At 45.3% G+C, this 144,179-nt stretch overlaps 1 protein-coding gene across 5 annotated transcripts; it reads right to left on the bottom strand.

The window, feature by feature from the left end:
- Window positions 1–45,213: 45,213 nt before the first annotated feature.
- On the bottom strand, window positions 45,214–130,470 carry PMEPA1 (prostate transmembrane protein, androgen induced 1). Of its 5 annotated transcripts, XM_044454733.1 has the most exons (5): window positions 80,691–80,698; window positions 79,268–79,269; window positions 64,144–64,298; window positions 53,686–53,739; window positions 45,214–53,479 (listed from the first exon to the last, which is right to left on the bottom strand). In XM_044454733.1, exons 1-5 carry the CDS (start codon window positions 80,696–80,698, stop codon window positions 52,928–52,930), a joined length of 771 nt encoding a protein of 256 aa, XP_044310668.1. In that variant the 3' UTR covers window positions 45,214–52,927. The 5 variants fall into 5 exon arrangements, with proteins under 5 accessions (XP_044310668.1, XP_044310664.1, XP_044310665.1 ...); XM_044454729.1 differs by lacking the exons at window positions 79,268–79,269; window positions 80,691–80,698 and adding an exon at window positions 129,926–130,467; XM_044454730.1 differs by lacking the exons at window positions 79,268–79,269; window positions 80,691–80,698 and adding an exon at window positions 129,926–130,467 and having other exon boundaries at window positions 45,214–53,476.
- Between the last annotated feature and the right edge of the window lie 13,709 nt (window positions 130,471–144,179).

The raw sequence follows: 144,179 nt of genomic DNA, 5'->3' as shown, positions 1-144,179 counted from the left end.
TTCTCCAGAGCTGCAGACGAGATCCTTTTGGAGCCACACCTGGGAATGCCATGGACGTGTTGGACATGGGACGTCTGGACTTGGTGAGAGGTAGAAATGCTATTTTATTCCTGAGAATAAAGCTGGATCGCAGCAACCTGGCAATTGACCCAGAATGCAGGGTGGAGTCCGCTTTTATACCCCTGCTGACCAGGCAGCAATGACAGCTGTCAATGGGCTGGAATTCCCAGCACAAGCATTGACTGTCACATTTAAATCAAGGTGATCCTCACACTTACCAGGGAGGCTGGGCTACTGGGACATTGGGCTGAGAGCTCTGGAGAGGGATTCCTCTTGACCCCTGACAGTGTGGAGGCTCTGGTCACACTGATAACACTTGAGGAGGGGGTGGGGGAGCAGCCTGCCTAGGGTTAATGTTCCACAGATGGAACCTTCATCCTTCTGGATACAAAGCCTGGGTTCCACCATGAAACTTCGCCTGTGTGTTCACATGTAGGTAACGGGTGGTATTAGACTGCAGCCAGCCTCTCAGCTTAACTCTAATACAATGTATTGGGTTTTAATGTGAAGGCCTTTCATATGACCTCCCAGTCTGAGGCCATAAGTCCAGAAGATGTGGTGACCCACAAGAAACAGGAATGGAGCGGAACAGCAGTACAGAAAGCTCGCTGTCTTTTTTGCCCTTACTCTCTTTTGCATCATGACCCCAATGTCTGCACAAGAAGCCTATTGACTCCATGTTAGGCCTAATTGGGAAATAAATGGAAAATAAAACTGCAATGATCACGTTCTTCTTATACAAGTCTATAATGTAACTGTATTTGGAGTACTGTGTTCTGTCCCGGTTGCTTCACCTAAGGAAGAATGTTGTAGCATTGGAAAGAAAACTGAAATAATCAAGGAGCTGTGGCAACTCATCTGTGAAAAAACTTACACCTTTTAGGACTGTTTAGAAAAAAGAAGAGTAAGGGAGACGTAATAGAAGTGTAGAAAACTATGCATTGTGCAGAGAAATTGGAAAGGCAGATATTTTTCTTCCCTTCTCATATTACAGCGGTACCTTGGCTCACGAACTTAATCTGTTCCAGGACTCTGGTCGTGGCCCAAACTGATCGTGAGCCAAGTTAAATTTCCCTATAAGGTTTCAATGTAAATAAGGTTAATCCGTTCTGTAACTATTTTTTTTAATCAGAAAAATGTGAAGCAAAGTGACAAAGAAGAACAAAGATTGTGGCCATCTCCCCCCCCCCCGCCCGCCACCCCCAGCACGAGTGTGGCCATCTCCCCCCACCAGCATGACCACAATCACACCCGTCATCCCTGCACACGCCTGTCATCCCGGCACTCTGGGAGGGGGGAGACAGGTGGGAATGCGGGCGCACTCTGGGGTGGGGGAGAGATGAGTGCTGAACGTGGGCATGCTGAAGGAGAGAGATGGGCACAAATGTGGGCACGCTTGGGGGCGGAGACGGGGGCGATCGTGCTGGGGGTGGGGGGAGATGGCCAAGATCGCAGTTGCGCTCCTGCAGGAAAAACGGGCGCAATCTCAGCCATCTCCCCCCACCCCCAGCATGATCATGGCCATCTCCCCACTGGGTGCAGGGGAGAGAGGGCTGCGGTTGCCACCCAATGTGGAGTTCGCAACCTGAGTCAAAATGTTTATGAAATTTTTGTTTGCAACCCGATTTGGTCATGAACTGAGGCGTCCGTGAGCTGAGGTACCACTGTACTGGAAACCGGAAACATTGCATGAAGCTGATTGGTGGGAAATTCAGGACAGATACAAGGAAGTACTTCTCCACACAGTACATAGTTAAACTAGGGGAAAAAATCACTTCCACAAGTTGTCATGAGAGCCACCAATCTGGATGGCTTTAAAAGGGAACCTCCTCAAATTCATGGAGGAGAAAGCTATCAATGGCTACAAGTCCTGCCAAACAAGCATCAAGCCAGAGCTTCCCCTAGAAGCACAAATGATATTCCTGAGGCTGTCCTACTTTGGACACGGCATGAGAAGGCAAGACTCCCTGGAGAAGACAACCAGGCTAGGGAAAGTGGAAGGCAGAAGAAGAGGAAGACCAAATACAAGATGGATTTATTTATTTATTTAAAACATTGCTATGCCGCCCCCATCGCAACAAAGCCTCGGGGCAGCTCACAAAGGATACATGAATACATAAATAATGACAATATAACAATTTTAAAAAATTGTTTAAAAACCCCTGGTGCATTCTCGGCTAAAATTTTTAAAATCCTAATTAATTCAAATAATTTAACAATTAAAATAAGTTTTAAATAAAAAGTTCTTAGCCTGGTGTCGAAAAACAAATAACGACTCCATACAGGAAGCCACAGACCTGAATTTACAAGAGCTGAGCAGGGCTGTCATGGATAGGACATTTTGGGGACTTTCTTTCTTAGGGTTGCCATAAGTCAGAGTCAATTTGGCAGCACACAACAAGAGCAGTTAGGCATCGTGTCCACGAACAGTCGCACTCCTGTTGTTTTGCAGGTTTCTCATGGGCGGCTGGTTTGCCACTGTGTGGACAGAATACTTGACTTGGTTGGACACAGCATGGTTCTTCTGTTCTTAACTTGCCGGTGCTAGTCAAGGTGCCGCATTTCAATTACGAACTTCTGAACTGCGTGAACATTTGAAGGAACAACTTCTATCTAACCCTGCTGGCAACTGAGACCTTCTGCATGGAAACATTGGAAGGTGACCATTGGCACATCTGACTCCATTTATCTACCTGAATTGGAAGCAATGCTTCCTGCAGGTCACATCTTTTTAGACTGTCAGCCGGTAGTCAGGAACTGACTAATTTTACTAGATCACTGAACAGAGCAAAGAATCATACAGCTGGAAGGAGCCTAGCAGGACAATAGGTCCAACTCCCTACTCTCTGCAGGACTTAGGTCTCCCATCCACATTCCAAACAGGCCTGATCCTGCTTAGCTTCCAAAAGTAGGCAGAATCAGGCATTTCAGACTATACAAAAGTGAACTGTACATAAGCTGTTTCAGGAACCTTTGTGGCTGAAGAGTGCCATAAGATACTTGAAAAAAAAAAAGATAATAAACTTTGCACACTGCATTAAAAACCTTGTTCTTCTCTTTCCTGTCTTTTTCTTCCAGCCATAAAAAACCTACCAACAGTACGTTCTAAAAACGAAAGGAAATACAGCCTCTAGAAAAGGTACCTAAAATCTTAATATAGCTTTTTGTACAACTGCACATTTAAAAAAACTCAGTGCTTTGAAAAGCAGAATATTAAAAATAAATTATTAGCTACTTTGTTATTCCTGATTTCCCACATGCATGGAAATGGTCGGAGAGTTTTGCAAAATTTTTGGCCAACATTGCAAACCCTAGAATTCCTACTGAATTCAAATCCATGGAATATCAGAATGTAGGGGTGATAGTAGAGCAAAACTGAGGGAATCTGCTCATCTCATATATGGATAAAATAAACTAAAGTGTAAACATCTTGAAAGCATCTAACAAGGCACTCTTGGTGTCTGTTCAACCTGTATTGGCTCTCCCAAGAGATCTCCTGAAGTCAAATGGTTAATGCTGTAATAAAGCTTTTTCAAGATTTCTTTGTTTGGACCAGCCTCATAAGGGTAATATTTATGTGGTTTCAGCCACAGCATTTTTCATTTTCATATATTTGCCTAGGTTGTTGTTGTTGCTACTGTCAAGTAAGCACCAAAGTATATATTGACAAAGAAAAAAATAAACTTTAACCCTGAAATTAAAACAATGGATTTGTGCTAACATTACTCTGGTATTTCAGTCCATCACAAGCACTCTCTGATTTTTCCCAGCTTTGTCATCTTCCTTCCCAGGCACTTACAAAATGCACTATGATCCACTGTAAAAATCCCCCCAAAACTCGCACAGACACATATTATATTTTAATGGTTATTTTATGTGACTTCAGTGCTTGTTACTGTTCTTATCCAACTTAGAATACATTTGGAGCTTTTTAGTTTAGAAGAAAAAAGATTACTGAAAAAAGAGATGATTTCTAAAATTATGAATAGTCTAGAGAAAGGGTTTTTCTGCCTACTATCTTCCTGTCATTATATCTCAAGGTCACCCAGTGATGCAGATGGGCAGAAGAGCTGAGGAAGACCAAACCAAGCACTTACTTTTACAATGCACAATCAAGTTATCAAATTAATTGCCAGATGATGTGATGACTTTAATGGAGGATTGGAATAAGGTGATGACAGATGTGTAAAGAGCTGCTAGCTATGACGGCTACAACTAGTGGAGATACAAACCTTCCATGCTTAGAGGCAGTATACCTGTTGCTCAGGGACAAAGAGGGAAGGCCTTTGCCTTCAAACCTAGTTCTGAGCTTCCCAGAGGCACACAGAAGAGCTCTACTTCTATTTTTATCCTCAGTTTTGGAATGGGATGGGTGAGAAGCTTAGGGGAGATGCTTGGAAGAAAAAAAATCTTAGAACCAGTATCTTGCAGAGTAGCATGTACTGCTGGCAGTGCTTTTTTTTGTCATACAACGCACTGGAACAGAGTTCTGGCACCTTTTTTCAACAGTTTTTCCAAGTTTTAAAAATAACTTTTGAAAATTTGATGTTTGGTCCATGTGGATTTGAATCGCCCCGTCGACCATGGCAGGTCGACAGCGAAATCATTAAAACGATGCATGCGGGCTGTTTGTGTGTCGATCCGATGCATGCATACTTCGTCTGCGCTGGTTGTGATGGCGCTGCTCGGCTTGTGATTGGTCGTGTGGTCGCGCGCTGAGTGTTTACTGCAGGTGGTGACCGTTATGTTTTGTCACACAACTGACGTGTGTGGGTGTGTGTACAGCGATTGACTACGTGTGAGAGGTAAATAATTTCATGAGTTCTGGCACCTTTTTTCTTACCAAAAGAGCACTGACTGTTGGAATGTAAGAAGTTTCCTGGTGGATCAGTCCAAAGGCTTGCCTAGTCCAGCATTCTCTTCCCATGGTTATGAACCAGATGCTTCCAGGGAGCCCACAAGTGGGACATAAAGGTAACCACACCCTACAACTGATGTTCTCCAGAAACTGCTGCCTTTGATATGGGAAACAATATACTCGTATAAGCAGCACAACTAGGAGCCAGTTCTATCAGGTTCTGAAATGCGATTCGTGGCTTCCTGAATACCATCCACTGACTTTCTTAAAGAGCTTTGTATCAGTGGTGTTGCTAATCACATTAAAGATTCAAGACCAAGGCTCCTAGCACAGGGATCTGCACAAAACCTGCACATGCCAATTCATAGCTAGGTATGCAAATTTAGCAGGGCGAAATATTTAAACTTTACCAAAGGAAATATCAGCCACTTAATTTCCACCCAACTCTTATCTCTTTTCCTGCCATGTGGGGTGGATCAGGGAGGGCACAGTGCACAGGAGGGGAGAGTTAACCCTTTCCTTCCAAAATGCCACCCCCTAGAAATCTGTCCCCAGCCCTGTATGGCAATTTTGCTCAGGACAGACCCACCAATAGCACCATTTAAAGGGTTTTCTTGAAACTTCCTTGACAAGTTGGTGATAGGGAGCACTGCAAAACAGGAGGCGGACAAGATTAACCTTCTCACCGCAGCTGAGATCCCTCTAAAATCCCTCCTTCACCTTCTTGGGAATTATGCATAGAAAAATAAGCTCCCATTGGCACCAAGAAATGGACTCAGGGTGTGGACCAGGCCCACACAGATCCAGGCCTAGCAATGCCTTTGTTTAGCATTCCATGTATTTTAAGAGCAGAGCAGAGTCCACGGAGCCTACAATGTACCAGCCAGTTCACCAAAACCACGGAAAGGACATATGAGCTGCTGCAGACCTATTGATTTCAACTGAGCTGAACTCTTTCATATGATTTGTAAAAGGCACTGTGGGCCACCCCAAGCCCTTTGATATATATGAGTCTATTCCCGGGCCGGATTAATACCGCAGTGTGAGTGATCTGCAAGGTTAAATTGCTTTTAATTTTAGCTTAATTATGTGCCGAAGCACAAATAACTAACAACATCGATCTGAACTTGGCACCAAAGGCAGGTTCCAAATGGCAAGGCGTATTAAGAGATCGAACTATTAAATACGGATAATGAGCAAAATAATTATGTGTTTCCAAGCCATAAAAAGGTTAGACTTTAAAGTTGTCATAGTTCATAAGCAAAGAAAGATTTAATCCCGCTCTTAATAAAATATTTATATGATAATGCACTTTAATCAAAACAGCCGCAATTAATTGTGCGTGTGCGGGGGGAATATATCGTCCTGGCTTCCTGTCCAGGATTTTCACAGAGAGAGAGAGAGAGAGAGAGAAAGAGAGAACGAGCGAGCGAGCGAGCTTTAGCAGGGCATGCATTTTCTTACTGAATAATGGATGACTCCCAACCATGTGTTTTTAAAATGCAGCTTAGTTTAGGATAAATTGGCACAGCCATGAACAGCCACCTTGCATATATTCCTTCAGTCCAATAATGTCTCACCCCTAAGATTTGGCAGGCTGGTCACTGTTTATCTAGCCAGAGAGATCTAAATAAAATTGAGGGGAATGCCCACGGCATAGAAGAAATGTTCTTATCATTTGTTCTCCACCTGTAAAAATTTATTCATATTGTTACACATGCCCTACTTATCCATGTGGAAATTCCAGGGGTGCAGACTTCAATTTCCTTTAGGTTACTGGAGAAACGGAATGCTTTTGCATGGAAGGAGTCCAGCTCTAGCATTCAAAAGGCATTGCACAGCTATTGTCTTTTGAACCCTAGCACGTTCTTTTTTCCCTAATAAGAAAGAAAGACAGGAGTCTGAAAATACAGGAAAGCTACAGGAAATGATATAGCAAATGGATCTCTGGTTGTTGTTGGCCCAACCCATCACAACCCCACAGTCAACATTCCTCCAGGCTCTCCTGTCCTCCAGCATCCCTTGGAGTCCACCCAAGCCCACACCCACTGCCCCAGTGACTCCATCCAGCCACCTCATCCTCTGCTGTCCTTTTCTCCTTTTGCCATCAATTGTTCCCAGCATCAGGGTCTTCTCCAGTGAGTTGTTCAAAGTATTTGAGTTTCATCTTCAGAATTTGTCCTTCTAAAGAGCAGTCAGGGCTGATTTCATTTAAGTTTGACTGGTTTGATCTCTTTGCAATGGATCTCTGGTACCGTTCCACAAATAAAACTGGGCAAATGGATAGTAAAAGCCACATCTAAAAGCACCTGCATGGCATCTTGTAACATTTAAGCTCATCTACACATATGCAAGTTTAAGAGTGAGGTAGAAGCAAACATCTTAAGTCAGACTTCTCCAACTTGGTGCCCTCCAGATAGTTGGATTACAATTAGTATAATCACATTGTGTTTATGCCTTGCCTTTCTTTGTGGGCAGCTTACATAGCTCTATTTTAGCCTTACAACAACCCCATGAAGTAGGCTGGGCTGAGAGTCTGAGGCTGACCCAAAGTCACCCAGTGATCTTTATGGCTGAGTGGGACCTAGAACTCAGGTCTCCTGAGTCCTCAGCTCAGCAGTCTCAGCATCACAACCCAGTCCCAATAATTAAAAACACAAGAAGAGCCCTGCTGGATCAGACCCCAGGTCCACGTGGTCCAGCATTCTGCTCACACAGTGGCCAACCAGCTGCCTGCAGAACCCATGAAAAACAGCGTTAGTACAGGAGCACTCCCAGCCCATGTTCTCCAGCATACAGTCTCTGGTACTGGAGGCAGCCCATGACCTTCAGGGCTACTAGACATGGATAGCCTTGTCCAGCATGAATTTATCTGATCCCCTTTTAAAACCTTCCAAATGGGTGACCATCATTACATCCTGTGGAAGTGAATTTCGTAGTTGAACTATGTGCGAAGATGTTTTGTCTGGCCGGAACCTCCCACCAACGAGCTGCTGGGTTCTGATACTGATATCTTCACCATGCATTACTTGATATTGATATCTTCACCATGCATTACTTTATCTATCTCTATCATGTCTTGCATTACTCAGCTTTTTCCTAAGCTCTACAGTCCCAAAAGTCGTTATCTCGTGTAATTCTTGTTCTACCCTTGATCATGTTTTTGAACTCTAAAATATCTTTGTTCAGTGCAGTGATGAGAACTGCACACCTTTTTCCAAGTGTGATTGCACTGTAGATTTGTATAAGGCAAGCATGATATTGGCAGTTTTATTTTCAATTCCTTTCCTAATTATTACCTAACATGGAGTTTTACTTTTTCACACCTACATACCCAGCTACATACTGGGTCATCGTTTTCATCACGCTGTCCAACCATAACCCCAAGATCACTTTCTGGGCCATTTTCTGCTTCCTCAAATCCCATCATTTTATACTTGAAATTGAGATTGGTTTTGCTTCACTTTAAACTTGCATACACTGAACTGCGTTTGCCATGTGGAAGAACTTCTCTCAGTTCAGAAACATCCTTCTGGAGCTCCACATAATCCCTTGAGAAGTTAGGCCTAACACCTCTGCAAGGTACTAGGTTAAGAATCAGGGTGTTCTATCGGTCACCCCAGTGAAAGTGGTGGAGCTACTTGACTCAACTACTTCTAAAGGCTTCCAACACAACTGCCCAGCAGATGGAGCACACAGACTTGTTCCAAACAGAGCCACACAGCATAGCAATTTGGCGAAATCAGAGCCAGATTGGAAGTTTTAAGGCTGATCATAATAAAAATAATAGTAAACTAAGCCAACACAGCAAAACTCTTTGGAGACAATTTTCTATTATTCATTTTACTTCAGTAATTAATTGTAGGAATCTTTTTGTGTCGGGTGGCTTGGGGTTTTGGAGATAAAGATCTATAGAAATAGTTATTTCTCAGAACTTTTGACTTTCAGACCTTCAAAAAACAATCACAGTAAAATAATGAGAAAAAGGCTGATTGGAGTGGCAACAGAAGGGGCCACTCCAGGCATCCAATCTCTACTACCCACGGCCTCATAGCAACATGCACATCATCACCTGCTTTTTTCTTATTGGCTGAGTGCCATGTCTATCCATCCATCCAGCCAGCCATCTATTTAAAATATTTATATGCCGTCCTATTCGCAAAAAAGCCTCAGGACGGCTTACAATATAAAATATAACATAAATAACATGAATAAATACCTGACCCACACTGGCTGCAGTTAAAAACACAGAAAAGACAATATTAAAGCTTATTATTTATGTTCAGAGAAGAGAGAAAGTGGATAAATGCATGATGGAAGAAGGGGGGAATTGCCCCCCGCAAAAAACTTTACAGTTTTCTAAAAAAGAACCATTTGGGAGCTGGATTGACTAGGGGGTGTTAAAGAGATGGAGGCACTGTCAGCAGGAGGAAGAGGGACAGCCACCTCAAAATCTTGGTGGATTGATCAGGAAGAGGCAGCTGAGATAGATAAGGACCAATATAGTTATGAAGGGGATTTTTCTAGGGGGGCAGTGAAGGTGGGAAGATGACTGGGAAATGACAGAAAATGACAGAGCCAGCCAGGATTTGTGATCATCTGTCAGGGAAAATGTGACAAGTTACTTCCTCCGTAGCAACCATCCACCCTTGCTTCTTATGACACGCAAACCCACCCACTGCGTAACTGTTCTGTCTTTTCCTTCAAATATTCTTCTGTGGCAAGACAAGAGGAGGAAGGTGTGGTGGGAAAATGCAGGAGAGTTATGAAGGGACAGAGATGTTATCTGAAAGCACACACACCTTTGCAGAATTCCAAATATGAGGAAGGGAAATTGGGCAATGAAAGCCTCTGGCTGCATCTAGTATCTGCCTTCTATGAGAGGAAAAGAGACTCTGCAAGAGGAAGGTCCTGTACACAATTTTTGGGGAGTCCCCTTCCACACAACATCTCATCTCATTCATCCAAAACGTCTGGGGCCGTGCAGCATTTTCAGCAATGGGAGTGGAGAAGTCTACCCACAGCCAGTTGATGTGGCGTTAATGTGGATCTCGCACTTGTTGAGCTCGCAAAAAGAAGGGTGAAACCAGGGAAGGAGGGATATTACCCCAGGGAAGCAGGGACCCAGGCGGGAGGATTTCTGCCTGTATTTCAACACATGGCCAAGACTGACCTGCCATCGCCCTTGCGACTTCAGCAGGCGGTGAGCCTTGTGAGAAGCCCCGGCGGATTTTGTAGTGCTTGGAGAATACTACAAAAGGTGGCCAGACATGACAGCCGTCTCTTCCTTCCATCGTCAGAGGTACACTTGATGTGCAGTATAAGGAGGATTTTATAAAATTGCCCCCGATGGAGATTTTTCCTAAAACACTTGGAAAAGACATTTCCCTTTTGCACCTTTGAGAATGCATTCCATTTTTGCATTTCTATCAGTTTGGGTGCTTTCCTTCTGCTTTTGCTGAGAGAGGGCTCATGTGCAGACGATCCCATTGAATTTGCTTTCTGAAATTATATTATTTGTGCATATACCTTTCTCTTTTCATACAGAAAAACTCTTACGATAGTTCAGCATCTTCCCCTCTTGTAGGTTGCTTGGAAATATCTCCTACATGCTGTGTTTCTTTTTCCAGGAGGTGCAATCATTGGAAAAGAAGTGCCACGCTGTACTTCCAAATGGAGTGTTACAGTGCATGGTAATGACCTTTGCCAGCAATTTGTCATTCCTGGAACCATATTACTCTTAGGAAGCCAAAAGCATTGCCCAGCCTTTGGCACCCTCTCCTCCTGATGGCCTGCCTAAATTTTGATTTGATTCCTGTTTAACCTCTTGCAGGGAGAGCACACACACACATCTATATATCTTTGCTTCCTGCTATTTTAGCATTTCATCAGCAAGTGTTCTTTTTTTGCGGGGGTAGGGGAGAAGAAGCGCTGAGCTGGCTCTTTCTCTTGGAGTTCAGATGAAAAGCTTTTCAATGAACCATCATTGATTGGAGCAACTTCTGTTGCCTTCGGTTTGGCCAGATGTTTCCTAATTAACTATCTGTCATGTTTTTTAAGAACAGACATTTCCTCTAAATGAAATGTAATGTATGTTTCACATCTTGCTTTTTTTTTTTGCCTGGGTGAAATAGGCCAAATGACTTTGCTCCAGTACTGAGGCTGTCTTTTTTTTCCTTTCTCTCTTTTTGCTTGAAGATGGAACACAACATCAAAAGCTGGATCTTTTTTATTATTCAGTGCAACCTTTTAAGCCAACTTTAGCAAGTTCCAAATGGCCCATTTAAAAGTTAGTGTTTAAAACTTTGAAACAGAGTGAAGTGAAATATTAGCTCAGGTTACTGTGGAGGCCATTTTATACAGCCGTTCTGGATAAAAACTCACTTTTATTTATTTATTATATTATTTATTTAAAGAATGTTTGCCCCTCTTCAAAAGGGTTTCCAGGGAGAGCTACAAAAATCAGTAATAAGACAGCTCCTGCCCTGAGACTTACAATCTAAAAGGCTTAACATAAAAGGAAAAAAGTACGTGGGGGGATAAAGCACACTCAGGCGCTGGTTTTTAGCTGCAAGGTTCTTATAATGATGACCAGCTGGAGTACATACAGTTGCAGGAGAGGAAGACTTAAGAGCTGCTGGTGTCTCAGCCAAACCGGTGGATGGAGTGGTTGTCCTTCTCGTCTCTTGGTCTCTGCCGCAGCTTGCTACCAGGTGAGAGCTGTAGTCATGAGGAGTGTCCAACCTGTGTCCCTCCTGGAAAGGCATGTGTTGCATTTCCTGATGCAGAACCTCCAAGCCTGCATGACTTCCAGCCTTTGTTCTTTGTACCTTTCCCAGGAGTTTCCTGTAGGAAAAAGCTTTTGGGTTGTTTAGTTCTTAAGTGCACATTTTACTTAGCACTACTTTCAGAGAAGCAACTCTTCATCTGATCATTGATCTAGTACATTCTTGGGAGACCCCACTTGAGACAGTTCAGGTGGATTGCCCCTTAGGGTCGACTGGACAATGTTAACACCGATGCTTTTGCTAGGCACAGTTGCTCAATGGAGAGTCCAATTAATGTTGGCTTGACTGTGCCAAGAGAGGCAGGGTTACAGGTGGTCCACTGAAGCAGGCATCCTGCATCATCCATGTACAGTCTTGAATCTCCAGGTGGCTGCTTCCCCCACCACCCTGTTCTTCATGGGCACTTCCTAAAATAAGTGTGGTGGAAGCCCTGAAGATCTCTGTGGCACCTGATCTGCCTGAATTCATTGCTTTCACAGAAGTGTCATCTCCTTGCTCCCCTTCTCCTTCGAATCATTCTCTCTGATTTATTTTTCTTAAATCAAGAGCTCTTTTATTCCTGGTCCACACATCCCTTTTTCAAACAGGAGTGGTCCTTAGGAGACTGGGTCCTTTAAAGACACGCACGCACACACACACACACACACACACACACACACACACCGAGACTTTACAGCACATGTAATCAACATAGGCACATGCATCTTTATTTTGCTCAGTGACATTAACTAGCACATTTACTCTCTCTCTCTCTCTCTCTCTCTCTCTCTCTCTCTCTCTCTCTCTCACACACACACACACACACACACACACAAGCCACAGGTCTTGTCTTCTTCCAGTTTTATCCAAATCATCCACCAAATCATAAAAGCAATAGCTAAGGTAACCAAGACAAAAAATTAGGAGTGTACAGACCTTCTGTCCCCTTTGCCCTACAGTCTGAGGACAACCTTACCCAGGTCTGCATGAAGCAAGCACCTCTGTTACTTTGCTCTAGTTACTTTACTGTGAGAACAGCTAACCCTTACAAGAACTTCTTTGTTAGACCTGGAGGTTGGGCCACGTCCTTCCCTGCCACAGAGGATTCTGACTGACTTGGCTTTGCAATTGCTTAGCCCTGTTCTGCCCTATAAGACCATCTGCCTTGGACCTTGTCTCCCAGCTTTCCCTCTCAATAGCAGCTATGGCTGCATCCGGTGAGGTCAGAAATGTTTTTTTCATGAGCAAAAACAGCTTTTCAGAGCCTATGTGAATTGGCCTTCCATTCTCATGGGGCCGCCTGCTGATTCTCCTCTGCTCTGGTTGGGTTTGTGTGCCGCAAAAGGTCTCTGTTTGGTGGTTCAATATATAGATATAGAAATCTCCCCATCATAGTCTGGAAGGAACAGTCAGGAGGTCTAAAATATGGAGAGTTTTCCAAAAATAGTGTCAATGGAAAGTTTCCTTCTAGGGGAAGCAGTGGACAATTGCTGTTAAGTTCTTGGTGGGGGAAGAAAGGACATAAAAGAAAACTTCCCATGTGGCACAGTCTGATCCCCAGCACCACCTTTCTCTACAGGTATATATGAAGCTTGGATTCCAACCTCGTGCCTGTGGGAACTACTATGGTCAAAGAGACCTCCTTGGTGCTCCTTGGACACCTCCCTGTTGCTCCTGATTGTTAAAGTGCCTGAAGATGTTACTATTCTCTGAGCGTCACCTTTCTTGGGCAAGATTTGTTTTGAGACTGGCCATGCCTCCCTGTGGCAGCCATTTTGTAAACAGGAAACCCTCCCACCATTGCAGCCATTTTGTGAGATTGCTCACAACACTGTCTTGAACTTCCAGATGTACCCATCAGGCTGAAGCAGATGGGGACCCTTGATTTTTGAAAGGTCCAAGGAACTCGCAGCAACATGTTTAGCATGTTGCTTGGCTGTAAGATGGCTTCATATGCAGCCGAAGCCATCAGGAATGCATAAGGTCTCTAGCTGTTCCGTAATGAGAATTGGATGAGGCCATTAATGCTTTTACTTGTTTAAAGCTAAGACAGCTTTGTTCAAATTTTCTTCAGCAGACACTAAGTAAATGTCGGTTTCTAGTCTCTGTCAAACTAAGAACTGCTTTGTCAGTGGATCCATGACAAGTTAATTACAGAGATAATAAATCTCAAAAAGAAATGAATATTCAAATTTCTCCCCCACCCCCACACAGAACATGTACACCCCCCACACAGAAAGTGATTTTGAAAGCTGTTTTATCTATTAGCTCCCCTCCCACCAAATATTCTTTCAGTATATAGTTTTCTAGAGCAGGGCCTCCCAAAATGGAGCCAATGGGTACACTTTTTTTCTATTTGTTATCTTTTGAGAGTTCATTTTTAATCCAGGGATTACAAGGATTTTTATGAAATGTAAATAACTGTCTAGCAAAAACTGGCTTCAACAAAAGTAGACCAAATATCCAAATAACTGTCCATGTGCAGTTGGTGTTTCAGTGCTACTTGTTCTTATATCAAATGTGGTGTGAGGTCCTTGATCCATTACATTATAGGAGGTGAATAGCTATCCTTCCATATCAGTCTTTTACCGGTTAAAGGGTGCAGAGAATCTATTTCCTCTTTCATTTCTTAATTTCCATGCAGCAAGTAAATAATTTAAAAGACTGTGTGCAGTGATGCATATTAAAGACTGTTCCAGCACGAAGTTTATCTGTGTAATAACCTCTTCCCCCTAAAAAAGAAGTACTACTGGGCACTGCCAAAGCAGAAGCTCAAAAGACACATTAGCTGCCTTTCACTGTCAGCGATTAGTGGGAGTGCTGACCGCGCAATAAGAGCCATCAGCGTGAGAGGTAGATGCCAAAGAGGTGAGGCGACCATGGTCTTTCAGATTCCCAAATGTGGCCAAATGTTCAAAAAGGTTGGGAACTCCTGGTCCAGAGGATCCCATGGGTCCATCTAGTTGAGTATGCATGACAAGGCCAGGGTTTCAGGCAGGGGTTCTTCCAGCCCCACATGGAGATGCTGAGGATGGAACTTGGGACCTTCTGCAGGTCATGCAGAGGACTTTCCTCCATCACAGAAGAGGCTGGGGAAGGCTATTCCCCATCTGCACCTGGTTGCATATGTGACCTGCTGCACCTCTGCTTCCTGCTTGCAGTGCTCTGGCACAGAGACCTTGGCTGAGATCCTAGCAAGTGAGGCACCTTGCTTGGACCATTCTTTTTGTGCAGACCTCAGCTCTGTTGCAGCAATAAGTCCTGGAAATGCTGCTGCTTCCCTCACTCCTGTTCATCCCAGGCCTTCCAAGGGTAGATTGGCCTTCCCCAATCTTGTGCCCTCCAGACCTTTTGGACTACAACTCCCATGAGCGCCGAGACTGAGAAGTATCTCGGTCTCTTCTATTTTTACAAAGAGGGGTAGAAGTTTTCCAGTAGTTCCTTTGGGGAGGGCACATTTTTTCTGTGATAGTACAAGTATGTTTCTTACCGTGTTTTTAAGCACATCCTGAAAAGCCTGAGGCAAACTGACCCAGACTACAGCATAAGGCACTTACAACGGAGAGCTAAGAATACCAAACTCCCACTGTGTCAACACAGCAACAACGTGGCCTGCCAGTGCCATGAATGAATGTCCGGCCGCCTTCTAGAGAGCCTCCAAAAGACCCTGGCCAAGGAGTGACACTGAAAATAGAGACAGAGATTTCATATGGGCAGTTCCTCAGCCTTCTGTGAAGGAACCTCAGGCAAGCAAAGCTGGTTCAGGCAAATATAAACCTGTAGAGAGGGACCATCTTGCTTAACCGGACTGCTAGTTGCTTCCAGAAACTTTTGACTGAGGAGTGGGATAAAATACTAATTAAAAAAAAAAAAAAAACACTGTTGGGAAAGCTCTCTCTGGTGTGATGAGACACCAAGCTTTTACCGTGGCATTTTTCAGGTTTTTCAAGGACATTGCTAAGGAAGCTGTGCCCGCGCATGAGGTCCCACTGAATGCTCTTGCAGGCGAGAATGTCCTTTGCAACTGTGTCATCTGATGCACCTTGATTACTGAATTCAGACTCCACACAGGTGCCAGTAACTTATTCTGGATATTAATGGGGTTACTGGGGCAGTGGGTGTGGTCTTGAGTGGACTCTGGGGGATGGTGGAGGACAGGAGAGCCTGGAGGAATGATGTCCATGGGGTCGTGGTGGGTTGGGCATGACCTTGTGACTAAACAAAGCGTCACTCCCGGGCAAGGCTGCCAGTGCAGGGCCTTGTTCCCATAACATTTTTCCATGCCTCCTCAGAGGTAGCAGGAGCAAGTAGTCCAGGGGCTACCAGAGGGGGCTTGCAGAGCTTTGCTGCTTGTGGCCCTGTCAGAGGACAGGCAAAAAGGAGAAGAGGGAGTCTTGAGGCCCCCTTTTGCGTGAAGGGACATGCACTATCGCACACTAATTTCATGGGGTTGGGAACAAGGCAGCTCCCTTGGCTGCCGAATTCAGGGGGCACCAGAATGAACCACCAAATGGGCAACCTTCCCCTACGCTAGTGGCCCAAGGATTCATGCCACCTAGAAAACACCCAGGTCTGCCCAGTCTCTTCCTCTGAGGATTTCCCCAGAGAAAGATTGATCAGGAAGACTTGAAAGTGAAAGAGAGTTTATGTTTCTCTGAGTGTCACTCAGTTTGTTGACGCATTGAAGGCTGGGTTCAAAATAATGTTTATTGTGTCGTGGATTTCAGACCCCACCTCTGATTCTGGGCAAATTGCTTAGCTTTTAGTCTCACCCATTTGGCTTTTTTGGATGCTATGCACACCAGGGCAACTGTTTTGTAAATATGTAAGTCTTTCTCAGATATGGCAGGCACCTTGTGATACCCTCTTGAAATGCTAAACATGCTTCTGCCCAAAAGAATAGGACTCCCTCTTCAGTCTGTCCATGGAAGAGGCTATTTGGTTCCAATGCACTTGAGACATAACCATCCTTTCGGTAAAAGCCAGCCTTCGGATATTTTTCCTCCCCCCACCCAAAAGAACCTGCAGCAGCCTTTGATTGCCTCTTTCCTCCCCATTGGACTAAACAGAAAAGTTCTCAAAATAATTGAGGTCAAAGAGCTTCCTGTCTCCGAAGCCATTAGAGTGGAGTCTAGCACTGACCTGGAAAATGAATCCATTTCCAAATGATCCCAGTATCAAAGGTTGAAGATAGAATTTATCTGTTTGTGTAAACACGTATGCATTCCGGGCAAGCATAACTGCCCCTGTGCTCCCTGTTCAGGCAATCCATTCATTGATGCCTTGTTTTGCCACCTTTCATATGTGTCTTTGTGCACCAAGTGTCACAGAGGACCTAGTGGGATAGAACATCTATCTGGTCTTGATTCAAATTGTGTTGATTCTCAAAGACCCAGGTCTGACTCTGTGGATGAGGAGCTGGAACAGTCTTCTCCGATCTGGGGCCTTCCAGAGGTGCCTTTTGAACCTCATCTCCCATGATTGCCAGTGTGGTGTAGTGGTTAAAGGGGTGAGACTCGGCCTCAGGCAATTCAGGTTCTAGTCCCCACTCAGCCATGAAGCTCACTGGGTGACTTTGGGCCAGCCACAGATGTTTGTCCCAGGGTTGTTGTTGTGAGGGTAAGACTGAGAGAAGGAGAAGAATTACATAAGTTGTCTTGAGCTTCTTGTGAGGAAAGATGGGAAACAAACAAACAAGCCTAAGCAGCATAGCCAAGGCTTCCTTGAGATAAGACCCAGCTGGATATACCTATATCCAGCTCTTAATGTTCAAGAGTGGTTATTTTATTGTATTATCACTATTCTGTTAAATGCTCTGGTAATTTTATTAGAAAGTGACATATAAGCATGTCCTAAGCTCAGTTGTAATAAGTACATTATTGCAGCTGGAGAACTTTGGCTCTTGAGTGGTATAAGCCGTTCAGAGACTTTTAGTAATGGGATGGCATATAAAAACTTTAAATAAATTAATAAATAAATATAAAAGTAAAATGAAATAAAACAAATGAACAACTGAATGAATATATGGGCTTTTTCCACATTGGATTGTTGATTGTTGATCTATTACTGTTTTGTTGCGGTATCAAGATCTGAGTTTTACACAGGAATCTTCCTTTTCTGTTTTTCTGCTACATCACCTCTAGGTGAAGCTGTGCTATAGTAAAATAGCCCAAACAGACAAGGGGAAACAGCACCATTTTCTGCATTCTAATATAGTATTCCCTTTTCTCTGTTCTTAAAACCAACCAATCAATCAACCAAAAACCATGAGACAGTGCTCTGAAAAAAGAGAAATGAAACGGGAAGCTCATAACATCACCTAAAGAGCCCATAAACATCAAGAGCTTGGGTGATATAGAAATTAATTAATTAATTAAAGTGTAAGAATCAGAAGAATGCAATAAATGCCTTCCATTGAAAAACTCTTACTTTGAACAATAATGATGATGATAGTTTAGTGTTGCTAAGTATAATTTGGTTTTTATTTGTATTTTATACTGTAGTTTAAAATGTTTAATGTACTTTATTGTGCTTTATGTTTCTAATTGTTCTGAGCCACTCAGAGATCTCCAGCTATTAGGTAATATAGAATGTAATAAATAAAGACATAAATAAAAATAATGGTGAAGCTGTTGTCCAGAACCTCTGGAGTGCACCAGATTGGGGAAAGTCGATGTATTATATCTATTTCAGGAACAGTCTCTGGATTCTTTCGTGCATCAGTAGTTGGCTTTAATGCCCACATCTGAGGAAGGCTTTCATCTTCTTACCATGAGTACCACCACCTGGACCATACGCTCATATGAGTAGTCACAGTGGACTTTTTGGAGTTGCAGCCAAAACATCAGGTAGGCCTAGCTAGATGTTCTCAAAAACCAACCTATATATTTAGAATTTCTCATTGCCTTTTAGTTCCGACAAATATGAAGATCATTCAGCTCTAGCAATTTCACAGGCATGGGGGAAAAGAAAACACCCATTGCTAGAACTGTTCCTATATCTGGTCTAGTTTTTTAAAACTTTGGACTATGCTTGAGTTGAACCGATGTCTTCTTTACCTGCTCATTCTATGTTTGGAAAACTTGTATTTATGTCAGGAAATTTATGGCCTGTCCTTTCAGTGTATACACAGTACTCAGGAAGGTTTACAACAATTTTAAAAAGAAGAGATCTGAAGAAGATACAAGAATAAAAATAAAATGCAGGGACAGATACAGCAGGTGTGCAAGTCTGATGGATGGCCTCCTTCAAGCTGTTTTTCTTCTCATATGGCGCTGCTATATACCAAGTCAGACTATTGCTCTGTCTTCCCAGCACTGTCTGCCCTGACAGGCAGTAGCTTTCCAGGGTTCTGGCCAGATAAACTCCGACTTGTGGTGCTCTTTAACTGGAGAGACGGGTGTCTAAAGCTGAGGCACGATTCAGGTGTGTTCGATGGCAGAATACAAACAGGAAGTGCAGGTTCCATCCTTGTTCATCTCTGCTTAGTGGAGGTACGTAATGTGAAATACTTCTGCCCAGAGGCACTGTTACGAGGAAACCCTGGATTGAATCTCTGGAGCCCTGAATCTCTGGAAGGCCATCTTCCACACCTCTCTGCTATCCACGGGGACCGGCTGATATAAAGGGTCAGGCTGCTGAGTATTTCTGTAGCATCTGATCCCCCCGGGGAAGCTGGCTTTGTGCACACATGTGCTTCCCTCTGATTGCTCCCTTTCGAATCTTTCTGCCTGAGGTTCTTTTCTGAAGTCAAATATCCTCATCTCTCTTGTCCACACATGAACTTAAGGGATAGGTCTTGTAAACACACACACACACACACACACACACACACACACACACACACACACAGACTTTGGAACATGTGTAAATCAGCATGTGTACATCTGTGCATTTTTATGTCCTCCCGTGGGTGTCCTCAGCCCTGGTCTTTTCAGTACTTAGTACTAGGGAGGTGTTAGGAGTCTGTCCTGTCCAGAAAATCCATCAGATTCCCTGGCCTTGGCTTCCTGCGCACAGGTCTCCTTTGCAGAGGCCCAGAGTCCAAGTTCCTGGCAAGCACATCCAGTGTGTATGGGGCACTTGCCGCCGCCGCCGCCAGCAGCAAGTAGAGAAGAAGTTTGGTCATGAGGAACGGTGGCTGGAAGGCCTGTCCACAGCTTCCCTCTTCCCCATCCTGCAGCTAATCCTGAGGTGCAAGATTTCCAGGACTCCCTGGCTTGTTTTGCAGGACTGGGCTGAGCAGGAGAGGAAGCCCATGGATTCTGAAGGGGTGGATCCTGAAAGGGTTCATCCCAGCCTTACTTAGCACTGCCCTGCTTCTGTTGCTAGGCAGACAATGCTGGTCCAGAGGGTCAAATAATGTGACGTGGCAAACCATTTAAGCCAACTGCCCATGTTCCTAGCACACAAGCACCCCCAGCATCATAGAAGAGACAATGAATTCCAGCAGCTGGGGAAAACCAGAACTGGACAGCCGTGTTGCCCCATGTTCTGTTGGTGGCCTCCCTATAAGCATCTCTGGTTGACCTTTGTGGAAAACAGGATGCTGGACACTGTGGCCCTTTCGTTGTCATGAGCCATTGCATCCAAACCATGTGTTCCAGCCAATGAACAACGGCTCTGCCACCTCCCCAAAGAATGGTACCCTATTATACAGTCTCCGTTGGAGGATATCTGGGCCCTCCTTCATGGTGGCCATGTCTTTTACAGAGGACAGTCCTCTATTAAAGGGCAGTCTTAGGACAAAACTTGGTTTGAAGGTGTATTCAGTTTGAAGGAAATGGAATTGTCCTGTACAATTCCAATATAAAGACAGAGCACAGTCAGAACTGTTACTGAAAACAGGCCTGAACTGGAGAGCAGGCAGAGCTGGAAACCAAACAGGTCAGCTGGTCACACTCTCCCATGCCAAGGTGAAATCATGAGATGTAGTATGTATGCATTTAAATTATAATATAAGGTGTTGGAGCGGGTGGTGGCGGGACAACTCCAAGCACTCTTGGATGAAACTGATTATCTGGACCCATTTCAGTCCGGCTTCAGACCTGGGTACGGTACTGAATCTGCCTTGGTCACCCTGTATGGTGACCTGTGCAGGGAGAGAGACGGGGAGTGCATCCCTGTTGGTTCTCCTGGACCTCTCAGCAGCTTTCAATACCATCAATCATGGTATCCTTCTGGATAGGCTAGCGGGATTGGGCGTTGGAGGCACTGCCTTGCAGTGGTTCCGCTCCTACCTCAATGGCCAATTCCAGAAGGTGATGCTGGGGGACTATGGCTCTGTGCCATGGCAGCTATGCCATGGAGTACCACAGGGATCCATTTTGCCCCCTTTACTATTTAACATCTACATGAAACTGCTGGGAGAGGTCATTAGGAGGTGTGGGCTGTGGAATCATCAGTATGCTGAAGATACCCAGCTCTTCCTCTCTTTCTCAACCGATCCAGGTGAGGCAGTGGCTGTACTGAACTGGTGCCTGGCCAAGGTAATGGGCTGGATGAGGGCCAATAAACTGAAGCTCAATCCAGAAAAGACAGAGGTCATGTTGGTTGGTGGATCGGGCTTCGGGGAAGGGGACCTTGACCATGTCCTGAATGGGGTTGCACTCCCTCTGAAGGACAAGGTCCGCAGCTTGGGAGTGCTCCTCAATCCAGAGCTTTCACTGGAAGCTCAAGTAACAGCGGTGGCGAGGAGCGCTTTCTTTCAGCTTCGGCTGATTCACCAGCTGTGTCCCTACCTGGAGAATGACTGCCTGGTGACAGTTACTCACGCATTGGTAACTTCCTGACTAGACTTCTGTAACGCGCTCTACGTGGGGCTGTCCTTGAAGACAATCCGGATACTTCAATTGGTGCAAAACAGAGCTGCCAGGTTGCTGACCAGGACTGAGTGTTGTGCTCACATAACTCCAGTCCTCCATCAGCTTCACTGACTCCCCATTGAAGTCCGGGCCCAATTCAAGGTGTTGGTGATGACCTATAAAGCCCTAAACGGCTTGGGTCCTGGTTACCTGAAGGAGCGCTTACGTCCGTATATGCCCGGCCGCCCCTTGAGATCTGCGGGAGAAGCCCTTCTCCGGGAACCCTCCATGAAAGAAATTAGGAGGGTAGGTACTCGGAGGAGGGCTTTCTCTGTGGTGGCGCCCAATCTATGGAATGCGCTCCCCAGAGAGGTCCGCCTGGTGCCATTGTTATTTGCTTTTCGGCGCCAGGCCCTGTTTATTTAAACTTCATTTTAATTGTTAATATTATTTATTGATTTTATATCTTTGGTCAGGACGTCTCCAATTATATTGTTCTATATGGTTGTGTATTTATTTATTTTTGTGAGCCACCCCGAGGCTTTGGCGAATGGGGTGGCATAGCAGCTTGCTAAATAAATAAATTAAGCTTGCTAAATAAATAAATAAATAATACTTATTTCTATCTTTGCATCTCTATATCTATGTTGCTGAACACATAGATATTTTCTGTATTCAACATGCAAATTTTATGCAAATTGTTGTCCTCTTTTACCCTCTGCTTCTGTTAATTCATTTCTTAAGTTTTAGCAATACACAGCCAGCCACTGTACCTTTCAGTCTGCTGCAGGGGGAAAAAATCAGAATTCTATAGCTTACCTTGTATGGGGGAAAAACAGCTGAAAGACAATAATGTTTAGAGAAAAAAGCAGTCAGTAAGTAAACAGGTTAAACACTCAGAAACACACATACCTTCCTCTTTTCCTAACTTCTCATCATTGAATAGATACCCACTGTTCTACCAAATAATGACACATAAGGCAGCTTCCAAAAGCAATTAAAATTTATTAAATCAACAAAATACATTAAATTGCATTAAATTGCAAAATACATTAAACAGCATAGCCATTATAGAATAAAAACAACACCCAAACTTGTAGAGCCGCTTATCAGCCAAAGCCCATATTGAATAGAGTGGACTTGGCTTGGTAGTGGAAGGAAAACAGAGAGGGAGTGAAGCTGGCCACCCTTGAAAAGGTGTTCCACAGCCTGGCAGAAGCCACCTTGAGGTTGCCACCAAACATGTTTTTCATTATGGTGGTCTTGAAAGAAGGGCCTCTCCAGAAGATGTTAAGGATGAGGTATGTTTTTGTGGTGACCTGGTGCCCACAGCTGTATCCAACAGAGCCAGCTGCTATGGACTGCCAGCACTGAGGGTAAAACTAAACTAGGGAACAACCAAGGATGTTGCTGGGATCTCTTGTGCTGGACTTCTGTGAGGCCCCCGTGTGTCCTTAGAGGAGCATAGTTATGCGCTCTGCTTAGCACAATGTGTGCAACCTGGTTGTTAAGTCAGCATTAGCCTGACCAATAACACGACATGTCCCCACGAGAGTCTCCCTCCTTTCACCCCCAAATACAGAGTCTGGATTTTGCTGAAATGACACTAGAAGATTTATTATCGAGTCAAGAAAAAGCACAGAATGGGGGAAAGGTGGTCACATTCAGAGCACAAATCAGTAAATGGTTTAAAGTGGCAAATCAGTGGAAAAATAACAAATACACAGAACATCCAGCCCTGTGTTAAGCTGCATGCCTGATTCTTTGAAGACCCGTGATCTCCATGGGGAAGTTCTCCTGGTACCTGTGCTGGGTCTTGCCTCTCATGCAGGAAATCCTACACCCCAACACTTGTTCTACAGAAAAGACCTAGTGCAATCTCCTCTGGTTTCTACATCAAGCTCTCCCCTTCCTGGAAAAGTTGATCTTGCCATCAGTACTTAGAGCGAAACACATCTAACTTCTATTCCTAACTGAGTATATCTCGTTCAGTCTCTTTCTGTCTCTGTCTGTCTGTCCACCCGCCTGCCCGCCCGCCTGCCCCACCTGGGTTGAGATTCCAGAAGACTCCCATGTCTATTGCCTGCCAGTTGTCTGGTAATTGCACATCCTAAGCTCTGAGAAGGACTGTACAAAATTCCTTTGTTCAGGCACCTGGGCAGTTTATAAGTAAATAGGTTTGCTAGATGAAAGTGATGTTTTGCCAAATGCAACTTTTTTCTCTTTCCCTCTCTGGATTCAGAAGCAATAAACACACATGTAGAGATAAGTTAGAGAGTTTATTAAAAAGCAGTCAAACTGACATTGAATAACGTACGCGCAAGTAGTGCTGAGCAATGTAACTTACTTCTCTGTCGTCCGGAACTCCAAATGAAGAGACCCAGTTGAATGACCAGCACGCAGCACCTCCATGGCTCAGGTCTCTGTTGAAGTTCCATCTGGGCAACAACACCTTCAGAATTATATACACAAGATCTCCTTTGACTCATGGGGGTTGAAGTAATCATGCCTGCTCTGGTCTTCTGGTCTCATGATGTTCGTACCGTTCAAAAAATCAGCTAGAAGCAAGTGGCAGTAGCCAGCATAATCGATTCAGAGATTCTCTGACCTTCCAAGGTCATGCCTTCCCCACCAAGCAGCTATCCTTGAAAGACAAGCTTGAGCATCTTTTAGGAATCAGTTTCTTAAGGTTGCTAGACAGATTCAGGCATGAAAGGAATAGTTTGTGCCACATCAATTTAACTCCTCCAGGTATAATGGTTTTCTGGTGAAATGGCCTCACTCAGGACATCTGCATTGCAGTGCCAGCATCCAAATGACTTGGCCTTTAGCTTTAGCAAAGACTTGCAACTGACTGAAAAAGGGAAGCTTTGTTTTCTTAGACGTGGTGAGATGGAATCAGTGGGAAGGTGGTCTTTCAGGTGACCTGATCCCAAGCGGTAATAGCAGCTTCTAGGAGCTACAGGTGACGTTTCCCCCAGAAGGGAGATGCGTAAATGAAACTCTGTGCAGCATGCACTCTGGCTCTTACTCATTGCTTTATGTATAACCAGCACAAGCCCTTGGACCTGACTGGATATATGTACAAATAATAAATTGAGAAACCTAAGCGGTGATAGTTTGGCCAGAAATCAGCTTGCCTTCCTTCAAAACACTGAAGCTGTGAAACACTATTAGGAGTGGAAAATCCCTTTGGTGCAGGCAAATGCAATCAAGAAATCGAAACGTATCAGGCAGAAGGATTTTGCTGTCATTTAGCCCCATAAGCATGATATGCAGGCCAGTGATCTTATCCAAGAGGAATCTCAATCATCTCTTTAGCTATGACATTAATTACTACAAGCACCTGACAGCCAATATCACTGACTTGGGAGGGACATTGGGGTGGAAGGTGTGGAGCCCATCTCCCATGCAGACGTTTTCTAAAAGCCATGCAAGAGTCTTATGAGCATCCCAATGCTGTGCTTTACATCCCCCCCGCCCCCCGAACTGAGAACCATGAGGCAGCCTGGAAGATTTGGGTGTCATTGTAATGATTTGTTAATTCACATTAAAGAAGATCTGTATTTTGTTTTATTTTTATAGGAGGCAAATCTATTTGCACATCTGTCATGTGTTGGCAGGACAGATACCCAGAACAAGCGCAGAAGCAGCTCACATTTGGAAAATCATCACTCAGAGCTATCTCCCACTCCCCTTGCAGCTGGCATGAAAAGAACGGCACCCGCTGCTTTTAGGAGGTTGCAGGAGTGACTCTGGGGAGGTGCTTCTGGAGGTTTCCAGGGAGGAGATGGGACATAGCCTGGTGGTGCCTCCACCTTCTCTCCTGCTTGAAAGCACCGTGCGTGGACAGCTGAGATGGACCACACAAGGCTTTGCAGAGCAGGAGAAGCACTGAGGAAATGTCTGCCTCCGTGTCCCTCCCACCTTAACTAGAATGCCAGGAATTCTCCAAGTTTAGAGGGTTATGTCCTGAGATGTTTGTAGGGATGGGATAGAAAAGCTTTGAATGAATGAATGAATGAATGAATGTGCATCTTCATAGGACTGTGCTCTAAATTAGCTACTCAGTGACCAAGCACTTCCATCAACAACCAAACCATCAATAACCAAGTCTTAAAAGAAATGCAAAAGAGACTGAATGAAGGAGACAGAATCTAGAAAGTAAAGGGCCCGACAAACTATACTGAGTATAAATACAGGGTCCTGTGGCTAAGCTTTGGACCAGAACCTAGGAAATCAGGGTTCTAGTCCCTACTCATCCATGAAGCTCCTTGGGTGGGGTCATCACTGACTCTCAGCCGAACCTACCTCAGAGGGTTTCTGTGAAAGCCATGTGGTGGAATGGTTGGAGTACTGGATGGAAACTCAGGAGATCCAGGTTCTTGTCCCCGCTCAACTGTGAAGCTCTCTGGATGACTTTGAGCCAGCCATGGATTCTCAATATGACTCTCAGCATAACCTACCTCATAGAAGTGTTGTGAAGACAAAATTGAAAGGAAGATACCCATGTAAGCCCCCTTGGATTACTTGGAGGAGAAGAAAAAGGCAGGATAGACATGTAATAATAAATATGAGGCCAGTAATAAATATCAGGTTAGGCATCTACCAGAATGAAAGCATTACTACTACAGAAGCTTGCAAACTCTTTTTTAATACACAAGAAAGCCTGAGTACAAAAGGAAGGCCTTTCTTCTGCGCTTGCCTCGCTGCTTGGCAACTTTCCCCCGCTTCTCAGCAGTGTTTTCACCCAAGGCTATCCAGCACCCCTGGAGCTGTTTCAGTAGCTCCATACCTTGGGTGGCCCTTGGGATTGCACCTACTAGCTATTCCAAAAGCAGAAATGGCAAATTCAATCAGCGTGTACCTTTCTTTGATATGACCCATGACCGGCGCTCTTCCAAGACAAGAACTGTTGTGCCTGTTCCCCATCAAACCTCTAGGTGGCTTCCAGTATCTTCAAGTGCATCTGTGCAGAGCAAAGCAAGCGGTCCAGCTAAAAGTAGCTAACGATAAAGAAGTTACTCCAGTTATTTGGTGTGCCCGGTATCACAGACTTCACTGGAACCCTTTCTCAAGGCTGCAGGATGGAGCAAGCATGATTCACAGCACCAGTAGAGTGGAAACACCTCGCATCTGTGCTACCCCAGGTTCCAGAGGCTCCTTGTCAGCCTCTTCCTCATCATTGCTACTGCCTTTGCTTGCTTGTCTGGCAGAGAACCATGGAATGAGGAGTCCAGGCCATCAACAGTTTCTCCTTCATTCCACCACTTTTGTTTGGCCCATAGTGAAAGGCAGGAGAAAAAGCAGTTTGCTTCGGTGAGGAGGAAGTCCAGAGGGCTCTTTTGGGGCCCCTGGTTACTGTCCAACCATGGCTTCCCTCAACATGCAGGGAAACATGGCCATGGCCTGACTTGAATTCATTCAGATCAGACAGGGCCTCTGTACGATCCAATAGTCAATCCAAATGAGTCCACATGGAGCTGGTGGTGTCCCCACTCTCCAGGGCTCCTTTTAATTTCCACTTAACTTGACTATGGAAAGTCTTACCTGGATTGGAATGATTCTTCTGGTGTGCTCAGGAGCATGGGTTCCTGCTAGCGAACACAGGAAGGTCAAAGAGGGTATAAACTATAATTTCCAGGTTCCTCAGCTAGAATGGAAGCTCCTGCAAGAATTGTTTCTGGCTAACCAGAGGTCAGCCAAGGCCTCTTCTGTCCTGGTCGGCCTCCTCCTTTCAATAGACCTATTGTCCATTCTCAGAGAAGTTTCCTGGGGTGGAGTAGTGTGCTTGGAAAGGCACTGGAGAACCAGAGTGTGTGTGAGAGGTTGTTGTTGCAACATTGCATTTATATCCCACCTTTTGTCAGGAAGCCAAGGTAGCGTTCCTTGCAGGAATGAGAGCTAATCCCATGTAAATCAGACTTGAATTTGGAGGGGTCTGGGTCTGACTCACAGTGAGGTAAGGCTTTTCAAACTGAGGGAACTTTCACCCCACCACTCTTTAGGAGACCCTCCCAAAAATAGACCACGTATCTGGAATAGGGGATGAGTTAAGGGAACCTCCTCTCTAAGCCTTGCAATACATAGTTGAGGTGATGCTTAGCTGACACTGGCTGCAAGAACAATGTATTTCCAGGAGGCAGTGATTTCTTGTAAGATGGCCAGGCATCCTACTTGACAGAGGACAGTCCTTCATTTGGGGGAGCTGGCAGAGGACCATCCTCTATTTCAAGGTACCCTATGTTTGAAGAGGTGTGCCCAGCCCAAGAAAGCAGGGCTCTTGGAAATGCCCATCATGGTTTAAAATTAGGACAACAGGCTCATGCCCTGCACTATGGTGAGTTTATTATTGTGAGTTATTATTTAAGGTGGACCTATACATATAAATTGGCATATGCAAATATTACACATGCTGCTGTCCCCGGTCTTAAGAAATGCTTCTTCTTTTGAGGTGATGTGTCATGTCGGGAGTGAGAAGGACAGCCACGTTGGGCACTCGTTGTCAAGGACTCCTGCATCCCGGAAGAGTCGAAATCAGGATGCGAGGCAGAACTGGAGGGAGCCGGGGAGTGTGGGCCATGCTGTGACACTGAGAAGAAAGCAGTGGAGGCGTTCATCCCATGGCCAGACTCCCCTGATCAGAAGGCAGTTCCTGGGAATAATCAAGATGTACGGCTGGTGTGAGGGGACTTGGAACTGGGGAGATTCTCAGAGAGAGGGCAGGCATCCCCAGCAATTATTTTAATTTTATTTTTTAAAAACTTTTGTATACTGTTCCATCACAGACGTCTTGGGACACTTCACAATAACAACAATAAGACTGAAATGAAAGTGAAAGTAGCACAGCATTTAATGCAAAACCACAGATTAAGATAAAAGTAGCAATTAAGATAAATTAGCAATAAAATAGTGTGAAAATAAAAACAACCCCATGACACAGCACCAGTATTATTTATTTATTATTTATTTAAAGTTTTTATATGCCATCCCCATTGCTACACAGCCTTGGGATGGCTCACAACATAAATAAATAAAACAAATAGAATAACATTTACAATTACAATTTACAATTAAAACTTGGAAACACATAATTAAATCAATTGGTTGCATAATTAATTGGTTGCATAATTAAAACTATAAATATTAAAGATTATTAAAATACTGTTTGAATAAAAAGGTCTTGGCCTGGCGCCGAAAAACAAATAACGACGGGGCCAGGCGGACCTCTCTGGGGAGCGCATTCCACAGATGGGGCGCCACCGCAGAGAAAGCCCTCCTCCAGGTACTTTGCTTCCTAATATCTCTTATGGAGGGCTCCTGGAGGAGAGTCCCTGCTACCGATCACAAGGGGCGGGAGGGCAAATATGGAAGCAGGCGTTCCTTTAGGTATCCAGGTCCCAAGCCATTAAGGGCTTTGTAGGTGATAACCAGCACCTTGAATTGAGCCCGGACTTCGATGGGGAGCCAGTGAAGCTGGTAGAGGACTGGGGTTATATGAGAATAACACCCAGTCCTCGTCAGCAACCTGGCTGCTCTATTTTGCACCATCTGAAGTATCTGGACTGTCTTCAAGGGCAGCCCCACGTAGAGCGCATTACAGAAATCCAACCGGGAAGTAACCAATGCATGCGTCACTGTCGCTAGACAATCGTTCTTCAGGTAGGGACGCAGCTGATGGATCAGCCGAAGCTGATGGAAAGCGCTCCTCGCCACCGCCGACACTTGAGCCAGTAGAGGAGGGCAGTCCAATCAGAGGATCGGTGTGTGGAGAAGAGCTGTGCTTGCTTTCAGAAGGGCCCTCTCAAAGGGATAGAGCCAAGAAACATTCACAAGAAGAATTACTGAAGGTGACTATGAGATTGGGCTCAACAAACTGCTCAGTTCCAGCTCAGAAATTCATTCTGGATTCTTTGTGCTTTGGGGTCAATAAAGAACACTGCAAGGAAAACAGTCTGTGGTTTTTGAATGTGCAAAGGAGAAGCCCCAGCTCATTACATGTAAGGGGCCCCAATATCTCCCACTGAGAATGATCAAGCCATCAGTCCTTTGTATGATCATTTTAGAAACACAGAAACAGAGCGAGTCAGAAAGGGTCTCCCAGGCCATCTAGTCTGACCCCTGTCTCCAGCCAGCTCCACTTATGACATGCCTACCATGTCCATGTCCAGCCTTGAAGGATTTTGAAGGATAAAGCCCCCTTTTGATTATCATGTGTGTACCTGCTGTAAAAATGAGTACTGGCAATTATCTACATGTGATTTTTGAACACGTACATCTCTTGTTATTATAAAATCAGTTTGGGAGAGTTATTTTTTTTCTAAACACATTGGTTGGGATGAGAAACATTAGTTCAGAAACATTAATTTTGAACAACTGTTTACAATTAACACATAATTTCATTTCTAATCAAAACTGGTATGAATGCATCCCATCTAATCCTATCCAGGTTTTAATAGACATGGTGCTAGAAATGCAGATTAGGCTGCAGAAGGATATCAAATGCCTCCTAGGTGATCAGTTTGTGGTGCTCTTATTTCCAGGAATGGGATTAAATCACCTGTTGGGGTGATTAAATCACTCCTTGAGGGTAATTGATGGAAGACCTCCAAAACGGTTGTGGACCACACGGTCTAAGAGGGTTAGGATGAGCTCTCTGCAGCCTGATTATGTGCCTGCGTACTTGGAAAGCTTGTCCACTGTGTTCCATGAGGTTTACCCTCTGGATAGGGTGGATATAATGCAGATTTAGCAGTATTTATTTAGCACTGTTAGGATACAAGGTATTTTACAGAGAATGCAACACAGTCATTCTTTGCCCAACGGATGCTGTGAATTCAGGAGAGAAACAACAGAGGAATGGAGAAAAGAGAAGACGGGGTAACCGTACAAGCAATCTTGCATTAGTGCTGGATGAAAATCTTGACCTAGTGTGTGAACAGTTCTGATTAGAGTTGGAAAAAGAGCAGAATGGGGTAACTAAAGTGATCCAGGGGCTGGAATAACTCCCCATGAGGAAACATTCAACTGCCAGGAGAAGGTGAATAAGAGAAGGCATGATAGAGCATTTCAAAATTATGCATGTTGTAGAGACAGCATTTTCCCCCTCCTAATACAGCAACCTGAGTCATTGCATGAAGCTGCTTGGTCGGTGATTCGGGACCGATCAGAGGAGGTCCTTTCTCTCTTGGCTACTAACACAGCTTTGAAGGCAAGGACAAGGCGCATCTGATGGATCCAGTAGCAGACCAGAAAGCAGTGGAGGGATTTAAGGAGGAGCATCTCATGATCTGAGTGGCAAGAGGGCTGAATGGTCTAGACAGCAGAGTGTTGCCCTGATGTGAGCAGACCAAAGCAAGTCCGCAGAAGGTCAGAGAGGAAGAGGGCGATGCAGTCTTGGTGAGAGATTACCCTGGGGTGGTCAGAGATTTTGCTCAGAGAAAGGGACACATTTTGGTAATGGTCTAGAGGGAGAAGCCACATGACATGACACTGGACTGAACGTGGGGAAATAAGGAAGGCGGGAGAGAGACACCAAGGGTTTGCATGCCTATTCCCCAGGATGGGAACTGTCAATGGACAGAGGAAGTATATGGAGGTGCAGGGAGGATTCTTGGCTGAGTAAATGATACATCTGCATACCAGGCATGATGATGTGAAGGAAAAATGTTACGAGGCCAAAAGACTGGAGAGTGGCTGCCAGTCACTACAAGGAATAACACTGCGCCAGATAGCCCCATGGTCTAAGACAGTATTAACTAGTTTCCAGCATTCTGTTTTCGCTGAAGAACCCCAAGAAAATCCTGAGGAATGGCAAGGTTCTTTGCAACACAGGCTGAAAAAGCAGGTGTTTAAGCCATGCTAGGCTACAGCTGCACTGGACTGAAATTCCCAGTATCCACAGGCAGCATGGCCATTGTTGTAGTCCAACACGGCTGGAGAGCCCCAGGTTGGGAAAAGCTGCTGTGAAGTGTGAACAAGTCCTGCAGTGGTGACCCACATACATGCAATGTCTCTCCCCTGTTCTGCCCCAAAGGAACGACATTAATCTATGGAAGCTTATCTGTGTTTGAGAAAATGATCCAAGACAATCATCAAAAACCAAATGGTGTCTCTTCAGGTGTGGCTTTTCATCAAAGCATTCAGAAGTCTTCGTGTTTGCTCCCCCCCCCCCCCCCGAAAAGGCACCCTCTCTCTAGTTGGGCCATCCTTAACAAGAGCTTCTCCTATGCCTGAAGTTTTCCATTAGATTGTCTGTGCTTCTGCTGAGCTGTGCATATAAACCTTGCTCAAAAGGGATGCTCCAGCTGAGTTCTCTTGCAGCATCCCTGCGGATTTTCCTCAAAAGAAAATGCTCAGATCCAAGTCATGTTCTTAGTCAATTGGGCTGAGGAGGAGACTTGGCCCTGCAGGGGACAAAACACTGTGATGCCATCAGGAAAAGGATGAGACTCCTTGTACTAAGTGACAGGATCGATGCGCTTCTGCCAACGGAGAATATAAGTCCCCTGTCAGCTGCAAAGGGAGAGCAAAATTAGAGTGACATTCAGTGGGATGTGAGAAAAGCAGCCTTCTCCAAGGCAGCAAGAATCAGTTCAGACCTGTTGTGTAACAGGGCAAGGTGGGATCTTGCACGGATGACACAGGCAGCAAGAACAACCCAGAATTTTCTTTTTCTCTTTGTACAAGCAGCCAAACTGGAGCTTGGCCGTGGTACAAAACCTGCTAGTTGGATTTCTATAGGATCAAAGAGTTGGCGGGGGGGGGGTCCTTGCAGCCATCTAGTCCTACTCAATGCATCTGGAGGGGCCCCTGCAGTTGCCTTCCTTTCTAGGAAACTCTGAAGTAATACCAGGACCATGAAAAGCATGATCCTGGGTACAGGCAACACAACAGGCCATGGAGGTATGGAGAAACCATAGAGGAAACCATGTTCTTTACTGTGGCATTGGAAGTGCAAGCACACTATAAGACTGTTGATGGAGTGAGTATCCATCATGACCCACCTTTGCCGACCATTAAGAGGAGAGCTTTGCCAATGCCCTGGATGGCCAGAAAGAAGAGCCAGGGGGTCCCAAGTCAAATCAAGCCAGAACTTGCCATGGAAACACAACTGATGAAGCTGATGCTGTTGCACTTCAGGCACATCACGAGAAGGCACACATGACTGGAGAAACAACGCTGCTATGGGAAGGTGAGGGCAGAAGAGGAGGGAGACCAAATAGGAAATAGGGTTCGGGCTGGGCTTACCTTGAGGTGGGTTACACTGAGAGAGAGGGATTGGCCCAAGGCCACCCGTGAGCTCCATGGCGGGCAGAAACGTGAAGCTGGGTCTTGCCAGCCCTGCTCTCTGACTGCTGCACCACACTGGTTATATTGTGTACAAGGAGAAGGCAACCGTCAGCACATGGTCCAAATGTGGTCCGTGGAGGTAGTCTTTCCAGCCCATTAAGGATCTGGTTCCTCCTTCGCTCCTCAAAGTTCCATTCCTTGGCTTGGAGGCTATAGGAGGCTTGGAAGCGACTGTGGATGCTGGGAATGGAATCCTTTTGTTATCTCCAGCTACAGATTGGGAATAACAAGGGCATTATGGGGAGTGCCAGCTTGGCCTGTTCGGTGACTTTGCCCCAGTTGGAGAAAATGGCCTTCTGGCCATCCCTTCCCCACCCACTCAGTGAGCAGGGGCAGAGCAAATGGGCAGAAGAACCCACGGCAGTTTTGCCCCGTCCTGCATTAGGGATTTAAAAACATGTGGATCTGCAGATCAAGTTGTCAACCACACAGCCCCATTTTAAAAGCATGGAAAAGGAAATAATAATAGCATCGGTTAATAATACTAATAACTGATCATAATGGGTTATGCCAGCCTTGAGCTCTGAACCTGTGAAGCAGGCCATGCCACACGACCAGAGGAGTCAGCCAGGAGCGCCTCAGAGCTAGATGGCAGAAGCATCCTCCTCCTTGCCTGAGCTGGGATGCCTTCGGGGATCAGAGGCGATTAAATGCAGGCACAGAGAGCTGCGCAGAGAGAGAGAACGTGAATCATAAGGAGAGCTGTCAAGGAGCTGAGGGAACGAGGATTAAGCCCCGGCCTGAGGAGAGGAATGCTGCAGACTTGGAAACTTTGCCCAACAACCAGAGAGAAATAAGTTTCTGGGAAGAATGGAAAGGAAAACACACACTGAGAAGGACTGCAAGGAAATGCTAGGAAAGAGTCAAGAGACTGCAGTGGAACAGCTTTCTGAGTCAGCACACACACTGGGACACAAGTGCCAGACAATGGGGAGAAATCAAAGTAATTCAAAACAAGAAAGGAGCCTTGTGGCACCTTAAAGACTCATGGGGAATGGATCCAAGCATGTTCTTGGGAGATCCAACTTTTTTCTTTCCTTGCTGTGAATATCCTCTATTTATTGCCATTCCCTGCTTCACTAAGCAGGGTATAAATCCATCAAATTAATGAAGGAAGTTCCCACAATCCCCAGATTTGAGAAGGACAAATGCTCCCAGCGGAGCAGCTTTGGGGGACAGTGAAAGCAGCTCCACAGGGGAAGAAGGCTCACTTCCGATGCCCCATGGGTTGTGCCCATTTAAGAAGGTTGCGAAGCAGCCATTGCCTCCTTTCCCACCACACCCTGTGGCCAGCCACAGCAAGACACTCCCTTTGCCAGCATGATCGAGGAGATGTTGTTTCCAGCTCTGCAGCGAATGCCTCAGGTAATCTGTGAAAATCCCCCAGGTCCATGACTGGTCCTGACAACCCTCAAACAGCCCTGGTTTGGATCCTATCCCCAGCAGAGCATGGCCAGCCAGACAGCCGGAGCAGCTGAAAGCGCTGCCACCATCCAAGGGAGGCGTCCAGAGATCCACCTGCACGGAGGGGCTCCCTGTGTGCCGTGGAAGGGAAGGTCTGCAGTGTTCAGTGGCATTTTGACAAGCCGCATCCCTGATCACCACTAATCACAAAAACAATCCATTGTCCAGATCTCTACCAATGTCAAAGTAAGGATTCCTGTTTTTTTTTTTTTTTTTTTTCCTGTACATCCCTACATCAAGGAGCATTGCTACAGAAAGCACTTTTTGTGTGTTCATGGTTGCTCGCACTCAAGAGTTCTGGCGGGCTTTACAAGATATCACCATCCTGCAGGGCCTATTTGGTGCTTTGCAACTGTTTCTGTGGTATTTTAATTTTAAGAATGAAGTAAGTCTGCAAATTCTGTGAACTGTAGTATGGAACCCTGATGTATTTTCACAATTCTGCTACACCACAGCACCTCCTAGTGGTCAAGCGTGGAAAAGCAGAGAAAGAAAACCCCTGGGGAAAAACACAGGTAAAGGAAATAATGTTAATTTCTCAAAGAAAATAAAAGAAGAAACTTCAGCAAGGTTAAAAGCCTTGTGGAAAAACGTCCTGAGACTGCATCTGCATCCATCTTAGCTTACAGTGTGTTTGGGGACAGGGCAGCATGCTACATATGCCTATAAAAACCTACAGGGTTATATAAATAAGTAATATAGGAATAATTATGGGCTGTAAAAAGATCATTCCCAAGGGAAGCATGAAAGCATACACCTCTGGTTGGGGGATCCTGCATTTTCTTCATTCCTCCCCTACACACCCACTCAGTGTTCTTCTGGGCTAATTTAAAGTGTTGTGAATATAAAGCAGAAAGATCTCCCCACAAAGATGAGCAATGCTAACACCTTCTATCTATCTTTATTTAATGAGTCCCAAGGAAAGTTATTTCAGCTATTTATCAGAGCATCAGTCTAGAAGGTACGGGTATATAGCTGGATATTTCCTTCTTTGCATCTATAAACTTTTATGATTTTGAATTAAAGATAAAAAATGGAACTCAAGTCACACAGTGCTTCTCTTGAAGTCATGTCTGTTTAGTCTGCAAGTTAATTCCACCTGCACGGGGGCTGTTTTTCTCTGGAAAGTCTGTAAAAGCAAAAAAGACAGACAGACCTTGCAACTCATCTTGCTGGGTTGGACAGTGGGGTGTCTCAGCTCTGAGGCTTCACTAAGACCAGACGTTGGCTTAGATCTGGCACAACACTTTGTCTTGCCGTGCCATGCCTTGCCTTTACTTTCCAAAGCCATAGATGCCTTCTCTGTTGGCCTTCATTGGAAAATCAAAAAAGTTATAGGCATGGAGATACTTACTGATTGGGCCATGTTAATATTTGTTTTAATTAGCTCTGGGTCCGCATATCTATGACATTTTCTGATAAGCAGAAGTGGATGTTGGGTCCATGGGAAAATGTGCCATAAAAATATTCTGACACATCTATGCATTGGCTCTCCAATACTGTGGTGTGAACATGGAGCATGAGCCCTGCCATGCACCCAGCATGGAAATGTAGGCTATTCACATCTGATGTTTTTTTAAGACCCTCTTCCAAGACAGAGTGGCAGAAGAGGGACAAGGTGAGTGGCTTCCTCTCTACATGTTTCTGTGCTTCACTGTGTGGCTGGAACAGGGTTGGGATGAACCCTTCCGGAACCCGCCCTTCTAGCATCCACATCCCATGCTGGTCCTGATGCTGCAAACGGAGCCAGGAGGACATTGCGCAGTCAGCAACCTTCACCCAAAGAGTGGCTGCAGGACACGGAAGAAGGGCCTGTGAGTGGCTGTGCCACGTGCCACTCCTGGTGACCGGTCTTCTCTCTTGCCCAGTGCAGCCAGCAGTGGCAGGGCCTGGCATGGAATGGGGTGTTGCAAGCAACCAGGTCAGGCATCGTTTCTGGCCGCCTAACTTCTTCCCCACCCAGCACAGCTGGCAGTGGCAACACCAGGTGCGGAAGAGAGGACTGCCATTCAGGTGCCGTACCCAGTGGCCTCCCTTCTTCCCTGCCCAGCAGAACTGGCAGTGCAGCACAATGCACTGGAATCGGGGGAGGCAAACTGCTTTGAGTTCTCCATTATATCTTGTTCTTTGTAAAGGCAGGATACAAATCTAATAAATTAATTAATCTAACAAATAAGCCCAAGGAATTCAACAGATTCCCATCCCCAGATGGATCCTTGTACATGCCTAATCAGCACAATTAGTGATTTTTCTGCACCTACATCAGTTCAAGTGAGAACTCTCCCTGGAAGCAGAAGTGACTGAACTGAAGCTGTTGTTCTTTGGGCACAGCATGAGAAGCCAAGACCCACTGGAGAAGATGATCTTGCCAGGAAAAGTCAAGGGCAGAAGAAGAGGGAGACCAAAGAGGAGATGGTCAGTTCCATAAAGGAAACCAAAGCCTTGAATTTACAAGAGCTGAGCAGGGCTGTGAAGGACAGGGCAGCTTGGGGCACCATAAGTCAGAGATGACTTGACAACATGGAATACCGGATGGCCACTCTCTTTATTGCTCCTTCTAAAAGCAATCTCAGCTGCTGAGTGCCAATCAGCCAAGTGGGAAGGGAAACCCAAGGTTTGCACCCCTGCAGAGAATGCCCTGGTGTTGTGAGCCTGATCCTTCCTCTCTTGTCCTGGGCTCCAAAGCACTGGACAGTTCTTTACAATGCAGGTCTTTATTGGCACTTCAAGCTAATCAGACAATGGCACTCTCAAAGCCCTCTAGCAAGCTGAGCCTCTGCTCGTGTAAAGAGTAAAATCGCGTTGAACCCAAACTGGAAACTTCTCCCCAGTCCCTCCATTTCATTCATGCTGCAGGCTCCAACCTCAGCTGGCAAGACCTACACAAGAATTTGATAGCACAGACCCTTGGAAAGTCAGCAAAGAGTGAGTTCCTGGCCCACAACCGGTCTTGAAAGGCTGAGGTTCTGTTAGGAAGGGAAATGGAAAGAGACCCTGAGAGTTCAGTGGAACTGGGACTGGGAGACTCGGGGCCTGACTTCTGTTTGAGCATGCATCCAACTGGGTAACTTTGGCCTAGTCACTGACTCTCAGCCTGACCCACCTTACAATGTGGTTGTGAGGATAAAACGGAGGGGATGTAAGCCGTTGTGCAAGCCATCCTGGGTTCCTTGCAAAAGGGACAGAAGGATGGAGTGTAAATGGCCCAGTATATAATAATGAATGAAATAAACCTGGGGGAGAGGAGCAGAATGGAATAGCCTGGAAGAGTTGCCTAGCTGGCTGCTTGCAGCATTCCACAGGAGCATTCCACTCCCCCTGTTCCCCTATCTATCGCAAACATGGTTGGACAAGGGCTGCTGCAACTTTTCTGTGCTTTGTTGCATGCAACACACAGCAAACTCTGGCAGCCCAATAACCAGCATTAGCATGAGTCATATGCTCAGCTGTTTGGTCACTGTGACCCAGAAAAATGCTCTGGTGCAACCGAGGCAAAGCCTCAGAGACACCCTCAGGTTGTCATGCTCTTCAAAACAGCCTTTATTTATTTATTTATTTATTAAAACATTTTTATGCCGCCCCATTCGCCGAAGCCTCGGGGCGGCTTACAACATAGATAAAACAAGTTAAAATCCATATAAAATAATCTTAATTAAAACTCACATTATAAAATAAGCCGCCCTGGCCAGATAAAATTCAATTGTATTTAGCATTTAAAATGTTGCTTAAATAAAAAGGTCTTAGCCTGGCGCCGAAAAACAAATAACGACGGCGCCAGGCGGACCTCTCTGGGGAGCGCATTCCATAACTTAGGCGCCACCGCTGAGAAAGCCCTTCTCCGAGTAACCACCCTCCTAATTTCTCTCACGGAGGGCTCCCGGAGAAGGGCCTCTCCCGCCGATCTCAGGGGGCGACTGGGCAAATATGGATGTAAGCGCTCCTTCAGGTAACCAGGACCCAAGCCGTTTAGGGCTTTATAGGTCATTACCAACACCTTGAATTGGGCCCGGACTTCAATGGGGAGCCAGTGAAGCTGACGGAGAACTGGCGTCATGTGAACATAACGTCCAGTCCCCGTCAGCAGCCTGGCAGCTCTATTCTGAACCAATTGAAGTATCCGGACCGTCTTCAAGGGTAGCCCCACGTAGAGCGCGTTACAGAAGTCAAGACGGGAAGTCACCAGCGCATGAGTCACTGTTGCAAGGCAGTCGTACTCCAGGTAGGGGCGCAGCTGATGAATCAGCCGAAGCTGGAGGAAAGCGCTCCTCGCCGCTGTTGTCACCTGAGCTTCAAGTGAAAGCTCCGGGTCGAGGAGCACTCCCAAGCTGCGGACCTTGTCCCTAGGAGGGAGTGCAACCCCATTCAGGACAAGGTTCAGGTCACCTTCTCCGAAGCCTGAACCGCCAACCAACAGGACCTCCGTCTTGTCTGGATTGAGCTTCAGTTTATTGGCCCTCATCCAGCCCATTACCTCGGCCAGGCACCGGTTCAGTACAGCCACTGCCTCACCTGGATTGGTGGAAAACGAGAGGTAGAGCTGGGTATCATCAGCATACTGATGGGTCCGCAGCCCACACCTCCTGATGACCTCTCCCAGCGGTTTCATGTAGATATTGAACAGTAAAGGGGACAAAATGGAACCCTGCGGTACCCCATGGCAAAGCTGCCACGGCGCAGAGCCATAGTCCCCCAACACCACCTTCTGGAATCGGTCGTTGAGATAGGAGCGGAACCACCGCAAAGCGGTGCCTCCGACCCCCAATCCCGCCAGCCTATCCAGAAGGATACCATGGTCGATGGTATCGAAAGCCGCTGAGAGGTCCAGGAGAACCAACAGGGACGCACTCCCCCTGTCCTTCTCCCTGCACAGGTCATCGTACAGGGCGACCAAGGCAGATTCAGTACCGTACCCGGGTCTGAAGCCGGACTGAAATGGGTCCAGATAATCAGTTTCATCCAAGAGTGCTTGGAGTTGTCCCGCCACCACTCGCTCTAACACCTTGCCCAGAAACGGGATGTTGGCCACTGGTCTATAGTTAGCGGCCATCCCTGGATCCAGTGACGCCTTCTTCAGGACCGGTCGGACTACCGCCTCCTTTAAAGGGGCAGGCACCCGACCCTCCCTCAGAGAAGCGTTAACCACTTCCAAGATCCAGGTTCCAATCCCGTGCTTGGAATCCTTTATTAACCAAGACGGGCAAGGGTCCAGAAGGCAAGTGGTAGGACGTACTCGTCCAAGCACCTTGTCCACATCATCGGGCCGCAATAACTGAAATTCATCCAATAATTCTGGACCAGATGGCAGCGTTGGTGTCTCCCTTAAAACCTCTGAATCAATAGTGGAATCCAGCTCGTGACGAATCTGAGCGATTTTCTCCCTAAAATGCTCGGCAAAGTCGTCACAGCGGGCCTTTGAGGGTGGAGTCAGCTCTTCCTTTGGCCCTGGGTGAACCAGGCCTTGCACCACTCGAAAGAGCTCCGCCGGACGGCATTGTGAGGAGGCAATGGAAGCGGAGAAGTGTCTCTTTTTCGCCGCCCTCACCGCCACAGCATAGGCCCGATAGTGGGCTCTTAAGTGTGTTCGGTCAGATTCATCACGTGATTTCCTCCACCTACGCTCTAGCCGTCTCCCAACCTGCTTCATTGCCCTCAATTCTGGAGTGTACCAAGGGGAAGAGCGGGCTCTGCCCGGTGGGAGAGGACGCTTAGGAGCGATCGTGTCTACAGCCCTGGTCATCTCCCCATTCCACAGTTCAACCAGAGCCTCGACAGGAGCACCCGTCTTGTCAGCCGGAAACTCCCCCAGAGCCTTCAGGAATCCTTCCGGATCCATCCGGCTCTGGGGGCGGACCCACACAATCGGGTCTGCACCCTTACAGAGGGAGATGTCGCTCTCGAGCACAAACCTCACTAGGAAGTGATCTGACCATGACAGGGGAGTCAAGCATAAATTCCTCACCCTCAGACCACCCTCTTCCTGCCCCGTCGAGAAAACCAGGTCCAGAGTGTGTCCACGTTCATGGGTCGGGCCGGTGACATGTTGAGACAGCCCCATGGCCGTCATGGAAGCCATGAAGTCCTGAGCCGCCCCGGTCAAACTAGCCTCGGCATGGATATTGAAGTCCCCCAGGACCAGCATCCTGGGGGTCCTCAACACCAGGTCCGAGACCGTTTCCGTCAGCTCAGGCAGGGAGACTGTTGGGCAGAAGGGTGCACGGTACACCAACAGAATCCCCAATCTGTCTCGGTCGCCCAACACCAAGTAGAAACACTCCAGCCCTGGTCTCGAAGGGACAGGAAGTCCCGTGAGAGTGATGGAGGCCCGGTAAACCAAAGCGACCCCCCCTCCCCTCCCCTCCGGCCGTGAACAGTGCTGGACCATATACCCGGGCGGGCACAATTGAGAGAGGGCAACATCCCCCCCCTCTCCCGCCCAGGTCTCCGTTATACAGGCCAGGTCGGCCCCCTCATCCACAATCAAGTCATGGATGAGGGCAGATTTGTTATTGGCCGACCTGGCATTAAACAACAGCACCGTCAGGCCCGAGGGGCGACTGACAAGACTCCCTGGCACCTTCTGGCTGGGAGCAAAACCAGAAGTAGGGACAGGTGTCAGCCATCTGTCCCTCCTTCTTCTATGCGGACACGTTAAGCCCCCACCGCTATTACGTCCATTGCCCATCACCACACCAATGGCGGCGCCAGTGCGCTCCCCAGGAAACTCAGGCGGCAACATGGCCAGGGACGACTCCATAAAAACAAGTTAAAACACTTTAAAATTATAAAACATTTAAAATTGGCCGTTCAACAGAAGGGACTGCCACAACAAAAGAGCAAGTCCCCTGGCCAGCCTAGCCCCCCCCCGAACAGCCCCCCCAAACGGCGGCAAACCGCCCTTTGGCCGACGCCCTTTGGCCGCCGGCCCCGGCCGCTGCTGGTGCTTTGTAGCCGCCGGCCGCCCGACGCCCCACCCCGTCCGGGCACGCCTGCCACGTGTGCAGGGGCGTGGCAGGGCAGTCAGGTAGCGGCAGAGTCGGCGGTGCGGCGCGGTCTTCGTGCGGTCTTCGGGCGCGTGCGCGGCGCGGTCTTCGGGCGCGTGCGCGGCGCGGTCTTTGGGCGCGGTGCGGTTCTCGGGCGCGGGCGCGGTCTCCTGCCAGGTGTTGTTCCTCCTGCCGGCGCTCCCCCCTGCAGCACTTTGTAGCCGCCGGCCACCCGACGCCCCACCCCGTCCGGGCACACCTGCCACGTGTGCAGGGGCGTGGCAGGGCAGTCAGGTAGCGGCAGAGTCGGCGGTGCGGCGCGGTCTTCGTGCGGTCTTCGGGCGCGTGCGCGGCGCGGTCTTCGGGTGCGTGCGCGGCGCGGTCTTCGGGCGCGTGCGCGGCGCGGTCTTCGGGCGCGTGCGCGGCGCGGTCTTTGGGCGCGGTGCGGTTCTCGGGCGCGGGCGCGGTCTCCTGCCAGGTGTTGTTCCTCCTGCCGGCGCTCCCCCCTGCAGCACTTTGTAGCCGCCGGCCACCCGACGCCCCACCCCGTCCGGGCACACCTGCCACGTGTGCAGGGGCGTGGCAGGGCAGTCAGGTAGCGGCGGAGCCGGCGGCGCGGCGCAGTCTTCACGCGGTCTTCGGGCGCGTGCGCGGCGCGGTCTTTGGGCGTGTGCGCGGCGCGGTCTTTGGGCGCGGTGTGGTTCTCGGGCGCGGGCGCGGTCTCCTGCCAGGTGTTGTTCCTTTGATCTGGTTTGGGCCTTGGAATCTGAGTCAAGGATTGAAAACTGATTATTTGTGAGATTTGGGTTTACGTATTGTGATATGCTGCAATAGCACCATGTAATATTGGCAGCAGTTGATTGCTCCAGAAAAAAGAAAGGTGGGTGGCAATGTGAAGCTCATGACTAGCTGCGAGGAAAGGGTAGTCTGCCAGAAATGTATTGTTGTTTATATGCTTATATATTACATGTATTCCCCCCCCCCCTTTTTCACATGGCACAGGGTGGGGAGCACATAGAGTTAAACACCTGAAATACAGTGCAACACCATGTACTTCCAGCTGTGAGATCTGAGTATATTTCTCAGTCTGTCAGATTTGCAGACTGGGTAATATATGCTCATCTCATGGCTGGGAAATGAATGGAGGGCAAACAATTGAGTGCTCCCTCTCCCAATTTACTTTCCAGTTTTGAAATCTGTATAGAAATCCCTGTGCAAAAAGGGAAAAGAAAGGTACGTGCTTCCAAGAGAGTTTAAAACACACACACTCTCTCTCCTTAGAGGTGGCAGAATGGGCAGAACAAAGGGGGTGCCCCACAGTGGGGCTCCATTCAGTTACCTTCTCAAGGCTTTTGACCTCTGCCAAGGAGCTACAGTAATGGGTCCAAAAAAGAGCCGTGAAAAAGGTGGCCATGGACCAAGATTTCCCCTAGCAGGAGACCTGGCCAAGTGCTGAAAAGTGCTCTGAGAAGGATCAGTTCAACACTAGAAATGCACAGGGCCACATTCAAAAGGGAAGATCTGTCCGCCCCCTTTTGGTGTACCACTTTCTCCTCCTTTGCTGACGCTTCCGTTTTGATAGCTAGGCAATTAACAGCTGTCAACTGTTCCTGTTTCAGCCTGTGTACAGCCTCCCTGAAATCGGCAAGGGCATTGTCCGGGCAAGGATGCATATATTGGAAGAGCGCGCTTGCTAATTGTGAAAGAGGGGATGGGGAGATGAAAAATCAGAAATGCAGACTTTTGTGCTCATCTGAGTCAGAGGAAAAAAGGGGTCAAGCCAGTGGCAATTGCTTCAAAGTGCCACTTGGGCATCGGTGAAGAGGCTGGTGGTGGCACAGACAGGTTTGCAAAGAGCAGGAAGCACTTTTTGCTGCTTTTGTTGGCTGGCTTGCCAACAGATCCCATAACCACAGTACAATTGCTCTGGCAGGATTGCTTCATTTATTTATGTTTGTTTGTGTGTTTATTTTTCATTTTTATACCACCCAATAGTCAAGGTTTAGCCAACATGGTGCTCCATCCTGGATTGTACAACCCTTACAACAAACCATGGGTTCTCATATGCATGCGCATGAGCATCAAGGAAGGACACTTTGAGTACTGGTTGCTGGGGAGCACGAGCAGGAGGGTGCTGTGGCACCCACGGCCTGCTTGTAGGTTTGCAGTGGGGAGCTGGTTGGCCACCTCATCATAGAATTCTGGACCAGAGGAACTCCTGGTCTGGGTCAGCACGGTGCTCGGCAGGATCTCATGTTCTCCTCTCAATTCATCATGGTTAGCCAAAAGAAGAGCCATGGTTTTATCTTTCAGATCAATGCAGGACTGGTTAAAGCAGAGGAAACTAGTTAGTGCGGTGCTGAAAACTTATCCCGCATTATCCTTTTACCATTCTCACTCTATTTGAAAGGAAATAGATTTCAGTTCACTGGGGAAGAAAACATGGGAGGCATTCTCATGGCTTAGCTCTGGGTTCTTCCTGGAAGCCACCCAAGTCTCCTGCTTTTCACTGAACCATCGTCTTTCCAGCAGCTGGTAGTCTCCTCTGCTTCCCACACTTACATTAAAGCACAGGGAAAGACAGCATATTTCATTTTTTTCAGATTGGGAAGTGCTGGCAGCCTGGAGATGTACAATAGGCAGAAAACACCCCACACAGCAGCCTTGGCCATTTTGCAATGATCCGATGGACTCCCACACTCCACAAAGATATATTATAAAACCCTCTGAGAATAAGGGACAACTATAGAGCCCTCTTTCATGGGGGAAGAAGACCTGCAGAAAACTGGGGGATTTTGGCCCAGCGGTAGCTCTCCCTCTTCCCTGGAGCTAAAAACAACGCTATCTCCTTTCTCCTTTCTCCACCCCAGGCATAATTTTATTCAGTTACACTATATTCCCTCATAACCTGTCTTTTTAAAGCCAAAAATCCCCGCATATTGTAACCTTTCCTCACAGTAGTTGTTCTGGCCCCTGGAGCATTCCAAAGGACCTTTATGTAGCTTCACGTATCCTTTCTGAAATGTGATGAACAATATAGTGTGGATCCACTCCACCAGCATGTATACAGGCATTATGGTATGATCCCTTCATTTTCTGCTTTTTCCTAATGATCTGCAACATGCTACGAGAATTCCCTTTCTCAGAGCAGCTACACACCAGACTACATTCAAGCTGGAAAACCTGCCACATTTTGCCCAGGTCTTATCTTTAAGGAAAGTTCAAGAGGCCATGGACAAACACCCTACAAACAGTTGAGTTTTGCAATCATAATTTTAATGTGATCGTTGAAAATTGACCACACTTCTGAAAAGAGAGGATTCTGAAATCTGAAAGCGTTCACAGCTGACACAAGTCAACAATTCCTGACTCTCAGATTATCCTGTCTGAAAGGCAGGATTGCAACACATTGTAGATATTGATGCAACAATGCGGATCGGCAACGTTTCTTCTCTTGCTTCACGTGCACATGTGCGTACACACAAACGCACGCAGATACACAAGGAGTGAATTGCCAGTATTGGAGAGAGGGGTGGAAATCACACAGTCCGGCATAAATTGTGACTTCAGTTCACACAGAATACTTGAGATAGCTAGATAGTGAAGATGGAATACTGATCATTTTCGTTTATCTCTTTCATAGTCACTTTCACCAGACTTTACTAGTTGACCACAGCTTCAGAAGATACTCAAGTGCTCTGCAGTTTGGAATTAAATCATACTTGATGGACACAGAGATATACTTAACTGATAAGTATACATACTTAACCATATATATAAATGTGTATATGTATCTATAAATACGTATGCAAAGATTATTTCCTTTTACCTTTTCTAAATTGCATTCCCCAGACATGCTACACTGGGCTTGGCATTCCCAAGATATAATAATTTGGGCTTTAATCAAAGCAAAAAGTGAAGGCAAGTGATCCAAAGTATTGTAAAATTTATTGTTTTAAGTATTGCAGCTTTTAAAGAATAGAATGACATATCATTGCCACAATTGGTTACTGTTACACAAGAAGCGTTTTACAACAGAGTTGTGGAACTTGGCATCCGAGTACATAGTCTTACTAAAACAGCAAAATATAGATAAGTACTGCATTGCGTGTGCTGCCTATTGTTTACATAAGGGTTTATTTTTAAAAAATTTGAACACAAAAAAGTCAGGATACAGGACTGCCTATAACAAACTCCAAAGCCCAAAGCAATGCAACTGGAAATCGAAGAAAATATTAAAATACAATGAATTGTAGCTAGAAGGCAGGCAAATTGGGACTTTAAATGTAGTCCTTCATGAGCTTCTATATTACAGCAAAATTTTGAAAGCGCAGTTTATGGAAAACTTCTATTTTTTTTCCTTCCCAACCCCTTTAGTTGGAGGGAAATAAATGTATATTGATAATATATCTGAGGGCCACGCAGATCATATCGGAGAAAACACATTAATTCTGTTCTTGGGTTCTATGCTTACGCCACACATCTGGCTTCTTTTATTCAACTCTTAAAAGAGGGGAAATGGTGGACTTGGGTCTTTCCATTAAATATAGCCTTTAGTGCAATTTTTAGAGAGATTCAGACATATTAGAAGGAAAGATGTTCTCAAGAATGACACTGATGTCCTTTCTCCCCATATATGGCCAACCGTTCCATCCTTATTTGTACATGAATAACTGTTCAGATATCAAAACCCCATGCCAGTCACAGAAAGCAAGAATCATGAAAAGGAGCCTTGCATGGTTAGAACCTGCCATTGTTTCCAAATCCATCTACACATTCAAGGACATTATGCTTTTGAGGGATGCGCTTCTCTATTGTAAGATGTGTTACAAAGAGCAGACCAAACATACTCCCTTGCTGTTTTAAAGCTACTCTGCTCCTCGAAAGAGCTAGCAAAAGACAGATGGATACAGCTGTTAATGCTGCCTTCTTTCTTTTCCTTAAGTTTTGCTTTTAATTTGGTCTCCCTCAGGAGCTAATCGCCTCTGTCCTTGAGTCAGAGGCAAAACATTTTGTTGAGTGGTTCTGTTTGGTTTAATCAATGAAGGCCTGTAATTCAGTCTGCTTTTTGTCAATGAGGGCTTAAACTGTAGCTGAATGGTCCCACCAATTTCCATTAAAGAAGAGAATCCTGGAGCATTACTTATGACATGCCACCTACTGCACACCAGAGTACAGATGTGTGCATTTGTGCCATAAGTGTAAATGGGATTCCTAGCAGAATTTTTGAAAAACAAGGAACTGGTAAGGTGAGGTAAGGTCTTGGAAATGCCAGGGAACAAAGCCATCCAGTAACCACCTGTGAAATGGCACACCTGTCTCTGCCACATCGGTTTGGTCTAAATGGCCAGGACATTATGTGCATTGTAGACCTCACTGCAAAATTATGTGACATATTCACATTAAAAAGATAGCAAAACCTTTCATTGCAACATGTAAGCAAATGTGAAAAACACTACATGAGAAAACCCAATAAATAGCAGAATGACTCTTGGAGTAGTTGAGGCCAATGCCTGAATCCCCATTGGCACAATTCATTAAGGCTGCCACCTTTTTCCTACCCAGCAGGGCTCCTGCGCCATCAATAGCCTCACCTGGGAAAAGGCTGACAAGTATGGCTCCTGTGTAGGAAGGCAGGAATCCAAATGGTAAAGGCTTCCCTGCACCCCAGCCTAATAGCACCTCCTTCCCAAGTGTGCTACTGAATTTTTGGCTTCTGTACAGGAGCCCTGGCAGATTAAAAAGTGGCAACATTAGACCAAATGTGATGGCTCATTGAGTTCTTGGAGGCTTTGGCCAAAGCATGCATTCCTAATTTACAGGAATAAACATACATTTATTTGCTTCTTAATGAGAACAAGTAGTTGGAATGGAACAATCAACCTCTTTCAAAACCATCACATTCAAGAGAGATCTCAGTTAATGGGGTTATCTGCTTAAACCAATACTGGAGTCAATGACCAGAACTGGTAAATCAACAAATGGATAAAAACGGTTTGCAGAGATGAATGGCATTCCAAGCATACGGTTTTCTTGGGCAGGTGAACACTCTTATCGGATGAGGACTAATAATCGAGAAAAGTACAGTGGTGATGTTTTGGTTTGTCCTCCAGGATAAACCTCCAAAAACTTTTTTATGTCTAGCTTGCTTTGCTGGGTGGGGTGTCACCCCTTTTTCTGGCTTTGCTCTTTGCCAGTTAATGGAAACTTGACATGTGGGAAGGAGACACGCGAAGCATTCTGGGGCCCACTTCTTTCCTGCCATTACTGCTGCATGTCCGTCTTATCCTAAAGAACCACAGGCCCAAGGACAAAGCTGGCAGGCCAATACCAGCCCTTGAGTTTTTGAGGGAGACTTGGGCCATGTGCCCTAAAGGGTGGCCATCTTTCAGTGGGACCCCGTTTTCCTTGCCATCGCTATCACTTCTGTCCATTCACTTGCCCTATCCCTTTGGGCTCAGTCCACCAACGGGGAGGGCAAGGGCTGCTGCAGCACTGCCAGCGTGCTTGGAGATGGCGGATGTACAGCCATGGCACCAAGGAGAAGTCCCGGGCCAGGGGGCCCTCCAGGAGGGTGTCTGCTGCCCACTCTGCCAACCCCGTAGCAATCCTACCAGGTTCGCCCACTTCATACAAGGCACTCCAGTGACTTTTAACCACCTCCAGTCATGGTGACAATTCTCTAAGGTTGGCAGAGTTTTAGATATGCGAGGCACACTCCACCCAAAACCTACTGAGGTAAGCTGTGTGTGTGTGTGTGTGTGTGTGTGTGTGTGTAGCAAACACACTAGTAAAACCACAGAACAAAGAAAAAATCATAACGACAATGACAACAAACAATACCCCCCCCCAACATTATTAATTTTGGCTCAAGAGGGAAGCAGATATATTTCGGTTTGTCTTTTGGTTGGTATTCTCAATTACAATATCCACCAGTTTACCTACTGGAGTAGGATATGTGCATAAAATGTATTCAAGTTACCTTACATACAGTCCCAGAAACAGATGGCAAAAGATGGGGAAGAAGCACCTTAACATCGCTAGGCACATCAAAATGGGTTTAGAGGGGCCATGGGGTTTAAAGAAGTGGTACCCCCACCCTTTAACTCAAAAAGGAAGTAACTAGCTAAAACTGAAATCCAGGGATCTATAGAAGGGGATGTGACCACGCCCTGGAAGTTCCTCTCACTAGTAAAGATTGGCTATCCCCATTTTTCTTTTCTTTTTTCAAAAAGGGAGGTTTTACTGTTTTTCTTGATAAGGCACTAAATAGACATGTTACATAAAGGAAAGATACATTTTTTAAAAAGTCTATAAATTCATTGACTTTGTACCTTTCACAGGAAGCTAGATGTACTCCTTTTAGTTCTTTTTCTTCTTTTCTTAAAAAAAAATCTGCAAATTGTAGGTATTGTAAAGCTATTATCCAGGAGCAATGGAAGGAGGGAAAGTTGTGATTCGGTTAAAAAAAATGTTCAGGAACCTATCGCTAGGCAAAACAAAAGCAAAATAAGCAAACAATTCCTTTTAAAATGGCGAAAACTTCAAGTTTCTCTCTTTGTTGTCATTATCATCCTCTTTAAAATATATATAAATAGCATTCCAAATGGTTACACTTTAAAACGGTTGTCAGCTTGTTTCAGCATTGTTGCTTTTTAATTTTTTTCTTCAAGTAATAAAAAGTCGCATAAAAACCAAGAATTATTGCCTTTATATCTTTCATTTATGTTACCTTACTAGTTAGCATCTGGCAAAAAGCAAAATTACACCTCCTTGTAAAAAAATGGTCACTTGCTATGGCTCCCTCTACTAAGCGTTCCTCACTCGAATACAGGGCTGCCCCATGCCCCACCATACCTAGCCATACCTAGCCATACCTAGGTATACCATACCATACCTAGCTAGAACTACCTAGCCATAAAGCTTCCCAGGTTTTCAGTTGGCCATCGCAGCCCAGCCTAGATCAACAGATGGAAAAGATGGAGAGCAGCCCTGTTGCTGAACTGGGCCAAAGTCCTTCTTGATCAGCTTCCTGCTTCCCATGTTGGCCAGCTTGACACCCCCAGAAAGCTCCTAGGAAGGGCACAAAGACAACAGCCCTCCTGTGCTGGCTCTCTGGCAGTGGGTGTTCAGAGATACAGTGCCTTGTTCCATGGAGGTTCCATCTGGCCATCATGCCTCATTACCCTTGATAAACCTACCCTCCATGGTCTGTGCAGACATGATATGCAAAGCGGGTGATCATGCTTTCATCCCCAAAGCTGCACTTTGCCAACTGCTGTCCATGGTGCTCCTGTTAAAGACAGACGAGCAGGCCAGAATGGCTTGTTTCTAGAGTTGGCAGCCTTTCTGGCTGTAGTTTAGACATCTGTGCACAAAGTAAGAGAACAGGAGTTCATTCCCTTGCGTTTGTTTTTTCCTTCTTCTTTCTCTCCATCATTTATGCCTCTCACTCAGTCACATACAAATTCACCATTAGGGTTAAAGCAACCGATCAGATCTTTATACAATATATATAAAAATGTAAACAATAGCATTGTAAGACAAAATGCTTTTATGAAACAAGGGGGAGAGACACAAACAACACTTTAAAGAAGACCACAGAAGCTGATTTGTTTGAAGGAGGGTTAGAGGACGGACCCTTAAAGAAGGAGTCTACAACAGTAATAGGTCTGAGTGAAGGCCAACTTTCAGAAGAGGTAAAGGGTTTGCTTCTAAAGCATTAAGCACAATTCTTTCTTTAGCCTTGAATGCATCACAAGCTGACATGTTTCCATTGACATATCCCCAGCCTCTTTAGCTGATATGAATAAAACAGTTAGCAACCAGAGGCTGTAATGTAAGGAGGAATTCACCAAGTTCTGCCTACTGGTCCCCTCCACCTTTGTGTCAATATATACGTGAAAACAAGGATGGATTGAATCCAAGACCACCACCCCGGGTTCAACGCGATTGCATTCGCTTTTCTTTCCCAATTCGTAGGCTTCAAAAGACCCGCTCGGCTTAGATCCATCGAGCTGAATGCAGTTCCCCAGCCACGATCTTAGCTCTGCCTGGGCTTGATCAACCTCTTGCCTTCTAGCATTGCAAAAAGAAGTGGGTGGGTTTGGTGCATTTAGCAGGCTGCAGGAAATGCATTTGGCATGTTCTGGGGCAAAAGCAGAATGCAAGGGGCGAAGCAAGCATTGCTTTAAATTCCTACCCAGCAGCTACAGTTTTTTCCATCTTTCCTCTACAGTAGTGCAAGGTGTCCGCTTCAGACTGGGACCCTACTGTGAGGATCAGGGGAGTCTTAAGATCTGGATCAGAGTCTCTGCATATAGTCGAAGCTAAAAATGGGGCAGGGGGAGACACTGCTGCTAGACAGAGATATAAACCAAGGCTGTTTTGGCTGTGTCAGAGGACAGGCGAGTTGTCCCTTTAATAACTGTGAAAAAAAAGAGGACAACATGTATCTCAGGTCCTGCAGAACAAATTGCGCTTGCTATTCCTCTCCACCTTTTCTACGTAAGTATTAGAGGGCCCAGGAGCCGTCTGGTCAGTCTTCACCATCTGGTCAACCTTCATTGACGATCTTTTAAAACTGGATTGAAAACAGTGTTGCCCCAAAACAGGTTTGCCAGGGGTGTTATTTAAAAACTGACCAGTAAGTCAGGTTTATGGGGTCTTGGAGAGTTTTATTACCTTAACTGAAGAGAATTAAATTAGCATGATATTAAAAAAGATGATGATGATGAAGACAATTAGAAGCCATCAACTAGTCATTAAAAATAAGGCAATTTAATGACTGCTTATGCTTTTATGGTCCTCCTAAAATCAGTGAGATGGCTGCAAGAGAAAGGGCTGTTATAATTGCCTCCCATGAAGCTTGGTCCTGCAAAACTCTGTTGCACAAACACAACACAGCATCCTTCTATACCCTGGTCCCCTCCAGATGTTCTGGACTGAAACTGGCCACGCTGGCTGGGAGCAAGGGGAGTTGCAGTCCCAAGCACCCGGCTGGGGAAAGCTGACACATTCATTTCAATTTCAATTCAGCAGGAGGAGCTGAGCTGTCACCAGCACAGGAGTGAACGTGGAACTCCTTCCGTAGGCATAGCTCCATTCATCAGAACTAAACAGGCCTTGGATGTAAAAACCTTTCATGATGATTTTTGCAGCATCAAGTGAAGAAAAAGAAAAAAATTGGGGTGCTTCCAGACTAAGATGTTATTCTTCCAGCACCCTGCATCAAGCACAGATTTGACAGCAGGTGGGAGCACAGAAGAAAACATTGCCTTCCATTTGTAACTCTCCTGCCTCTCCTCATTATTTCTTCCATTCTTTTCCCTCTTCCCCACCCAGAAAGAGAGAGAGAGAGAGGGAATATTGGCCTGGAAGTACCCCAAATTTTGATTTCACAGGGAATGTACAAGAGTGGATTCTTGTGCTGCATGATGACCTTGGGAACAGACACCCAAGTGCAAAACAGAAGAAAACAAAATATACAGGCACCGTGTCATTTGGGAAGTGTGCATACACATATAGATAAATAGCCCCCCCTCTTTTTAACCCGCCCCCACCGTCTCACTCACACGCATGCTGCACACAGAGAAAGAGAGAGAGAAATAGGAATTCGATATAATAGCTTTTTCTATTTTAAATAAGAAAAGGGGTATTCTACACACACATACACACACACACACCCTTCACAACAAATGCAGTACACGTAAATTTTGTAATTGGCTATCTTTACAGGTATCTGACTATACCTGCAGCAGGTGGAATAGAACTACTTCAGGTTGGAGACATGCTCATGTGACTCTGGAGAGTAAATAAGATTGCACAAGATGCAGGTCCGTACATGATGTTCCTTACCGGTCTGTGATTTCAGGCTTACAGGTGTTCCCTCCCCTCGCGATCCTTTTTAGTCTTCACTTCAACATATTTCCCTTAACAGTTTTGTGGTAGACATGACAAGAGGTTTTTGACCAACACAAGCACTTACACATTTCTATTAAAAAATAGTGCAAAATTTCAACATTTATATAAATAACTCTAAACCCCTGCTTGTTTTTTTAATTTTTTTGTTTCTCTCTTTTTTTTACAATGTAATACATGCTTTTTTGAGTTGGCTCTCAAAAATTGCCATGTTTTTATTCTAGTTCAGAAAAAACACAACAAAAACTTTTTTTCTCAATAGGCCTCTTCTAATATAAAAATACTCCTGCTTCCCCAACACACATACAGTTTCTCTTATTTTTAATATATATTTATATATATATTGCAGATCTTTAAACAAACGTTTTTGTGCAAATATTTTTTTCTTTAAAGTTAAGTGAAATAACAAAAAAAAAAAAAACTTGTAGCATTCACACACGCAGCTCAACTGGAAACAAAACTAGGGGGACGGGATAAAAGGACCGCTGAAGATTTCTTTAAAAAAAAAAAAAACTTCTAGACAGAGCTCAACAAAGAAATGTTTTTGCAGGCTTTGTTGGCTTGTGCATTCAAACCAAACATAACATGTAAATATTTATACTACACAGAGGTGGAGAAGGGTGCTTTGCTTCGTACACTGCTTCCCCGTCGCTCGACATCTCTCCCCCATACCCATGAACAAGAAGTGCAGAGTGTTCTATTCCATTCTTTTCTGTTTTCTTTTTAAAAGGGGTGCCCTTTTTGCTTCTCTTTATCTTTGTTCCATGCCATTGTGCTCTCGAGGCTACTGATTTGTGAAGAGGAATGGAGTCTGCCCCCCTCGAGTATCGAGGACATCCCACTGTTGTTCTGCTGGTGCTGGTAAAATGTCGAGCCCGGGAAATGGCCGATCACCTCACTGTACGTGGGGGGCGGCCCCTCCATCCTGCCGTTGCTGCCATAGCAGGTGGCGCTGATGCCCGAGTTGCTGCTCGGAGGGCAGGGGCCCCCATAGACTGAGTTATCCATCAGGTCACTGTCAAAGATGGTTCTGTTGGGAGGTGCTCGGACTGACTCCCGGTTCAGTTCCATTTGCTGTTCTGGGTCCCGGAGCTGCAGCGTGCAAGGCCCCTGGTAAGGAGGGGGCTCTTCTCCATCAGACAGGGAGATGGTGGGCGGCAGGTCGATTTCATGCTGCATGTAAGGATATGTTGGCTGGAACCTGTTAAAGCGGTCCCTCTGCAAGAAGGATGGGACAGTGAGTCTGTCGGTAGGTCTCGACGTGTAGACCTGCTGCTGGAGAGGGAAGGGAAGGGAAGGGAAGGGAAGGGAAGGGAAGGGAAGGGAAGGGAAGGGAAGGGAAGAGAAGGGAAGAGAAGAGAAGAGAAGAGAAGAGAAGAGAAGAGAAGAGAAGAGAAGAGAAAAGAGAAAGGTGTCACTTCATGTTTCGTGTGCCCTTCAAGAAGCTGTGCTTTGTCCTATAATTGGATGCAGCTGCTCACCTCTGCTACACCATTTCCTGACACTGTGCTTTCCGAAGGCCACAAACTTCCTTCCTAAAATAGGAAGAAGAGGAAAAAGCTTCAGCATCCTTTCTGTGTGGTGCTATTTCCTCCCGTCCTCCCGTACATGGATTAATCCTTAGGAGTTAAATGGTGCATTTCAAGTCTTTCAAAGGCCTCTCAAACGATCTCTCCATCGTTGGTTCAGCCTCTCCATAGGTAAGCGGACTGGCAGGGTCACCCTCAAGATTGGAGAAGGGCTCTGGCTGAGGGACAGAGCACATGCCCCTGCAGCTTGTTCGTTTATTTATCCCACCCCATTAGCCTCATGGCTCCTAGGGCAGGTCTGTGGCATCTCCAAGTTGGGCTCATAGAAATCCTGCACAGTGAACAACAGACAAAATAGGCTGTTGCTTAACAGGGGCCAAGCTCTATGGCTGTCAGCATTAGGGACATGTGAGGGCAGAAACCCTGCTGCATTTTGGGCAGAAAATCTGCTGGATTCTCTGCTTTTGGCTTCCTGGACACTGCTCTGCTTTGTAGCAACCCAGACTCGGAGGTCCTGGTGAGGAGATCCAGCAGATGGGGCATTCACCAGGAATGGCAAGTCACACCGTTCTTCTGTGCCCACCGCTGCTGCCAGCAGCAGTGAGCAGAAGAAGACTGGCCACCAGGGATGGCGTCTCGGGAAGGTTGCTGGTTCTGTGACCGAGGGTCCGTGAGCATTCGCAGGCTTCCTCTCGACTTGGCTTGCTTTGCAGAAGCAGGCTGAGCACAAGAGGATGTCTGCAAATTCTGGAGGGGTGGATTGCAAATGGGGTTGTCCCAACCCTACTCAGAATAGCGGCTTCCCTGACAACACCTTCCAAGTTTTTGGCTGAGGCCAGCTTTGCACAAGGCTTTTCCAGCTCCTAGTTCATCCTCTCAGCTACTTCATTAGATGCTCGAGACAGGCTAAGCTGCTTCAGATCCATGCACACACGGATGCAAGCACAGCCCCCTCATGGGCACTTGGCCTGGTGGGGCAAACGCCAGCGCTCATGGCAGCTGACACCCTCTCCCCCAGTGGGAAGAGCAACCCCTTAAGCACTGCCAAAAAAGAGGACCTGCATCACCAAAAAGAGCACCAGAGCTCTGCACAACATTTGCACAGTTTCACATTTAGGAGTAATAACCACAATCTAAATAGAAATACAATACAGCTGTCCATAGTAGAGATCATGGTGACCAGGTGACCTACGTGCTTGTCCACTAACTGATAATGGGCAACCTAATACCTGCATATTAAGGGGAAAGGCATACAAAAACACTATTTCCATGAGGACTTTTTAAAAAGGTGCAAACTGAATGAGTGAACTTCAGAATGAAGTTATTCTTGAAAACATGTCAGATTTCTAGAGTATAAAACAGTTCTGTCTCTCGCTACTGCTAAGCTACCAAGCCAACACAGACTGCCAGTGGATAAATGTACAAGAAGAAAATTGTGCCTTTCTGTCTTGAATTTGTTGCTTAACCAATAAGTTGGTCTCAAGTCATTTTCCCAACATGAAATGCTATTGATGATATTAGCTTGACGGGTCTTGGCAATAGTTTCGAAAATTGACTCAGGTTTGCAAAATGTAAGTCATCCATGACCAAGATCAAGTACCGTATCACATGTCTGGCATAGCCATTCAAGGCATCACTCCTTCCTGATCCAGAACTAATGCATCATTAACTTGATTTGGACAATGCATTCCCTTGATTATGTTTGTTTGAACCATTCTGTGTTCTAGCTGAAATTGTACCATACGTTTTCTCTTGTGCTAGTGCCTGTTTTTATGAATGTTTGCTATATTATTACTGTATCCATTTTTATATGATTTTGATTGCTATAACCCATCTTGGGGCAGCTTCTTTCCTGAAAGGTGGCCTAGAATCATTTATTTGAAAAATAAATAGAAGCACCCAAAAGGAAATGCATGTGGAACATCTTTCTGTTCACTCCATTTTGCTATCCTTTCCGTATGTTATTTGGTGAATTGAAAATTCTCTTCAGGGACTGTATGGTTCTTTTAAAATAAGGACTCTTCCTTCCCAAGTCCAAGACAAGCTTGTAATTTTAGCACCCATTTCAGAGGTTAATCCACATTTGCTTAACCCCAATCAATATCTTCGTCTTTCCCGATTTTACCTTTAATTCACTTTGCAAGTCCTTGAAAAGGTCATTAAAAGGTGCTGGTTTGGAGCGGATCTGTGAGGTTGGCATGAGATGGAAGCCACAGTTCTATCAAATTCAGTTTATAAGCAATTTGGGAGTCCAGTGCAGTCATACTTGATTTCAAAAAGAATTTCTTTCAGAAATCAAAGGTTTTGCTAAACCAGAGGCTGTGGTGCACAGCAGGACAGCTCAAAACCATCCAGTAACATGCTGTAAATTCCTCTGGCACCCAGGGCCCTATGAGAACTGCAGGGTGTCAGGGCCAATGGATGAATGCCAATGTAATAGGGCTAATGTACAAAGGGGGTTGCAGGGCAGCGGGTGGAAAGGGAAAAAAGAAGGGGAAAACCACACTGGGAACAGGTTTTATACTTCTCGCCATGCAAGTACCATTCCTAGAGCATTCTTGGAAACCAGTGGGATCCTTCGAGCACTGCTTCCTAGAGCGACCTAGGAATGAAGCTGCTATGGGAAGAATATTGCTAGAGTATTTCCCCTTGGCTTATTTTGGGGTAGGGGTCCAAGGTGGTGCCAGACAGGTCTGTGTGAGCGCATGTGCACGCTTTTTGCACACCTGCTTTGAAGAGGAGTCAGATCCATGCAGTGTATTCATTTATACACCTATCACCCACATTCAGAGGCCCTATATAGCTATGACCATCTGGTGTTAAGGGGAAAAAAACAGTGGATGACTACCTCCATCATGACTTTCCTATGTGCTTTCCTGGGGCATCTGGTCTTGTTTTGATTAAACAAGGCAATCCTTGCATTCTTATTGCAAGTGCGCTTACACAGAGCACTCTGAGCCAATTAGGGATGCTCATTTATTTGAAAAAGGTAAGATAAAACAAATTCAACCCCATTCATTTTCAATCTAAGTTAATGCAAAAGATCAAAACTGGAGGGGTGTAAAAGAGCCTTCATTTCCAGCTTCGTATTAGTCCAGTCTGCTGGAAAGCTGCCTGGCACAGTGCCCATGGGGAGTCATGCAAGGGCTGCAGTGGATAGAAAACACCAGTGTTGTAAGCAAAAGAAGATTGGATGAGTCTCTGTTGAAATCAGTGGGGAAAGGGAAAACAAAAAGTATAATGCAACTAATGTGGCTTTAAAAGTCAAAACAATTTCCCATCCATTGTGTATCTTAAATGCCAATTCATAGGCTCCAGGTAATAAGCAATACTGTTGGCATTTTGCATGTGGCACCAATTGCCTAGCCAATCCATTCTATTATGTTGCATTTCTTTTTAAACCTGGACTTTGCACGCAAACCTCAAGGTGATGCTGCTACCAGAAAGAAGGGAAAGAGTGATTTATATGGAAATGAGGTTCTCCATATTTTCCCTTTCCTTCTGTTTTCTAGCAAACCTTGTCTCAAAAATGCTAAATATAAGATAAGGGACTGCTTTGGAATGAAAGATAATGCAATGCCAATGTTGGTTTCATCTGGGATACTAATTGAGTTGCAACATTTGAATGATGCAACTAATATAACATCCATATTTCAGAAGGCTGTTGTATGCAGTTGGGGAATTAGACAGTTATTCAGGTTGGCCCTGAATCTTAAGTTTCCACTTTTAAATTAAAATGCTCAAAAGCCACAACAAAGAAAAACTAGAGGCACACATAAATGCGCCCACAGACAGTTCAAAAATAGAGATAAAATTGGATGTACACTGTGAATTTTCAGGGAAAGTTTTTCATGTAGTTTTCACCCTCTGCTTCACCCAGTGAGCCTTCATTTAAGGAACAAGTAATTCTAAGAAGAATTAGAGAAATCTTTCTTCCTCTGAGCCTTGTGATGAGATTTGATCATGCAAACGTATTACCCCTATGGATTATAACCTTGTTACATAGCAACACTTTCCCCTTTATGCTTTAGAAATGTTCAAAGCATGATGTGCCCCAGATCAATTACAGCTGCGACCCTCCTGTACGGTGTGGCAATATTATTTTAGTTCAGAGTCTGAGAATAAACCCCACTGAATCATGAGGACTTACTTCTGGGTAAATGTACAATGGCGAGTCTGTGCTCAGGACTTCACAGAACAGCAGCTCTTTAAATGCAGCTCTTTTCTACAGAAAGAGCTGAAGGGCAGTGGTAACTGTGGTTCTGAGGATTGCATCTTTGCATGTCTGGGGCTTTACTTGCTCCCAGAGATAGCCACACGCACCTTGCTTGGTTTTGCCAGCCCTTCAATACTGCTGGCAGCTAGTCCTGAATGGAAGATGAAGATCAGACCTGTGGCTTAGGAGAGGCAAATAAGCAATGTGAAGCAACCATTGTATGGTCAAGGTGGTACCTACGCAATTCAGCTTGGCTGACTTTTGAACACCAGCCTGCAAACAGCGTGAGCCACTCAGCAGAGGAAAAGTCGCCATGAGACAAACAAATGTTTATTTTTCATCAACCCATTGGGCAGATTCACTAAGTGGTGAGTCTATCACTGCCTTATGCTCAGTGGTTTCTATTTAATTTAGCACTGGGCAATGCCATTGTGTTATCACATCTGCTACTCCAATTCTTTCGGCTGAATATTCTAGTGTGGGGGGAAAGGTAGATGGAGGCAGCGGAGGTTGCCAGGCTGCTGAAAAACGGGTTCCTTGATGCGTGATTTTCCCTACTACACTTTGGAGTCTTAGGAGTGCTCTGCATAGAGCAAGCCTGCGTTTTTATTCTGGATACATTCAGCCGGACTGAGGTTTCCACTTTCCAGCACTGGCCTTACAGTTTGCACAGTATAGCTAAAGGTCAAAACAGTACCCCCATTCCTAATTTATTAAATGCTTTAATATCCACTATTTAATGACATTACACCCAGAAATTACAGAACGACATTACACCCTAGAGAGCCAGTGTGGTGTAGTGGTTAAGAGCATGGGACTGGGACTCAGACGATCTGGGTTCTATTCCCCGCTCGGCCACGGAGCCAACTGGGTGACTTTGGGCCAGTCACAGACTCTGAGCCCAACCTATCTCACAGGGTTGTTGTTGTGCGGATAAGATGGAGGAGGAGAATGATGTAAGCTGCCTTGAGCCCTTTGTAGGAAAAAGGCAGGATATAAATCAAAATAAATAAATAAATAGAGATTTGAGAGAGAAAAATGACACTCCTAGGCCTGCTGCCCGATAAAGCTGCTTGAATGTTCTATGGTAAACTAGCCCTGCCTTTTTGTTTTAAATTGCAATAAATAATTATGAACCATCAACTTATTCGGTAGTATTTCTGTAGGTCAGGGATCCCCCAGTGCTTTTGGCCAGTAGACACGTTTGCAATTTTGAGAGTCTGTCGTGGGCACTGTCACAAAAAGACTGCCTTGGAGGAAGGCCTAATAATTCATAAAATGGCACCCATGATGGGCATGACCAGTCATCACTCACTCATTTCCCAGAGAGCAAACAGATGAGATTTAAACAAATTAACTTGTCCAAGAATTGCAGTACGAGGCAGGGGTGGGATTGAGCTCCAAAACACAAATTCCTTTTCAACTAAAATGAAGATGATGTGGGAGGGCAGCCTTTTGCTTTGTTGCACAGCAACCTCCGAGATGATTAATATTAGCAGCAATACCCTTAAGAAAATAAAAGTCAGGAGGGGAAGAGTCACCAAGCGAGTGTCCAGGGGCAACACACTGGAGAGCCCAGTGCTAGAAAAACAATATTTAGGATGATTTACAAAATGATTAAAGGTGAGCAGTCTAAGTGATTGCTGATGAGAATTCCCCTGAACTCAGGGGTGTCCAATCATCCAGTGCAAGACAGGAAGAGTGGTGGAGGCAATGTTTGCTTCTTCATCCATCTGTCCTACAAATTCTCTAAACTGGCTACCAAGCAAAGGAGAGGAAAAAAGGCTGGAAGAATCTCAGAATGACTCACACCTCTCACACTAGAACACCCCCTCTCCCCTTCCTGAGGTCGCTTTTCCGACCTCAGAGGGCAGCTGACGTGGTTCTTTCTGAGCCAAGGGTGCCGAAGAATGGGGGACCAGAACCCCCACTGAAAAGTTATGCACAATTTTCAAAACGTGTCCCAAATGTCATAAAGGTGCCTGCTCAAGACCCCTCTTTTCAGCCCAAGCCAAGCTAGTCTGGGCCACAGTCCTGAAATAGCTGTGAATGCTGGAATATTGTTTTTGACTTGCCTTCATTTGGTTCCCAGTGAAGGGCAAATTGTGTTATGTCCCACAGGGACTGCTCCCACCCCTGTGCAATTTCCAAAATGTCGAAGAATGAACTGAGCATGTGTTTCCTGTCCAACTAGGCACACGAAGCTGCCTTATAAAAGAACCGCTGGCTCGATTAGGTCATTCTGCTTCTGTCCAAGGACGGCAAGATTCCCGGCATTGCCCAGGAATCTTGCATAAGAGCCACTGATTTGCTACCAAAGCTACATGATCCAGAGGGAGCAGCCACTCAGGGTGACTTTAGATTTTTACATTTCTAGATTTCCACTTAAAGTCAATGAAAAAGCAGTACCAGAAAGAGAGCCCTCGTTTCCAAATCACAACAAGGACTTGTTCTACTTTACTCTGCATTGATCAGACATTATCTGAAGTACTGCATCCAGTTCCGAGTACAACATTTTAAGAAGGATGCAGAGAAATTAGAGCTGGTTCAGCCGAGGCTGAGGAAGAGGGTCAATGGTAAAAGAACTTGGTTGAAGAAAAGAGGGCTCAGGGCCAAAATGGACTTTATTCATGTATTTAATATGCTGTCCCTTATGCATTGCGTCTCAGGACGAATCAAAATATGATAAAACAATCCAGTATAATAAAGAACATATAACCAGTAAAATAAATTAAACCAAAAGTGACTGTTAAAACATTAAGATACTAGTTTTTAAAATAACGATTGAATAAAAAGGTTCTTTGAGACACAGGTGGTGGCCGAGTCCCTTTCTTTTGCTCTTTTCTATTTACTGCAGAGTAGTCACAGAAGACCTGATCCAGCCAGGGGTGGGTGAGGGCTTCAGACCCTCCCTCCTCCACTAAAGGGTCAATCCAGATCATTCCCATGCCTGAAACAGTTACAACAGAGCAATCTGTTTGCAATGAGAGATGATGATAGCATTCTTGAAATAAGGAAAGTGCTGTCACACATAGAGCAATTGACCCATGAGGAGATCAAAGAGGAGTGCAGATTTCATAGGGGCAATTTGGCAATGGAACCAATGGTGTGGGGTTGGTGGGCTTTCTCTTGCTGGAGTTCATGAGGCAGGGGTTAGATAGTCCTCTGTTGGAAATACACCAGCACAGGCATTCCTGCACTGAGCAGGAGCATGGATGAGACACCCAACAAGATGCCTCCAACTCTGACCAAGCTATGATTCTCAACAGGTCACTCTGTGTACTCCTAGCATCACACACTAGAGGGAGCTTTGCTGTCCTTTATAAGTACACATTTGTAAGGTCCAGTATTTGTTATTATGTGTCTCTGACTTATGGAGACCCTATGAATGAAAGTCATCCCAAGCGTCCTATCCAGGACAGCTCCAATCAGCTCTCCTAAGTTCAAGGCTGTGGCTTCCTTCGTGGAATCAATCCATCCCCTATTTGGTCTTCCTTTAAATCTTCTGACTGCACAATGATCTTCTCCAGGGAGTCTTCCCTTCTCATGATGTGCCCAAAGTAGGACACCATAGTTCTGTCATTTTTGCTTCTAGGAAAAGCCATGGCTGGAGTTGACGTAGGTCCCACTTGCTCATCTTTCTGTCATGTCAGAGTATTTACAAAGCTCTCCTGCAGTGCACGTATACACCCAACCTAACCACAAATTAAGGCACAGTCCTGCCCACATTTCAACAGAAGTCCTGTAATTCCTTGGCTGACTGGGGCAGGTTGGCAGTTGCTGGATCCCCCCCCCCCTTTTTTTTTGTTTCAAAACATGCATTAGATTGAACTCCTAGTCACTGAATGCTGGAGGGAGGCAGCTTGCAGCCCAGACTGTGAGAGCTTTTGCTCTTTGGACTAACGCTCAGCATAGCAAGTCTTTCAGAATTGCATTCTGTGTCTTGATCAGCAGATGAAGTAGTACTGAGATGCCAAACTAGTGACAGAAAGGACTTTCCACCACAAATGGGTGGGGAATGGAGGGAGATAATATTTTTGGATCCCCTCCTGTGCACTAAGTGAACGAATAGGAATCTCTCTGTACAGTTGCATGAAGGACAGGATAAAACTGCCCTGTTCCAGCTCTGCAAGGAACCATTCCATGGGTGAGAGTGCTCAGGGATGGCCACCCCTACCTGCAGTTCGGAAGGAGAGAAGTCACAACGATCACCTGACCCCGTCGATGTGCTGCATGTTCAGGTAACTGCACAAGCCTACCTCTTTTTTGGCCATACAGACTTCTGGCTACATACTCTAGATGCCCTTTAATACGGATTTCTGACTCCTTGGACCCTCCTGCTGTACTCAGCGTTGCAAATGGAGAACCTGCTTCCTGGAATTTTGGGGCCACTCTCAGCTGCATTCCAGAGTGGTGCTGATGGGGATCAGGGGGCCAATTCTAGGTTTTGAGGGGCTCTCAGGAACTGCCCCCTTGTGAGCACCCTCCTATGCTGTGGATCCCAGGACTCACCTGGGAGCAGAAATGACCAGTGGCTGCTGCCAGCAGTTCCATACAACAGCCTCGAGGTAGCACTGCTCCAGGGCATTGTGGGAACTGTAAATGGCAGCCTGGGAGAGGTGCCATTTTGGGGGATTGAAATGGCAGGTCTCCTAAGGCAAGCATCAATGGACACTCAAGAACACTGCTTTTGTGCTTCTAGGGAAACAAGGGAAGAAGGACAGCAAGCAGCTGTAGCATGCTTAGGATTAGCGGGTTGGGAGGTGTGGGCAGATCGGCAAGGGTTCTCCCCTGCATAGCAGTTCATCCTCCTTCCTAGGCAGCCAGTGACTGTGGGTGGAAAACCCATGGAATCCAGCCTCACAAAATAAGCCCAAATGTAACACTAATTCTGCAGGAGGAGCTAAGCTTCAAAATGAGGTAAAGCACCACTGATTAGTACATGCAGTGAGAAAGCAGACGCTGCACAAGCCACAAGAAATCAAGAATTTGCAAGGAGCCGATTTCTGGATTGCCCAGAGGTTGGCTTTGTTGTCCCTGTAGCTTTCGGTTTAACACTGGAACTTTGGGGTTTACAGCAGCCCAAATCTTCTTAGCTGCATGACTGGGGAGTGTTTGAAATAAGATGGCTCTGTTCATGAAAGGGGGCCGAAAGTCAAGAAACTGACATGGGGATATTAAATTGCGGATGCCTGTTCTGTGACATTCACTGTTGTCATTTATCTAGCAAGTATCTATTTCTACTTACATAGCTGCTTTTGGTTTTGGTTTTTTTAATAGTAATAAAGCTGGTAGGTAGGATAGTGCAGGTCCTCTTGGGATCCAGCCTTCTCCTGTTCACTGCACTTCTTTTCATGAACAGTCGTGGCTCAGGAAGTGAGCCAAGCTGAGGGTAAGTCCACAAATATTTGCAGAGCTCTGGTTGTGCACCTGGCAATATTCTTCTGCAGCAGGTGCAGTGCAAAGGCCACAGGTCATGTGGTGTGTGGAAGAAGGACACTACCTGCACAGCGTTCACATCTGATTTGAGTCCTGGTGGGCACCTGTGTGAATGCTTGGCACCAAGGTGGACTCAAGGCTGTGAGAAAGCGAACCAGAGCCCAGGGAGCTGAGCTAAGGGGATCTGATGGATTTCCATCTCCAAAGAGGATTCCTCACACATCCCTACAGCTAGGCAGTGAATTGTTACTTTAAAAAATTTAATGTTCTTTCAGTTACTTTTGATTTTGTGATTTTGTGTGTTTGTGATTTTTTAATGTTCTCAGACCATCTATCTTGTATTTCTGCACTGCCTTTCTGAAGTCAAAAGTTAAGTAAATTAAAACCACAAGGCAGGATGCAATTTGGCACTAGTTCTGCTTCTGCAAAGTGATACACAAGGAAACATGATTGCGCTTCTCAGCCAACACTACTGGCTTTGTGTTAGGTGTTGCATAAACTAACACAATGTCATTAGAGTTAGCTCTAGTTTCAAACTGGATGCCACCCTCTATCAAAGCCACAGGAAAACAGCCTTCAAAACATAACCATTTAAAAGGCAAATTAAAGAGGAAAGAAAGAAAATGGGGACAGCTCACAACTCCAAAGGGGGCGAGTTCCACTGAGCGAGACTGGTGAGCAACACAAATGCAGCAAGCCACTTTGGACTGAGTGAGGGGACAGAAAGAGAGTTAGGGGTGGCGCAGCCCACTTACTGACGATAAGTTCTCCTCTCTCCTCCTCCCTTGGCTGTGCCGATTGATGAAGGAACGTGCGGAGAGTTTGTAGTGATTCAGCAGACATGTGATGACAACCACCATAACCATCATTACCACCACGATTATGATTATCTGTACAAACTCCAACTCCGCTATAAAGAGAGAGAAAGAAAAAAGAGAAGCCAATGTATTTGGAGGGGTCCAGAAATACAGAAAAGCATTAAATAAATTAGCAAACCTATGTAAAGGTACTTGGTATCACGAAGCAGGTGGAGAAATACCCTCAACAACCCGCAACAAGGAACTCAAAATGTGCAAACTCACAAAGCCTCTGGGAGTCCAGTACAGGACCCTCCAGAAGTTTGGTCTACATTTTCCATCATCCTTGGCCATTAGCTTTCCTGGCTAGAGGTGATGGGAGTCATAGGCCCAAGCATCAGGAGGGCTCCAAACTGCCCATCGCTGACTTGAAGGAACAGAGACAGTGAAGGGCTAACGAGTCCCATAAACTGAGTGCCATCGTTCCCAACCGAACGTGGGTGTGAGAATCCTTGCACTGCCGAAAACAGAAGCCAAACTGAAACACAGTCCGACTGAATTAAAATTAACCAGGTGATGGCAAGATTCAGCCAGCCAGGTTTGGATCTGTCATTCCTTAAGTTTTTGTTTTTTTGTTTTTTTAATTACAGGATCGAATAATACAAGGCTGTCTGGAAGGGCAATACAGACAATAGGTTCTCTGGGGCTTAACTTTACTTCAGATAACGCTGCAAGAATTTATGACAACTGAGCAGGGCTGTCCTGGGCGGGACATTTTGGAGGGTTTTCATACACAGGGTCACCATAACGACTGGACGGCACATAGCAACAACGATAAAGCTGCACGAACTCTAGGTTACAGAATCCGTGACATCAGAGACACAGCTTGCTTTGTTAGAGCTCCACAGACGAACACTTCCTGGGTTCAAGCAGTGGGTCCAGCCAAATGGGTCATGCAAAGTTTCATGACTGCCAGTGCGCAATCTGTTTCAACAAAAGGTGATGTAATGTCTGAATCCATTGTAAGCAAGGCTTTGGGTACATGGCCCTTTCGCACTGCCTCATGATGTGTATCAAAGGGAGGACAGTCCAAACCAAAGGAACCATGCTGCTTAACTGGCTTGCACTAGTGGCCTTGTGCCACTCGGTCCTCTGGCCATCAGTGCAACTAGGACAGGACAGAAGGAGATGCAGGCCTCCACTGGCAGCCCTCCATGCCGCTAGCCACGTTCCAGCCGAGCCAGTGAGAAACAATTCTAAGTGCTGTGCAAGCGCGTTGCGTTCCAAGCACAACAGAGTAGGGCTATGCGTCAATGAAGGAACTGTTCGTTCAGCCACCATCTGCAGCAGAGGTGCCAAACGCGGGCATTGCCAGGCACCTGATGAAGCTCAGGGCCCAGCAAGGGGTGGGCACTGCTGGCTCCTACAGCTCCTGGCCCCGTGAGCTGCCTTCCCTGCTGGCACGGCACGCTCGTTTGCCTGGCCCGGGAGAGCAAGAAGCTGCGGCAGAGGCGAGGGGAAGGAGCAACCGTTTCTGCTCACTGGCTTTCTCCCGCTGGGCAGCAGGAAGGGCCAGGGTGATCGCAGGGAAAGGAAGGAGAGGAGGAGGAGTTGACAGCATTACTCAGGGAGAAGCTACTGAGGACACGCTGCCTGAATCTGGGAGCTGGTATCGACCGGCTGTCTTTTCACAGACTAGTTAAATTTAATAAAATGTGCTTATTAGCAGAACCTAAATATAGGTGTCTTCTTTGGGGTGGGATGATGCTGGAAAGAAGTGTGAGATATCGCGTAATCTAATTAAAGGTGCTATTCATTGCTCGCAGGGAAGTCCAACGTTCAACCTTTTCTTCCCTATCTTCTGCTACAATCACACACCAAGAAAAAAAGGCTTAAATTGCCCCTTCCGAGAAGCCCTTGGAGGTGCCTTGAGGTGCTTAAAGCTTGCAGCTTGACTGGATGGGCTACACGAATCTTTTAGGGGCACATCTGCCAATGTGGCAAAACTTTCAGAACATGTACACCTTGAGGGCCATGCTTCCCCTCCCCAGACAACAAGACATTCCTCCAGAATTCAGCCTGTACCAAGCAAATTTGCTGAATGACACACAGCTGATACCAACAACAACAACAACAACGAAGTCTCGCCCTTCCGTTGGAAAAGCACAGGCTTTTCTTAACCTACGCCGATTCCAAGCCATTCCCAGAGGCATGCACATACCAGACTTCCAGACGTAATTTAATTCAGGGCTCCGTTCAGCCAGCTGGCAGTGGCAGCTTGAATGGCTTGAGTTGGCACAAAAGTGTATTGCAAAAGAAGCGGGGGGGGGGGGGGGGTAGGAAGAGGAAGAAATGCAACCCAAACCGCCAAGCAAACAAGAACAAGCAACAACACGCTACTAGTTAAACTTCAGTTGAGTATAAGGACAGAGAGAAAGGGAAGGAAGGAAGAAGGAAGGAAGGAAGGCCTTTGTCCGGAATAATTCCAAGAGTCTGAGGATACGGTGCCCTGGTGAGGTTTTCGAAGGGCAGAATTTGATCCTGGAGACGCAACACAGTCATGGTGTCTATTGTGAGACATCTGCCACATATTGTTATTCCCAGGCAGTTTTAGCCCAGGGAGATGCATTCCCTAAGCAGGCAGCACAGATGCCGCCTTTATCGAAGCTCTCCTTCCTGTCTGCGGGCCAAGAGATTACTGCTGCAAAGCACACAGATGCTCACCTGTGCTTCGGGCAGAAAAGAGACAGGAAAGTAGGTCCTTCCCTCGTGAGCTCTGTTTTGCATGGGACCCAGGAACGCTGGGGAGAAGAAATGGGGCCAGGGCTGAACGGGAGATGGGGCTCAGCAGATGAGTGAGGCCTAAGTAAGGCATGGCGTTAAAGGGGCTGTTTGCCCTTGCACGCTCATTAAAGTCCTTTAAAGTTGCAATGGGGTGAGGGATCATGGTGGAAAAGGGAGCTGGACAAGGGAGAGGCTGGCTGCAGGTTTTCAAGGGCTGCTGGACAGGATAACCACAAGAGCCCCCTCCCTCTTGCTGGCATGGTCACCAGCTGCTCTTGCTTTTCCTCCTCCTCCTCCTCCTCACTGCTGTCATGGCCACCACAGGCAGAGAAACAGGGAACCTCCTGCGCCTCCTTGGGGCCACCATGTGGCATGAGTGATGGGCAAGCAAGTGGGTTGCCAGGGTGATGGAGAGGACCATCACCTGGGAGAGCCTTTCGATGGGCCCCTGCTGCGGTGTGGACCCTCCACAGGTGCCTGTCCATGTACCTGACCCGTGATGCAGCTGACCCATGGCGTGGGGAATTAACCTTTTCTGCTCCCACTCTGCCTCTCCCCCAGTGCCCTCTGGCTGGAAGAGAAGCTGGCAACTCTGCAGCTCCCTCCTTTGGTGGCCAACCCTGACGCCTGGCTGCTATTTGAAGGGAGATGAAATGGGCATCTTGGCCCGGCACTGGCAGCCAACCTTCTAGCCAGGTGAGCTCAGAATATCCCGCAAGCTGTCATGATTACACAGCCGCCAAGGCAAGGGAGTGCTGAGCACGTGTCACATTTCCGCCGCACGTACGGCCACTGCCTGCAGAAGAACTGGACCTGCTGCAGGGCAGTGTGGGTGTTCTGAGCCATGCCAGCTCTGTTCCCAGGATATCTTGCACTGCGACCTGAAGAACGAGAACCTGCCGGCTATTTTAAGCCAATGGATGAGATCCAGCCCCTCCGTCTGTCTGTCCCACCAACAAACAGCACAATGCTTATTCTGTGTGCCCCCACCCCCAGCCGTGTATCTGTGAGGTTCTTCCTTTCAGTCAGATTCCTCGCAGCAGCTGCATCGATTACCAAGCTTTAGTGACTGACACTTCACCTCTCTGCAGTCAGCATGCGGGGGACACTCCGTGACATCACAGCTTACCCTGCTGAATGGGAATAGGCGGAATGTGTAATTTCTAAGTCTATCGCACTCTTTTTTTTTTGGTCTAATCAAAGAGAATGTTGCATGCCTGCTAACTAAGTTTAGGAGGGTAAATCATTTGCCTAGCTAACAGAACAAGACTTCTGGTGTTTAACATTTTCAGGCTATGGAAATGGTTTGGAAATCTGACGTGAAGCAGCATTTGAAGTATATGCATTTGTGAACTTGCGGTGTGTGTGTGCCTTTACCTTAGCTACTATTTTTAGAATGGCATTGTTGGCTAAAACTGGGAGAACATTAGGCAAAATGGGTTGGTAGATTTGAGGGCTCCTTACTTTTCTTTCTCCTTCTACCACCATGATCTGAACAACATAAAGCCTTAGGACAAAAATAACCCATTTCAAATTATTACAAGGGTTGCTTCGCCCATGCTCTGTGACAGCTGAGCATATGCAGAGTGCCCTTCTCAAGCCACTGAGGGACTGGACCCAGTACCAATGGAGGCAAGAGTTATAAGCTAGTCAACTTGAACACTAGTCTGTGTGTGTATGTTTAAAGCACACGGAAAGAAATTGGTCCAGGTTATTGTTGATGGTGGTGGTGATGATGGAAGAAGCACTTAAAGGAAGACACCAAGCACCATGGCTAATTATTTTTATCCAGGCCGTGTTCACAGCGAAGCAGTCATGGAAACCCTTGCGAAATCTGCTTTCATGGTTTGGAGGAGGAGGAGGAGGAGGAGGAGGAGGAGGAGGCATCTGGAACAGAAAAGACTATGCCTTGCTGTTGATTTTTAATCAATTAGTGAGTGCTGACTGGGTTAAAAAAGCCAGGGTGGGAAGGATAAACTTAATGGCGAGATTTCCTTCTGGCATCGAAGAGTGGCTAAGTGTCAGTGAAAGCAAATGAAATGCCAGGCGGACACCTCAGCTCTGCCACTCACTTTGCAGCACAATCTGCTGCGTACCACCTGCTGTGCCAGCCACTGGCTCTGTCCATTCCTGCTCCCCCAGAACTGCACTTCTGCGATTTCTTCCCAAAAGTGATCCCAATAACTCCAGTAACTCTAAAGCATATTCTTATTCAAAACAAAACAAAACCCACTGCCATTGCTTTAGCTTGATTGGCTTGTTTAACTTTGAATTGATTAATCTGGGTTCAACGTAACATATTTGCTGATCTGGCTAGTCAGCTGAATATGGTTTTTATAAAGGGTGTAACTTTTTATTATTATTATATGGAGTAATTTCACTATTTACATAATTTAACATCCAGCTTTTCATATCATGAGTAATATCACATAACAGCTTACGATTAAAACAACAAAACAGCAGCTGTATAAAAATCATTACCTCCTATAACAAATACTAGCAATAAAACATACTATAAAACAACTTATTTGAGGGGGAAACGGCAGGCCAAAACTAAAACTAAAATCAAAAAGCTTCTTTGAGCTGCTTTAAGTCCATGTGATTCAAGCAACGTAACCATGTATACAATTCCAAATTTAAAATTTGAATACAAAGACAGTGGGTGTCAACTTGCCCCCACCAGTCTGCTGAATTCAGTCAGTCCACTAATCTTGGTACCTATGGCAGCCCGCACTGAGCATAATAATAAAAAATAAAAAACGATGTTATAATCCTGGCATTTAAATAAAGCACGCGTGTTGGCAGCAACACCCCTCCTAGTCCAGTAGCCAACCTATTGAACTAATAAAAACACACTTGGCCAAGATAAATGAATTCGGTAAACTTACAACTGTTGACTTGGGGCTGTCTACTTAAAGGAAAGCTAAAACATAACTGGGAAACTGGCTGATAATTTTGTCCATGCCTGTTTTCTTCTGGTTCTTTTGATTCCACACCTCCAAATACTGGTGTGATGCCCTTCGTGTAACCCAACCCAAATTTGTGCTACCCTGATGATCCACACAGCAACGGAGCAGTATTTACTAAATGGTTTCCCCAATGTCTTCAGCATCTCTGGGAACGAACAATAGCAGTGGCCGCCTCGCTGGGACCAAATTTGTCGTGGGGGCCGAAGGACAGAGGCTTTGCCTGGCAACAGCACACCGCTCTCCCGCACTCTCCCGCTGCTAGCTTCCCTCACCGCCTCTCCATGCGCAAAGCAAGAGCACCATTCTCCATTCAGCGGGTACCATAAATTGGGCACATTGTTCCAAACACCTCCATTCTTGCCACAGTCTCTCACAGGGGATTGTCTAGCGAGCCTGTAAATAAACAGAGCCCTTTAAATCGCCTCCAAAACTGGGGTGGGGTGGGGTGGGGTGTGGGGGAGAAGAAGCAGCGCTTTCCTTTGTACCGTAATGAGATACATGTCCAAAAACGTGGCACAACTGGCGTCAAGGTTTGAGGAGGTGGGAGAGACAACAAAGCCCCGTCACACACAGGGCCGTCTGCCTCATTTGAATGTTTAGCCCTTTAACGCGAGGAGGGGGACACGCATTCAAGGGCCGCCTTTGTAAGGAAGGCCTCTGCCTTGCCAAAAGGGACGAGAGGCCACCGAAAGCATGACGCGCAGGGCGCTTTTGTTTCGCCGCCGCCACGAGGGGTTAAAGGTAGCAGGAACCCAGCCGGGGGACAATCCCCTTGTCTTTGCGCTAACTGCTCTCACCCAGGGCACGGCTGGCTGCGTCCTGGCCAGCTCCGAGCACTCTGGCAGGCAGACAAGGGAGCCTCGAGGGTGGAGCCCAGGCCGGCGGCTTTTGACAGCCGCGTCACACGCATGAGGCCACTCGGTACTTTCCGCCTGATGGGAGAGTCGCAGGGGGCCGGGATAAGTTCAGAGAGAAGCCCATGGAGTTGGCTGCCTGCCCCTCCCCTCAGAGCCAGTCCAATTTTATGAGAGCGTCTCTTTGAGGACAGGAAGGGTTCCCACAGAGGCTGTATGGGGGGAGCAAGGCAGTGGCCTGCGTTTCAGGAGAATAAGTGCCTTTTCAACACACTAGGATTTGCAGTGCGCTGTGCCAAAAGCAAGCCGGGGCGTTCTTTTTCCCTCCCGCAAGGGCTCTGTTTTGCTCGCTCGTTTTTGTTGTAGCTCTAAGACCATGTGCTTGACTTTTCACATCACCATCACTGTCTTTTTGATAAAGTTAAAAAGAAAAGGAAAAAGATGCAGTCTGTTTATTGGGGGAGAGAGAATCTCACATTTCAGTGGGATATTCCTGGAGATTTCAGATTATATGTCCTCTGAGCATGTCAGCAATAGTAATGGTCAGATGAAAACAGGCATCACACCAACAGAACTGCAAAGAGAACAAGGTACCTGAATAATTGGTGGCCATGGGATGCAGCAGCAGGTAATTCCTACACCTTGAACTCAGAGGGTCCATTTCCCCACCGTGGGGTGGGAAGGGATGCCCACATCTTTTTCCTGTTTATCTTTTATTCTTTGCCAGACTGTGTGAAGCCCTTACTTGGCCCTGTGACTATCCAAAGCAATGTAGACCATGGTGCAAAAATGAGACCCCACCCACTTTTTTTTAGTGGTGGCAGCCCATCCCTGGACCGCTGTTCTTGTGCTAAAGAATATTATTTTGGCACTGGGCTTTTTAAAATTGCCCCAGCTTTTTAGATATTTTGATGTTGTTTAATCTTACAACTATGGTTTTTGAAGTGATTTTAACAGTGCCTCTGTCATTAATGTTCCATGCTGTTCTGTTGTTTTACTATTTTACTGAGATGATTGTTGTTTTAAATTGCTTGTTTCAGATGTTAACTGCTCTACAAACTTTTCCAGCTGAAAAACAGAAAGCAAGGTGAGGACAGATACATTGATACAGATAGTATTCTACTATCAAACAATTTTTGGAGTGTTAAACATCGGTATTTTGTATACAATTCATTAAATTAGATAGCAAAACATGTTTACTACTGGCTAGTTAATCAGTGGATTTGTCAAATGAAATGGTTTAGCAACTGAAAATTATTTACTCTCCTGGCAGTCCTAGAATTCTTGAGAAAAAGTATTATCAGGGTGCATGATATGCAGGCAATGCTATTCCAACAGTTTTACCACACATAAACCAGCATGAAAAGTGGGGTTTAGCACTGAATATGGCTGCATTCAGAGCCAAAACAGGCATTAAAGACATCACTATGATTTTCTTTCTCTCTTTCCCCCCCATAGAATAGACAAAGGAGCTTCATCTGAGTTGGGTCCCTAGTAGAAGGAACTTTATCCTTCTGCCCCCTGTGGAGGGTCTCATTTCTACAATCACCATTGTTTGGCCCCTGAACCTACCAGCCACCAACCACTTGTCTTCATGCATGCATAAATGTACATGCACAAACACCTACACACAACTTCTCTATACGGATCAAGGATTAAACTATTCAGAAAGCCCATGAGCTGTGAATGGTATAAAACACTTCTTAAATAAATAAATAGGGTGATGAACAAAAGATGAAAACTGCCTAAAATCCTAAAAGCTGATAGGCATTTTTTCAAAGCAAAGAATGTGTACACACCTGCACATCAGTGAGCAAACTATTTTCATGCAACAAGCATCCTGTTAAGTCAAAGAGTAGAGTCTTTTGCTGACAATGGAAAGCACAGAAGGTAGGGAGCACTAATTTCCCTTGGAAGGGAATTCTAAAGAGTTGGCGCCACTCCTGAAAAGGCTCTGTTAGCACTGTGAAAGAAAGCCCAGGACTTCTGAAGTACAGGCAGGTATGCATTTATTGTGGTTGCAGGATCTGAGTTTCCTTACTGTTTATATTCTTGGTAAAGAATGGTATATTTGATAGAGGGAATATGAACCCATCAACAGCACCAAAAGCTGTCATTCATTCATCCCTATCATATAGATGGATTGGGAGTAACTCTTGAACATTAACATGAAGTGGGAATCATAGTCTTAGGGGATTAGGTTATTAACCTGGAGCTCTATTCTCACTAGATTTCTGTCCTGTTATCTCCTCCATGATGCCTATACTGTACTTAAACAATTATTGTGTGCTGGGGGGGGGGGGTCTCCTTTTTGCTGTAACCAATAAACAGCTTATGCATCACTACCTTCCATCTCATAACCACATCTTTCCTGCCACTATTTCCAGAGTGTACCTGTCCTGCATAATCTAGGAGCAGTGGAAGTAGAAAGGAGGCATCATGATATCTGCTATATATTTTATCTTCCCCGATCCCAGAGATACACAAAGGAGAGACTTCACAACAACCCTGCAAGGTCGATTAGGCTGTGACTGGCCTGAAGTCACCCGGTGAGCTTCATGACAAGTGGGGAGTAGGACCCACGTGTTCCAAATTCTAATATAGTACTCTGACCACTACACTACACAACAATTAGTGCTCAGGGCCATTTTCTTTTATTCATCAATTATATATTTAGAAGCTAGTAGATACACCAGGAGCTAAATTTACTTATTCAAAATACTAGTCAAAAATGTTTGGAGAGAGGAGCCCGTTCAAATCTAATCTCAGGTTAATATATTACTAGTGTAACCATGCAAAAAACTTGATCACTTTGAAAAAAAAAAAAGACCCTTGGAGGAAAGGAAATAAACTGCAAGAATTTATCATTCAGCTCACGTCTATTTATGTTGTGTGTGCTTTTAAATCCAACACATTTTGTATTTGGCTTCCTAATCATTGTCACTTTTCAATTAGAGGAGACCTCATTCCATTTTTCTCTGTAATTTCCCCCAGGGAAAGGTGATGGATGCACCAAGCTTTATGAGACGGACAAATGTGGCTTCAAAATGCAAAGTAAGGTCACACTAATTTAATTTAGCATATTTTTTACTCCTGAATACATTTCAGAGGCAGGTTCAGACACTGCATTGAAGTGACACAACCTGTTTCTTTGTATTTTCTGTCTAGACAAACAGTGACGCTTTGGGAATCCAGGCAGCAGGAGCACTGAGCAATGCATAGATTGATTTTGCAAATAAGTATTTTTCACGCATTCCCATAAGCGTTATCAGTTTCAAGAACTGAGTGAAAATACTCATCACCAAGGGTTGCCAGCACTCATACAATTGTCTCAGGAGTTTTTGCAATAGGCAGTTTTCTTCAATTATGGCTGTAAACCTCAAACCACTTTTTCCAGTGGGAATTAATGAGGCTTTTGCAGAAAATGTGGTTCTTGACGACCAGGGAACACACTGATTGCACCTTTTTCAGTATGATGGGCAGCATGGGAAGCTTAGCTGTGCATTGTGCAAGGGGCAACCACAGGTATGCTTACAGACATGCACAAGAAGTAGGCACCCACAAAATCTTTGCTAACAAGAATTTGCTCTCCAAAATCGCCTTTGTGGGGCAAATTCATTTTATCTATAGTGAGCAAATCCATAAATCCCCTTTGTGGATCTTAGTGGCAAATAGTCTCTGAACAAAGACTAAAAACAAAGCCAAAGATTGTTCTGACAGTAGTCAACATTTGACAGATTTTGCGAGCTGACACATAGTCAACATTTGACAGCATCTGACTAGTTAACACTCATTCTTTGACAGTATCCATCAGCAAGGAGAGGCCAGTATTTCATAGTACCCAGTAAGTCACACTCAAGCAAAACAGTATCTCACAGTAAACTTGCAGAAGCATTTTGTAATTCTTATCTTTACTTAATTCAGTTAATCAGAAAACATTCCTTGAATGGTCAAGCACAAACAATAGAATTTTTTAAAAATGGCATCAAATTAAAATTTTGAAATTCAGATATTGACGCTGGGCACAAAATTGTGAAATGGAACACTAAATAACGCTTGCGGAGCCAAGTTAAATCTTGCTAACATATTGTTAATTACTTGTTTTGAAATGCTATTGAACTGGTGTTTGAAAGGTTATTGTGTTGGTACAGTTTTCTTGATTGAGCGATATTTTGAGGTGGTTCTGAGCGGCACTGGTCATGACTAACTGGTGAAAGGCAGCATGCAAATAAAGAAATGAGAATGAAAGAAAAAAGTGATCTAACTTTATAGAAGTCTTCCTGCCTGATTACCTAGAGGCAACCCTCACTTAGCACAGATAACTGGCTGTGCTTCCATTTCCAAGTCTGTTGGAAACCACAGAACAGCTTTGGTACATATCAAACAATCACACACTTTGGAAGAGGGCACCTGCACACATCCTTGCAACCAGGGAAAGAGCATACCTGATGCTGAAACTCTAGAAAGGTTCTACACAAGGTGGCAGGTGGCTAAGGGTCAGCCAATGAGTTGGATATGCTCAAGAGAGATTTTTGGACTCAAACCCAGTCCGAAGCATTGACTACGAAAATGCAAAGCATACAAGGAGCTAAAAAACAAAAATGATGGAATGATGCACAGTCACAATTAACAAAGCTTGTGCATTGCATTGGATGTTGCACTGGACTTGGATGAATCAAATTCAAATCCTTGCTCAACCAAGAACCCCACAGAAAAGAACCCTCGCCCACAGCGTCAGTGTGTCATCTGCTAAATGGGAAGAATGATGAAGTAACTACTTAGCAAGGTTGCTGTGCAGATTGATAACACTGATCATGAAGTACTGCGCAAAATACAAGCAAAGGGTTCAATGCGTACGTGATTACTGATTGTGCTTAACCAATGAACTTAGTTTTGAAATTTCAGGAAGGAATGTGGTGATGTACTTGCTGTTCCTTTATTAATGTTTACAGAACTCCTTATTCTGCTAGGTATTTTCGTCTTGTTATGGCCACAGTGTAAATCGGGAGGTGGGGGAAGAATGGCTCGCCAAAGGTCGTGTGATGGGTATTTGGTGGAAATGAGAAAACAAGAGCCTTTCTGAGTCACAACCTACACTTAGCCACTGCCTTAGAACTCTGGCAACTTTGGAAACATCGCAGTCCTTTAGGCCAGGGGTACAGCTGCATCTTTGGGAACAACATGCGCAAGCCCTTCAGATCCCCAGAAAAGAAAGAGGAAAAGCATTTTCTGAGCAGGCTCTCTGGTTCTTCCCCTAGAATCCCTTGGGCTTCCTAGAACACATTGCTCAAAGGCTTGTCTCTGCCTTGGCATGTTCTACAAATATGACCCTTTCGGGAAATATAGAGCAGCTTCCTAGAGTTTTTTCCTTTTGGGAACATAGAGGCCATGGGTCCACCTAGCCCAATATTGTTAATGCTGACTGCCAGCAATGGCTTTCCAAGGTTTCGGGCAAGAGATGCCAGAAAGCAAACCTGGAACCTCCTTCATGCAAAACATGCCCTCTTCCACTGAGCCACTCCCACTTGCCCCTGATATTTCTGGAAAAGTTCCAGGTAAGGGAATGTGGGATGTCCTGATGCTAATCCAGAGTGGATTAGAGGAGAGAGAAGGACCAGAAGCCAGGATGACCGGGTGGCTTGAGAAGGGAGGCTGCTGAGACGAGATTCCATTTGATTCAAACAGGTGCCAGACCTCTGAGCAGAAGCTGGAGTTGAATAAGTGTGCTTGTTGGCTCTGTGCTACCTGTGTTATCAGAGTTGGCATGCCTGGGTACACCAGCTGCTCAGCAGCTTGAGCATGGGACCCATCCTGCGTGAGAGATCTTGGAAGCAGTTGGTTTCTAACCATATGTGAATAGTCTAGATGGTCTTTCTTGTTCTGTTCTCAGTGTGTGACCATGCAGTTGCGTCCCATGAGTTGTTTGCGAATGCCTCTCTATGAGTCTCCACACAGAGATGTGCAGCTCCCAACATCCCAGCAGAACCCAGTAAGGCCCTCAGTGCAGAAAGATTATGACCTAAACAGAGCATTGTTGCCCATTTTATGGTCCTCCAGAGAACAAAGGGAAGCAAGCAAAAATAGGTGCATGTCAAATTCTGCCGACTGTTATATTTTCCACATTTCAATATTCAGTTGACAAACTGGATGGGTCTGGTTTCTTTCCATGCATGGAGCCTTTGTTGTGTTAAAAACAAAACCCCCAGCCATTTCTGGAAAGCCCTGGAAATCCAAATGTGTTAGAAGCATATGCAGTCTTCCATGATGCTGAAATGCAATGGAGAGATACAGTGAAGCAAAATCTATTTCCTAGAACAACCTAAAACTGACCTACTAAATCCCCCCCTCCCCAGCACCCCCTCTCATGCACACGCAGACACACACACCCCCTTGCTGGCTAACAACCAAGTATGCGCAAGATCCAGCCATGTCTGGACTCCTGGCTGCCCACTAAGTCATGAGGGAGGGGGAATGTCTCAAATTTATGAAAATCTAATCTTGTTAGCCAATGCAATCTGTGTGACAAGGCAGGGGAAACTCATTGTCATTCTCACCAGCAGCCCCATGTGACTGACTTGCAACGGGCATGCAACTTCATTTATCTCAGCTCCAAGCACAGGCTGGGCCCAGCCAAGGTTTCCTCCTGATTTGAATGAAGACTTGCTTCGTTAGAATTGCAAGCCAAATTGAAGCAGACACATAAAGGAATAACACTGCACCAGAAGCCAGGTATAAATGCAGTAGCCATCAAGCATTTGCAAGCATAAAAATGGAGAAAATAGGTTCCCCGCCCCCCTCTCCTTTTCTCTCTCTCACTGCATATGGGTGTGTGTTTTCAAAACAAAGGCTCAACTCCCTTGATATTCTTGCCCCAAAGAATATTATTTTTCCTGACCAGAGGAAAATCTGTTGCTCCAAAGGGTCAAATGGCACTCAGTGCTGCTTAACATTATGCTTTGCATCTCTGAAAACAATACACGGTTCTCACCTTTTCTCCACGGATCTCAGGATGGCTAGGAGAGATATTACCCAAACGTTACGCTTGCAACCATCCTGTGAAGTAGCTGAGTATGAAACGGCCTTATACTGAATCTGACCACTGGGCCATCTAATTGAATCATGTTTATGCTATGAGGCAACAGCAGTACAGGATCTCTGAAGCAAGTTTTTCCAGCCATCCTTAGAAATGCTGAGGATTAAACCAGGGACCTTCTGCATGCAGCCAATATGTTGTGCATCACTGAGGGACAGTCCTTGCCCGGGTCACCCTGATCCTAGAGCCCCTTAGGCCTCTCCCCCAGTGTGCAAGCATTTTCCTGGAATGAAATGCCTGGAGAAGCTCACACCACACTGGCTCCCAGGCAAACATGAGGAGCACATGGATGTTCCCCACTGAGCACAGCTACTAGAGGGGGCAGCAGGGGATGAGGGCAACCTCTTCTGTTGCCCTTCCAACATTTCAGACCAAAACTCCGATCACCTGCAGACAGTACAAGGCCAGGCCAAGCCAGGCTGGCTGGGAGTGATGGGACCTGTAGTCCAATACATCCTGGGCATGCCAAGTTGGTCTACTGCTTTGCTGTATGCCTTCTAGTAATGAAGCCAATATTTTTAAAGGCGTTACATTTCTGTTTGTTTGAAAGGTAACAATATCACACCAGAGTCCTTTTAAGAAGTCTTAGAAATATCCCACCTAGACTCAATAGCTTTTCACTTTGCCAGTTAGCCCTAGAATGTCCTATTTTACACTCCTATTTCATTTAGTTCTTTAGATGCCTTCGCCAAATAAAATTGTTCAGGGGGCTACCTATCCAATGGGTTCCACAGCTAACAACAAATTCATTTAGCTTCTTCACCACCTCCCTATCTTCTTTTCTTAACACTTTTCATCTTACTGTCCACAACTGCCTAGGTAGCCGGTTTCCTTCTTCTGATGTTTGCAAAGAAATGTTAATTGCTTGTTTTAATGTATTTGGCACGATGATCCTCACATCCTCTCTTCTTTTTTCACTGGCCTGATCATTAACTCACATTTGTTTTTACCAGAGTTAGTTCTTTTTTTGTTCTGATGTGTGCAAGATCCCCACTTCTAAAAGAAGCCTTTTGTAGTTTCCCTGACTCTGCTCATTAGCCATGCTGGCATCCTCTAGAATGCACATGTACTTTCTTCTCCCCCATCCTCCCAGTGGGCTCTTGCAACCAGCTAAGTTGCTGCGCTGTGTGGTGAGATGCTCCCCTCTCTACAAGCCTCCCTTTCCTGCCTAATGTAAAGCAAGCATGCCCTATTTTCATCTGGCAAAACATTCTGAAAAACCAGGAAATGAGTCACTTTAACAAGGAACAAGTTTGCCTATTAAATATGGAAATGTGTAGTAACTTCCAGTGTTGCTAAGGCCAAATTTTAACAAGATGAAGGCAAAACTGGGCATATGGAGTGGAAATTGGGTTGCTGCATCACACAGTTGTTGCAGCTACTGCTACTTCTCCAATTATTATATAAATCAGCAAACCAGAACTAACAAGTCTGAGTGAGAAGGATGCCAGTAAAGAAAGAGGCCGTGAATTGCATGGATAGAGGAGCAGCTATGCAGAAGAGCCCAGAAGGTTTGCTGGACACTTAGTGGCTGACCGCTGTATGTTCTGTCTGGTGTTCTGATGGGCTTGGAGTTTTCAAGCTTTGCCAATATTTCTCCAGTCATTTCCATGCAACCTTGCAATCATTTCTAAAAGCTATTATATGATATATTCTTGCCTGAGAGCTTTCTTAACTGGTTGCATTTGCCCAGCTCTCCCCGCTCCCCCCCCCCCCCCCCCCGGATGGGAGGACATTCCGAGGATTAGAGGAACATTACAAATACAGTGAAAACCTGCTTGTCAAGGAGCACTGCATACGAACTGTGCTTTGCACAGATTTGTACAGCATTCCATGAGACAATATAAAGGGTCTTGAAGGGTTATTAGATCGATACCCCACCTTTTTTCTTTTGAAGAACTCAAAAAGGATTACATCATTTGCCACCTCCTGATCTCAGTCTTAGCCCCACAACAACATCCCTGTGAGGTGGGTTGGGCTGAGACTGACTGGCCCAAAGTCACCCCGGTGGCAGGAACTAGAACCCAGATCACCCAAGTCCCAGGCCCACCCAATTCTCCACTACACCACATGGGCTCTGCCCTGTTTTTCACAGACAAGGTTCATCAGGGATGATTTTCTTCTAAAAGTTATCTGTAGGATATAATCCTAAATCAGAATGAATTTTGTTCTTTACTCACTGCATGGCTGGAAGCTACTGGGGAAGAGAAGGAGGGAGTGTTCCTTGAACACTAAAGCTTCTCAAAAAAGCACAGACACCTGTGCTGAATTCCAGAGATTATACGGAATAGTTAGCAGAGAGGGGAGAAAACCAGAGGGATAAAGGGATTAAAGAGGATTCACAAAATATACATGAGTTGCAGGGTTGGAGAGATATACTGGAGCTTCCTATGGACACTATGCCAGCAAAGATTTAGCCAGAACTGTTTGAGGGCCAACACACTCCTTGCATCTGGGAGCCTCTTGGACCAAGATGCTCTCGGGAAAGCATCACACAGTCTCTGTTAAAATCGGTTAAATGGGGTACAGCAGAAAGCCTGACTGGGCCATTGGCACTCTGTGGCAATAAGTGCAAACATTTCACGCAGAAAAACATAAAATCCCTATTCCTGTAATGCATTTATTACGCCAATTAAAAGATCACAAAAATGTGCAGGCTTCTGAGACCTCCAGATCGCTTCATCAGATGTTATAAAAAGATAGTGGCCATTTATGAACCAAAACAGGATAGAAGAGGGTATGTTCTGCATTTTATGCACAGATGCACATTTATAAACAATTATAATTTCCACAGAAATGCAATACATCTCCATATACTGGGAAAGACTTACAAAGTGAGAACAGTCCCAACTTAAGTTCTATTTTTTTCCTTATTTTTCTTTCATACAAATGCCGTTCTTGCTCCCTCCCTGCACTACAAATTTGCACGTGTGCAAATTTCAAGAGATCAAACAAATGCAGAGAGAGAGAGACAGAGAAAGATAGAAACAATCAGGTCTAATATTGGTCAATGGCCAACTTCCTCCAATTCAGGGAATTAAGTGAAACAGTAGGATTCAAACATCTGAAATCAGGCCTTTACAGGTAACAGACCGGAACACCCAATAACTTCTCCTATTCGGCCCTGTGATTCCTGCTCGCCTTTAAATATATTGGTTTGCCAAAGTTTATTTTTCCTGACCCCACTCCTGTGCCTAGCAGCAGTCTGTTCTGTAAAATATTAGCTGATTAAGCTTTCTCTTACGTTATCTCCATGCCAGATAAAGGCACAGGGTAAGGAACTACCAAAAAAGAGAGGAGGAGGAGGAGTAAAAAAGGCTAGCAACCTCATGCTCCCTTCTCTTTCTATACCCTGCTTCAGTTTTCCTTATCTGTGCCAGAGATGACTTGAGGTCAAGTCCCTTCGGTTACAACTCTTGAAGTCCTTATTTAATAGTAGCACCTCTACATCAATAGAACGACTTCAAAGCAATGGATGCTTTGAGGATTATGATGATCACAGACTTTTCGGTGCTTCAGAAATGTTAAATAGCAGTAGGAAACATACTGCAGGTAAGTCTTCTCTCATTCCCAAGGGCATTGTAAGGTTGCATGCAGTCAAGTTTGTGTAGCCTGGTTCCTAATGTAAAGGTTTTCCTCCATGGAAAAAAAAATCCATGGAAGAATCAACATGAGAAGTGCAAGATCAGGATTTTGTCTGGGTTACTACATGTGTGTCCTGGATGCAAAATCCATGTGCACTTAAAATTATGTCACATTTCACCTTTATCCCCAAGATATACTTTTCCTGTGTATCCTTAAGCAGGGAAAAGTGTCCCCAGTGGGTTGGATCCCAAGGTGTCATTCCGCAAGCAAAAGAGGTCTTCTATTCACTTCAGACCTCTTGTTTCTTCATCTCACTCTATAGTGCTGCACAAAAGTACACCTAAATCCACAGATGCTATTTTGTTCCTGCAAGGATTTGTGTAACAACGTGCATAACATCTTCCACAAATGGACCCATGAGGTGCTGACTGCTAGATGATATGTGTGAATGCTTCTGGAGCATTGCTGCTATCTATTTTTCCTTCCATCCATAGTTCATTTAATCCAACCCAGTAACTGGGTTTGGATGACATGTTGTGACTTGCCGTGGGTTGTTTAGCTGATGATGGGCTATAGACTCCACAGATGCCAGGCTGCCTATGTAAACCCTACTCAGGGGTGTTGCCATGTTGTGTGCACTTTCTGGGTGTGGGTTATGTGAAGGTGAATCAACAGATCATAGGTTATATGAGGCTTGTTTAATCCTTACACAAACCATACTTGCTGAATTTGTATGACATGACAACCTCCGGGCAGAGATTGCATATTCAAACTGGCAGCTGCACAAAGTGTAGCCCTGCATGCACTGCAGCCTCACTGTATGTTAACAGCTCCCAGGTATTTTAAGAGGTCTGAAAGAGTAACCATCTTTGGGAAAGCAAATAAACCCCATCACATATCTTACCCAAACAGCACAAAAAAACCCTGAGTTTGATCTCAAATGGGATCAATGGGGGGTCGAGCATATACAGAGTGGCATAATCCTCTGGTGGATTATGGTGCTGGGGCTTGACTGGAATGCCACTCTGTTGTCCAGAGAGGTCACTCCATCAGCCCTGGCCTCTGCCTGTCCTCCTTTCCATCCTTCCTTCTACACACCAGTCCTGCATTTTGAGAACTGTGGCCATGGTCTTCTGAGCAGCTTTGCTTGTGTCCGTCTCATCTGCTGAATTACAGATACTTCCTTTTCTACCATGGCTATCACCACAGATTCATATCTAGTCTAACTATCTGCCCTGGCAGGAAATCCACTGGCACAGTATGTATGTATGTATGTATTGCATTTTTATACAGTCCAATATTCGAAGCACCCTGGGCAGTTCACAGCAATTTAAAGCATAAATTTAAAATATTTTTAAAATGAAATCAGGAATTAGGAGATCTGTTACCCACTGCAAGGCTATAGGCAAAAAAAAAAAAAAAAAAAAAAAAAACCTCTTTCCATGTACTCCAAGTTATATGCTGGAATGAGTGCAACAGACCTCAAAGCAAGCAAAATGTTCTCACTACGGAGGTCTAGCCTCACAGCTCTGGTAGCACATAATGCCCCACATTTACAGAATGTGGCTGCCATTTTGCTCACCAACCTGAAATGAGCCCCATTCCCAAGGTGGCCATGGGCCTGCAAGATACAGATGATCTTGTTTTCTTCTCCCTGCCCTTTTCCTTGAACCAAGGAGACAACACATCTTCCTCTCGGTCACCTCCAGACCTATATTTCAGAAGTGAGGACAATTCATATCTGTTGACCTCCTCAATGGACAATGTCAACAGAGAAATACAGCCACACATTTCAGGAAAGGTTGTCCAATCCCTGGAAGATGAACAGCACAGCACATTCTGGCCTACAGTAGGCCACCTCATCCAATGTGGAGATTTGGGTGAGGTGGCCAATGAACAATGAAAGATCAAATAAAAGGGCTTTCAGGAGGTGTTGAAAAAAGTACAGTGTTGGAGCCTCCCAGACCTTCAGAAGGGTTAGGGTTGAAGCTATTGGCTCAGGTCCTGCCCTGTGAAGCAACAGATAACTAGTTTTCAGCATGCAGTCCTTCAAACAGTAGAAGAAGGAAGTCTTCTTCTGAATCATCACTGCTCCATTAAGGAACCTGCACACATATGTGACCTGATCTTCTAATGTTCCAGCCATGGAGGTCAGCAGAAATCTAGTGCTTATCGCTCCAGAAAATGAGGGATGGAAAAAAACTATCCATAGTCACGCCATGTGTGCAAAAGCAAATACAATGCAGGAGTATCTTTCTGTTGTGGGTCCACAGCTGTTAAAATCTGCCAGAAGTTTCCACCTGTGCATCTGAAATTTCCAAGCCTTTGTTGAGTCTGAGGGATACACAATGAGCTACAGCCAGGGCATGGCAAGCACTGATGGAAATCCTCAGCATAAAGGATCTTTATATGAGAAAATTTCTCTATGATGGAAAGTGCACACAGAGCATTTATTCTGCCACAAATGCATGGTTTGGGCAACTGGGTATCTGATCCATGTATCCGCAGGGAAGTAAAAACATTCATGCAACATTTCACAAGTATTGCTAACATAGCACCATCAGTGTGATATGGAAGAAAGTAACTTTAAAAAGCAGAGTGTTGTGCATCAGGTTTACAAGCAATAGCATCCCATGGAGATCTCCATACCACACACAATTTTTAAATCACATATAACATGGTCTACAAAACATGTCTAGATACATGGTTTTGGAGCACATAAACATATTTTTATGGTAAAACTATCACCAGGGCATTTTGTTTTGAACTATTCTGAACCTGATGGGGTTTTCCCCTACTGTCTGGCTACAAGGGTAGTCAAGGGGATATTTTAATTTCCTGTACATTTAAATAAAATTAACTTGCAAATTCCCAGTGACTCTTTCCTGGGAGAAATGTTATTCTTAATACAGAGCACAAGTTTTAATGCAACCTGCAATTTTTTTTGACCCAGTTCTACCTAGAAGGTCACTGTTTGTGAACTTTAGCCTTATCCTAATGTTTACACTCTCTCTCTCACACACACAGGTATGTCTGGTTGGAACGCTCTACAACAATGATAAATTTTCCTATGACAAAAGGTCAGGCTTAGCATGCAGCTCTGCAAATACTTTCATTACGAAAACAGAGAGCTTCTGGGGCAAGGGGGAATGTTTACTCATTTGTAACTGACAACAATTTTTCAGTCCTCCTTTCATGTAAATTTTTCATTGAAGAGCAGGAAAATGTGTAACCAAAATAAGAGAGAGGGGCTTCAAAAGGCAGAAGCAAACAAGACAAAGAAGTCAAGCTGGGGTGAACATTCAGATTTGATAGGACCGGGCTGAACCCAGTGCAGAGGTGGCCCTTCCAAGCAGCAGTGAAGGCTCCATGTGCAGCCACTGTCCAGAGGTAGCAGCCCACCATGGGCTCAACACATCTTCTGGGGGGGTTTCCTACCTGGGACTGCAGATCAGAGGACGGACAGCTCACACCTGTACAAGTCTAACCCTTCAGCCTGGCTCCATTATACCCAAGAGCGAGGCAAGATGAAAGCATATTTCCCCATGCAAGTCCAACTGCGTAAGGGTGGGCACATGGGCCACGGGAGGCTCATTAGTCCTGTGTCCTCTACTGTAATTCTCAGGCACAGTCTCCAGAGTTTGTGTTATTTACTTATTTAATGGTTTTGCACCCCACCCCCCACTAGCATCTTGGGATGGCTTACAATAAAGCGAGCAGCATAAAACAAAACACCACAGCATCCGACAATTGAAATACTAAAATCCTAGTTAAAATCAATTGAACTTTAAAATGGCGGGAAAAGAAAAAGGGTTTTGCCTGACGCCAAATAGAATATAATGTGAGCGCCAGGCAAAACCCTCTGGGGAGCTTGTTCCATAGTTGGGGTGCACTGCAGAGAAGGCCCTCCTCTGGCTAGTCACCCTCCTGATCTCCTTCAAGGAGGGCTCCCAGAGCAGGACCTCCGCCTCAGATCTCAAGGGGCAGAAGGGCACATAGGAGAGAAGGCATTCCTTCAGGTAACCCAGACCCAAGCTGTTTAGGGCTTTGTAGGTCATCACCGGCACAAGCATTGGGCCAGGACAGGTCAGAAAACATCTTGCTGCCTGATGCGAACAGCTGGCTGCCATACTCTTTTTACCTCATACAGGGCAGCTGCTGGAGTGAGTCTTCCAATAGCTCTGGGGACAGGACTCCAGCACAGCTGGGGCAGCATTCTTGTTTGCTAGTGAGGAGGCAGACAGGATAGGTATGGCACACACAGCTCTGCCTTCCTAAATTCCACTGCCCAGCAGCATCTGCCACCTGGGGTGATCACCGCTCTTTAGCGAATGGAGGGCCAGCCCTAGCCCCATGTGTCCAGGCTGAACATCTGCAGCGGGAGGTCTCCTGTGGACACCCTGGGCCATTCAGAGTCTAAATCATGCTGAGAAACTACACAAATACAGCAGATTCTCCATTGCAGATCTTCACCCTCTAACAACTTGAGTTCATTGAGGCCAACACAGGAATGCAACAGAAGTGGTAGAGTCACCCAGCACAGCCTCCTCACACTCCTCCATGTTGGGAGGGATTCGGTGTCTTAGTAGTAGCCATGCTTTAGATAACTGAAGGTCTCCTTGTTCTTTTTCCAGCAACCACGGCCAACCTAGAAGTCTTTGCTGAGATCCAAGAGTATCATTTGACACATTCCAGCTTGTAAGTGCAAGGGTTACTTGCAGCATGCCCTGCTGCCCAGAATCAGCTGGTGGAATTTAGACCAAATCCATTACTAATGCCACTCAGGCTACCTGTTCAAGACTGAAGGGGATGTGCATTCTCAAGAAATCTTCTGAGCACTTCTATCACGTAAAAGCGCCCATGCTTTCCGGGACTCCTCCGAGCAGTATGTGACTATTAGGTCTCAGACTAGCTGATTAGCGGAAGGGCAGAATAAATGTGTCCACATGTTGTGGTGGAGAAGTTCCTTCATATTTGTGTGGCATTGGGGGTGGAGCTAATTGATAACCTCCTTGCTTGCCCTGTTCACATCAGTGATGCATAAATAGTGTGTATATTTTGGTGAGAAAGGAAGGGAGGAGATAGGATGGAATGGTAGCTTTCAGTTAAATAATCATTAAAATGCCATAAAAGACTGGTACTCTGCTTGCAGAACCTAGTTTTTTCCCTTGCCCCCAAGCCACCAAAACTCAGGAGCACTGAAAGTATGTCTTGCTTTGGAGCTTAGCTATAGATACTTCTGCTAACTACCATTTAGGAATTTCATTTCCTGCTTGATCAAGTCCTACTGAAACAGGCAATTACCAAATTTGTTTCTAGTTATGGAAATAGATGTTTGTTGTTGCCCAACCACATCTGTCTCGCCAGCAAACTGTCTGCTCTGGGCTCTCTAAATAATAAAGAAAAGGAAAGCAAAGCAAAGCCATTCCTTGGAGAGCTTGCTACGGTTACAGAAAGTTAACAGCACTCAGATGGACAGTGTTTCAAGTTACTTTTTTCACATCATGTCCTAGCAACAATAAAAGAATGTACTTTTGAAAGCACGTCTGTCTCCTGCTGGACTGACGAAAACTTTTTCTATCACGGGAAAGAGTTCTTATCTTGCTTTCTTCCTGACTAGTCGATTTTCTGTGTGCATGGGTTGCTCTTATTCTTTGTGCAGAGGAGCAATCTGGCTAGTGGCTAACACCCCATGTGCAGAATGAAGTGGTACGGTCATGCTTACGCAAGACAAACCACTCACAAGGCTACGCCATCCACCTAGGCTCCAGGATGTCTCCATGCACTTGAGCCATCACTGGTTTCTTAAAGGGTGGCCACAAAAGCTTGCACTTTGCTAGGGAACAGTGAGTGGTCTCGGCTGACACTTTGGTACTTCTTCTCCTGCTTCTCTGCTGGCCTGACAGATTCCACTTGGAAAGACTTGGGTCTCTTGCCTCCTTTCCTGCCAGCTTTGTAGGCTGCTAATGGCCTGCAATCAATTGCAGCTGCTCCTGATTATGCACAGAGATTCGACCATGTGGCCTGGGCATACTCTGTATTTATTTAACATGGCAATGACACTCGCCCCCTTGGGAGGCACATGTTATGTAAACACACAGTATGCTCCAGCCAGATGGGCAGAAGCTTAATGTGTGGCTGGAGCAGCACGGACCCTGGTGCTTGCTAACATGGGAGTGAGCTCACTGTAACAGGAGTGGATTTCTAAGTAGCGAGCCTGAGGACTGGCATCTAAGAAGGTGTATTCCTAGAACCTCCATTTGGCCTTCCCTTTGGACATGCAAACTATGCTCCAATTGTCCCCATGTATGGGGGGCAGACCTGCTTTATCCTCGGTATTTCTGGCTTGTGTGGATTGCTCTGTTAACAGTCCTGCTTGAAGGTTCTGAGGGTCCTGGAGCAAGATGGTCACCATGGCGCCACCCACCCCCTGGTGAGTCTGCCTTCTCCCCCATCACTGTCACCAGCTCCTGCCACTCTTCAGCCTCTTTCGCGCCATTGCTTGGTGGAAATAAAGCTGCATGGCATTTGCAGCTCCCCTTTCTCATCACTGCCAATGTCTGGACCAGAGCAGAAGTCAAGGTAGCAAGCACCTCGCCCTGGGGAAGAGGAGGAGCAATTTCAGGGAACTCTTGCTAATGGACATAAAGGCAACACTGGGAGAAGATACTTAACCTCTACTTATACTCCCTTGCAATTGTCTCCATTCAATTTCTTGTGTTTTAGAAATGGAAGTATAGCTAGTGGGGAGAAAAGAAACAGGAGGTGACATTTGTGGGAATAACTGGTAGATATGGGAAGGATCAAGCACTTCTTGCTACCAGTTCTTCTGAGTAAATCTCTCCTCCCTCCAGTTCGCACAGACCCAGTTTATACAATCAGCAGTGCCCACTATGACTTGTGGCATTTGCCAACACTTTTTCAATTTTCAAGCCATGGCTGTGGCTTGTCATGCCATCTGAACCCAGAAACTGTTGTTTATGCAAAGTTTAAGAAACCCTTGCATAGCTCATGGTCCCAAGTTCATATGGCATGACAAGCCACACCTGAATATTCAAAATGGTGGCTGGCACATATGGTAGCCCATGTTGGTTTAAGTAAGTGACAGTGGGCTCTTCCGTCATACAAGAAGGCCCATTATGTCCAAAAAGAAGGCTGGGAACATCTATTTTCCAAGAAAAAATAAGTCACCTTGGACATTTCAAGTTGAAGTTGAAAGATGTGCCTGAATGTTATTTTTAAATATATACAATGAGGCAATATGTCATTCCATCCTCAATCCAAATAATATCTCTTCCAAGCAGAAACACTGGCTAACATTCCAGTATCAACATTTGTGTTACAAGATGTGCCCAGTAAGGCAGAAAAGGGACACATTTACACACACATACACACGCGTTAAATGATTCTGAATTTCTTTCTACTTGCCTTTCTATTCCATCTCTCTCCACAGCCTCTCAATGAAGACCTCTTTCACTATAAGTGTAGGAACCAGAAGGTAGATAGATGGGCTGGGGTGGGGGGTGGAAGCAAATATTTATGGCTTTTCAGCAAGGTCAACACCAACAATAGCTCCCCCTCCCCAGCCGCCCACAGGGAGGGGAAAGAAACAAAGCAGAAAAAGCCTGTTTTATGGCAGACTAAAGGGAGCCTGGTCCACCCTCCTCCCCTATCAGCCTTCACAGATGTAATTTTAGCTTAGCTTCTAACAGGCTTTCCCGTGATCTTAATTTTCTCTCTCTCTCTCTCTCTCTTAATGGCTGTGAATGGAAAACTTTGTTTCTCTCCTTTTCCTTCTAACCTAGCTCACTCCATATGTTTCAGACCTGGGGAGAGAAAAAAAATCACAGTATACTTCAATTGCAGTAAGCGTGAAGATTCCCTTTGGGATGGTGTGAGGGAGCAGAGGCCAGATTCCCCATGAGCACAGCCTGTGTTCCCCCTCCCCTATTAACAATAAAGTGGTAGCTATGGCAACAGGGTTAATTAATGCACCCTATTTGCATAACTAAAACCCTCCCAAACCCATTCAGACTGCCTTCTTTCCATTCTCAAAACCTGGCCTGGGGAATTATATTCTTCTCACTGAAGCACAAATGGAAGTAAATGGGGGGGGGGAGATTACAAAGAAATGGCTGTATTAGTATATAAACTTAGCTTAAAAAATGTGAGCTGCTTAAGTATCTCTAAAGGAGAGTCCTTCTTCCAGGCTTTATCCTGCTCTAAAGGAGTAGTGAAGGGAAACACAAAATCCTTGTGAAGAACTGAAATGTCCTTTGGAAATGATGATGATGATGATGATGAGGAGGAGGAGGAGGAGGAGGAGGATAGCAGCAGCAGCCTTGGAAGGGCATAAAGGGATAGCAACATTTTAACACAAAAAACAGGTAATAGGTTAAAAGAGAATGGGTGAAGAGCATTTGGACTCCCATATAACCAGAGGGGGAAATGCCTTTTCACTGCAAACACGTATCTGAAAGATGTCTAGACAGTCATAAAAAGGGCAATTAAAGTGAGAGAAGCTGCAGTACGAGTGTCTCCTTCTGAGAAATGGAGCAATTTTAAAAACACACAACTTGGTGTTGGGTTTTCATCCCCCAACCCTTTAAAATAAGCAAAAAGGAAGGGGGAAAGTTTGCTGGCTAAGGAAGAGCATGGACAAGAGCAGGATCCCTGGACTCCATTCTTAGATGAAGCTGGTAAAATTTACCTAACCCATGTCAATTCTCCACCCCACACCAAACCCCCCCCCAAAAAACAAAAAAACAAAAAACAACAAAGAACAACAACACAACCCCCCATATCAGATATTCTGCTTGCGTCCTGTCTAGACCGATAACAAAGGGCATTTAAGCCCCACAAGATGCACTGTCAGAGTAGCCATTTAAAGAGCTAGTACTACATTTCTCAGTTGACTACATTTTGTCAGATGGTCTTAAACAAGCAATTTCTGGTTCTCAGTGTTTCCCCACTCACTCCTGGTTGACAATACAAAGTGGCACCTTAAATAGCCATATGTATGTGTGATTTTGTTTTGTTTCTATTCTTTTTTTTTGTTTTTAGAGTTAAAACTGAGACAGTTTTTAAAATCCTGTGTTGTTTTTTTTTAACAAGAGCCATGGATTTTTATTCTATTCCCATTTAGGGACATAATGCAGCTCAAAACTCATTAAAAATAACTTTAGAGGGACAACAAGGTGTGGTTTTTTTGTTAAAAATAGCCATTTATCTTTCAGCCCATCATTTGATAGGTTGCAGTCTTGGTTGCAGTGAGAGCTCTCTGTGATCTTAGTTCACCCTCGCTTTCTGCACTTACTGTTCTTACATTCCTGTCTGTAACCTTTGCTCTGTTTTCTCACCCATAATTGTTAGGTTTGCCAGCTGATCAGGAAGATGATGCCTGGCCCGGTGCCTTTAACAGCAGCTCTATGTGCAAACATCCGGGAGACATTTTGCATGGCAGGGAGAGCATTACCTGAACTGCTAACGCCTACTGACCAAGCACCTGTTTTAAAGGATAGAAGCCATGACTATGTTTCAAGTGGGCAAACAGGTAAACTATTTTAAAGCCTCCCATGAATTCTCTTGCTGACCTCTCAAAACACCCACTGGATGCCACCTGCCACCCTCTTCCTTCTTTAGCTCTTTCCTCAAACCCTTATATTCTGTGAAGTCAAGTTATGGTGGCAAGTGATGGGCTAGCTGACTCACAATGGTCAGGAATGTTCACAATGCATAAGGCTGCACAATCCTTTCTGCTTTCCATAAACACACAACAAACCCATAAACGACCCAGAAGGGTTCCTCTGCTGCCCGAGGTAGGATAGAACATGTGCCGTACATTGCCACTCGTCCCCGCCATATGTGCCCCTTCCCTGCCCCCTTTGTTGCCACCACACTGGCTCTATGGAGAGCTGCACAACCAGGAGAGAGCCCCATAGCAACTTCTTCCCGCTGTGTGGCAAGCTGCAGAGCTGATGTGGCTGTGGCAAAAATGGGGGGACATGGAGAGGTGAACAGCTGGAGGACAGCAGCTGGCAAAACTCTCCAGAGCCCTGCAGGAGGTGGTGGAGGTTGGTCAGCACTGCCACCTGCTTCATGGGAGGTCCCACCCTGGTTTGGACCACGTGCAAGTGACCAACGAACCACTTAGAGGTGGATGCGAAGTGGAAACGGCTTGCACCTTCTGCATGTCCCCACAAATAGTGGATTAATCCATTAACCTATGATTTGGCCTGTGATATGTGAAACAAGTCTTTGGCTCAACTTTTCAGTTTCATCCTCACCCCTTCCTGTTATCTCCTCCAGGAGATTATGAACTCAGATCCATATATGGCCATGCATTCTCAGTTGGTTAAGCTAGATTTAACACGCACCCCAGCCCAAGAGCTCGGGATGTGAACCAGTGGTATGCAAGTTATTGCAGGGGTGTGTGTACATGTAAAGTATTTTATCCATATATTGACAGAAGGGGCCGTGGCCCATTTAGTCTAGGCCCTCGCTAGAAGACAAAGCTATTCAGGAATGTCAGACACTGGTAGGCTACAGCAAAGAGATGAACTTCATACCAAGGTGCTTCCAAAAAATCATGCAAGTGCCGCTTCAGATGTAACAACCTTGTTCCAATAAACAAAAGTTCTTGGACTGAGAATTGTGTTTGTATCCTTTCCCTTCTCTTCAGCATCATAATGCAAAATGTCCAGTGCCTGTTAAAACCACAGTTTCCTATAGTTTCCTATCTGTCTACAAACCAGGATCTGATCTGGCCAAATTTTGCATTACAATGCACGAGACAAGGGAAGGAGGGAATGTATGAGGCAATTCTCAGTTTCCTGAAGGACATTTTGTCTGAGCAGAGGCCCCGGCCCCCTGGCCCCCTGGCTCCTAACTTACCCGGGCTTACTAGACTATTTGAGACAAGGAAACTGTCTTTTATCAATTATACTATATGATCCTAGAACAAGGACGGGTACTCTGCTGTTTGACTACTTGAATTGCATATTGTAGCCTCCTGGACCCCACTCGATATTGAACAAATGGTTTATCAGGCTGCTTCCTTCAGTCTGTGCTGTTTGCATGACGTATTTTCGGTGTGCAGCTCTGCCCAGTTTTGCATGAACCAGTGGTATCAATGTACTTCTTGACTTCATTATGTCATGTCAAGTGGGCAGAACTCTTACAAAGAAGACTCAATATAAGGGAAAGAAAGCAGCAGATGACTTGAGTTTGCATTCCTCCATGCACATACCATTTCAGTCTGTAAGTTGCCCGGCAATTAAAATCCTGCCCAAAGAATTAAGCAATGCACCAGCTCTTAGAGACACACTGTTGTCTTCCAAGCTGCCTACTTAAAAGGCAGAAGTAGCCAACTTTTCAAATTGTGGGCAGCAAATTGATCTCAGCATCTACACCAGCTTTCGAAACAAAAGGGCAAGTTTGTGGGTGAAGCAAAAACACCAGTAAAGCAGGGCCAATACAGGAAATTTCTCCCTCCCCCTCATTTAAAACATTTCAAAGTACACACAAACTCTGACTTAACCAGATTTATATTTATCCTGTTTAAAAGAGAGAAAAGGAAGGCTCCTGTGGAACCTTAATTACTGGGACAAGAGCTTGAAGAAAAGCCTACATTATCTTCTGCACTGAGGCCTATCCTTAGCATAACAATCAGAACCTGCGTTTGCATGTGCTGTCCCAGCATCACAGCAAGGCTCACTGCTGAGACAACACTTTCCCTGGCTCCTCATGCCAGGTGCTTTGGAGCTGCCTTTTCTCCAGATGATCTCCCCCCCTGCCCCGGTTCCTCACACTAAGTGCTTTGGAGCTGATACACCATTAGCATGACATGTAGAATCAGCCTTTGAATGTGATATCCCAGAGAAGCCAGGATCCAGGACTACAGCAAGGCTCCTCACAGAGCAAATACCGGCAGCAGCTGTTTAATTTCCCATAATACTCTAGTGTAGAGATACTGTAGGAAAAGATGTCTCTCCACCCAAGGTAGCCAATGCTGCCCCCTTTAGGTGGCCTCTGTCACCATCACCACCACCATGCAAACCTGGCCTGGCCAATCATCGCAGAAGCAGGCTGTGCAGAGGAGACTGCATGTTTCAGACCCTGGTGACATTTTGCCAGCAGTAATATGAACAAATGGCCACAGGGCCAGCCACTGCAGAATGTGCCACCAGGAGGAGAAATGGTCTTTTATATTCTGGCAGCACAGCTACCTCTGTTTTACCACGGATGAAGGGTGCTGCTACGACACACTTGAGATGAGGCTGGCCAGAAAGTGATCAATAGGAAGAAAAATGATAGCCAGTCAACACTGGTTGATGTCCTTCAGTCTTGCCCGCATCTCCATCTGTTGCTGCTGATGCTTCGTTGTCTTTCGCCACACTCTTGCCTCTTCTTCCTCCTCCTCTTCATCCAGCTGGAGGCATGAGGTGTGGACAAGAAGAGCAGTAAAGAACAATGGAGGACCACAGAAGGAAGACTGCTGCCAGAATTCAATTTGATGTCATATTTTACTATTAAGAGCAAAGGAACCCACTCCTTTTGTATCTTATATGCCTTAAGTCAGAGATCGCATTCACTAGCAGCACCTTGAACTAACAAGTCAAAGCTAGTGTTAATTATGCCATCTCTTTCCTTCCTTCCTTTGTAATATACCATTTCTACCATATCACTTCTTCCAAGATTTAGCACAGTATCTCTTTGAATGTTTCTTTGGATCACGAAGAAAACTGCGCTGGGGTGGGGAGGTGACTCCAGTATCTTTATCCACTGCAGCTTTTATTCTAAGCTTTAGGAGAGTTACCTGTGGTGCTGAACTCCATCTCCCAAGTAGACCTTCCATCATGCAGGACATGGAGCACTTCTATAAAGTGCAGAATAAAAGCTGCCATGGAGAACAACTGCAAAGACAGAAGAGTTGCCACCTTCCCCTGAGGCTCCGGGTGGGGATGAGAAACAGGTAAAATGGAAGAGTGCCTGGAATGCCTGGAATTCTGGGCCAAGACAAAAGACAGCTCAGTACGAGTGTGGCTGAGGAGCCTGCCTTTTCAGCAGACCCCTGGCTCCCGGCAGACCATTCTGGGAATGGGAGGCACACTTGCAGTTTGCACAGAAAGCTGGCCAGGCACGTGGGGCCCCATCACTGGCCAGCATGGACTAAGAATGCACCCCAGAGGGCCTCCAGTCCTTACCTGTTCACAGACTCTTCTGCAGCTTGCAAGGGAACAAAAACACACACAAACGGGGGGACGGTGGGCAACCTATCTTTCAGGCACACTTGCCAGCCATTCCTGTTCTTCTCCTGCTTCTTCATAAACTTCCAAATATCACCTTGAAGCAACACACAGTGAAATGCACTTCATGCGCAACTGATTGGATGAAGCTGTACTGAAAATATTTGATAATCTAAAGGCACCAGATTTACCTTGTGGATCAGACTTAAGAACACAATTCATCCAAGACTCATCTCCCATAGAAAGCATCTAGAAAATAGCACCTACTAAGAATGAGGTACGCGTGTCCTTTTGCGCTTAAAGAATCTGATAACCGGAAATTACATTACCATATAAAATGGTGCTCCCATGCAGAATATAGCAGGGCTAACAGCCACTGAGAGATTTGCCACTGGGGAAGGATGCTGGCTCAGCGGTAACATTCATGGTTTGCACACAAAAAGCCCCGCTGTCTCTTCACCATGTTGGCCTAGGAAAAGAGTCTGCCTGGAACCCTGGAAAGCTGCTGCCAGTCAATCCAGGGCAGCCTTCCTGGACTGCTGCCCTCCAGGTATATTCAATGATAACTTCCATTACCATGGTAGCTAGGATGATGGGAATTGCAGTCCAACACACCTGGAGGACAGGAAGTTGGGGGAGGGAGTCACTAGTGAGCTAGCTTCTAGAGTTTCTTCCTGTCTTGTCCAGTGCCTTAAAAATAATTATGTTTGTGGCCTCTATATTTGGTGCTAATGGATTCCATTATTTTCCAGAGATAACCAAGATGTTCAGGCAACAAAGCCCTAGCCACATATATAGTAGAGACAGGTCACCTATCCCAGCTCACAGACGATGCAGAGGAGGAGGAGGAGGAAAGTGCCAGACAAAAAGATATGAGATAAGTCAGTGAAAAAAGCATATTAGACTATGAGAACCAGGAAGGCATCAGGTACTTCTGCTTTACTTTGTAGTAATGCAGAGAAACAGATCTACCACCACCATCACAAATATCCAAGAACTTGCCTTTAATGTACAAGATGCACCTCAGAATTAAAGTGTGAAAGACATCTAGAGGCTGCTTAAGCGCAGAGGCGTTAACCTCCCCAGTACCACCCAAGTCAGTCCATGGCAGAATCAGTCAGATCCAGTCGCTGTTGCGCATGCAGAACCTTGCATGTGGACAAAGGTTACACACGTGTTCTAAGACTGCATCTTTACTTAGGTTGCAACTCTAGGAGTAAGCACCGTGGAACGTATGTCTAAGTAGACACGAAGGGGATTGTGCTGTTATTTCAGGCATGCCTAACATGGAAGAATAGGATCAATAGCTGCCAATCCTCTGTAATGAGCAACTGTTGTTCTGGCTGATAAACAGAGACCAAGTAGTTTGTCTTGGAAATTCTAAATTGAATTTGCTACTATTTATCACCACTTACTGCACTATCAACATCCATAATTCCGCCCCCTTTCCTTACTGCAATCCCCCTTCCCTCCCCACCTCCCCTGTTTCTTAATTATTATTTTAATAAGACTGTGCCTAACTTCACTGCTTATTCCACAATAGCCCAAGGGCTACAACTGTTCATTAGACAGAATTTCTCTTTTAATTGCACTGACACAGATGCATAGGTTATCTGAAAGAAATTACTAAAAGGAACACTAAAGAATAGAACTGGATTCTTCTCCCCAACCCTGGACCCCTGATTTGAAGGACTAGCACATCATCTTCTTCTGAAACTCTTTTCAGCTATACTAACCTTTCCCAACCTGGTTCCTTCAGCTGTGCTAGACTACAAATCTCACCATCCCCAGCCACTATAGTATGCATCGAGAGTTGTAGTCATTGTATCTGGAGGGTGCAAGATGACGATGATCAATTACATTTCTGTACCACTCAAACTGAACTTTCTGGGCATTTCACCTGATTTAAATGTAAGCATTAATTTACAGGTTTGGAAAGGCTGGTCAACACAAGGCCGAAGTCCTGCCATTTTAGTAGAGAATTTCCTGTAGCATTCCTTCCAAAATGCTGCGATCGAAATAGCTTGATTTTCCACCAAAAGGAGCTCTTCCTCATAAAAAGGTAGAACGTTTTATTGCAGCACAGTAAGGACATACAAACTGTCCTGTCCACCAACTGCAGCCAGATTTTTGTACCAAGAAGCCCATGAACACATGAAGATAGAAATAGGAACCTACCTATATGCTCTGAGCACCATCTCAAGCCTTTCTCCTCTGAGGGAGGTTCAGAGGATGACAAGGGAGACGGCCTTCTTGGTGGTGGGTCCACAGATCATGGAAGACTGTGCCCAGTGAAGTCCACCTGGCACCAACATTGTTAACATTTCCTCTACTCCTAAGCATTTGGCAGCATACAATAGGGGAGTTAATGCATTCTGGGATTTCATGTGGTTGATGGTTAAAATTGCCTTGTTTTATGTGTATTATCATATTATAGAGATGTGGGTGGCACAGCGGTTTAAACTGCTGAGCCACTGGGCTTGTTGATCGAAAGGTCAGCAGTTCAAATCCACGCAATGGGGTGGGCCCCTGTTGCTCCGTCCCAGATTTTGCCAACCTTGCAGTTTGAAAGCATGATTAGATAAATAGGTACCACTTCGGTGGGAAGGTAACAGCATTCCTTGCACTTCGGTGTTTAGTCATGCCAGCCACATGACCACGGAGACTGTCTGTGGACAAACGCTGGCTCCTTCAGCTAAGAAACAGAGATGAGTATCGCCCCCTAGAGTAGGACATGACTGGACTTAACGTCAAGGGGAAACCTTTATCTTTACCTATTATCACATTAGTATATCGTATTGTACTATATTGTATTCATAAACTGCCCAGCCAGCTTTGAGCGCTGTACTGGAGGGGTGGACAAGATAGCCGGCCTGTGCTGCTTGCTCATAGCGTCTAATGCTCAAAAGATAGTCTACCTCTGTAAGCAGAAGTTGTCCTTAGCTGTCACTGCCATGGGGCACATGTACATTTGGGACCTAAACATTTGTTTACAGGCACCACTTGCAAGGAATAATCTCTGTTGTAGCTTTGCCAACATAGCATCCTACATGGCCCGGGCTCTCGCACCACTGACCATGCTGGCTGGGGACGATGGGCAGCAGGTTGGGGAAGGCTGTTGTACTGACTTAAGTGGGACTTATTTTCAAGTAAGCACATTTAGGTTTTCAGCCTCATTCTTCAGGCTGGCTGGAACAGATGTCCCTGTTATAACAATCACAAAGTTGGAAGTCTAGCTTGAATAACAAGCACAGTTTGAATAAAGAAGAGAAACTTTTAAAAAGAAAAGAAAAATGCCTTAATATTAAAAAAGAGGAAAAAAGTTAAACATAGGGAGGGGCATTTACACGAGCACCAGTATTGGCTCTGCTTTGTTGCTATGGGAGTGTATTTGCCTAGAATCTAAGAAAGATATTTAAAATTCTGCTAATGTGTTTCAACAACACCCCCTTTCCCAAAAGACTGAACATCTTGTGTGTGGAACGCAGTAGACGGAGGGACGTCAATTGTACCCTTTCCATGAGGCATACATTGCTTAGATGTGACTTCAAAAAATGGGGGGGGGGCTTTTTTGTTATCTTGGTCCTCTATGCTATTTGGCAGCTTGCTTGAGACTTATTGGCAAAGGCTAAAAGGTTTTTATTTAGACAGTGTCAGCTGAGAATCTGTGCATGTAAGAACTGGAGTGGGAGTAATCTTGACTGTATTTCAAAAGCACGTTTCTCTTTGGGAGCTGCCTTGGTAATTATAAAAATTGAGCATGCTTAAAAAATGGGGTTTGGTGTCCGTGGACAAGCCCTTGTCTTATTTCCCAAGCATAACACCCTATTATGGAAAAGCATCCACTGATCAGGAGAGAAAATTGGCTGGGAACACTAGCCAACCCTACGACCCCTCCTAACAAAAGGTAGAGAAAGCGTCTAGACCTTCAGTCTGAATGCAAGAGAAGGCGAGTATTGTATTCTGGAGATCCATGGCTTGCTTCAGAGAACAGAGGCTGGCATATATACTTGCCATGGGGAGGGGGGAAGTAGGGCAAGGAAGAAAGCAGAAAACAAGCCAGCAAGTGGTCTGAGGGGAGGTCCGAAAAAAGTAAAAAATGTGCCAGTGCTAATATTTGGGGGGTGCACTTTTGCAGCCCTGAACATGACAGGAGAACAAAACTGTGGGCCAATGTTTGCACTGAAAGCAATGCTAAGATACACTGAAACAATACCAGTCTTTATTCTGGGACAGCAACACACCGGACAAAGGACAATTCCCATTTTCAAGCACAGTTCCTATTTCCATGGCTTTGTTTGTTTGTTTCTGTCTGTGCAGCATCCATGTTGTTTCACTCATTTTTTGCCTTCTCCTTCCAGGCTGATTCAATTAAAGCTGGATGCCTGCGTGTGCTTATGGGATTGAGCCCCACTGAATTCAGTGGAACCTACTGCGAAGTACACATGAACGGACGTTTCAGGCTGCACAGGTGTCATCTGAACCTGCTCTGTGCCTGCATTCAGTCATTTGAAAGAAATCTGAACCTGTCTCCTACTCTTTTGCACCCTGGGTGTTGAATTGTAATACCTCTGGGAACTCTGGTAATGAGCAACTCAGGTTACTTTCGAGCAGGTTATTACAAGGTGTGTATTTCTCATTTTCCTCAAGAATCTGGAGCATGGGAGGATTGGAGCTGATCAGCTTATCGTTTTAAGAACAGCAAAGTTTACTTGAAACTAAAATAAATAAAATAAGCAAACATGCTCACTCTACAAAACTACAACAGAAAGCAGCAAAAGGTTGCTTGTCTGCTTACAAACTATTCTCTGGATCTTACATGATGAACCAGAAGTTATATTTGGCAATTTCAAGCAATCAGGTGAAATGCATGCTGACAAATGGCCTAGACACACACGCAAAGCTGCATGCAGTTGTGTCAAAATATGCGACCAGGGAAAGCTGATGGTTTTGCCCATACAGAACTTAAGACAGTGTGTTTCACTGTCTGGATTCCCATGACATGACAAGTACTTCTATCTTATAAAGCAAGGAGGGCTTGTCAAGTTGTGACCCCCGCCCCAATGGCTTATAAACTGAACTTCTGGGCTTATAAACTACCTTGACAGGTCAGGCTTGTTCCAGGGTATAATAGCAACCCTGAGTTGCCATGTAGCCCAGAGGTAACCCAAACTCCTGCAGAACCATCTGAAAAGTATGGCAACAAATCCTTGCCACATCAGACACGTGGCTGCCAGGCAAGGGCCTGTGACAGCTGCCCCAAAGTGCCCAAGCAGCTCTGTGAGAAGATTCCCCCGCTGCCCCTGCTGCTGCCGCTTGGGGCACGAGAGGAGCTGTGATGGGCTTGGCTGACTGATGTGTCAGCCCCACTGATTGCAGTTGCCTCCATCTGGCACCACCGCCTGTCAGGGAGCTGGGCGGTGTGCGCCAAGCCTACTTCACAGAGCAGCCCGCCAACCAGCACTGCTGTTGTTGAGTATCCACGGTGCCAAGGGAGAGTGCGCTGCTCAGCCTACTCCAGATTGGGCCACGCAGAGAGGGGTTCTGTCCCCTCCCCAGTCCAGCACTGCTGCTCCCAGGCGGATGCAGTGCACACAGAGGGGGACGTGTCACAGCCCCCCATCCCCCTGCAGTGGCTCCAGACAGGAGGCGTGCAGGACGAATCCTAAGAGAGGTGGCCTGAGCAAGCCGCCTCTGCCAGGAGGAGCAGTGGCCTCAACAGTCCTCACTGCAGTTTGCAAGGCCTACTCGGGGGAGGTCCGCCAGTGATCCCTGCTCTCACACTCTCCATCCCTGCTGACAAGAGGCAGAGGGGAACACCAGAGTGCTCCCGCAGGACACCAGACGGAGAACTGCAGGGAGGAAGAAGAGGGAGAGGCACAGTGCACCTGTCCGCAGTGTGCTCGGTCATCTGGAGCATGGCTTCTAAGCCAGACTGTAGCGTCTGTGGTGCAAGCCTGTCCCTTGCCTCTCAGCTGGCCTCCTCCTCCACCAGCTCAGTTCATCTTCTACAAGGCTGGGCTCTGGGCTCTTCGACAGAATAGCCCGGGTTGTGATATTGGCATCTGGTCAGCTGGAATCAAGGGGTGATGCCTGGGTACAAGGTCCGACAAAGCCTTCAGAGCTACCTTTTCCATTTGAGCATCTTTAGGGCCCTTAGTTTTATTTATTTATCGATTTGTATCCTGCCTTTTTCCTACAAAGGGCTCAAGGCAGCTTACATCATTCTCCTGCTCCATCTTATCCCCACAACAACCCTGTGAGGTAGGTTGGGCTGAGAGTCTGTGGCTGGCCCAGAGTCACCCAGGTGGCTCCATGGCTGAGTGGGGACTCGAACCCAGATCCTCTGAGTCCCAGTCCCATGCTCGTAACCACTACACCACACTGGCTCTCCTTAGTTGCGCCATGGATAGCCCATCCCTTTAACCCTCACCATAACCCTGTGAGATACATCAGCTGGGAGTCAGTGACTGACCCAAGGAGAGATCCACCCCATCCTAGTCCAGTACTTTTAACCACTACACCACACTAGACTCTGAATTTGCCTCTGGCCTGGCAGATCTTTGTCTGTTGATCTGTGCCTGCTTTGGACCTTTGGTTGGCTTCCAGCCCTTCTGGGTGACCAGTAACTGTTTGGGTCTGCAATGTGACAGCCCCAAGCAGCCTTTCTACAGCCCGACACTATTGGCCAGGCTGACTGTGGCTGATGTGAGCTGTAGTCCAACACATCGTGAGGGCAACAGGCTGGTCTGCAGCAGCTGAAACTTGTCAAGCACTTACTAAAAACAACCGCCCTATGTCTCCGGCCTCCCCCAGTCACACCGAGGACTAAAAGTGGCTCCTTGCGATGTCATCAGACTTCAGGGCTTCTCCCCACCGCCACAGGCAGCAGCCGACGAAGCGGAGGCAAAGGTGCAGCATAATAATCTCAGGTTACACAATCTGTATTACTAGATGCTACCAGAAAAACGAAGAGGAAGAGATTCACAGTTGCTGTTTTCAGTAACATGCCATTAGTAATGCCCGGTTCCAGCCTCTGAACTAGTCCTTCATGCAGAAAACCAAACTTTTCATGTTCAAAAATACATGCACGCACAACAGCAGAAACACCTCAATTTGCCCAAGAAAGTAGATTCCTTTGGAGTCTCAATATATATAGTGCTGCACAAAGTTGAGTTTTTTAAATACACAATTAGTTTCACCTCGGAGGATTGGCAGAAGGCACACTTTCTTCTCAGAGACACAATCTCGCCCTCCCTCTCTCTGTATGAGTGGAAGAAAGCAGGGGTGGGATTTTGCCATAATATTTATATTTTTGGCATTCTTTGGGATAAAAGTGGGGGGGGGGACATATTACACATAAGAGGTGTGATGCAGCCACCTACCAGGAACATCTGCTGCTCCTCCTATGGAAGGGGAGGGAGAGTGTCAATCTGGCACCAACCTGTTGTTTCCTTCCTCACTGTGGCCAAAATTCAGCACTGAGAGCATGAGTGGAGATGACATCAAGAATAAAACCAAAGTGCCAAATTAGACAAAAGTCTATGCACTTTCACCAGCACACACTAAACATGGGTGGGAGGTGACCTGTGAAAATCAAGGAGAAGCATCTCCTTGTGGTAATATGGAGATTGCTACCTCCAAAACGCCTGGGGATGTGCCTCTTTTAGAGAGGACTGTCCTTTGTTTGAAGGGCTGTTGGAAGACAGTCTTCTGCTATAAGGCATCCTCCAACTGAAGGGCTGTCCAGACAATTTCCCAATTAAGGATACAAAGAAGGGGAGGCATCAGGAACTTTGAAGTCGCACATCAACAATTAACCCTTGTTCAGTGGATTACGTGGACACAGACACAAGTCACCTGGTCAGTCTTTCCCACAATGGTGTGATGTACCGTAGTTCTTGTAATTATATCTCAATGGTATTATATGCTTGAATTAGCACATGTCAAGCTTGTATAATTCTGTGGCTTCTTTTGGGGTGGGGCATCCCCTTCTTTTGGGCAATGGAGATGTGACCACCCTACCGTATATTTTGGCCTTCTAGTGATGAGAGTTTTCTGAACTGAAGGTAGCAACGTTGGCCACCTTTCCAGACACCAGCCAACTCCTAAACATAAGAAACACACAAAGGCCCTCTGCCAACAAATACCCTGCCAGTTGCATGTTACATTCATTTGCTTTTCAATGAATAGAAGTTGATGTGGAAGCAACATGTAGGTTTGTTCTAGTTGTTAAATGGGTATGTTTATCCTAAGTTTATCCTAAAAGGCTATGTTTATCCTAAGTTATCACACTTCAGAACAAGTCTCACCACCGTGTGAGAACTGCCGGACGATGCCTTAGTAGGCATGCATGCACTTAAAAAAAATTAGTCACCTGTGCACATTTATCAACCATGATGGCTCTACCTGATGTCCAGTACCAGAGCAGGTGCCCATTGCTGAGGAATGAGAGCAGGATGGTGCGAGCGCACTCAGGTCCTCCTTGTGGCCACTGTGGGAACGGAATGCTGGACTAGACGGGCCTTTGGTGTTCTTCATCTTCCATATGCAAATACCCCACACACAAATTTGCACTTCACTCTTGTTTGTGCCTAGTTATGAGCTTATTTTGGGGTGCATTCCCAGGGAAGAGTGCTCAGCCTTAACCTTGCAGGGGCATGGGGAAGCAGCTCTCTCCTAACGAACACATTTAGCGATTAATCCCCACAGCACTGCGGCAAGGCATCCCCAAAACCTTCTATAAGGGCAAAATACCAGACAGAAAAAATTGCAGTCGGGACGAGCAGGGGTCATTCCAGCAAATACTTGCTCCTGCTGCTATTAGGCCATGGGTCACGTACAACTTTCTCTATCTTTGGAAGTGAGAGATTTCTCTGTAGAACCTCTTTTACAACACAGAACACACACAAAGGCCTAACAAAGTTATGAAGCTTCCTTACACTGGATCAGCCCAGTGGCCCATTAAGGTCAGCACCATCTGCTCCGGCTGATGGGGTCTCCTCAAGATTTCAGGCAGAAAGGTTGCTCTGCTAGCAGGAATTCTTAATTGGAGGTGCCAGTGATGGAACTGGGACTTTGCACGTACAACTCATGGCTCTTCCACCGAGTCCCCTGCCAAAATAATTCCCCAAACCTCATTTGATCCCATCCTGGGAAATGGAAGGATCTGATGCCCTGCCCCCTAGGGCGGAAGCCGAGATCAGTTACTGCAGTGAAATTACCACACACAGGTAGCTCCAGATTTTAGGTAGCTGGAGCCCAAGATGTCCTCACCTGCCCTGCAGTCCTAGGTGGGCACACCTTCTTGCCACTATCACTACTATCCCCAACCCTGACCCTCTGCCACCCAGGGCCCAATCTGCAGTGCAGCCCAGAAGGGAAGTCAAACCAAGTGGAGGCCTTTGCCCTTGCTTTTTCGTGGCTGGATCGGGCACAGACCCGGAAGAAACAGACCAGGGGTCTCTGGGGGCGAGCAGCGGGGCTGTGGCTGCATGTGGGCCTCATCAAGTACCCAGTGATGCTGACCTCATGCCATCCCTGCCATGGTTGTTGCTGGTGCAAGAATTATATTTTCGCCCATTGTTCTGGAGAAATAAATCTAGAAATGCCCAATAAGGCTGTGGGGATATGCTGCTATCTTTTGGAAATGGGTAGAACAGTCTCACGGGAGGGAGCCTGAAACCTCACAATAATACTGACAAATCTTGCAAATAAAAAGGCACTTTTGGATGAGAGTGCCTTTTTTCTTCTTACAACATAAAGGCACAGACTGTAGCTGCAGACAAAACCCAGACAACAAAGGCTCTGAGAATAACTATCTGATATGGGAAGGACTGCCTTAAACCAGCTTTCCAAAATCCTCAGAAGTCTCTCCTTGTTTTGCCATGCTGCACACTCTCATCTCTTTCTTGTCTACCATTTAATCAAAAATAAGTCTCTCTCCCCCCACCACAGCCCTTAAGGACAGTATAAAGAAAAGGAAGGAGGCCAGGCTAAGAAGGCTCAAAAATAGTTTGGTTCAGGAATATTTGCATGTTAGGACATCCACTGCAAACTCCTCCTTGGAATTGTTTCTTTGCCTGCACAGGCCTCCTTCTATTGCAATGCTAGGAGCAACTCCTAATGTCCAGAATCACAGTGCCCCAGGGCTGCATATGGTCCACAGTTCCCTGCAGAGAAACACTACGGCATGGGTCCTCCAACTACGGCCCGCGGGACGGATCCGGCCCACCATGGCCATCCATCCATCCGGCCCACGCCGCCGCTCGCCACCCACGCCTGCGCTTGCTGGGGGTGGGGAGGGTGGCTTGCTCACTTGGAGACAGTCTACAGGCAAGCCACTGCCGCCACCCGTACGCGTGTGTTTGCCACTGCCTCGCCGCGCAGGCGGGGAGGTGGTGCCTTGCTCGCTTGGAGATGGTTTTGGACTTGCCGGGAGATCTCTGAGCGAGCGAGCGAGCGCGCCACTGCCGCACGTGCCCAATGCCACCTCGTGTGCGCCCGACGGCACCGCACCGGCCCGCGACGGTCACCGCAGCCTTTCCACTGGCCCCCTACTGAAAACGTTTGAGGACCGCTGCACCACAGCACGTGATTCTTCTGCCCTGGGAGCTGAACTATTATTGAAAGAAATGCCTAAGTTTCTAGCATGTGAGCAACGCCTAGTGCAATCTCAGGAACTAGAAGGCTCTGAACACTTGAAACATGCCACATAAATCTGAAGTGCACTTATGGGCCATGCTATGTCTCAAATAGCAGCAGTCTTCCTGGAAAGTAGCAGACATCCTAGCATGTGACGAGTGTAAGGAAGGAACTCTCCACCTGTTTGATGAGCCTCACAATGGCAGCTCTTTGCAGCACAGGAAGAAACGTAATTAGATCCTGGCAACTCCATCAGTACTGAGCTGAACCAGTTTACCTGGGAAAGTGTGGCCAGACATTCAGTGCCTGAAGACATCTGAATGAAAAACAAACCACCACAAGACAAGCTTGTCTGTCCACACACCCATCGTTTCTCTCTCAACAGCTGCACATGTAGCAACTCTTATGCATGGCTGCTGGATACTTCCTATATTGTAGCACAAGCGCGCGCGCTCTCTCTCTCTCTCTCTCTCTCCCTCTCTCTCCCCCTCTGTGCATGTGTATATCCTATCAAAGAGAGAGAGAGAGAGAAGAGAGAGGGATAGAGAGAGAAAAAGAGAAGAACCTATCCTCTAAAAGCAGGAAAAGACTGCAGATCTGCACAAACAAGGAATTCAGCATTTGTTAGTCAATATCTTACAAAATAGCTTAAATCAAGTGAGTCCATCAAATACTAATTGCTAACTCTCTTAAGCTCATTCAGTAAGACTTCAAATGTATTCATGAATAAAAATGCCAAGTGCATGCAACTAGCATCTTCTTCAGCAGCTACAATTTATTTTTATTTTATTTTTTAATCATAAAATCTAAAATTGAAAATTGTACCTTTAGAGCTGTAACTATCAAAACATGCATAAGCGTCTGCAAATGTTAGCAATATGTCTCCTTAGAAAAGGTACTTTCCATATGCTGGCATCCAATGCTCCCACATATTTGCTTTCGAACACCCCATTTGCTCTTTCTACCTAATGGGATACAACTCTTTTTTTGTCATGCAACTAGTAGAATTAGGCCAGACAAATTTCCTTTCTTTATAATTAAAGATCACAAAACTAACAGTTTCAAAAGAACAGGTGAAGAACCCAGCACAGACAGAACCCCAGACTACTGTGTCATATAATAATGAAGACCATTTATTGTCACCTATTGTCATTTGCATATGAACGATTGCCTTGCAAATGTGAGTGTCAAGTGTTACTAGTCCACAGTTGTGTGTGTGTGTGTGTGTGTGTGTGTTTGTTTTGCTAGACCAGCTATCTACAGTTATCTAAAGTAATTTGCCACAAAGGGCTCAACTCTCCTCTGGCTTACAAAAACCCGCCCCAGCCTGTCTCACAGAACAGATTCGAACAGTGAGCGGCTATTTACAAGTCTGTATAAAAGCCTTAGAAATACAACACAGTAAATTAAGAGCCATGCAAAGCTGAACCACAGCAAACAATGGGCACCAGCCTGCCCTGCTGACGGACAGGACCCTGATTCTTCAAGTCTGCCAACCCTGAAGCTTTCTATTTTCGAAAGAGACCCTGAAGCATAAATTCACCACTCTCATAATACCTGTGGTAGAAACCTAAGAAACAATTGCCAAGAGAAAATTGTTAAGTACATTCCTCTTGAGAAGTGACACTAATGGCAATGAAGGTACCTGCCAGTACCCTCCTTCCAGTCTGATAAGTAGCCATTGACTGCATTTGTAATGACCTATTCAGAGTGCCACAGAATGAGACAGTCTGCCAAATACCTTGCTGAACCTAAATATATATATTCATAGCATTTACACAATCTCTTAAAGAAGTTACCCAAAAAATGTATTAAAGAAGTTCAAAAATCAAATATTTATTTATTTATTTAACTTGTATTCTGCTATACTAGTCTGAAGACTCTCTAAGTGGATTACAGCACCATATCTCTGGCTGGACTTGTTCTTCACAAAGTCATCCTGATTGCATAAATGCCAAGGGGTTTATAGGTGGAACACATTACAATTAGCTCCAGAATCTTCTAAAGGACTGACTGCATACTGACTGGCCTTCTATTTGTCAGATCTTCCTTGATGCCATTTTTGGAGAAAGGTTCTGGCAGTCATTAGGATCTACCTGTTTCGTGCTTCTGCTCTGGGTTTGTATGCACACTACTTGTTACTTTTCCCACCATCTCCTTCCCATAAGTAGCCTCACTCGCCAATTTTACATTTGTTTATATGACTACAGGCCAACATTGACCATGTCCCACCCATGCTGATAACATCATGGCTCCAAAAAGCAGCTTGGTTAACATAAGTCAACCTTGAAGGCCAAAGAACCTGGCAGGCAACACCTTCATAAACCTCCAAAGGCTTCTGAGCCCAGCAGAGGAACAGTCAATGGTTCAAGGAATCGAGAGGAGCCTGGCCATTCCTGACTTAGCCAAACTAAAGTGCCATCTTGTTCTTTTTAGGAGAATCCAGTCCCTAGATGAGGTCTGTAAAGTGATTTGTAGACTAAAGGCATCATATCAAACACAGATAAGACCCATGAAAATAATCTTAATCAGAAGGGTGGTCTCCAACAGATGAATCAAGCTAGGGCACCCATGACTGGACACTATTCCTTTTCCCTTTCCTGGAAAAATTACAAGTCTTCACAGCCTTTCTGTAAATGATCAGCCCAGTCCCCAACTGCAGAGTCTCATCTCAGATGAGTCACCAGTTTTAAGTCATGCTGATTTACATTAACACTTCAAGACAGATTGCAAATAACGTTTCCATGTATAGAACCCTTCAGAACACGATCTGCTAATATGCACAAAGCAAAGCACCTGAATATCCACGGGTAACATGCTAACATGAGCCTGTGCGCATCTGATAAATCTTTATTTAAATACATCACCTCAGGCCATTTATCACAAATAGGAAGACAGAAGTGAAAAATGCCACTAAGATCAATGCCAACAAGTTTATTACAATCCTTTGCCCCAGTAACCTCCTAATTGAAAGGGGAAAACAGTCAATTTATCTGAAGTTTCTGATGCCGACAACAAAACCATCTACACACATATATATGTACTTGTAGTGCTGCCTCCGGGTTTTTGAAGGCCCTTGGCCATGAGGCCTCAGTGGTCCTCCTCTCCCTCAGTGAGTCAATCGTTGCACCACTATGGTCACCCACTGCTCTTGCTCCTTGTCTTCTTTCTCATCGTGGCTACAATCTACCTGCACAGCAGGCAGGTCATGCTATCTCCTGGTCTCCTTCCCACCACCACTGTTGTCGGGACTAGAGCAAGAGGCAGGTGAAAAAGCAGGTTGCCACAGGGAAGCGAAGAACAGCTTCAGGGAGCTTTCATCAGTGGGCCCCTGCTGTGACCAGCTGGGCCTACCCTGGATCCCACCCTTGTTCAACTTGAGTGGTTGACGCAAGAGAGCCATAGGTTTCTAGTGGCACGAAGTTGTGTGGGCCACGGCATCTTCACCCAGATGCATGAAGTTTAATTTTGAAATTAGCAAAGGGAAAGGGAAAGTGAAGTGACCTTAGCAAGTGCATGTTCACGGAAAAAGTGCTCCCAAGCTCACTGGGGGAAAAGAGATCAATGTATGTGGAACCTTCCTGGCAAGGAAGAAATAAATCCTATACATGCTATATAAATCGCCAAGTGTGGCACTGGACAAAAAGGAAAAGATACATAAGTATTCCAGTGCAACATTTTTGTAAAATTTTTGATCAAGTGCTTTGCACTCCAAGTTCAGCTCTGTAATGGGGTGCCCAGTTCGAATTGTGATTAAATAGGGTAAGTCTTACTGGTCCCAGTGAAACTAACTAGCGTAGTTGAATGGCCATTGTAACAAAAAGGATTAATACCCAAAACTAGCCAACCAATTCCAAAACCCTTTTATTATCCAAAAGCAAGGCATCTGGGATGTGAGACAACTAATACATTAGAGTTGGTTAACTGGTACATGCCATTAGATCAAAGAAAAGGATATTGGGTTGGAGAGGCAAGAACTTGTTGGCATGTTTGTATTATTATGTTCTATTGTATTTCAATGTATTTTATTGTGTTGTAAGCCGCCCCGAGGCTTCGGCAAGGGGCGGCATAGAAATGTTGTAGTAGTAGTAGTAGTAATAATAATAATGTTTCTTGTCAGTCCTCAGTCACCAGCCTTCTCATGCTCTGCTGCTAACCAGCCCTCCTTTAAAAAAAATGATGGCTACAGCAACTGAAGCATGTCAGTCCTTACGGCATGCCATTTTAAAATAACTCTTTAAAATCTTTGCATTTTGAGTACCAGTGACCTGAACCAATCAGATGCTACTTTGAGGGGATATGGCTAATGAGAGCCTAACAATGGAAAAGAAGCAATATCACAGCTGGGCCTCTGTAGGCCACACCTTCCAGAAACTGCACCTGATCTGTTCAGATCACTGCAACTACAAATTTAAATAAAAAACAGCATGACTTTTAAGCAATGTGCACAGTCTCAGCTTGCCTATCTGACTGCAGTGTGTGCTTTTTGTGCAGCAGGACTGAGCCAGGAGGGAGAGGAGGAGATGCCAGTCTCACTTGCTTAAGCTCGGGGCGGGGGGTCATTGGGGGTTGGACCCAATGGCCTTCTGGCCTCTGTTTGATGACTCTATGACCTCCGGACACCAGGACCCCAGACCAACATCTCAGCTGTGCCACTGATGTTAAAGTGTGGTTCACACATCCTGGGATAGATTTTAGGAAGGATCTCTGTCCAGGCAGCTGAAAAAGCACTGCCAGTCACTGAATGGACAGTGCTGGGCTTGATCCACCACTGATTTGCTTTGATACAAGTCAGTTCTTTCTATGGCCTGGAGAAAAGTCAGAAGACAAGAAGCTCTCCATCGGCTTCCATGGGAGCCCTACCCTAATCTCTCTGGAATCTTCGGAAGGGCATTTCAATTTACCTGCAGACCAGAAGTCGTTCTTGCTTGAGTTACTTGTGTTGTGTACCGGCATGTCTATTACAAGATGCATAAAAATGCGACACCAAATATCTGTCCCTTCCTCCAAGCAACACAGAATTGCGGAGGCAACAGGTTGAGAGAAGCTGACTTGCTCAAGGCCGCTCAGTGTCCCCCATGGACGAGGGGAGACTAAAATTTCCTGGCTTAAGTCAACTAGCCACCAACCACATATCAAACAGGAAACCCAGCACCAAGTGGCGAGAAGACCTAGGCTCAGCTGATTAGAAAGGAACTATTTCCCCTTGATATTGCACAGAAACTGGATCAGCAAGGGTTTCATCATGATACTGCAGAAATATCCTAGAAGTAAGCCCTGACATATACACCCCCCCCCCCCACACACACACACACAAAAGTGACAATTCTGGCTGGGATTTTATGTTTTCCAGATGAACATTTGTGGAAAAAAGAAGGAGGGAAAAAAAGGCATAAGCAGGCTTCCAAAATATTCTGCTGGAGGGAAGAAATGCTAGGGGAAAAAAGGTCAAATATGTTCCCCAGCATCTGGAAGCTATTTCTCCTCTTTCTTATGCTTTAAATGACCCAAACCCAGCCTTTCTTCACCAGAGATGGAAGCAATTTCAAGCAGCTCCAGTTAGGAAGACAAAGCACAGAGATGCCTTTGAATTCACTTTAAAAGAAGCTACAGCAACTCCAGCTGATCCAGAACCGGGCAGAGAGATTGTTAATAGGGACTGGCCAACGTCATCATATTATACCAGTACTTTTCCCTCTGCACTGGCTGCCAGTCCATTTCCGGGCCCATTTCAAAGTGGTATTAATATCCAAAGTCCTAAAGGGCTTGAGACCAGGTTTCCTGAAAGATTGTCTTTCCCATAGATACCTGCCCAGACACTGAGGTCATCTCGAGGTCCTTCTCTGGGAGCTCCTGCCAAATAGCATAGGGCAGGTAGCTTTTAAGAAGAGGGACTTTTCTACTCTGGCACCTGATTGGAATGACCTCCTTGGAGAGGCTTGGCTGGCACCAAGCTTGTCACTTCAGCATCAGGTAAAGACGCTATTTCTGCACTTACCATTTCACTTCTCTTGTTTTTAAAACTGATACTGTAATATAAATATTTATATTGCTGCTAGGTTTTGATTTTTATTTTCATTTTGGCTTTACACTGTAATTGTAACTTGTAAACTTTTATATTATGTTTTATCATGTTGTATTTTATGGTTTTCATTGTTCTGCATTCTCCCAGAGAGGGCTATTGAGAGGTACAACGTGTAATGAATTAATAATATAAATAGTGAAGAAATTATGCTCTAAACTCAAAATGTTGACTGACTTGCAAAGTAGAGTAAAAAAAAAGTAAGATGCAAATGCCAGTTCCTGGCAAATTGTGAAAAGAAGCAAAAGAAAAGGGTCACAGATTGCCCTAGTATAGTTCCAGTTCCTTAAGCTTAAAAATTCCCATCTTCATTCGAAGGCCTATGATAGAGGCAAGCCCATTTAAAAAACAAAAACAAAACAACCCTCCAATACCTGTGTTAAGATATGTAGTTTAATATATGTACCAATCTCCAAATCTGTGTACACATGAAAAGCAAAAGCATTAAAAACTTTCATATTATCATACTTAAAAGAAAATTGCCCATCAGCTTTGTGTTCTGCTTAGGCTGCAAATTTTAACTGAAATGTGCAGTTGATTTCTTGCAAAGCATACCATCTAGATCATACATTGCATGTACAGAAGATGAAAAAGTATGATCCAAAAAGTAGATTTTGCAAAGGCACTTTGTCCTGTGAAAAAGAGAGCTTTTCGAGAGTTCTTTGTTTGATTATTAAGGGCACTGTCCTTGCACTTACCCAAATTACATTCAACTTTCAGGTCTGGCAAAGCTCATCTTACCTGACAATTACCTAAGAAATCAGGATGAAGGAATTAAGATGTATTGAGGAAGATGACCAGTTAAAACACAAGAAAGAAAGAAAAAGAGGGAGGGAGGGAGGGAGGGAACATTACAGGCAGTCCAGTCCAAGCAAAAGTGGCTGAACAGAAAAAAAACCTTTTCAGTCTACCAGTCAAAATCTGCCACCATTGATAGTTCCATGGGAGGTGAGTATTTGTTTTCCCCATCTTGCTAAGCCCAAGACCCAGACTGGGTTTGTCTTAAAATGCAGCACATTCAAATCATATCCAAGAGTCACTTGATCATTTGGAGTGCAGAAAGGGAAAGCTTTTATTCAAGGAGGAAAAGTCTCCACTCTTCCCCCTCAAGAGGGGCAAAGAAAGCACAGCTCTCACTACCCCCTAAGCCCAATACCCTACTGAATCATTCAATCCACTTGAATTCAAGCCACTAGAAGGGCATGAAACAAAAGGTTCCATTGCTGAACCTCGAATGGATTTTCAGAGGCACAGCAGGAAAAAGCTTGTCAGGTCTCACCTTCAAGTTGCCCACACATTGCTGGATATACAGTCCTATGAGAGGTTTTGAGCAGATTGACTGCATACTTACTTGTGTATACTTACTTCAAGAGGACTCAAGAAGAAGCCCTGCTCAATTTCCCCATTCAAAAGGACTGATTTTTGCTCCTTCAGAAAAGGATATTCCTTACAGAGAGGCAGAATTTTAAAATGCATACACACGCGTCAATAATAATTGAACAAAAGGGTGGGAAATTGTAGTTTTCAAAGCAAGAAATCTTGTTTGTACAAGGTTAACTTTGCAAGGCAAAGTAAACTGGATGGGGAGGGGGGAACTGCATGCACCAGTATAAGGGGAAAATGACTGTTTTTTGCTGTACAAGTAATGCTTCACTGAGAAAGACCAGTTTGTCTCACCTTTCCCATCACTTGTTTAGTTTCCTGGCTTTGTGCAGACCCCCTCCCTTTCTAAAAGTTGAAATGCCCCATTCTAAGGCTTAGTTACTGGCAGTAAGGGATCTAAACTGAGCTAGGCTTGGATTTTGCTCCATACTTTAGCTCCTTTCCTTTGCTCCATTCACCACTGGAATGTACCCCTCCTCCAATCCGCAAAGGTGAAATCAGCCCCTGGACTGAAAGACCTTTGACACCCTGATTTTGGAAATACCCCACTCTAATTTCTAGGGCTGCAATTAGGAACTACCTAGAATGAGGAGGAAGAGAAGGCCAAGCCACACAGAGGGTGGCATATGGGGGAGAGAGCAGAAATCTCATTCTCGTCATATTCAGCAACTCAAGTGTCCAGGGCCAGTTTGGGACAATGGCTGGAAAGCTGGACAGGGACTCGGGGGTCAGGTTTCTTTTCCCCATTCAGCCAGGAAGCTCATTGGGTGACTGAGTCAGTCACTGGCTCTCCATCTAACCCACCTGAACAGGTCACCTTGAGTTCCTTGCCAGAAGAGGAAAGGGGGGATATGAATTCAGCATTCTGCCGGGGTGTGGGCTACATCTCCCATCTCCCCAGCCAGCATATACACGAGCCATGCTCATGGGATGATGGAGTTGCAGCCTGGCAGGGGAAGCCTGGGTTAGATGTTAGACTAACACCAAGGTACAATTCCCCACTGAAGCTCCCTGGAAAATATTGCGCTAGCAACTCCATCCAAACCTAACCTGGGAGCAGGAAAAAAACACCAGATGTGCCATCGTGAGTAGGTTGGGGCTATAAATGCAACAGACAAATTATAGAAGTAAAAAAAGGTTTGAGGGACAGCCTGATCTATGGAATTTTTCATCCATGATATTAGCTATGCTGGCTAGTACAAGGAAGCATTCTGGCTGTGAACTTTGCACAATTAAGGGCTGAGCTGACACAATGCCCTTTAAGTCAAGTCCTGGGCAGTTGCAATGTGCATTTGGAGTCTTCTCTGGCCTCCCAAAAAGTCATGCATACTTCATCTTTATATACTGATCTGACTTCTCAACAACCACCAAATGCCTTGAATGGGAAGTTCGCAAGAGGTAGATTTCTTTGTGATCATGACCAAGCGAGCAGTTTCGCTTTCTGTAAACAAAGGGAGCTATCCAGGACAAATAAAGTGGGTACAATATTGCTGAAAAGTTATCCTTGTCACAATCATCAACAACACACACAAAAAGGTTTTTATGTAATTGTTAGCATTACCTAACTAGTTTAATTCACCAGAGTAATTGGCACCTATTCCATCATGCTTTGTACACCCACCTCTTTCCCCAACACCATAAATAGATCTGAAAAGTTTCTGCAGATGAACATGACCCCAATTGTTTGTGCACTTAGCCATGTATGATTCATTCTTGGCTAGTAGCAGCTCTCTGGAATTACTGAAAGATAACTAGTCGACAGACAAACCAATAAATGAATCATGCTTTCCATAAGCCGACACCTTTGGCCTTCTGCAGACACCAATCACAAAGTTAAAAGAAGTGGTGGCAGGGGGGGAGAAAGAGAAATTACTCATGCTAACAACTTTGATTCATGAGCTGTAGCTTTATTACTAGAAATCATTTCTATGTGGGGGCTAGAGGGAGCAATAGCAAACCTGCAAACTGAAACACCAAAGCAATTTTAAGGTTCTGGTTTCCCCATCTCAAAAAAGGGGGTTATTATTGAGCTGTAAAACTTGCAGAAGTTGGAGCATCTTCTCTACTAAGAAAGGATGCAGGATCCATAGCTTCAGAAAAAAGGCAACTTTAGGGGAATATGCTAAAGGTATATATAATTATGTTTGTTCTCAAGAGCTTTTCTTCCTTCTTTTTGATTAGGAGAAGATTGGAGGGCAAACAAGAGAAAGCCCTCCAGAGCAAAACATGTAATTAACATAAGGAATCCATCACCACCAAGGATGATAAATGACAACTTATTTGGATAGCTCATTCATGCACTGCTTGTGGGCTTCCCTGATCCAAAAACCAGGATGGTGGACTGGATGGACCTTTGTGCTGATCCGGTGGTGCTCGATTTATGTTTTCTCCTCTTATGTTCTCAAGAGTTTTCTGTACAGCTATGGGTCTAATACGAAAAGGAGCACTTGCATGCTGCAACTTTCATGATTATTCTTACACTGCGTTTATATCCCACCGTTTTTCCTCTTTCAGGGAGCCCCCAGTTCCCCTCCATTCCATTTGCATCCTTACAACAACCCTGTAGTATAGGATAGGCTGAGCGCATGTGACTGGCCCAAGGTCACGCAGTGAGTTTCATGGCCAAAGTAGGGACTACAACCCGGATCTTCCAGGTCCCAGTTCGATCCTGTAACCACACACGAACCCCACTGGTTCTTTTGGCCCAGTTCTTAGGGTGTTTAACAGGAACTTGTCAACATGCAATGACTGCTGCATTTTTGGTGTACAAAAACCAAACATCTTTCCATGATGTGGTGCTTGTATTTCAGTTCACAGGTCACTTGCTGACTATAGCAGGAAGTAACTTGTGTATGTGAACTGGCCTTTGTAGATATAATACCACAGATAAAACTTCTAATAAGTTAGATTTAAGACAGCATCTATATCCAGGCCTGCCCAATACATTTTGCTGCCTAAACCAAAGAACAAGATGATTATGATAACGATGACGTTACATTTATGTCCCACCCTTCTTCCTCTTGCAAGGCATCCAAGGCAGTTCATAAGGTTTTCTTTCTCTTCATTTATCCTCAGGACAACAACCCTGTGAGTTAGGTTAAGGTTATACTCTAACCACTACTCATACCTGTCCCCAATTTCATATACAAAAGCCAACCAGTCTAGTAGCTGAATCTTACTTTAGCACTGGTGATGGGACATTGTCCTTGGAGTCACTAGCCTACCTGCGCAGGAAGGGAAGATCTGACCGAGTGGTGCACACAGCTCTGCCTCCATCAGCTTGCCATGACTCCCACCGTGCCACATGGGCCCTCCAACCACTCTGCCTAATGGCAGGGCCAGCCCTGGTGGACATGGTGGTAATTCTTATTGGCCAATTAAGCATTCACCCTTGTGAGAGAAGAAAGGAAGCGTGCAGGACTGGGATTCAGGAGATCTGGATTCTAGCCCCCACTCAGCCTTGGCCCTCACTGGGTGACTTTGGGCCAGCCACGGAGTCTCAGCCTAACCTGCCTCACAGGGTTGTTGCTGAGGGGAAAATGGAGCCACGGGAGCCACCCTGGGCTCCTCACAAGAGGGAAAAAGCAGGATAAGATGTGCATATTGTTATTTTTGTATTTTATTTTATGTTGTGAGCCGCCCCGAGGCTTCAGCGAATGGGGCAGCATAGAAATGTTTTAAAAAATTAAATAATAAATAAATATTCATAATAATCTGGACTGTGAGCAAAAAAGAGTTAAGAGGGACTGCTTGTACTGACTTGGAAATTACCAGGCGAAGGGCTTGCCTTCTGTGAAACAGATTTCTCTTGGCTCTGAATACAGTGAGTTCAAGGTTTAGAGCACTGCAGCTCAGGCCTGCCACAGGCGGTTCTGGGAAGCCCTGCCAGGTGCATGGCGAAGGGGGCATTTGCAGTGGCAAGACAGCCCTCAGCACAGCTCCCACATGCCAACGGCTAGGAGTGGCGCCAGCTGCTTCTTTCAGGGGGAGGCAGTGCCCTGGCCACCCGGCTGCTCCCTCTCACCAGGTGGCCCAACGGCAGGCCCGGCCAACCGCGCAGGATACTTCTGCTGATGTTTCATGAGAGCTCCACAGCCGGTGTGTTTGTGGGAGCACTGCTGCCTCACTTGAGGCAACCAACAGCCCCCCTCTGCCCTGTGCTCAGCTTTTAATACTCTTGTGCTGCAATGACCCACATCTCTCGTGGCAGCCATTTTGTGGTGGTGCCCAGGATCGTTTTCTCAAATTGCCCAAAGGATCCACGGGCCCCAAAGGCTGCCTACTTAGGCTTGAATTGACACATGGGGAATAAAGAGCTGTCATTTCTGAAAATAGTTTCTCAGTGTGCTTCCTTCCACTCCGAGGCCACACCTATTAACATTTGCCACGGACCCATTTTCTCTTGCCCCCACACCCCCCCAGCTATTGCTATGTGTGTGGAAAGTAAAATTATTTATGGTCCTGTAACAAAGTTTAACAGTTAGAACACATAAAAAACCCACAAGACTAAACCATCATAAGCATACCGATAGTCAATGCCTATTTTTCCCTGTGAAAAGAAACCCTCGTTAACAAGTACCAGTGTTGCCCACAGCAATATCAAGCAAAATATTAAGATGCCCCATTGAACACAATTCGGAAGCTAGTGTGCTATCAATAATGATTTCACAGAGCAGTGCGATTACAGAAAAATGAAAACAACAAATTTAAAGTTAGTAACAATAACTTTAAATTTTCATCCTGTGAAATACTGTTCCAGCTTTTAAATGTTAACAGTTTCTGAACCCAGAAGGCATAATCCAACCAACAGCATTCTCTCCCCCTTCTATCCTGGAACTAAATTGCAATTACCACTAACCATTACATTTAACACTGAGTCAATAATGGTATTTATGGTTAAAAGACAGTCCTGATTGAGTTCAACACAGTCTCTATCAAAACATAACAATGTCTACTAGGTTATCAGCCCAGACGTTCTCCAAAAGCTGCAAAACCAAGCTTTCTGAACCAGGCATTCTGGGAAACCACTGGGCACAGTGCATACAATTATCTTGACCAAATATATTTACGTGTCAGTCAGCGATGGGACTTGCACATAATTGTAGGACTGGAGTACTAATCCTTAAAGGCCTAAGCACGACTCTGTTTCTTCCAGGATGTCCTTGTTTGGTTTAGCTTTCTCATTTCATGTACAACATCTGATTGGACTAGGAGCTGAATTGTTCTGTAACAGTAGCAATGCACCTGAAAGCAACAGACTAGCTTAGGGGCACAGGGCAGGACACATGCCCCAGGACTTTCTCCTCTAAGATCTCGCTGTCACCTTCCAGCATCTGCCACCTGAGGCAACCAGCTAATTGTGTCTAACCCTTTGAAAACATATTTGTCCTCAGATGGTATCAAGAGGTACGAGCACTTCATTGGTATTGCTTTTATGTATTTTTTTACACAAACAAGGTATAATTTGATATTGGCAAAACCAGGGTCAAGTAAAACAGCCCACAGGATGAGGCTGCCCTAATTTCTGGTCTGGTGAACCAAAGGTGATGTGTATTTTGGATGTAAATAAAGAGCGGACAGTGGTTTATGCAGCATTATGGCATCAGAGAAGAAGGACCTCAGAAGACATTGTAGTGGGTAGAGAACAGTTCAGCTATGGGGACGGCAGGGAGAGAACCAGAGCTCAGAGACAGGGGACATGCTCTGCGGGAGAGAGGTTTCATTTTCACTGTCTGGCATCTCCAGACACAGAGGTGATGGGAAAGACCTTTTCCAGCCAACAACTCCTATCAATGAGAGTCGAGCCCGGAGTAGATAGAATGGGACCCTCCAGATCATTCCAACTACATTTTCTGTAAGCCAACATGAACAATGGGCAGGAATTATGGGAGTTGTAGTATAAAACATTTGGAAGAGGCTCTGGGTTGGAATAAAAATTAGTTTATATGGACAGATAACCAGATTTGGTAGAAGGCAACTTGCTATGCTCCACTGAAGTCCAGTGATGTGTCATTCAGCGAAGCAAAACCAAAAAAGGACAGAACAAACCCACCAGAAACAGGAGCTTTGCTGATGGGTTACTAAGCTGTGATTGTTAGAAACAATGCTTGGTGATGAGCAAAAGAGGATTTATTTCCACAACTGAATCAGCAAAGGATTCTAGGAGACAAATATGGCCTTGATTGGTTTAGCTTTGGAGATAGCCCTATCTAAAATGGCAACTTGGGAAAGAGCATAGATCATCATTACCCAACCATCTGTAACTTACCAGGTTGCACTTACATCCATGTGAACAGGTGGTCATCTGTGGTGTTCACCACCGCAATGAAGAGAAATGTATCACATCCCTGCTCCCCCATTTCTGCAGGGCCCAGGAAAGCATGACCGTCTCCTCACCATTTGGGATGCTATTATGCTCTCCAGGCAGTTGTTATGTGCACCCTGGAGTCGCCACACAATCTTTCACTGGATAAATGGTTGTCTACATTCATTCTTGGTTGCTCTGAGGCATCCTTCAAAGGCAGTGTAAGAACAAACCCCAATTAAGCCTGTTATTCCTCCAGCCAAGTCTCTCATTTCCAGCAGCAACTTAATCCACCCTGAACCCTTGAATAACTTTTGAATTCAGAAAAATCTGGACAAGTTAGTGTACAGAATTAAGAGTGAAAGTTGCGCTATCAATAGGTTTTGTTAGAGTCCATTTATCCTACACACAGAAAGAATCTCTCTTAAAGGGATTTTTATTTGTGGCACAGGTTGGAATGCACCCAATTCTTTAGTACATCTGTGTAGAGCAATATTGAGTTGTCTTTGACTTTCAAGCTGTGAATGTTTCATAAGGGAATCAGGTTTGACTCCACTACAGTCTACAGCAAACCCCCAGAGTTCAGTGGAGTCTAGACTGTCAGCAAATAGATATATGCCTCTTGAAAACATATACGTCCTGGAGCCCATTCCAAGAATACTTCTAGGGACATGTGTATCAAGGGTTTTTAAATGTACAGTTCTTTCTTTAAAAAGCACTCTGGGCCTATTCACCTAGACAGGTCCCTCAGGTTAACAACCCCTTAACTACGTGCTTTCTACAAATAAAAAAGAAGCAGAGAGAGCAAAGCTATAAGATGCCATTCAGTCTTAGGGAAGAAATTGGAATTTCAATGTAGAAAAACCACTTGTGAGAATGCTTACAGGTGCTTCAAAGCAGCCACCCTGGGATCACAGGAGCATCCTGTGATGCTCCTAAACAGAGTTGTATATCCATAGTCAAAGCTAAGAAAAGACTTGGAACTTGTAAGTCTTGGCTTTAAAGGGAAACAGCATCACTTGGACACAATGCTACACCAGAGATCCACAAATGTGGGAGGACAGTGGGCACATTAGGAATTGTGAGTGTCACGGGTGCTCTGACAAGATGGCTGCCATGGGTCACCTTGTCCACTGAGAATATGGCTGCCATGGATGGCATGGCTGGTTTCAGGAGACTCATTCTGGAGAAGCCAAACTGGAGAGACTAAAAGAAAATTAAGCCCAAGGACGTAAGTGACAAAAGATGACAGTGCTTCAAACCATCCTCCCAATCAGTAATCCTCACCTCTGCAGAGTAGGACCCTGCTCTAGCATGTTACTGTCTCCTCAGATTCTTTGAGGAGGCAGAGGGGGCAGATGCTTCTCCCAGATCTCAAAGCAAAGGCTACTCTGATTTTGGTTGTCTCCTAACCTGTTAATCTCTAATAAAAGGACTGTGCTTCTAAGGTCTCATCCAAATCTGCGACAGAGGGAAAACAGGTGATGGGTCAAGGGGCCTGGTGTGAGCTGAGCAAGAGATCCATGGGCACTGGAGATCCCAGAGCTAAATGGAGCTTTAGTGCTACATGGAGTTTGAAGCTCATTTGTTTCCCTTCCCCTCTCATCTTTCTATACCGGTGTGAGGTGACTGAAAGCTGTTGCTTTTGTTTTCTATAAACCACAGTTGAGACTTCCAACTAAAACCTAAAGTTCTTTCTTTTAACAGTACCTAATTGAAACAAGCTAGGTTCATATGCCATAGTTTGAAGCTGACTTGTTTCAGTAATTCATAAGAGTTAACTACAGTTTGCCCAGGTTCAGAAGTAATGCTAAACTTCATTTAGTTGTGTCAAGAGGAGTGGAAGCATACATATCCAAGGCTCTTCCACATACCGTATTTTTCATTCTATAAGACGCACCTGACCATAAGACACACCTAGTTTTTAGAGGAGGAAAACAAGAAAAAAATATTCTGAATCAAATAGTTTACTAAACTATTTAATAAACTATAACAGAATACAGTAATACAATATTTCAACCTTGTAAAGTGAACAGCAGTCAACAGTGGCATTAAGAACCATCATCACTGTCATTAACAAAAGAGAGACTTTAAAGTTCGAGTACTCTTCCTAGTTTTCGTTGAACCCACAGAACTCATCATCACTAGAGTCAGAATTTATGAAGCTCTGTTGCTCACAATCACTGACATCACTTTCTTAGTCAGTAGTGGAATTATTGAAGGAATTCACAATCTACACCAGTTATACAAGAGCTGATGCAGACAATTCAATAACAAATCTAAAAAAGTCAGTAATGTCCACGCTGCCCTACTAGTAAATAATAGAAAAATCTTCTGACAAAAAATGAGATATTGTACAGTAAATCAAACACACAGCAGACTAAGTAGCCTTTGAAGAATAAACTTCATACATGAAGGTAATGCTGTTCAAATATCCACTGACCCAAAAAAAATGTGTCTGATCAACTAACAGATAACTGATCCATGGAAAGCTTCCTGATAATCACAGGCACATTCCGCATCACTTCCCCATGGCCTTCATTAAAAGACAGGTTGCCATTTGAAAACACACACCGACCTGTGCTTAACAGCTCTCACCTGCGCCGGAAGAGGGGGGCGGAGCAGGGCACGCCGAGCGTATACCGGCCAGGTGTGGTGCAGCCGGGCCGGCAGCCGACCTGTGATTAACAGCTCTCACCTGTGCCGGAGGAGGGGGGTGGAGCAGGGCGCGCCAAGCGCGTGCCAGCCAGGTGGTGCCACGTGGGGCTGGCAGCGTGCTGGCAGTGGTCTTCCGGGCGGCGGGGTGGTAGCAGGTCTTCCCAGGCAGTGGGGGTGAACAGTTTCCGGGTGGTGGGGGTGAGCAGTCCGTCTCACTGTGCGGCCGGCGGGTTAAAGCCTGCGGCTCCTCCTCCTCTGCACCTCTCCCCCTGAGCGGCACAGCTCTCACCTGCGCCGGGGGGGGGGTGGAGCAGGGCGCATCGAGCGCATGCCGGCCAGGTGGTGCCACATGGTACAGGCGGCCGGCAGGGTGCCTGCGATGGTCTTCCGGGCGGCGCGGTGGCGACAGCAGCAGCAGGTCTTCCTAGGCGGTGGGGGTGAGCAGTCCGTCTCTCCATGCAGCCGGCGGGTTAAAGGCCGCGGCTCCTCCTCTTCCACACGCCTCCCCCTGAGCGGCACAGTTCTCACCTGTGCCGGAGGGAGGGGGCAGAGCAGGGCGCACCGAGCACATGCTGGCCAGGTGGTGCCATGTGGTGCAGGCGGCCGGCAGTGTCCCAGGCGTCGGGCACACACAAATTCGCTCTATAAGGCGCACAGACATTTCCCCTTACTTTTGAGGGGGAAAAAGTGCGTCTTATAGAGTGAAAAATATGGTAATTCCAAACCAAACTTTATCATTACATCTGAACAATGCCAATGATATGGCTGGATGAGTTACTTACGCAGACTCAGTTCAAAACAGCTCCCTACATCACAAGCAAATAATCAGAAAGTATGTGTTATACTTTAAGATTCAGGGAGTCCTTTCAAAGAAACATATTTAGGGGAGCACTGTGTGATGTTTAAGAATGTGTGTGAAAATTCATTGCGCATATTATGAACATGTGTTTATATGCACATGTAAGTGTATCAGGGAGCAATGACTGGCTATGCACTGAGCTTTGGACCCTCTTGTTTTAAGTGAACTACATACAGTCAATGAATGCAGATTATTTGCCTGAATAAGATTAGTATCTGGAAGTAGTCCACTCTCTAGGATTTCCACTGCCACTGCATGGTCCTTATTTATTTCAGTTCTATACCACCCCATAGCCAAAGCTTTCTGGGCAGTTTACACAGCCCATAAAACAGATGATAAAATACAGTAAAAATATTGTAAAATCAGAAAAAATAGAAAGTTTTAAACAATAAAACAGATGATCAAAACAGTAATAAGAGTGTGACTGCAAAATGCTTAGTGATCCCCCTCAAGCCCCTGGTAGTCAAGTAAATCCCTGAAAGCATCTTAACCTGGTACTGAAAAGATGACAGATTTGGCACCAACCGGATCAGAGTGGGAAGGTTATTCCAGAGATGGAAGCACCACCAAGAAAGCCCTGCCTTTGGTTGCCACTCTCTGCACTTTCCTAGCAGTTGGCACTTGGAGGAAGGCTGCACAGGCATAAGGTTTTGGAAAGGGTGAAAATGATGGCATAGGACCAATCTTTATGGCATTGTCCTTATGGAAGCTTCCAGCACTAACAAGCTGAGCTTGTGTAATGGCATAGAAAGTCTGGTTGCTCGTGGAACCGAACCATTCCAGTTCTGTAAGGGAAGGAAACACGGTCAGTTTGAAATGCAAGACCTCACCAGATGAAAACTGGAAAGAAGTGCCCATCCAGGGATAGGGAAACCAACTAATTGGAGACTAAAGTGAAAATAGGTGGAGATGGGAGTTTGAGGAAAAGAGCAAAGCAGGGAGGACACTCAGAGAAGAAGGTGAGACAGGGGATAACAAAGAGAGTTTACAGTGGTGCTTGAGATCAGGAGGGGTCTTATGCTATGGGTGAGTGAGAGAGGAGCATCTGGGAGGCTGGATAAGGGATCAAGTGGCTAAAGGACAAAGAAGAGAATGACTTGAAAAGCAGGAACCAGATCAAACAATGGGTGCCATGGAGACATGGAGCTGCAAAAAGGAGGAGCCAAGAAGAAAGCATGAATGGAAGTCTACTGACAACAAGAAGAAAATGGACAAATGAGGGCTGGAGCTGTGGGTCAGAAGGCCATAAAGCAGAAGGCTCCTAGGTCTCCTGTCCAACCCTGTTATGGCTTCTGTCGTCACTACAGCATTTCATCCTGGCAATTCTAAAATGTAGTCTTTGAATACTACTTCCAACCAACCATCCAGTTATTACGCTGCAGACATTTAGTGAGAGATCACCTTAGCCCAGAATGTAGGGTCATATTAGGGACTATCTGCCTCGTAATGGAAAGTGTGAATCAAGTGTTTATGCTGCCTATTGCTGCCTCTTTCATGTTATAGTGGTGCCATCTAATTCTTTTGAGTGTGTGCCTACAAATACTACGGCAACATGTACATCTAGAGAAGCTGAGATATAGTAGGAAAAATCAAGAGGGCTACACTATTAAGGGTTTACAGCTCTTCCTTTTATAATTGCACAGATTACACTTTCTCTCTCTCACACACACACACGTTCTGTAGGAAATATAACTTTCCTAGACTGGAGCAAATTGCCCTGGGTTAAGAAACTCTGAACCTGAACAAACCAACTCATTGACAATACTGAATAGAATCAATATGCAGAATTAACTGTTTCTAGGAATGGTAGGAAGCACAGCAGATGAATGAAAGACGCAGCCTTCCTCCTGCAATCAGAATGATTTGTTATTTACAGCCATGGCAGCCAACAGCATGATCCCCCTTGACCTCATTTCACTTTGTCTGACTGATTAGGACCACATCAGAGATGTCTGGCTGTCTCAGAAAGTGTCACATGATTGCTATGGTGGGTCAGAGTACTTGCTGGCTTGTACAGTAGTCAAGACTTTGAACTTGGAAGGCGGCATTGGGGGGTGGGGGGGAGGAGAGGAGAGAGCATGAAAAACACAAAAAAAGCTCCTTTGCAATCCTAATCCAAGAGTGCAGAATTTTTTAGAGGATGCTTCCCAGTCTGCAGGTGCTAATCTTCCCTATCATGCTCACTGCACTTATGTTCCATCCTCCATTGGTCTGAAGAATTAAACAGGTTAGTGTCTTGCCTAAAATAAAATGTATTTGCTGCTTTGTAAATTTATGACATATTTATTTCTCTTAAAGTCCATATTCCCATGGTCATTTAGTTACTGACTCTTACCTTTACACAGAATAATGAGTCACAAGAAAGAAAACTTTCTGCTACTCTTTAAGGCTAGAACTGGAATTTTTAATAACTCCTATGACTGTAGATAAGGAAGCTGGGTCTGGGGTAAATTCTGATTAATTTAGCTGGAGTAAAAAGGCTACAAACAATGCAGACACATATAGTATAAGGAACAAACAAAGTTGTTTGAACCATTAAACCAAACAAACCAACAAACCACAACACACATTTTCCATCAGACTTGGCAATTTTAGTCCATAAAGCCTGAAATACTGCTTTCAAGGCATGCTAAAAGTCTTAGAGAGCTTGGTCCTGAGATGCTTAATGATTTAAGAGTTTTGTTTGGACATAGCAAGACATGGAGTCAAGACATGGGTGCAGCATGTCTGGTGTAAGTAGTTATAAAGCATTTTCATGGTGTCATCTTATACTCAGTAGCAAACTCCAGTGAGTTACTTCCAAATAAATGCATATGGCATCACAGCTTTAAAGGCGACCCTCCTTAAAAGTACACCAGCCTGTTCTACAGTCTTTGATGAAGAGTAAGTCACCCTATAAAAAGCAAGATGAATCTTTCCAGCACTGGGAATTCATGGATTGAATAACATAATAAAAGAAGTCCAATCTCCAAAGTGCCAAGGAATTATTTGAAAAAGAACAAATTGTTCTAAGCAGGAACTTTTGCTTAGTGTCATGCAAGTCTTTTTCCTCCAAAAGAAGGCTGGGAACAGAACCTGCTCTTGTGTTTCTTTTTGCTACACTGACTTTTCTAGTCCTGTGATGCCTTTAAATGAAAAAATAAAGTTAGTTGCTCAATTATGGGGTGGGGAGAATTGGTTTTGAAAGCTCATTTCAGCCACTCATTTTCTGCACTAGATAAGATGCACTATCACACGAACACCCAGATATCTACCCGCAGCATTATTAATCTTCTCTAATGGGGGCAACTCAAATTAAGAAATATTAGATTTAGGAACAATAATGCCATGACACTTAGGGAAATCTAGCTGGAACATCTCTAAGAAGATTTTAATTTGGGTTGTATATGAATATTTAAATTTGAATTCAGGGTGTAGATAAACATGTCTTAGTACCTAACCCATGATGGCAGGTTTTTAGAACTGCAGTAGAATACAGTCAAACAATGCTTAAATGAAATTTACTAAACTGTAGTTTAATATGTGCTGCAGTTGGAAATATCTGAGAAATAAGAGGTAATGCAGAAAGCCAGGCATGTACTGGCTTTAAAAAGGAATAGTTCCATTGTCTTCCATGTATCAAAGAAGAAATCCGCTTCCCTTTGATATGAACACCTGACTTTCTTGGTACTTGACCAGCGTAGGGCATTTTAGGTTGATTACAAAATTCTTAGAAGGTACACTGATTTCAGTGGTGTTACCCCAACAAAACATGTCAAGTGGATGTACTGTAAATGCAATGGATTTTGTCAACAACCTCCATGGGAGCACACATAATTTCAGAATCTATATAAACTGTAGCCCTAATGGTGGTTTTTCTTTTTCCTTTTCTAAATACATCATAGACTTGCTGAATTTCAAGACAGCCCAGTTAGAAGACCATATACTGAAATGGAAGCTAGTATGCATGTCAGACATTTCAATATGGCATAAGAGCAAACCTAAACAATTAGAAGAGTGCTCAAGTAATTTAAAACTTGCAAAAATGTTTTAAATACACTAAACAAATAAAAATAAAACTGCTAAATATTCTCTCCACATTTCACTTTGGCCTCTCTGGCCATAACTAAGTCAATAAGAATGTGTGTGTGTGTGTGTATTTTCAATGCAGTTAGTACTAAAGCTAACCTTGTAGGTCAAAATCCCCTGAGTATCACTTCATTAGAAGTGAGAAATGAAGTCTATTTGGGAGAGCAGACAACTAAATTAACAAGACTGCCTCCATGCCAGCCAAAACATCATTATGGCTGATTAGCTTGGAGGAAGGGGCTGAAAATAAAAGTGATGAATTTAAAATGAAGCACAAAAAAAAAAAGTAAGGGGACTAGAAGAGGGGATATGAAAAACTGGCATTATATGACACAGTAGACAGAAGGTCCATACATATTTTTATTAGCAAAGAAAATATTGTCATATGCAAGAGAATCTCTGGTACATAAATATTCAAAAGCCAACATCAGAACAGTTTAAAAATAAGGAAAGAAATATATTGAGAAGGAGAAAGAAAACAACTTTAATTGCTGCAATATTTAGAGAGATCATCACATTTTACATGAATGTTAATTTTTAATTTGCTGATTTTTAAGAGGAAATGACATGACACCTACATTTTCAACAGAAGGGGGGAAAGACCCCCCACCATCATTATTAGACCTGGTATGTCTGGGAGTCTAGTGGCATATTAGCTACATCAAAAGCATTGGCACACTCAGAATTAATGAGGAGATGGCCATAGATTGCTTGTGTCTTTTGCACAGATTGTGTTTAAACAGCAGACACTTTACTTCAAAACAAAGAAAAGCAAAAAATAAAACAAAAGACAAGGGGAAATGACACTCAGCCAAACTCATCACAATAGTGCAACTATTAAAAATATTCCAGACCTGGATGTCTCCCAGCACTTATTGTATTGGAGAGTTTAGAAAGAGGGAGATCTAGTGCAGAACATTACAGAATGCTAAGGAAGGAGCAGAACAAGTCTAATTTGCCACTTACAGTGCAATCGGATACTTGTCTACTCAGAAGCAAGTCCCCTTGCGTTCACTGGGGCTAACCTCCAGGTAAGCAAGTACAAGATTGTAGCCTTTCATGCTGGCAAGTCATTTCTTCTATCCCAGAACCTGTTATAAGACTCCTAAGTGAGACAGGACCAGAAGGAGAAAAAAAGCAATCCGCCCTTTCCTCTCTCACCCCCACCCTCCAGTATTTTTAAAAAATACATTTTCGGAAAGATATCAAAAGATTTATCATGCCCACATATCAGCAGCAACGTACAGAAAGTATAGTTTAGTTCCACTTGATATCATTAGCTCAAGGACAATACATTTAGTTAGCGTGCTTTATAGGCACAGACGGGGGGGGGGCAACTTTGTCTGACTTAGCCTTTCCAAAGGCTAGACAGAGCTGTAATCTACTTCTCAGACCTAGTGATTGCTATTTATAGTTACAAATTCTAGTTCGCTGGACATAACACTTGCATTCTCAGCACACACACACACAGTCCCCCCCCCCCGCAGACTGGCTGGTGAGACGACTTAATTGCTAAAGTATTGTCCTATTATTTCATGGCGGGGGGTGCGGTAGAGAGGTTCCCAGTCCACTGCACTCCCCCATCCTAACGTGAGAGGTGAGAGGCATCCCAGGAGCAGCCGAGTGAACACTGTGGAGCCGGAATGGTGCAAAAGGCCGGGAAAGCAGACTGCCAATGACACAAGTAGCGCTCTGCCGGATCAGACCAGACCAGAGCAAAAGTCTGCCCCGTCGACCCAAGGACTCTGCTTCCAACAGTGCCTGGCTGGCTCCTGCTGGGAAAACTCACATGCAGAACGTGAAAACTTCAGCCCATCCGCTGCTGGCAGCCCTCACATGCCCGCAGAGGTATACTGCCTCTAACCATGGCGGCTCCATGTTAGGCTTGATAAATCGCCTCCCATGTATTTGTCTCCCCGGCCCGCTTTAAAGATTTGAGTCTCTCCCAAGAACGGGCGTTAAATCGTTGCATGGGTGACAGGGATGATTAAGGGGGGCGGGGGGGCGGGAAAGAAGCTGGGCTGCTCATACCAGCGGATTTGGCAAGGAGGGGCGGACGGGGTGCGGGGGGGAGAGGTCCCGATTTGCAGCAGATTGCAGCGAAGCCATAAAAGCAGGCTGCGATCATAAAACAGGAGGGACGGTGTCTTGTTCTGGGAGAAAAGGGCTCCCGGGGTTGCTCGTCGGATTCTCCAATCGAGCATGTGCTTTAAATAGCCGAGCAGCAGGCGCTCTCGCCGTCTGGCTTAGGAAACAGACAAAGCTCCCAGGGGCGGTCAAACCAACAGCCTGGGATCGCGCGCGCGCTCCTCTCCGGGTCCTCCCCCCGCCGAAGGGGGACCCAGCCGCGTAGCGCGCGGGGGGGGCGCGGGTGTCTTGGGGCGCAGGGGGGTCTCTAGCTCGCCCCCCTTTCCTTCAGAGATGTACTGAACACGAACGAAATACGCAGATCGATATAACGCCACCGTGCCTCGCCCCCCCCCCGCCCCGCGTCTTCTGCAAAGCTCCGCACAGTCCCGTCCGCAAAACTAAAGCGCGACAGCATTAAGGCGAGCTTGAGCTACGAAGATTTTGTTCGAGTTGAAGTTCAGAGCCCCCCCCCAACACGCACAGACACACTTCTTTTTTAAAATGAAAACTCCAAGACATCATAGGATTCCCAAATCATATCAGAAAAGAACTATTTTTTCAGCAGGCGGACCGAGCGTTATCAGAAAATGAAAATCATTTTAAAAATCAGATGCAGTGTCTCAAGACTGCTACATTCGCATGCAAAAAAGGGGGTGGGGGGAGAGAAACGCGATGGATTGTAGCCGCAAAAGTACTTAACCACGCACACACTCACTATATAATATGTAAAAAACTTTTGGGCACCCAAGAACGCACGCTTACATACACCAAGTTGGAAAACGCAACAAGCCCACAAAAGTCTTCTTGAAACACTGGACCAGGATTGAAGGAACAAGAAAACACAATGCGACCCCCCCTCCCCAATTTTAAGAGCGTGCTACAATCGTGAAATGAAACCACTGACAACAGCCCAGGGAGGTGGACGGGGTCCAACGCCTTTGGAAACTCTGAACGGAATGGTCTGCGGCTGCAGCAGAAAACCCATCGTGCATGGAAACCCCCCTCCCACCCACCCGAAAGAGAGAGGAGAGGGGAAAGGAAAATTTTATATATAACACAATTAAATTAAGAAGTACTTACTGATCTCCATACTCTGAAACAAAGATCGTTTGCAGTTGCATGTACAGGAGACATTGGGCTGGTTGGCTCCGGTTGTGCTGTTCAGACCCATCAAGTTATACATTTAAATGAAAATAAGAAACAAAGGACGGGAAGACCTCAAAGGTCTCCGGGCAGCACAACATAAAGACGGGATCTTCTTTGAGGGGTCGGAGGGGATGTTGATGGGGAAAGGAAAAAAAGCGAGGCAATAGAACTGATTAAAAAAAACCCTTTGTGGAGGAAGGGGAAAAACAGAAAACAAAACCCCCACCCTCCAAAAATGTATACGGGGGATTAAAAAATAAGAATAAAATAATTCAAATCAAGAGCTAGCAAGAGGAGTTCTCAGCTCTAAGATCTGCTGTTTGCCCCCCATTACCCCCGCCAGACCTAGAAGTTCGCGCACAGAGCTGGGCGAAGGAGATTTGCTAGTTTGTTTCTCTCTCTGCCTCCCTCTTTCTCCTCTCGCCTTGCCCAGGCAAGATCTTAGTAACTCCCCCCTCTTTTCTTTTTTTCCTCCCCTCCTCCTCCTCCTCCCCCTCCTCCCGTCCTTTGCTCCTCATTCAAGTCCAAGGAGATTCAGTTTCATATGGGAAAGAGGAGGCTCGAAGCAGACAGACGGGGTGACGTCAGTGCTAGACTGGAACTGCCCTTTCCAAAGGGAGGGGCGGGCAAGCGGCGGGGATGATGATGCTGGAGGGGAGGGAGGGGTGAGTGAGTATGTGTGGAAGACATCTAGAAGAGAAGATGCGGGCGGTGGAGGGGGACGGGAGTGAAGGACAGGGCCCGCTTCCAATCGCGAGTGGGCCAGCCCCTGCGTTCCCGCCCTCCTGTGCGTCTTGGAGGCCTGCCTCTTAAAGACAGAGACACCCGGAGTTGTGCGGAAACTGGCGAGGAGGGAACGGACAGAAAGGGGTTGCTCGTCCCTGGTAGTAGTGAAAAACCTCCGGTCCTTTATGCATTACAGACTACAGCCTCTGCTTCTTCCTACTCCACATCTAAGCTAGGCAAAGCAAATGCAACCTCCCTGCTCACCCGCTAATGAAATTGCCTTCTTTAAAATCGCTCTGTTCTGCTAAGGGTTTGCTCCGGAGTCGAGGAAGCGGCCGCGGCTACAATCCGGATTGAGCTGGGTGTGGGTGCCGTAGTAACCGAGCCGCTTCGGATCATCAATCTCTGCCGGCTTAAAAAAAAAAAGGAGTGAGGGAAGCAGCGCACCGGAAAAGCCGTCTCGAAACCGAGCATGTAGATTTCAAGGTGAAAAGGAACAGAGGGAGAAAGTGGTGGTGGCGAGAATCTAGTATTAGTCGCCCGTCCTTTCCGTGTGCGCCTGCAGACGTAGATATGAGTGCCTTAATCCGGCTTGGTCCCAGATGCCTCTTTGGTACTTTAGAAAGGACGTCCTTTAATAATTGGCAGGCAGAGCTATGTGTGCACAGCTACTCAGAAGTAAGTCCCACTGATTTCAGTGGAATTTACTCCCAGGTAAGTGAGGATCGGTAGCAGCCGGAGAATCCCTTTTCCCTTTGCTCCCCCTCGAAAAAGGGGACACCATGGCCCCAATAAAGAGTGCCTCAGTGCATCATTTTGTTTCCGAGTAAACAGCCCAGATGCTTTTGGGAAGCCCGGAACGCAGGCATGGAGGTGGTGATGACACGCCAGTCTGCTGCTTGGGAAGACTGTGACCGAGCGTGGATGTTTCATTTCCAATCCCCTTTCATCAGCTCACGGCTGCTGATGGATCTCTCCTTCCGGAGTGTGCCCTTTTGGAAGAAGGCGAAAGCTGGTGGGCAATTCAGGACAGATAAAGGGAAGGGCTTCCTCGCGCAGCACATAGTTAAACTGTGCAATTCTCTTCTATGAAACGTAGTGGTGGTCATCAAGTTGGATGGCTTAGGAAGGGCTCTGGAGGAGAAGCCAATGGCTACTATCTGTCGGGCTCTATGCCACCTCCAGTATCAGAAGCTTATGCCTACATGCACCAGGTGCTGGGGAACTTGTGTGGGACAGAACTGTTGCACCCATGTCCTGCTTGTGCTTGTCCAGCTGCTCGGCCACTGTGCAAACAGGAGGCTGGAGCAGATGGACCCCTGGCCTGACTTAGCAGGGCTCTTCTTACTTTCCTGCTGAAGAAATGTATTGTCACAAGACCTGAGGATGCCCATCAACTGATAAGGCCTTAAATGGGGATTGGAGACCTTCATGGAGGACAAAGCTATCAGTGGTTAACTGATCAGGGGTAGCTACTTATTACCACCCATACTGGAGGCAGCCTATGCACTCATTGCTGAGGAACATGGGTGGCAAGGTGTGTGGCCCTCTTGCCTTGCTCGTAGGTTTCCCATGGGCAGCTAGTTGGGCATTGTATGAACAGAATGCGGACTAGATGGCCTTTTGCTCTGATTCAGCAGGTCTTTCATGTTCTCACAGGCTCTGCTTAGACAGAAAGGCTGAGCCACTCCTAGCATGCTCCATGCAGCTGACAACATGCTGGGTGTTGTAGGCCTTTTTTCTGTAAACATGCATACGATTGCACCCAAAGCTAGTTTAGCTACAGAACATCAGCATCATATTGTGATTTGATAGTACATACATTATGTGTATGTTATGTGGAACTATCCCCAGTGTTGTGCAGAGATGGCCCCTATAACACTGTAATCATACTCCTTGTTACTGGTATTCATATAAATTTATCTTATTAATATCAGAAGCCACTTTGAGGGCATCTGTTAAAAAGTAGAAGACTTATCCAAGAATAGATAGATAAGCCATGAATGCAATACTAGGGTTCTCTAACCCTCACAGGAAGAATTCTGTAGTTGTGTCAGTAGACTATTAGGTCAGATTTCAAAAGCATGGGCATCTGATCCCAAAAAAATACCCTCTGATATCTGATGGAGTAGACCACGCACATTGGTTTTGCATTAAAAGTAACTAAAATGTGAGTGAAAGCTAATTGCACCATGCATTTGATAAATTTTAAGGTGCTATGGGTTTATTTTTGCTATAACAAATACCATGTTTTCCCCCAGGAGTGGTCATCACATAGAAACAGAGCAAGTCAGAAGGGGTCTCCCGGGCCATCTAGTCTGACCCCCGGCTCCAGCCAATGACATGCCCACCATGTGCATGTCCAGCCTGTCTTTGAACACCCTCACCGATGGGGCCTCAATGACCTCCCGTTAGGAAGGTCACCTAGTCAGGAAGTGTACCACAAATGAATTAGGGAATAGTTATAGAAGTTTGAAAACTCTCAGCATTCCCTGAGCAGCATGACTGACTGGAGCATGCTGGAAACTGTAGGACATTTTTTCAGTTTAAAAAGAAGTGTGCCTTTATCGAACACTTCTAAATCTGGTAAAATAGGATATCCTGCCATTGGACTTTTGAATTCCTTACTTCAAAAGATCCAATGTCTATAAAACTAGGGATCACATTTTCATACCTACTTAGGAGGAAATCCCTTTGAAATCAGTGAAGTTTACTTCTGAGTAGACTTGTACAGAATTGCACAGAAAATGGGTGGGTGCTGCTCTGTGGCTGCTCTGGAAATGCCGCCAAGAACGGCTCGGTTGGGTTCTGTTTGGTGTCCTTTTGCCAGCAGTGAAAGATATGTTTGTTGAGGCAGTCCTTTAATAAGTAAACTAGCCTGCCCTGGAAGGGGGCTCTACTGGGGTTGGTACTAGGAGCTGTGGAAATTTTTTCCTGTCTAAATATGCATTGGAGTGCATCCTTAAAAACAGTGTTTTGCATCTATTGTCAGCCCATTACTAACTATTAACTCACAGTATATAAAGTGTAGATTGGCCAGGCAAATCACGTGAAAAGGGCCATCTACATAGTCGTTTTTCACAAAATGGTAGCAAGCCCATTTCTTCATTATATTTCTATACCATTAAATAACTGGAACTCTATGAGCAATTCCACAATCAAAGTCATAACATACAGCATAATATAATAAAAATATGCATAAGCCTACTCAGGTACAGCATGGTGCTGTGCTGTATAATTGTTCCAACATCCATGATTTGAGGCTAGGAACTGCTGTTTTCCAAGAATTTCTTTCTCTGTTCCTTAGCTGTTGCCCCCCCCACACCCCAGTCCCACTCCCATACCCAACTGGTTCCATTGCAGGAATGATATTGTTTATCTGGTTTAACAATCTTCTCCCTGTGACTACCAGGAGTTTGAGGAGCCCATATAATGTTATTGGTTTCTCTGGCTATGAAGTGAGAGGAAGTTTCTTTAGAACTAAAGATGATCTCACAGCTCAGGGATAATAAATATCGCTCTCTCTCCTGGTTCTGGTATCAGGGTCCAAACAATATAGGAGGATCCTTGCAATGAGTCTTCCAAGAACTACCAGCGCTTGAGGACCACACCATCCATGTCAAGCGAGCAGGAAGAAGGTGGTGGCAAGACGTGGGGCAAATGGATGATTTCCTGCCTATAACCTACTGTATTTATATCCCACCTTTTCTTCCTTCTAAGGAACTCAAGGTAGCTTACATAAATTCTCCTCCCAAACTTATCCTCACAACAACAACTCTGTGAGGTAGGTTATGCTGACAGTTTGTGACTGTCCCAGTTACCTCCATGGCGGAGTGGGGACTACAACCCAGATCGCCCGAGTCCCAGTCCTGTACTCTTAACCACTACACCATGCTGGCTGTCCATACATTCCTCTTAACCCATCATCACTGCAATGTTTGTAGGAAGTAAATAACTCCCAAAGTCAACACTGATGGGAAAAAACTATGTTAATGAATCTTTTATTTTAGCCTAAGATAAGAACAGACCAAAGCTTCATCTAGTCCAGCATTCTGGTCATGTGGGATACAATCTGATAGCTAACTAGATAACCCATAAGAAATCTCTCGCACCTCACAGGTAGTTGTGAGGTTTTTGTAGTTGTGTCAGTAAATTGTTAGGTCAGATTTCACAACCATAGATGTCTGGTTCCAAAGCAATGCCCTTTACCCTCTGGGTAAATGTGGCCACCATAGGAGTTGAGATAGGAAAATGCTACTACACTCTCGGGGGAGGAGATTACTAGGTTCATTCTTCACATCCTGTTCTTTGTCTGTGAAAGTCCAGTCGTATCTGGGCATTTGCTGGAATTTCTCCCAAGAGTCTTGTGAAAGACCTGTATACTGCTAGTCACTGAAACTCACAGATTTACAACATCATATAGTCTCTTTGGAACAATTCCATGTACGTACAGAAATTATAAGTATGCTCCTGAAGAAGTCTGGAAAGCGTCTAGCTTTTGGTGATGCTTGCTGCATGATCTCAGTTTTCATCAGTCCTTCTCATCATGTTTGCGACCTCTGCACATTAAGTTAATGGCAAAAGGCCCCCATTGTGGCTTATTAGATGAATCAACAAAGTCAGCATCATTTTCTGAAAACTGAGATATTTGGCACATTTGAACATGGACTGGTAGTTTTGTGCCAGATGCATGGATAAGGACTGAGAAAACGGAGTGAGAAGGCTGCAGATTACATTATTCCTCATGCAAGCTTATACACCTATGTATAAGTATCTGGCCTCAAGTACATAAGCATATGGTATTACAGGCGAAAACGCTAGCATGGCATTGTAATGCTGTTTGCTGCTCATAACCAAGGAATAACAAGAGACAAGAGTATAATACAACAAAGAGAAAGCCCACAGCATAAAGTCTGGGGAGCTGGGATTTTCAGGAATGGCTCAGCTGAGAAGACAATGCAATCATGGGATGATAATTACGGTCATTAGCTAAAGGCCTCTTATGCAAAAGGGCAAACTTTATTTTAAAGGTTTTGCTTTATTCCAACCATCAGCTTGCAATGGAGCTTACAAATACCTTCACAAATAATCCATTCAGTCAACAATGCAGCCTTGGAACTTGGCAAAAACTGCAGCTTTCTGCTCTTAAATTGTGATCCAACTGCTTTTTAGGGAAATGTAGAAGACTTGTTTTCTTGGTGCAATCGGCAGAGTGAATTGGATCTGGGAGAAAGGGATATGAAGAAAATCCTAACCAACATAGAATGGACTTGGGCACCATACCAGTTCCAGATTCAGTGACTCCAGCTCCTGCAAACTGTTCATGTTAAATATGTGCCTTGGGGTTCTGGTGGGCACCTGTCAGCTTTAAATTCAGTTTCATAAGCTGATACCTTAAGCATTTAACAGAATAGTCCATTCCAGTGTTCGATTAGTCATTTGCTAGAATAATGCATTCCAGAAATGGAGGCAACTGCATCTTCAGCGCTGTGTTATTATTAAACCATGGGCATGAGCCAATGCTCTCCACTCCCAGTGCAAGAAACCTCCCAACGTGGAGGCTTGTGGGTGTCCAGCGCAGGCCGGGAGGTCCGGCAGCAGAGACCTCTGCCCCCCTGCACCTGTGCCCAGCTTTCACCATCTGAATGAAGCACCACAGGAGGAGATGCAGTGCAGCTTGGAGATGGGGCAAGCTGGCTTCCCAGCCTCCTCCCCTCCACCTCTGCATGCCCCTTGAGCCCTTTCTGCAGCTGATCTCTTACCTCAGAGAGGCAGCTGGCATGGTTTTTCCATGCTCCTTGTGAGGGAAATGGGATGGGGACTCTAGGTTTTGCTTGCTTACTTTATTTCTCTCCCACCTTCTTTCCTTCTAAGGAACTCAAGGAGGCTTATATAAATCTCCTCACACAACAACCCTGTGAGGTAGGTTGGACTGAGAATCTGTGACTGGCCCAAATTCACCGAGTGGACTCCATGGATCTCACACCCCGCACTCTTAACCACTGCACCGGTTCAAACTCCAGCCCCAAGTTCCTGTCCCCCTAATTAATTAATTTAATCATCACCCTAGGCAGTTTCAGGCAGCCATAGGATTGTGTCCTAAATGAGATAAGAAAACATGGCTATCTACCCTTAATTGGGAATTAAGAGTTATCTCTTTCACTAAAACCTACCTGCACATATGGTATATGCCTATATGGTGTAGCCCTCCTGGGACTGTATTTCTTTGAATGGATGGGGACCTAAGCATCTCTGTGATATCCAATCAGAAGCATAAATAGCTAGGATATAAAGTTCTTTTACATCAGTACCTCCTAGCCCATGCATGGGGGCATAATAGGAAGTGCTAGTGTACCACAAGAAATAAATTAATGAAATGCCTTAGTAAAGGTTTATGTGAGCCCAAGGACCCATTCACAGAGAAGGTGGGTCCTGCACCTGGTTCATGTTCGGTTCAGGTTCTAAAATTTTATGGAGTACGTTGCTCTGCCTGAAGTCCTACCAGAAGATGGTCCTGCATTTGAAGGCCAATACTGGTATGAAGGTAAAAGACCAGGAGAACTGTTACCTATCAGCATTTAGTACCTGACTTTCAGACTAAACAGGTATGCAGGTAGCTCCTCGGGTAAGTCTTCCACACTATGGTGGGATGTATTGTATTTACATTTGCATCTATATATAGTCATCAGCATATTTATTTATTGTATTTGTATCTCACCCTTTTTCCTTTCAAGGAACTCAAGGCAGCTTACATAATCCTCCTCTTCTCAATCTTATCCTCACAGCAAGCCAGTGAGGTGGGTTAGGCCGAGAATCAGGGACGGATCCAGTCAAGTGGATCAGCTTTGTAGTCAAGTGGAACTCCCAGACTGAGTTCAGCACCCTAATCCATTGTGCTGCACTGGCTATCATGCAAACAGCATGCAAAGACTACAGGATGGAGATGTCCTGATGAGATTTTTGCCCATAGCTACATGCTCAAGAGAGGCCATGTGGATGCCTCGGGCAATAGGCTGAGCTTCTATTTGAAAGTATTTTTAAATGGTATAAAAGCAATTTATGCTTTGGCAGTATCATGCTTTGCCAGTTTCCTCTTTCCATCTCGGGGCTCAGTCTCATGTCTCTCTCCACAGCTCTCACAAAAAGAAATTCCATTAGTTGAGTATGAGGTCCCCATCCACTGTTCATTCCTACAGATTTGATATGCAAATCTGATGAAAATCACTGCCTTTTTGGCAATTCTTAAATGGCCATCATGGCCGTACCCACATAGGTGTCCTCTGTGCAGATGTTTGCAGTATTCACACAGATCTCTCCGAAGACTGAACCTTGCTCTCCCTTGTCAGGGTCAGTGCTCTGCACTGAAGGAGGGGTCATGGGATCAAAAGATCGGGCAAAATTGCGGTCCTCTAGGAGATACAATAACTTTGGTTTAACATAAAGATTTGAACATGCAGGATACATCTTACTCTGATTTTAATCCCCCCTCCAACACAGCCCCTCTCAGTGTTCCTAAAGTAAGCAAAGTCATAGGGTTCAGACAACGTGATAACTCACTCAAGGGTTGACTATGGGTTGTTGCTGGATCATTGATTGTTGTTGAAATATGGGTTATCATGTCTGAAACCAACTATGCTAATAAGCCACAATTTAGTAATCATTTACACCCATGGAGTGAACCTGTAGAATGCATTTACACAAAACAATAACCTACACACAAGGGCTGAGTATGAGTTGAGTGTGAGTTGGTGTTCACCTGTGATTTGCTGTTGAAAGATGGGATATCATTTCTGAACCTGGCTGAGATAACAAACCATGGTGAACAACCCACCGTTTACAACCCCCAAACAATCCATGGGTTCTCTTCATGGGTTGCTTGTGGTTAACAGGTCACAGCTTGTTACCACAGCTGGATTCCAACAACACAATCGATACCCCATGGTTTAATGACAATGAAAACTGGACCCATACTCAACCCTTGAGTGTGGATTAATTTATATTTTGAACCTAGTCTTAGTTTCTGTTACCTCAGATTTAAGGCAGGAGCAGATCTAAATAGACTTCAGTTGCAGGAGTGTATGTTGGAGTTGAACATTAGGAGAAATTTCTTGACAATGGAACTATGCAAAAATGCCTAGAAGAGTAGTGGATTCTCCTTCTTAGGGAGGTCTTCAATGAGAGACTGGGCAGTAATTTGTGGGGGGATGCTCAAGCTCTGGATTTCCTGACCTGAGCAGGGGATTGAAGTAGACAGCCTAAAAGTCCCCCTCTGACATTATAATGCTGTAATTGCCCCTTACCAAGTTCTCTAAGTGGCTTATCAGACAGTGGTGAGATAGCTCAGAAGCTCCAGGTTATGGTGCAGCTGTTCATCATGGACCTTTGGATTAAGTTCCTTTTGAAAAAGAGCTACACAGAAAATTGTAAGTGGTAGGGACAAAATATTTCTTGAAAGATGCCCATCTTTGCACCAAGATTTAGTCCAACATTATTATGTTTTTTTTGCCCCGAAGCTGAGAAATAAACCTGTGTGAAAGAATTTATAATAAAAATGCTGATGCAGGCTTAACCACTGCAGTGTGAACAAGCTGCTAAAATACTTGGCAGTGAATCCTGCTACCTCAAGATAAAGACAGCTTTGGGTTATCTTGTAAAAAAGGAAGGTTTCTCCCATAATTCATGATAACTATGATTTACTACTTGGAGTTAGTTCAAGGGTCTTTATCTTGCCCCACTGCTACCTAGAGAAGGAACAAATGCCAAATGTGCTAATACAAGAGCAATGTTTTAAATACACATAATGAAATAACATGGAAAACCAAAAGCACTTGTGATTCTCCCCTGCCCCCCCAAAAAAAACCCACCCCCAAAAAATAAACGGAATAGAAAAACAATAGACTTAGGGGTGTTTTTTTTTTTTTTTTTTTTTAAGGCAAGTTTGAAATTTTTTTGCCTTCTGTGGAAAATGGGATTTTAAAATAGTATTTAAAAACCTTTTGTAGTCTCCTGAGTCTGTTTGGAAACTGGCTTTCTCTGATGAAAAGGGGTTTTTTCATTGTTGTTTTCTTTGATAGAAACCGTCTCCCAGAAGGTTGTTTAATCTTCACACTTTTGCCACCTGACAATCTATACCCAACTTCAACAATGTAAGATAATCCTGTGGGAATATGAAGAAAAGTCTTGTATCACAGAGGAAAAACATGATTTAGGAAGTGAAGGAACTGAGAGGTTGTGAATTATCATAGGGTTAGAGATGGAAGGGGAAAACTTACTAGGTCTCTCTAATATGCTTGCTGGTGGTGCTCTTCCCCATTCCTCTCTGGCATATCTGATTACAGTTGTTGTGAAGTACCATTCAGTCATCTCTGACTTATGCTCACCCTGAAAGAAAGCCCTCCAGAAAATTCAAGACTGTGGCTTCCTTTATAGATTCAATCCATCTCATATTTGGTCGTCCATTTCTCTTTCCGCCTTCCTTTTCCATGACTGTGTTCTCAAGTCTTGCCTTCTCTGAAGTACGAGGGCCTCAGTTTTCTTATTTGTGCTTCCAGGGATCGTTCTGGCTTGATTTGATCTAGCATCCACTTGCTTGTCTTTTGGTCAGTCCAGGGCATTTGCAAAGCTCTCCTCCAGCAGCATGTTTCGAACGCATCAGTTTTCTTCCTGTCAGTTTTCTTCACTGTCCAACTTTCACACTGTACCAGTAGTTGGACATACAATTATGTGGATGTTCCTGCCCTTGGTCTCCAGTGGAGCAGCCTTACACTTGACAATCTTTTCCAGTTCCTTCATTGCTGCCACCTGAACACAGAGAGAATCAGAAAAGGATTGCTGTTAAGGCAAAGAGCCGGCACTCACCTGTGCCAGCGCTGCTCTTCATTCCAGCAGTCAGAGTTAGCAGGACATACCTGTAATGAATCTGAAAGGTGGTGCTGCCACTCCAAATTTCACAGTTTTGATCTTAAACTGGAATGTCTGAAATAGGGGATGTTTGGATTTCAAATGGACATTATACGCACGCACGCATGTTAAAAGCTCACGGAAAAGTAACCCAGGAACAACTACAGGGTAGGTGAATTAGTTAAAAGAATAAAAATGCAACAGAAAGGCACAAAATATAACTCAGTTTTAAATTTTCGTAACATCTATATACTGCCAAGATGGCTAATACATGAATAATTGTGTGTATGTGCACAGGTGTATATAATTAACTCTCCCCACCCAAAAAAAGAAAAAAAATACGTTACCTATAAAAATTGAGTCCAGATATCACTGAAGAGTAGGAAATGGTACTTAAAATCCATTCTTGCCATTGGACATTCATGCTAAAACAGACAAACATAGGACAGTTCCCTGCGTTTGAAGGGGCAGAGTAATGGAAGTGTCCATCGATGCAATGAAGTCCTCCCTTCTGGGGCTAACCGCACCTCTGGAAGGGGTATGTGATTTTCATTGCATATGAGCTAGAGAGGATTAATCTTCTTCCCCTTGCCAGGGTACAGGTGTGGCTTGGTACCTATTTAATTTTTGAATCATTTAGTTTGCCAAGGTCCAGATGAAAGGAACAAATAATGAGAAAGAAGCTGATGGTTTTCCATATTTGGAGATCAGAATTTTACCAGTATCCGTATATTCAATCTCAATTCCATTTTAGAATTGTTAGTAATTCTTCTGAGTTTATGAGAGCTGAGCGGGGCTGTCAAGGATAGGATGTTTTGGAGGGCAGTCATTCATAGCACCGTTATAAGTCAGAGTTGACTTGACAGCACATAACAACAACAAAGTAATTCTTTTTGTGCATCAATTTTTGAAAGGCAATACAAGTTCTAATGGATGCACCCTTTTTATTTACAGATAAGAATGGTTTTTAAGCACTAAATATACACATCAAGCCACTCTCTTCTCAACAGTCTCAAATACCTTCTCAAAAACCACACACAAGCTAACTCATGGTTTATTTAACCCCTGTTTAAATGGGTGCATGGATTCCAGTGGAAGAACAATGTACTGCATAGTAGAGAGTTCTGACTATACACTACGCTCGATACATTCCCTGAACAAGGGCTCCGTCTACCATTCAGGAAGAATGGAGGTTGTCTCAGGCAGCAGAAACTGGGAGAGAAAACCAAGGTGCTGCAGGAAAGAACTGTGGGTCATGTAGCCAGCCATGGGCTAAGTTGGCTTGCTGCTTCAGGGTTGTGGAGGATGCAGTCCTATTGTCAGCATTGAAGCAAGATCCAGCTACCATGAAATGGGAAGGAGTGCCATCCAGTTCTTCACTTGATGCAGGAAAATGTCTTAGTCCAGACCTGCCCTGAAGAATGGCCACTGAATGCACCAGTGAACTGCTAGGTGGTAAACCTACCCTTCAGATGCTGCAAAAAAGGAGGTCTTGCCTTCCCTTCAACAGTCGCATGACAAGAGACTAAAGCAAATGTTTTCTCCTCATCCTTTCCTTGGAAGCCATTTGGAATCCCTGCTCTGAACAATGGGAAGAGAAATGTGTGGCAGCTTCAAACCACTCCTTCCTGCCTCGCACCTCCCTAGTTATATCTTAGGACTTGTCCTGTTGGCTGCTGCCTTCAGGGTGGGTTCGCCACTCCTGTGTCAGTGGGCCTCCTCATCTATTGCAACTTTTATTTTGAGCTTTATACAAGCTTTCTAGGATGCTCAACTCCATGCCCAAAATCGGTTTACCACCACAGAGCACCATGGATAGCTCTTATAAGTACAAAATAAAAGCAGCAATGGACAAGGAGCCCCTCTGTCACGGAGATCACCAGCCTCCCATGACTGTCACCCACTGTTTCATTGGACTTAACTCCCATTCATGCCATGCACCAAGTAGGACTAACACTGGATACGACCCACAGGAGGCTGCCATATTCTGAGTTAGGCCATTGATTCATTTTGCTCAGTAGTGGCACTTGCACCCATGGATGCAGCGGCTCTCCAAGGCTGCAGCCAGGTGTCCTTCCCAGCCCTACCTGGAGATGTGAGAGAGGGAACCCAGCATCCTCTCGTGCAAAGCTTCCGCCATTACTGTGGATACACGCAAAATGCTGTCCTCCAGGCTTGCCCCTCCCCTGCCTCCACGTCAACTTTGGCTTTGGCACAACATCTCACTTTGGAACTGTGTTTCTTATTTAGGAAATTGGTTCTGCAGAGAGCCTGAGGCCTGAACCTGAAAGCAATAAAGTCTTTGAGCTAAATCCAAACCATACTGCTGCATATGTACAAGCAGCACACGTCTTCACACTTACAGTATAGGGACTGAGTCATAAATAAGTCACTGTGTTAACAAGACAGATTTGCTCATGTTTCATTGGAAACCATTAAATGGTGACCTACTTATGCTAACCTTACAATTAACTGTTAAAACACCCTCTGTGTTCTGTGTGGGCTCTTGTTGCCATTCAAAGATGAGTGACACAGTTCTGGGTCAAGTTACTGAGAGGTTTCCTTCCCATCGCATCCCCTCCTTGTACTAATTTATCACTCTGGGGGAAATCAGATGGTGGTCTAGGTAACAAGTCTGCACAGGTGACCAATTCAGACAACTGGTCTGTGCAAAAATGCTTCCTACTGAGGTTGTTACATTTGGACTTGAGAAGCTGATGAAAGAGTTTAAGTGGTAGTCATTTTGTTAGTGGCGCTGCAATCAGATTTAAGTTCGTATCTTCTTCTGTCATCCTGAGCCAAATTTGCACTCCAGGAGGGTTGCATTAGACCCCAAGCGTGATCTAATTCCCACAAATCACTATAATTCAGAATGGATTTGATTGTGATTTATTCATAAAATTTGATTTTAAATATTAAGAAATATCTTGCTTGCACTGATGGGCTTTTCAGAAAGCTCATACCTACAGTATCAAGTAATATGGTACATGTATCTTGGGGTATTCATGTGCTTGGTGTTTTACCCCTTAGTGGAGTGGATCCAGCCTTAGTCAAGCTTAGAGCAGGGCCACTGCTATCAATGGTAGTTAAGCTGATTGTGACTAGCTTGTTCTGCTGATTCCAATAGGAATCATAGATGGACCCTATTGTTTTCATCTCCAAGGTCAAATCAAAATCAAGAGCTTTCCCAAGAAGCAAGATTGACAAAACTGAGTCTGCCATACTTTGGGCACATCATGAGAAGACAAGACTCACTGGAAAAGACCGTCATGCTAAGGAAAGTCAAAGACAGAAGAAAAAAAAGGAGGACCAAATATGAGATGGATTGACTCCATACAGGAAGCTACAGCCTTGCATTTGCAATTGCTGAGCAGGGCTGGCATGGATAGGACATTCTGGAGGATACTCATCCATAAATTGTCAAAGACAACTTGACAGCATGGAACAAGACATCATCATCATCATCTTTCTAATTATATTGTTGCCATGACAAAGATTGACACCACATGTCTTGTATTTCAACTACATTTCCAGTATCTCCACTTTCTCCTTTGCCCACAGC

This window comes from Varanus komodoensis, unplaced genomic scaffold (assembly GCF_004798865.1).
Source record: "Varanus komodoensis strain SLA01 unplaced genomic scaffold, ASM479886v1 scaffold8, whole genome shotgun sequence".
NCBI lineage: Eukaryota > Metazoa > Chordata > Lepidosauria > Squamata > Varanidae > Varanus > Varanus komodoensis.
This window is presented reverse-complemented; position numbering and strand designations above follow the sequence as displayed.

Coding starts and splice junctions, on each gene's coding strand:
- PMEPA1 (XM_044454729.1), bottom strand. CDS start 130,028: ATGTATAACTTGATGGGTCTGAACAGCACAACCGGAGCCAACCAGCCC. Junction 53,740..64,143: donor GAGAGGAGAACTTATCGTCA/GTAAGTGGGCTG, acceptor TTCCTATTTTAG/GAAGGAAGTTTGTGGCCTTC. Junction 53,480..53,685: donor CAGGAAATGGTGTAGCAGAG/GTGAGCAGCTGC, acceptor TTCCCTCTCCAG/CAGCAGGTCTACACGTCGAG.